We start from the raw sequence: 144179 nt of genomic DNA, 5'->3' as shown, positions 1-144179 counted from the left end.
ACGGAACTGGATCTGTTTGCCATGCCCCCTACCATGATGACCATGCAAGAATCCCAGTGGGTGGAATTTCACCCCGTCTCCTCACTGACCGATTCCGCTCCCATCGAGTTTGAAATCAAAGGACAGCCCGAAGATTACATCGATCTGAATAGCAGTTACTTGTACCTGAAAGTCAAAATTCTAGATAAGACTGGAGGTGCTATAGACGATGAAGCAGTAGCTCCCGTCAACAATTTCATGCATTCCTTGTTCAGTGGAGTGGACTTGTACTTGAATAACAAACTGGTCAGTAGCAGCTTGGATACTTACCCTTATCGTGCCTACTTAGAAAATCTCTTGACGTACGGAATACATGCCAAGAACACTCATCTCAATGCCTGTGTGGTATGGGAAGCTGACGAACCTACCAAGTTTGAAATATTGGAAACTGATTAAAAGAAAGACAACAATGATGGATTTGTAGAACGAAGAAAGAGAATCACGGGAGCCGACATAAGTTTAGAACTGATGGATCGTTTGCATTTGGACATGTGGTTGCAAGAAAAGTATTTGCTGAACGGGGTGGATGTCCGCCTGAGACTGAATCGTAGCAGTGCCGCTTTCCATTTGATGGCTGATAGTGACGGTTACAAAACCAAAATCCTAGAAGCCAGACTCTACGTACGCCGTGTGGAAGTGTTACCTAAAGTGGGAAACGACATCAGTCAGACGTTGAGCAGAACGACCGCCAAGTAACCCATACGACGCGTGGAAGTGAAAACCTTCACCATTCCCAAGGGACAGCGATCCATGATCGAAGATCATCTGTTCCAAGGACAGTTACCCAAACGTTTGATCGTTGGTATCGTCGAGAATACAGCCTTCAACGGAGCTGCCGAAAAAAATCCTTTCTACTTTCAACACTTTGGTGTGTCCAAAATCGAAGTCAGTCGCGATGGCAAGACCTTGTGTACCCGACCTTTCGAACCTGACTTTACCAAGAAGAATTACTTGAGATCGTACTTGTCCCTGTACGAAGCCACCGGACAGTTAGGAACCAATACCAGTCACGGCATTACGTACGAGGATTATGCAGGAGGCTACGCTTTGTGGGCTTTCGATTTCACTCCAGACCAAGGCAGCGACGAGGGACATTTCCACCCTATAAAATCCGGCCAGATTCGTGTGGAAATTCAGTTTAAAGACCGAGACCCTGATGAAACGGTGAACGTCATCCTGTATGCAGAATTCGATAATACCATAGAAATCAACAGTTTGAGAGAAGTCATCCTAGATTACTAGAAACCATGGAAGACTGTTATCCCTCTTTACCTAGTGGAGAAACTTTAAAGATGGAATGTGATTAGCCTGTGGAAAAAAATGTTGTGTTTTGAAAAAAATTGTTTGATGTTATGATGTTGGATTATTGTTAAAAATGTTAGAGTTGTTGTTTAGTGTTAAGTGATTTTTGAATAAAAAATGTTGTGTTTTGAAAAAAATGCCTTTGTCTTTTGTTTAGCTATAAGAATGTTGGATTGATGCTCTTTCATTTCTTACTATCCCTCTCATGACACTCACTAAACGTTGCGACTCAAAAACCGTGTGGGGGATGTTTTCCTTCACGTCCGCGCTTTGACTTTAAGAACCGGGTTGTTTCCAGTCTAACCATCCATTGTCGACTCATCCTCCTAAGAAGATGTGCTCCAAACTAGCTAAACTCAACGAAGCCTACGTGAATTTGCATAGGGTCAGACACAGTCTGATACCGAAGCCAGAAGAAATAGAGAATGTGAGAATGTTAAAAGTCACTGAAGACCTGATAGAAGAGCTCTTCAGAGAAGAAATGAACAGGGAGAAAGAAGAATGGACAGAGAAGTACAGACTTCAGAGACAGCAGCAACAGCAGCAACAACAACAACAACAACAGCAGCAGCAGCAGCAACCTGAACCTGACAGAGGCTTTGTCGATTGCCGTATCGACACCAAAGAGTTCTTCTTTTCTTTCCGAAGAAGCAGACCTATCGCCAGAAAGTCTATCCTCAGAGGACATCGCATTCTTAGAAACTAAAAAAAGAATGCCATAGCAAACAAAAAAAACAGCCCTTTTCAGGGCTACCCCAATACTCTAGAAAAGAAATAATGATCGATTTGCCAATGTGTGTAGGTAGAGTAGTGTGAAAATAAACAATAACTCTTTTTTTAAAAATGTGAGGGTATGTGTTTTTGTGTTAGTAAGTGCTTAAGTAAGTTGGTATGAATAGTAGATTAAAATCATGCTTTTTGGTGTTTGAGGTGTATATTTGGAGTTAGATTGGATTGCTTTGCGTATGTGGATAGTCTAATGAAGTGATTTATAAAAAAATTTAAAATAGTGATGGGTAGCATAAAAAAGTGAGTGAGTGTTTCTTTTAGGTCCGCGCGTTGTTTTATGGTCATGATGTAGGTAACATCAATTTTATGTTTTTTTAGGGGGATGTTTTCCTTCACGTCCGCGCTTTCACTATAATTGAAACTCGCTGGGCAGTCTAGCTACCCTTGTTGATTGATCAACACCAAAAATGAACACGAGACTGTCTAAACTGTTGGAACTTCATGTGCATCTGGAATATGCCAGGCGCCTGTTGAATGAACTGGCCGCGGAAGCCATTGTGGAGGAGGGAAGGATAAGAGAGGAGGAGGAAAGAAGAAAAAAAGAAGAGGAGGAGAGAAGATATAAAGAAGAAGAAGAAGAGGAAAGAAGATACAAAGAGGAGGAGAGAAGAAACAAAGAAGAGGGGGAGGAGAAGGAAAAGAAGAGAAGAAGAATAAATTTCAGAATCCCAGAGAGCGAAAATTGGGATTCTGAAGCGACATATCCTGCCTCTGCTCTCTCCCCCAAAAAAGTAAAAAGTAACTGGGGGATAAGATGTGTATGTGGCGCCAGGCCTGGAAGGTGCCACCATTAACCAGGTGTCCATGAAGTTCCAAAAAAACAGCCCTTTTCAGGGCTACCCAATACTCTAGAAAAGAAATAACCATCAATTTGCCAATGTGTAGGTAGAGTAGTGTGAATATAAACACTAACTCTTTTTTAAGATAGTGTGAGGGTATGTGTTTGTGTGTTTGTGTTTGTGTGTTTGTGTTTGTACCCGCTCACGTACGATTGTGTGGATAGTAGATTATGGATTTGTTTATTGTTTCTTAGCGTATGTGTTTGTGTGTTTGTGTTTGTGTGTTTGTGTTTGTACCCGCTCACGTACGATTGTGTGGATAGTAGATTATGGATTTGTTTATTGTTTCTTAGCGTATGTGGAGAGTATAGTTTGGGTTTTATTATATGAAATGAAAAAGTAGGGGGATGTTTTCCTTCACGTCCGCGCTTTTCGTATAAGAACCCACAGTATTCGTCGTTCAAACCATTCTACAAAGAATAATCTAGACAAGATGACGCAAGTGACTGATTTATTTAATCAATTGAGGCATATCTATTTCTGGATAATAGATGCAGAATATGCTATAGAAAGGATACAAAAGGAATGGGAGTATGAAGATAAAGAACACTTGGTAACCAGTCAAGTCGAACGTATAAAGGCCGCCAGACATATAATAGAAGGAATGATAGAAGATGAAGTCAACAAATCAAGAGGATTTATTGACCCACCTTATGTAAGAGTGGGGAGTTTGAAGGAAGCACTGGATTATGTCATCCAAGTCCGGTGCTTCCTAGAACATATAGTGTATTGGACGGAGTTGTCATATATGAAGAGGGGACTGAACAGGTTGAAAAAAGGAGAAGAAATAATGAAACAAGTGATGACCCAAGAAGTAGAAAACATAAAGGAAAGGTGGACTAAAGAAAGAAAGGAAGAACAGAATAAGAAGAAGAAATTTGAATTCGACCAACTGAATAACAACTGGATGAAAATACAGGCCAAGTTCCGAGCCATGGGTCACCCTGACTGGATACCAGAAACAGAAAAGAAAAAGAAGAAAGGAATGATGGACAAAATAAGAGGATGGTGGAAAAAGTTAAGAAGTTAAAAGAAGAAGAAGAAAAAACCCAAAGGCCCTTTTCAGGGCCAGCCATATTTCTCGAAAAGAGATAGCCTTTCCATTGCCTACCCCTTTTCTAAATTTAAATTTAAATTTAAATTTAAAAAAACTTCTTTAAAAAAAAAAAAATTCAATTCCCCCTTGTCCCTAGACAAACCCAAACTCTATTCCCATGTTAATTTCCCTTGTCCCTAGACAGACCCAAACTCTATGTTAAATTCCCATTGTCCCTAAAGTGGCCCAGCGTTTTTCTCCATGTTAAATTTCCATTGTCCCTAAAGTGGCCCAGGGGTGTTTTTAATGCTAAGTCCCATTGTCCCTAATGTGGCCCACTTAACTACTTCTGTCCCGTCAGGCCCTTTCCCGCTAAGCGTTCTAGGTTTTTTCCCTTGCTTTTTGGTCCCGATTGACGTCACCTCACCTGTTCCTACATTGTTGTAACATTGTTACCAATCTTCAGTACCGTGACGTCTCCTCATCTGTTCCATTCATACTGTCCTTAATCAAGAACCCCACTTTCCTTTGACGCTATACATGCCCAATATGCCCCATGTTCACTTCCCCTTGAGGCTAGGGTGTAATGTATTTTCCCATTGAGACTAGGGTATCCCACTACACTACTACTGTCTAACGGTCTAAGAAGGTTAGTAGTGAAGTGGGGCACTATAGGGTCTATGGGAATTAGCATTAAAAACACCCCTGGGTCGATATAGGGTCTATGTAAATTTAACATGGAGAAAAATCGTGGGTCGATATAGGGTCTATGGGAATTAGCATTACAGACTTAACCTGGGTCTGTATAGGGTCTATGTAAATTTAACATTAATCACCCTGGGTCTGTATAGGGTCTATGTAAATTTAACATGGACAAAAAAAACCCTGGGTCTGTATCGGGTCTATGTAAAATTGAAACAGGGAGGGTCTCTATTTTTTTTTAAAAAAAACTAAATAAAAAAAGGGTAGGCAATGGAAAGGCTATCTCTTTTCGAGAAATATGACTGGCCCTGAAAAGGGCCTTTGGCTTTCTTCTTCTATTTCCTCCATCTTCTCATCCAGCCCCTAATCTTTCCCCAAATTCCTTTTTTCTTCTTCTTTTCATTTTCCGGTATCCAGTCCGGGTGACCCATGGCTCGGAACTTCTGTTGGATTTTTATCCAGTTATTATTCAGTCTCTCATATTCTTCTTTTTTCTTTCTATTCTCTTGTTCTTTTCTATCTTTTGCCCACCTGTCCTTAATTTTCTGCACTTCTTCCTCTATTATCTTTTTCATCTTTTCTTCCGCTTTCTTTAGTTGTTCAATGCCCCTTTTCACGAACTTCCACTCTGACCATTTCTCTAGTTCTTCTAAATAGCATCTCACTGTTTTTACTTTGTCCATAGACTCTTTTATAGTCCCCACTCTTACATACTCTGGTTTAATCAATCCTCTCAATCTCTTAACTTCTTCCTCTATCATCTCCTCTATCATCTTCCTCGCTAATTGTAGTTCATTGACATAGTCAAGACTTTTTCTCAACCTCCATTCTCTTTCTATCCTTTCAATAGTGTACTCTCCATCCATCATCCAAAAGTAAACATTTCTTAAGTCATTGAACAACGCCGACACTTCCATCTTGTATCTGTTATTCCGTAGAATGGTTTGAACAACGAACACTGTGGGTTCTTATAGTGAAAGCGCGGACGTGAAGGAAAACATCCCCCTAATAACATAAATTGGATCTTACCTAGATCATGACTAACATCGCGCGTACGTGAAGGAAAACATCCCCTTACTTTCTCATTTCATATAATATAAACCTCATCTATACTCTCTACATACGCTAAGAATCAATAAATAAACCCATAATCTACTATTCACACAAACTTACTTCAACATTTACAAACACAAACACACAAACTTACTTCAACATTTACAAACACAAACACATAATCACATACACTTCCACTATTAATAAAGAGTTAGTGTTTATATTCACACTACTCTACCTACACACATTGGCAAATCGATCGTTATTTCTTTTCTAGAGTATTGGGTAGCCCTGAAAAGGGCTGTTTTGTTTGGAACTTCATGGACACCTGGTTAATGGTGGCACCTTCCAGGCCTGGCGCCACATACACATCTTATCCCCCAGTTACTTTTTACCTTTTGGGGGGAGAGAGCAGAGGCAGGATATGTCGCTTCAGAATCCCAATTTTCGATCTCTGGGATTTTGAAATTTCTTCTCTCCTTTTCCTCCTCCTCTTCTTTGTTTCTTCTTTCCTCTTTATATCTTCTTTCTTCTTCTTCTTTATATCTTCTCTCCTCCTCTTCTTTGTTTCTTCTTTCCTCCTCTCTTATCCTTCCCTCCTCGACAATGGCTTCCGCGGCCAGTTCATTTAATATGCGCCTGGCATATTCCAGATGCACATGAAGCTCCAACAGTTTCTCAAGTCTCGTGTTCATTTTTTGGTGTTGATCAATCAACAAGGGTAGCTGGACTGCCGAACGGGTTTCAATTTATACTGAAAGCGCGGACGTGATGGAAAACATCCCCTAATAACATAAAATTCATCTTACCTAGATCATGACCAAAAAAAAAAAACAACAACGCGCGGACCTAAAAGAAACACTCACTCACTTTTTATTCTACCCATTACTATTTTAAAATTTTTTATAAATCACTTCAATAGACTATCCACATACTCAAAGCAATCCAATCTAACCCAAAATATACACCTCTAACAGCCAAAAAAACAAACATCATTTTAATCTACTATCCATACCAACTTACTTAACCACTTACTAACACAAACACACAAATACATACACTTCCACTATTAATAAAGAGTTAGTGTTTATTTTCACACTACTCTACCTACACACATTGGCAAATTGATCGTTATTTCTTTTCTAAAGTATTGGGTAGCCCTGAAAAGGGCTGTTTTTTTTGTTTGCTATGGCATTCTTTTTTAGTTTCTAAGAATGCGATGTCCTCTGAGGATAGACTTTCTGGCGATAGGTCTGCTTCTTCGGAAAGAGAAGAAGAACTCTTTGGTGTCGATACGACAATCGACAAAGCCTCTGTCAGGTTCAGGTTGCTGCTGCTGCTGCTGCTGTTGCTGTTGTTGCTGCTGTTTTTGAAGTCTGTACTTCTCTGTCCATTCTTCTTTTTCCCTGTTCACTTCTCTGAAGAGCTCTTCTATTAGGTCTTCAGTGATTTTTAACATTCTCACATTCTCTATTTCTTCTGGCTTCGGTATCAGACTGTGTCTGACCCTATGCAAATTCACGTAGGCTTCGTTGAGTTTAGCTAGTTTGGAGCACATCTTCTTAAGAGGATGAGTCGACAATGGATGGTTAGACTGGGAACAAACCGGTTCTTAAAGTCAAAGCGCGGACGTGAAGGAAAACATCCCCACACGGTTTTCGAGTCGCAACGTTTAGTGAGTGTCATGAGAGGGATAGTAAGAAATGAAAGAGCATCAATCCAACATTCTTATAGCTAAACAAAAGACAAAAGCATTTTTTCAAAACACAACATTTTTTATTCAAAAATCACTTAACACTAAACAACAACTCTAACATTTTTAACAATAATCCAACACTATAACATCAAACAATTTTTTCAAATCACAAACATTTTTTCTCAATAGACAATCTACTTTAAACAGGGCTGACAACGTTGTGAATGAAATTGTGATTTCCACTGTTGGAAATCATTAGGCCATTGATGGACACTACGTTTCCTAGCTTGAGACAAAAGATAAGCATAATGGTCACAAAACTATCGATCTACTTTCACATCGTTTCTAGCAGAAGAACGAGGATCGAAATGAGTCACTAAATGTTCTAAGGAATAGCCCAGGCTGCGATGATGCAGAAAATACACACAATATTGTCCACACACCAAGGAATCTGTGCCTTGTAATTTCACATTATTGAATCGGGTGGTTTGAGCATTTCTTCTCATAAAGTCAATGATATCGTCTTCCAAAGGGGGCAATCCGTACGAATCGAAATATTCCACACATCCTTCTTGAGGAAAGTAGACGGCTACCCAGTGGGTTCCTGGGAGATGACTGTCGTCCGTGTTGATCACGTAAGCTTGATGGTCTTTAGGTTTGCGATGAGGGAGTTCATCTTTAGCACAGACGACAGGATTTCAAGAAGCTGTATACGAACTGTGGTTCAAAAGGTAATAAAGTTCCCAGGTATCCATTGTTTTCTGTGTTGTTTTTTTCTTCTTCTTCACAGGTAATAATAAGTTGTCAATTCGATCCTGACTTTTTGCTTGAAAATGTCTGACGAATAAACGGTTATTCGTTCTGTTTCCTCACTCTGATTTAGGAGAGCTTCGATACGATGGATCTCTTGAGTGGTTAATGGTGGACAAGAATGTTCACGCAAGTCTTTATACCACTGGTGCAACACGTCTTTGTTTGAGATGAGACTCCAAGCTTCGTCCAGATACTCGTCCAATTTTTCTTCTTGACTCAACATCAGGCATTTATCGTGTTGAATTTGACTGGGATGATCGTTTTGACATCCATAGCAGTTTTTCTTGATCAATTCCGTCATTTTGTCAACCAAGTGTTTGGCAAAACAGGAGACTAAATGGGCTTCTTGTTCTGGCCATCTCGACTTCATCATGATCACTTCTTCTTTTTCCGCACATTCCATCTCCAAAGTCTCTCCACTAGGTAAAGAGGGAGAACAGTCTTCCATGGCTTTCTAGTAATCTAGAATGACTTCTCTCAAACTATTGATTTCTATGGTATTATCAAATTCGGCATACAGGATGACGTTCACCGTTACATCAGGGTCTCGGTTTGCAAACTGAAGTTCCACACGAATTTGACCAGATTTTATAGGGTGGAAATGTCCCTCGTCGCTGCCTTGGTCTGGAGTGAAATCGAAAGCCCACAAAGCATAACCTCCTGCGTAATCCTCGTACGTAATGCCGTGACTGGTGTTGGTTCCTAACTGGCCGGTGGCTTCGTACAGGGACAAGTACGATCTCAAGTAATTCTTCTTCTCAAAGTCAGGTTCGAAAGGTCGGGTACACAAGGTCTTGCCATCGCGACTGACTTCGATCTTTGACACACCAAAGTGTTGAAAGTAGAAAGGATTTTTTTCGACAGCTCCGTTGAAGGCTGTATTCTCGACGATACCAACGATTAAACGTTTGGGTAGCTGTCCTTGGAACAGATGATCTTCGATCATGGATCGCTGTCCCTTGGGAATGGTGAACGTTTTCACTTCCACGCGTCGTATGGGATACTTGGCGGTCGTTCTGCTCAACGTCTGACTGATGTCGTTACCCACTTTAGGTAACACTTCCACACGGCGTACGTAGAGCCTGGCTTCCTCGATGACAGTTTTGCAAACAGTAGTACCTATCAAATGGAAAGCGGCACTGCTACGATTCAGTCTCAGGCGAACATTCACCCCGTTTAGCAAATATTTCTCTTGCAACCACATGTCCAGATGTAAACGATCCATCAGTTCTAAACTTTGTCCGTTTTTGATTTTGTCTCTTCGTTCTACAAATCCGTCATTGTTTGGTGTTTTGCTTGCATCAGTTTCGAATCTTTCAAACTGGCCTGCTTCGTCAGCTTCCCATAGCACACAGGCATTGAGATGAGTGTTCTTGGCATCTATTCCGTACGTCAAGAGATTTTCCAGGTACGCTCGATAAGGGTAAGTATCCATGCTGCTGCTGACCAGTTTGTTGTTCAAGTACAAGTCCACTCCGCTAAACAAGGAATGCATGAAATTGTTGACGGGAGCTATTACCTCATCGCCATCTAGGGTCGAATTGTCCTCATCGACAACTTTGACTTTCAAGTACAAGTAACTGCTATTCAGATCGATGTAATCTTCGGGCTGTCCTTTGATTTCAAACTCGATGGGAGCTGAGGCTGTCAATGAGGAGACGGGGTGAAATTCCACCCACTGGGATTCTTGCATGGTCATCATGGTGGGGGGCATGGCAAACAGATCCAGTTCCGTCTTGGAACAGGCGCAAGACTCTCGGTGCATCATTTTTTCTATGTTTCAATAATCGAAAAATTCTAAGTCTCGAACGGTTCTTCTTTTCTTGGCCTTTCTCGCTTGAAGTCTGGTGAAAGGGTGTTTTCTGCGTCGTCTCTTTCTGCCTTGTCCTTGCTGAATGCCTGACTCGGTAGCGTGCAGGGCATTTATAGGTGTGTCTCGTCGGCCCAAAATGTCTTTACCCGTTTGCAGCAAGACATTTTTGCCTGCCCTCATGAAGGCTTCTTTAGGGTTTTGTTTGTCGATGATGACATTTTGGAGAAATTCTTTGCCTTGCGTCAGTGCCGCATCTTTCAAAGCGTGCAATCCGCGTGTCACCATCGGTTTCAACACTGGGGCCACCGAACGAAAGGCCGATTTTAACATGTCTCCTAAACCGTGTCCTCGCTGTCGAGCAACCCCTCGGTACACTGGATACATGACTTACTTACGAGTCGTGAGAAAACCGTTTTCGAAAATGGAGTTTCACCGTGACTTTTCCTTTGGTGAATGGAATATTTTGTCCCAAATCTCCTTTTATAGTAATGTTGACTGTGTCCAAATACGACTTGCTGACAGGTAAATAGTGAGGATGGACAAATTCACGGTGGACGTGGTAAGTGTTTCCACCTTCCTCGTCAGCGTTTGCGGCAGAATCCACTTTGAAAGGAATGACACGCAGTAACGGTACGGAGGTGTGTCCCACCACGTTGTACTCCACCACATCGGAGTACACGAACATCAAATTCAGTCCTTGGTTCAGTTCTACCGGGGTACGAAAATACTTGGCAAAAGAATCGTTGTCAGAAATGACTGGTAATTCACCTTTTTCTTTTTCTACTTTCTTCCTTAGCTCCATGTCACCGCCCAACATGTCAAACAATTCATGACAAAATAAGAAAGACATCATTTTGGGCCCCTCAGGAAATTTCATCAGGAAGCGACGAGCTGTTTTGTGGTACTCCAGGGTGACACTTTTTTTGACACTTTCCAAAGCTTTCAGAAACACACCATTAAACCTGGTGGCTATGGTGTTGACCAAATGTTGACCACTAAAATAATAGCCTGGGGGAATGAACAAGTGATAGGTGGTCCACTTTAGATTTGGTGTACGGGTTTTCTTGTCATATTTGCTATGGGTATCCATCCACTGTTGCATTTGCTCGTCATGAACTTCCACATCAAATTTATTTTCATTGGGAAGGACATTGAGGACTTGGGTCGGGTGAATCATTTCTACTAAAGCCACTTCCCAATGGGCTTCGTGATCTAAGGGGATGGCCTGAGGTAATTTGGCCGTGTAACAGCACAACGTGTTGTGGGGAAACACCTCCATGGAACTGTCACTGGGTAAGGTTAAGTAAAATTGGTTTTGGTGACTCATAATTCTAGAGTTCTGTGGCTGTCCGAGGGGTTAGTGGATGTCAGAGGCGTGTCTCTGCCCAAAATGGGGTTCTGATTGTGGTTGGAGTGGTGACTGGCACTGGCACTGGACACAACGTTCCCGTTCGAGGAGAATTTCAGGGAGGGATTGGGAAGCAGGTAACCGATGCAACTGCTCAATAAAATGGTCCACAATTGTTTGTCTCCTTGTTGCAAACTCAAATTGGCAATGGCTGCCCCGATGACACAATACACCACGAAGATTTGGCAGAAAAAGACGATTTGCGTTTTAGGCACACGTTCTCCACACCACACCCACAAGGGTTGTTTTTGTAAATCTTGCACAGAAGAACTAGGGGAAGGAGGAGTGGTCGACGTAGCTGCGTCTGCTGTGTGAAAGGGCATGATGGTCACTTCTTTTTATAGTCGATGACTTGCGAAGCGTCGATCCAAGAATCGAAACTGGGTGGATATCCTTTCCAACGTACTTTGACTTCTTTGACACGTCGTTTGCCCACTTTACGGGTTCTGCGTTCGAGAATGCTTTCGATGTCGTACACGTCGTCTTCTTATTTGGTGACACGTTGTAACTCGGGCAAATAAAACGTTCCTTTGAGCACTTCTCCGTTCATGTCTTCCAATTTATAGACGGCAGGATGACGGCCATGCACTCGTCCAGTGACGCGAAACAATTCGGTCGTCCAGTTAGGTAAGTAACCTTTGTCGAAAGTGCGTTTGGTTTTGCCAATGCGCACCCAATCTCCTACGGTCAACTCTCCACTTTTCTCGGGGACAGCCCTCGTCGTGGACGTACCAAACAGGCGCTCAAACACCAGCACTTCGTTGTCGGGAGTCACGTCTTGCGGGGCACGTCCGATGCTTCGATGGTAAGATTGGTTGTACGCTTGCACCAGGTGCGGTAAGATGTCGATGTACTTCAGAGTGTGGTGATGCGTAAAATATTTCCACATGCGTTCTTTCAAAGTACGTTGAAAACGTTCCACGATGCTGGCTTTGGTTTCGGGATTCTCGGTGGTAAAAAAATGAATGTCACGTTTCTTTAATTCTTTTTGGAAAGCTTGGTTCAGAAATTCGGTGCCTTTGTCCGTTTGCCATCGAAGAGGGTGACGACCGCTTTGTTTCAACACCCGTTGCAGGGCTCGCACTAACTCGCTGCTCGATTTGGAAGTCAAGGGCACGACCCAGGCAAATTTGGAAAAGACGTCGATGACACAAAAAAAATATTTGTAGCCACGATTGTAGCTGGCCAAATGAGAGACATCGGCTAAATCGGCTTGCCATTGATGATCGATGCCTTCCACTCGGGTGCGACTTCTGGCAAACTTGCGTCGAATGGGTTTGTGTAAAGTGTAGGTAGCTTGTTCTTGTAACCATCGTTGCACTTGAGGTAAACGGAGACTTTTCAGTCGAGTTTTGGCAGCACGATACAATTTTTGAACTCCTGCGTAACCTGCAGGATGCGAGGGATCGTAGTAAATGCTGGCTAAGACTTTTTCCATTTTTTTTGTGTTGGTTGGTGTGTTAATAAGGCACCCACTCTTGGAAGAGGCTACTCTTTTTCTCTTGGGGTATTTTCTTGGATTGCAAGGCTTTGCGTGTGCGACCGGCAATAGGTGTCGAAGAGGAGGATGTCTGAGCAGGGGATATCGGTTCTTGTTTCACTTCTGTCTTCACTTTCTTTTTCTCTTGTGAGGAAGAAGGGGTGGCCATCATCTTTTTAATCCATCCAATTCTGGAGGTAGGTGGTGTTGTTAACTTGCGTACTTTTTCTGGTGGAGTTTGAAACCCTTTTTCTTCTTCTTCTTTTCCTTTTTCTTTCTTGACCACTGGTACCGGTACTGGTACTGGTACTGGTGATGGTGCTGGACTTTTCATCAAGGTCTAAAAATCTTTTAGAGTGGGTAAAGCTGTTTCGTCTAAAGCTTTCTGGTGAAAGAGTTGCAGTCGTTGCAAGAGTTGACCGTACTTTTGCGATTTTTCTGTTTCGGACAAATCTTGGCGATCCATCAAGGACTGCAATTCGTGTTGTAACTGGGACATCTCGCTCAAATGGGGATTGGGAGGTAAATGCGGGGTGCGTTGTTCTTGCCACCGATGGTATTCCATCCATCGTTTGTAAGGCACTAAAGCTAGTTTTCGTCCTTCCATGGGGTTGTCAGGGGTCAATTCTGAGATCTTGGGACTTTCGAAGGCCTTTTTATCTTGCTCCCACCAGTCCTCCCAACATGGTTCCCAAGACTCCTTTCAGTATGGGGCCTAACAAGAGAGGCAAAATGCCTCCACGTTGAACCAACATCTTCTTTTTTTGACGAATGGGAATTTTCTTTCGAACCATTTGGCGAGGAACGTGACGATGTTTGCCTAAGCATTGTTTCTGGTGTTTGGACAAAGGGATCGTGCCTTTCAAAACGTTCAAACAACATTCGCACACGGTATCGATGACCTCTTTGGAGGCTGTTTGAATGAGTTTTTTTCGTAGGGGTGGAGAAGCTTTGGACAGGACAGATAACAGGTCCCCATGTTTGGCTAAACGTGGTGGCAGTCCTTTCCTTTTCTTTCCTTGGGGTTTTCTGGAGGGTGACATCTTTGAGTCTTTAGGAGCACCAAAAGAACACTGATACCCTACTTGGTCACAGGCCTTTTTTATACTGGAACGCGTCGCCACTGATTGTCTTTACGGCGTATCAACTTCATGACAGGCATGACACGTCGTGCAGGGGTACGTAACGGACTAAATCGAGTCAGTTCTTGCTTGGACAAATCCAGTAAACTTTGTAACATGCCCGATCTTTCATGGACTTTGATTTTGGGAGAAGGTACTTTTTGAGCAGCAGCCACTGCCACTAAATTGGAGGGTCCTGCCACTGGGGAAGTTCTTTTGGGGGTCATCAACGGAGAAGTTCTTGGTGTGATTAACGTCTCCAAGTACTCTTCAGTTCCTGGTGACATCAACGGAGAAGTGGATAAACGTGAGGCTGTCGGAGACACAGTCACCGCTGTGGCAGGTCGTGGTTTGCGAGTGTAAGGTTGCGTCCTGGCCGAAGTGCCTCTCTTGCGACTAGTTTTCTTCTTCTGTGGACTTTTCTTTTTCTGGGGACTTTTTCTCTGTTTCTTTTTTTGGGGGCTTCTTTTCTTTTTCCGGGGTGGTGTCTGGTAAGAGGAGGGTCCCGCCACTGGAGAAGTTATTCTCTTTGGGGACCTGGTCTTTTTCTTTTTCTTCTTGGGGCTTCGTTGGACTTTTGTCTTAGGGATAACTTTGGGGGCATTAGGATCCCATCTTAAGAGTGAACGAATGATGACCCCTCCTAGAGTACCGCTCCCTCCAGGTTTCAAAATGATTTGTTTTTTGGTTTGAGTGTCAATGCGGGGATCGGCCAGTTGGACCAAAGCGACTTTGTTTCGATCGAAAAAGCGTTGGGTTTGATGAGGAATCTGAATGATTCCTTGGAGTAATTGACGTGCCGTCACCGTAAACCATCGTAAGACTTCTTTGAGACTAGCTTCTAAGACACGAGCTCGTGTTTGTGGATCTTTTTCTCGACTGATGCCATACAAGGCACGAATCAATTTGACGGGAAGATGCGACTGAAGGGACGTCATGTTCGCACTGAGTGTGAGACAGACGAAAAAGGGTCTGAGGTTTTTATAGATTTTTTGATGGGGAGTGAAATGAAGTCGAGGACGGAGACGTGTACAGGACAGGCCCTCCGTCTTGGCACCAGTGGTGAAACAAGTGGGTACGAAATCGCAAATCCTCGGGAGTGGTAGGTTTCAAATCGACGAGTAAATAGGCGTGTGGCGTTTGAGTGGCATCGTCGTACGCCTGAGTCAGCCAAGGCGTTCCTAACTGTTTGGCTAAGACTTGCACTTGCGATTTATCTCGAGGGCTTTTAAACAAGACCACGTAATGTGCATTGAGACTGATGGTGCGATGGGCTTTACTTTGTTGAAACAAATTTTGGGTGATGTAAACGACACTGGCATTACGGTGATGCCCTTTGCGCGTGAACCACAATTTAATTTCTTCTTCGTCTTCTCCTAACATGTCGTCGAAAATGACCAAATGGGTTTGACGGGAGTCAGAGACGATGCCGTCGTCTTCTTTAGGAATGCCTTCCACAAACACGATGGAATCGCCTTGACTTTCTCGCAAGAGGCTGTACGCCGATTGCCACTCTTTGTAACACCACACGATCCGTTGAGGGGGTCGATCGATCAAATGATGTTTATGTTCGATCAAACGTTTGACGAATTCGGTTTTGCCAGAACCGCTAGGTCCAGCAATGAGCATGTTAAAGGGATGGCGAAGATACAAAGCCTCCCAACTGGCACGATCTAAGTGTTCGTCGATGACTTTGACAGTAGAGGAAGAGGGAGCCGAGACAGTAGAGGTAGCCATGGTGTCAGAAATGTCACTTGTGACACGAAAACAAACAAGACAAGAGTTTATATACTTTTTTCAGAACACGTTTATTGAATGTTTCAAATATGAACACGAAAGACAAAAATACATACAACCCAAATAGTGATGTACAGGAATATAAAACACAGCAAAGCGATCAAAGTGAAATATAAACAAGTGTCTGTACAACATGTTTTGGGTAACCAAGATGTCCTAGGGACAGTGTGTAATGTTCTTACAGTCTCTACATGAGGTATTGTCACACAAGTGTCCTCCCGGAATGACCTTTCAGGAATGTCCATGACAGTCCTGTCCTGAAGCGAGTGGTTGTTCTCGGTGACGGGTTCTTCTGGCACCGTCACTAACACAGGTTGAAAAGTAACTTTTTTCCTTGAACAACTCTTGTGCATACTGGGCCACTTCTTGGGTCCAAGCCTCAAAACCCCCCTTTTTCCAGTCACGAACATCTGTCCAATGAGGGTGTAAGTCACAAGCTACACACACATCGTCATACACGTCTTGGGTAGCTAAAAGTTGACGAATCTTTTTTTCCTGTTGAGGTCGAGAAGTATCCAGATGAAACCGCAAGGCTTTGAGCAAAAGGAGTTTTTCGTGACCATTTAAGGCCATGGAGGTGGTAAGTACTGATCGTAAAGAGTCCACAAAGAATCGGCTGGTAAACGAAATCCCAGAAAACAAGTCACTAAGACACACACCACTTGTCGTCCCAAATTGAATGGATAAAGTTCTTGTAATAATCGATGGTAATGATCCACGGTTTGAATATGGTCATTGAGTTGCTTCCACGGAATCTGTTGGATTACATACGACATAAGTCGTGGCATAGCTGCCTGTTTTTATAGTCTCTTTGTTTCGAAAAGAATACACGTACTTTCTAGCCAGTGATGTTCGTTTTCCAGTGGGGAATGTAAATCTTGCATATTGTAACCGAAACGTCAGAGTTCGATTAGAAGTTTCCTCTTCCGCTAAGTAGATTCCACGTAAAATATGTTGGTAATCCTTTACCTCGTCTTCCTCAATGGGTTGCTCTAGGTGAATCTCGAAGTAACCAAAATGATCAACACGTGAATCATCGGGGGCCTGGAAGTATTGAACAAGGTCTGACCACTGAAACAATTTCTGACGAATCAGTTCTCTTATACCCTTCAGGTACCAGTGGTTAAAGATCTGGTGACGTAACGGATGCAATTGTTCTTTACGTTTCACTTGTATTTTGACCAGCTCTCGGTAAATGCGTTCTCTCAACTCCACAGGCAAAGCACGAATGTTCTCTTGTAAAGTATCCATGAATAGGTCATACTAAATCCTCTTTGGTCTGACACAAGAAATGTACTCTTTGCACAAACATGGTTTCACTTCAGTGTCGAATTTAAATCGTTGAGTCACTAATCTACACATTACAATTCGTTCAGAAGTTTCCTATTTCACTAAGTTGACATTGTGTTCAAGATGTTGGTAATTCGTTAACTCTTCCTCTGGAATTCGATGCAGTACGTTTACAATGATGTAACTACAATCGTCCATACCAAAGCAATCCTTTTTAAAACTAGAGGATCGTTGATCAATGTCTGTCCGATGGAACACTTTCAATTGAATCAATCCTTGTATAGCCTTCAGGTACCAGTGGTTCAAACACCGGTGACGTAACGGATGCAATTGTTCTTTACGTTTCACTTGTATTTTGACCAGCTCTCGGTAAATGCGTTCTCTCAACTCCACAGGCAAAGCACGAATGTTCTCTTGTAAAGTATCCATGAACAGATTATTATGGTAAGAAGTTACTTCAATGTCTCGGTCCCACTAAGGGTAAGTAATGACAATTCGGTGACCATCGAGCATGTTCAACGTAGGCCAAATCTTGCGGTTCCCAGTGGTGAAGTGACACACCGCAACTGAAGCACTTGACTTTATCTCCTTCGCCCAAGTAGAAAAATCCGGCTCTGGCTAATTCTTCGGGGGTCGGTCCTCCCAGATACTTAGGCCATTTTCCTTTGAACGATTGAAGACGATTTTCAAAGTCGCAGTATTCCGACAAACGCACAGGAAACGAATATTCGTTTTTCACAGGTTCGTTTCGATGAGGGTTGGGTGACAGGAACAGGAGTTTGCTCAGGGCTGGATGACATCCGTAGGGGGGTAGACGTGAAGGTGAACATTCCCCTTTAAACCCGGTAAAATGTCTAAGAGGACGAGCGGCATCGCTTTCGCATCCCTCAGGTTTGACACGCACAGCATCGCTTTCCATGATAGGGGTAGGGACACTAAAGTTCCCATGATGCTTTACGGCATCGCTCAGGTCACAAAGTACAGCATCGTACCCATCGCAAGGCTCACAATCGCATTCCACTTCCGAAGCCTCACACTTGAATTGTGCCCTTCTAAACAACTTGTTCTGTGTTTCTCTGAAAGTATTCATCTTGTTCGCTCGGTCTTGGTAGTCACAATGAACTATCGATCTTGCCTAGGGTTCCTTTTTATATACAGACCAATACCGACGTGACCGTACGGTAAGGTGAAGTGATTGGGAAGTCGAACTCGCTTCTGGTATACAATTTGATAGACTTTTTCCAAGGGTCGACTGACGATGTGGTGAGTGGGTAAACGTACACTCTTGTTAGGTTGGTGAGTGGCCACTTTAAAGTTTCCATCCTCTCCCGATTGCAAGGCTTCTTTCAATACCCCAAAGTTGACCACTCGACTGGTACGATAATTCAGAGTCAGTCCTTTCACTTTGCATGTCGTGTGCACTTCTCCTTGTTTGTCCCGGTATTCGTAGCCGTAATTTTTGGGACCGCCACTGACGAAACTTAGAATCTTGTCGTCAGGATGTTCGTCTGTCCAGGCTCCTAAACGGTCTCCTTCGATGTTAGGGTGATGTTGAATCGGGTGATGGATGTAAATGCAACTGTCCGTGTCAAAGTACAGGACGCGTTCCCCTAACAGTTCTAAAGCTTCGTACAATTTTAAGCGAGCATGGGCTGTCACGTAAGCCGCAATGATGACGTTTCCAAAAGGGTCGTCTTGCACAAAGTCCAGATCTTCTTCGTAATTGACCAAGATCAAATTCTCTCGAACGACGTCCACGTGTTTCATGTATTTGGTTTTGTCGTGAATCATCTGGAAGTAGCGGGAAGGTTCTGTCAAATATTCCGTCTTGGGTAAACACGGTCGTTGTGCCATTTTACCCCACAAGCAATTTAACATCACTTTGGCAAACGATCGCCTGCCTTCGTTTTTCTCGATGTGTTCTAAACGGATGCCTTCTTGTTCGTAGTATTTCTCTTTGAATTTTATTTGGTCTTCGGGAGTGTGACACCAGGAAGGATAGCCGCTGGCTTCTTGCTTCAGTTTCAAAAAGGCATCCACGTAGTCTGCGAAAATGCCTTTCTGAGTAGGGTCACCCTTGTGGTATTGTTGTGTCTTGGGAAAGTGGCAAATTTCGTACACTTCTAACAGTTGGTATCCCATGTCCAGAGCTTTGAACAATTCTACGCTGACCCAGGTTCCCGTCAAGGCACGTTCTTCCTGGGTGTGCTGACAAGGTTGGTCTTGGTTGCACGTTTCGGCACAAGTACGGCACAATGGAAACATCAGTTTGCCTTGACAATGGTGAGGTAAGACGGGATGGTATAGGTTCGTGGGAGGCAAAACTTTACACTTGATCAAGCCTTCGTATTGTCGAATGTTTTTCAGGTCGATGTGTTCCGTTAACAATTGCGGGTGCCCTACAGGAAAGCGACAATATTTGCACACGTAGGGATACAGCGAACACACGTTCAAGTATTTGATTTCTTCTCCTTTCTCTTCGTCGGCTTGGTACAGCAAACAGGTGGCATTGGTCCTTCCTCCGTACAAACTATCCCTCGGGTTCAACGGGTCCATGAACTGGTAACTTTCCACGAGGCGTTTAAACTCGGGATCGGTTTTCATACGGTGATCGTACTCGTGTTCCCACATTTCCACCACTTGGTATCCTTGCTGTTCTAACTTTAGGCGTCGCTGACAAGTGTCCTGGTACAAGTCTTCCATGGTTCGTTGTAAAAACTGATTCTTGGTGCCACGGTCAGGGTAACAGACGGGACATCCGTGAAATAAGCAACCGTTAAACTCGTACACGATCTTGGGGTTTTCTAAGTCCCAGCCATCGACCGAATGCGTTCCGATGGTCTTTTCGCCCCCTCCGTTGCGGGCATGTTGAATCCACTTGTCTTCCTTGTCGCACAAGTAATGTAACCAACGTAGGGCTTTGACCGAGTATTGACGTTTGACAAAGTGGGTCGTTTGAGGACTGATGACAGCCACGGTGTTTTCAGGCATGAATCGTTGGCGGTACACTAAGGAACACGCTTTGGCAATGGTGCAAGCTTCTTTCAAAGGATCGACCCCTCCGTGTTCCATGAACAGTTCTCGAAATTTTCCACAGGAACGCCGTAAAATGTCCACGTCGGAACGACAATACTTTAACATTTCTTCCTGAAAGTCGAAAGGGTCCGAGGCGTGAGCCTGGTACCAAGCGTAGAAAGCTTCTCGTTGTTCGGTACGCATGTTGTCGGGGTCGTAATAGTGAGCCTCAGGCAAATGGGGTAGAACGGCGTGTTGATTGGCTTCCGTATTGAAAAAGTGTGGAAAGTACCCTTTAGCCATTTCTGTCATTCCAAACGTTTTAGGCATTCGACTCAAAGGCATGGCCAAATAGCTCATCGAATCTTTAAACTGTACTTGTCCCACTTGCATGAAAATGATTTTGGCTACGTTCAAAGTCACTTTAGGACGCTCGGTGCCTTGTTCCGTATAGTATCTGAGAAGAAACTGTCCATCGTATCCGGAAAAATTGTGAGCCATCACTGTGGCATGACGATGACAATCTCGGTAACGTTCGATGTCCTCTTGGCTCCACGTCTTGTCGACGGGGTCTAAGACCCATTGGGCAAAATCGGCTAACGTGTTCGGTCCCCGAAAGATTTTTTCACGTCCTCCGGGAATCTTGCTGCAGTGAGGGCAATGACTGAAGATAGGTTCTTGAATGCACTTCTCGCACGCTCGATGAGCCACGCAGAAATTAGGGATGTGAATGCCAGTCTCTTGCATGCATTCGAAATCGAAAAAGATGAAATTGCCTTTCTTCTTGTGACCGTCCTCTTTCTCTGGTGGGGGTTGGTATTTTTGCACGTAACATTGGTGTTCCAAGTCCACAATGTGGTGACAAATGTGACATTTTTTCTTTCCTCGACATACGTGTGCCTTGGCATTGTTGGTAAGTATGCCTTGTCCACACGTAGAGCACAATCTCAGGAGTTGACAAGCACATTTCTTCTGTGAACCTTGCGTCTTCAAATGTTGTTGGTAACAGGTAGGGCTGACAAACGTGCGCAGACAAGTTGAACAAGGCACTGGTTCTTCGCTCAGACAGGGTGGAGAGGCCAAACATCCTGAGCATTTCCATCCACAATGTTTGTGCTGCTCTCGATTATTATAACCATAGTCACATTTCTCACAATAATAAACATATCCCAGGAATCCAGTGATACTGGTAATGGTATCGAAATGGTCATCGTGATGATAAACGTGAATGTATTTTCCGTCCTTAAAATCTTGCCCCCGAAACAACAGAGACCCACGCACTTCTTGAGGGTGCACTTTCAAAGTGTATCGTGGAGCTAGGGCATCTTGCAATTTTTGCATCTCAGGAATGCCACAGGGTGTGTCTTTGGACATGCCAGCTTGTCGTAACAGGAGTTCTGCTTCACTTCGTTGTTTGGCTCGGTCCGATTGTCGAATGTTCTCCCAGTCTCTTTTCCATTCTGCCGTGTCGTTCTTGTTGACATAGGTTCGTCCCACCACGATGGCACGGGCTAAACACATCTGGTCATGAGGATTGTGAATTTGGACAAGGCTACGCTTAATGCTGCGAAGGTCGTTCACCAATAACATCTTTTTGCGTCCGGTCCCTTGAGGAGGAGAGACGTGGGTCATGTCCAATGTGGCTTTTCCATCGGTGATGTCAAACTGGTCATTAGATTGTTGCACGTGTTGAATCTTGTCCATGACTTTGGAAGCGATCAATTCTGCAGGGGTGCTAAACTCGATCCAAACAGGGGATTTCAAACCGTCGTGTTGTATGGAAAGTCTCAAGCGATCGTCTTCTTTGGGTTGACATTGTCGCTTGAGTGCAGTGAGCAGAGAATCCCACACTCCGGTGATGAACCCTTCTGCTTTCTCTAACGGTACTTCGGACTTGAAATCTTTAAACTTCACCGTGTATTTGTAAGCCGTGGTTCTAAATTTTCTAGAGGAGCGCTTTTCCGTCTCTCGAATGGAATAGTATTTTTCAGGGTTGACTAAGGGTGGTGAACTTGGTTTAGAGGTTTCAAATTCTGGTTCACTCATGTCCTCTTCAAAATCACTGGCATGAATTTGTGCCAAGATTTCAGCCCTGGTACGAGGCGATAGATCACGTTTCTGCCTCTTACTTTCTTTTTCTTCTTCTTTCTTCTCGAATGAATTAGATCGTTTCATCTTGAAAGCAAAAAGTCAAATGACTCAAGTTCAAACACCATGAGCTACTTTATAGTCATAGCAGACCAGCGTACATAAAAGGGTGTGTCTTGTCCTTTCACTATTCATTTCACTCTCTAACCGAGCACAACGATGGAAGAGACTAACCAGATGGAACGTTTCGTCAGAGCTTTGCGAGGGGTCATTAGAAAATTCTCTTCAGACCAGCCTACGGACTACTCTCCTTCCTTTAGAGATAAAAGTCAAGATACTTGCTATATCTGTCAGAAGAAAGGGCATTGGTCTTCAGAGTGTCCAGACCGTCAAAAAAGAACAAAAACAGGGACTAAAAAAGACAAAAGTCAAGATACCTGTTATTATTGTAAAGAAAAAGGACATTGGTCTCCAGATTGCCCAAAAAAGAAACAAGAGGAGTCAGAAGAAAAGAAGGATTCTTCAGAAGAAGAGAGGGATTCTTCAGAGGAAGAAAGCAGACAGGTGAAGAAAAAGAAACAGGAGAAGAAAAGAAGAAGGGAAGAAAGTGAGGAGGAAGAAGAGGAAAAGAGTGTGACAGTGAAGAAATTCAAAAAACCGAGAGACTAAAAAAGGAGAAAGAAGAAGTAAATGAACTTTAAATTAAAGTGTTGTGTTGTGAATTGGATTGTAAAAAATGGAGAAAAGAATAAATGAATGATATAAGGTAAGAGTCTTTGAGTTTTGATTTTAAAATAAGAAGCTACACTCACGCACTCATACACAGACACGTACTATAAGGGTAAAATGGGTGGGGTTTATTTTTTTTTGAGTTATTGGCAAATTGAAATTGTATTTCTTTTCGAGAAATGTGGGTGGCCCTGAAAAGGGCCTTTTTTCTTCATGGTGAAAGGGTAAGTTTAAGCAATCAACTTTAACTGCCTTATGCCTTTGCCACGGCCAAGGCGTACTTCTGGACTGCGTAATGTTGATGATGATGATAATGATTGAGTTGAAATCACTAAGGGTGGTACGGTAGGCTTAGTCACAGGGTTGACGTGTTTAGCTCGGGAAGGTCGTATTCTCTTCGGTCGTGATAAAGAAGTCTGATACATTTGTTTCAGACTTCTTAACTCCGCTAAAATGTCCAACAGTACCGTGACCGTTTGATTTTCACCCTCTTGTTTCTTTGCTGCTACTTCTTCTTGCTGTTGCTGCTGTTGTTTTTTTCTTACCTCTTCTTCTTGTTGCTGTTGCTGTAGGAGAAAAGCCTGTTCCGCTTCCTTTTGTCGTTGTATAAATTTCTCCAATTCTTCTTTCTGTCTCTGTCTAAAATTTTCCACTTGCGGTAATGAAGAAGGTAACGAAGGTTCCGGAACAAATTCTTGCGAGGAGAGAAAATCCACAAAATCCCAATTCACCTCTTCTGAAAGTAAGTCCGGGTTCCCTTGGGCGGTCTCCCCTGTTGGTGCACCCCATTGGATCGTTTTCTGAGTTTCCGTCATGTTGAATCACTGTCGCATAGATTGACTGCACACAAGCGCTAGCGAATCTATATAGACTACGTGACGTCACAGACTGCTCTCTTCAGATTGGATGCGGGCTGACTGAATTCTGTAACGCGTGTTCGGATTGGTGAATGAACTCAATCCGTTTCAATCCTTTCTGTCCCTATAAATAAGCGCAGTTCACTGCATTGATTCACCTATTGTCGGAGCCTCAACATGTGGACAGACGTTGAATCTTCAACCCTTGTGTCAACAATGATGTTCAGGACGGACATGCTCATGTATGTCCGATCCAAGTGGACCGTTGTCCACAGGACCAGCAGCAGCCTGTGGATAAGAAGAGTCTATATAGAGAGACAAGGTTGCCTCAAGAGAACTCTGATGTATGGCCCTGCTGTAAGACGAAGTTTGAGGACAAGAAGATGTCGCAAATGCCCTTTATGTTAAGGGCATATTAACATAAACCAAAGGCCCTTTTCAGGGCCAGCCATATATCTCGAAAAGAGATAGCCTTACCATTGCCTACCCTTTTTTTATTTAGTTTTTTTTAAAAAAAATAGAGACCCTCCCTGTTTCAATTTTACATAGACCCAATACAGACCCAGGGTTTTTTTTGTCCATGTTAAATTTACATAGACCCTATACAGACCCAGGGTGATTAATGTTAAATTTACATAGACCCTATACAGACCCAGGTTAAGTCTGTAATGCTAATTCCCATAGACCCTATATCGACCCACGATTTTTCTCCATGTTAAATTTACATAGACCCTATATCGACCCAGGGGTGTTTTTAATGCTAATTCCCATAGACCCTATAGTGCCCCACTTCACTACTAAGGTTATTCACATACTTAAAACACAAGCATGCTTGAGTCCAAGTTATTGACAGTTTGTGTGGGAGGTTTAAATCATCGTATGCATGTGAATGTTGTTGTTGTTGTTGCTGTAGGGTTTAACGCCATTTTCAGCACACGATAGCTATACATGGCGGCCAGTATTAATGGCGGAGGAAGAACCCGGGAAAACCCCGGAAAGAACCACCCACCCACGAGAAGCTACTGACAAGCTTTCTCACATACCCACATTAGCCGAATCCAAGACGCGAACCCACGAAGACAGAGGTGAGATGACAATGATCCGTAACGGAGAGCGTTTAAGACCACTCGGCCATTCGGGGCCCCCACATGTGGATGTAAATTTGGAAGCTGAAATAGGTTTAATTATAGTCGAAAATGACTAGCATTATGACATTTCAATAAAAATGTTATGGCAAAGAAAATTATAAGGTGCAGAGTCTTCAAAGCACATACACGTTTGACTGACACCAACTAGTTTACATTCGAAATGTTTTAGCTTCGAGAATAAAATCTTTTATCTTTTTTTAAAAATCGTTTGACTCGACTGAATGATCCTTTTCGTTATAACCGCACGTGACGTATTGGAACAAACTGGACGATGCATGCATATTACGTCACTCTGCCAGAATGTTTCCGTCCTTTTAACAAGCCAAGTTTGAGTCAGGTATATGGAAGTTTGTAAACAAAATAGTACACTGTATCCATAAAAAGTTGTGCTAATTCTCTGCTGATACAAATGCAAACTTAAATTTCCACACGGTTTTCTGCAGTTTGTTGTTGTTAATATGTATGCTTAATGAAGTTGTCTTAGTGAACTGTAATATAATAGTCTAATTACTTGTTTTATTAACTACCATTGACCAACGTTGACAAAACAGTTGAATTCTACGTATGATAGCAAAATGTAGATCAACAGGTTTTAGTAATGAGACTTTATAGGACTCACGGTACTAATCCAGTTCCCATAGTAAACCTATGCAAACACCATGATATTAAAAATTCAATAACTTTTGAGTGCTCATGATCAAACCTATATTTATCAGTATTGATGAAACCTGGATATCAGCTTCTGTGTAGAGGAAAGGATGTAAGCCACGGCATTTTCTGGACCTGCACGTGTTGGAAATATGTGCTTTCAATGCCGCACCAAAGAGTCGGGTGCTAATTTAGTAATGAGTGTTCCAAACTCAACACTGTTAAAGGACTGAAATTCCATCAATAAAACAATATCTCTATTTTTTTTTCTCTCACTTACAACTAGGATAAGCTCTCAACAAATTATTTTCCCTTCAAACATAACTTATATTATTAACTAATGCTAGTCAGCAAAACCAATATATACTCTATTTTAGGTTCCTCCATTTCCAGGCTGCTTCCCATTTTTCCATACCTTAGTACCGTGTGTCCTTAAGAGCGACCCTAATTATTTTAAGTTACCCCCCTTGACTAATCTTCACTCTATTGTGGTGCGCGGCAAGATCAAAGTCAGGGCTATAGGTGATCCGCAAAGAAGTGAGATTTATTTCTTTAATTTGTTTTTAAACTTAACGAATAACAAGTTTCGAGTCCCAGTTTTCTTTATTCATGTTTGTTTATCAGAATGGTCATACACTAGGCCCTAGTCCTTTTTCGGGCACACTTCGTGGGTCAATTTTCTGTGTAGGTGAGCCGCCTCAGAGAGATTGACGTATCTATCTTCACTTTTGTTCTGGGTCGTGTCTTCTGTATACTAAAGTAAATACTAGCTAACGTCAAGCTCACGTGTCTCGCTAGTACTCGCTTGTTTTAAAAAGTAAATGAATGACTATTGAAACCCTCGCCCATTTGCAAGTTTGATAAACCAGAAAGATCGTGAGTGTTGTCAGTAGGTTTCCACATTGCTGTCAGAAACGGTGCCTGTGGTGCCGCCGTCACCTTATTTCACCATATTTAAACTTAGATATATGCATTTAAAGAATTATCGATTGATATAATAATGTATTGCGATGTATACCGTTATATTTCAAGCCAAAGATGCACTGGTTTCCGTACAAAGATTTTGAATGTGAAATTAATTATTTTTCTGTGAACAACCTTCAGAGTCCGATAGTTTCCGTAAACATCATAAATTTCGTCAAAATATCTATATTCATACACTGACATATTTCATATTATGTACTTTACATTTTATTTGAAATAAAGCTTATGGTATAAAGTTTTGAACTGAACTATGATTTGACAAATATTCTGAAAAACTTGAAGGGTATGTAAGGATAAGTACCAAATAGTATAAAATGTATAAATCGCTACTTCTGACTGGTTAATACATTGGTATTTTTGATAAAATTGATTAATATTATGCAGATGGGCATGTGTGCATTCTATGCCTGTGCAAAGGAAGTGTTTTGCATTTTATGCAATATTAATTTCATAAATGAATATGAGTCCTGAATTTGTCGCAGTGAACATTTGTCTTTTATAAATAAATATAAGTCCTGAATTTGTTCTCGGAAAATTAGTTTTCTCTGTCATGTTGTTCTGAATAATGCTTTTCCTACAGCAGATTTTTGACCGCTTCGGTGGCTTAGTGGTTAGAGCGTCTGCCTCAGATCTGTGAGGTCATCGGTTCGATCACAGGCCGAATCATACCAAAGACTTACAAAAACAGTACTAACAGCTGCCTCACTTGGTGCTCAGCATTAAGAGGTTAGTGTTAGGACTGATTGGCCTGGTGTTAGGATAATGTGACTGGGTGGGACATCATGCTACATGTCTGTGGCATGATGTCCCAGTGCTAGACATCACAATAAACTGTCACACTGCAGACATGATAGCGATATGACTGAAAAATTGTTAAAGCTACGTCAAAATCCAAATCACACACACACAGAGAGCAGATTTTTAATGTAGCTTTAACAGTTTTTCAGTCATGTCGCTATGATATTTGCAGTGTGGCAGTTTATAGTAATGTCTCGCACTGGGGCATCATGCCACAGACATGTAGCATGATGTCCCACCCAGTCACATTATCCTGACACCAGCTGACCAGTCCTAACCTCGTAATGCTGAATGCCTAGAAAGGCAGCTGTTAGTACCATTTTTATAAGTCTTTGGTATGACTCAACTATTTTTTAAACCCGCAACCTCCCACACCCAAGGCAGATGCTCTAATCACAAGGCATGTCTTCAGATGGAGTAAATCGTGCGAAACTTGTAGACTTGAAACTTTTCACACAGATACAATATATGGTCAGAAGGGAAGAGACACACTTTGTGAAAGGTGTTTTGTGCTACTTGAGCTATGTGCATTATGACATGCAACAGATCACAGAATATTTTGTAATTATTATGACCTGATCATGAATGATAATTTTTTGTTTAAACTCATTGGATTTCTAGATATTAGGAAATTGAATAATCTCTCAGCTATGCATTAGACTAATTTTTAGGTAGAATGGATGGTTATTTTCTGACACCAAAGGTTGTGAAATAGAAACAATGGAAGTATGAAATAAAACAATGGAAATAGAAACAATGCAAAACTATTTTTGCTGCTGTATCATTACATGTTTTTTTGGGGAGGGTGTAGGAATTTATAGATGATTATTTTATTAAATAGGAAAATCTGACAGTTCATAACAAGTTGGTATTTATCATTCAGCAATCTATGCTGCTGTATCATTACATGTTTTTTTGGGGAGGGTGTAGGAATTTGTAGATGATTATTTTATTAAATAGGAAAATCTGACAGTTCATAACAAGTTGGTATTTATCATTCAGCAATCTATTGTCATTGTTTCTCTTTTCTATATCTGTATGACCTGAGTGAAACATTATAGTCATGGTTAGGGGTGCACTTGTTCTTCGTATCAATATAATTCACAATATGCAGCCTGCATTACAGTAGATATCACATACATTTGAACTTGGTCTTTCCATCTTTTAAGGTAGGTGGTGCTCTTTCATGTATGTTGACATTCTTGGTTGTATTTCAGTATGTGGACTACACATAGACATATACATGTAGTAATCAAATATTTTTATGCAATTCTCATTGATAATAATAATAATAAAGAGGACTTTGCATAGCGCCTAATCTTTACAAGCTCTAAGCGCTTTACAACATTAGACAATACCTATATGGTAAGAAACATAATAATATTATTACATAAGCAAACAACATGAAATTAGAAAAACATTAAAAAAAAAAAAACATGCTGAGAATATTTCAGGTAGGAAACATTATTAGGTCTTTAAGTTTGTTCTTGCAGTCGAAATAAGTGAGTTTTGAGAGCTCTGTTGAATGTGATCACTGTGTCTTTGTGTCTAAGTTCAGTGGGCAATTCATTCCACGTTGCTGGGCCCTGGTATGCAAAAGAACGCTATCTATATGACTTTGTTTTCCTAGTGGGAATAATGAGTATACGATTGTCAGAAGAGGAGTGTAATTATCTTGCTGGTGTGTACACATGGGTGAGGTCAGATAGGTATGTTGGACTAGAGTTCAACAGTGAAATGTAGCACAGAGAACAGATTTTGTGTTTGATTCTGGATCGAATGGATAGCCAGTGTAGGGTACAGAGCAGCGGGGAGGTGTGCTCTGATCGTGATACTCTAAGTATGATGAGAAGATATAAACAGTACTTTCAAACAGACTACCTGTTGGTTGGAGTGAGTTTTATCCAACGTTTTATGAATTATTTGAAAACAAAGCCATAGTTGTGTCTGGTTATGCTTGGAACACATTACGATGTTATCTTCAGAATAGAAGAAATATTGAAGTTTCCTCATGCAAAGAAAATCTCATCTAGTACAAATCCTGGCATTGGGAATAAGGTTGACTACCAACAGAATCTATCACACTTTATTTTCTGCAGATGCAAAATACTGCTGCAACCACAGGTACTTGTATTTGTTAGTGAAGAAGGAAAACGACTACACCCAGTCTTATTCTACAATTTTCTTTTAACCTGCACAAGGTGATAAACTTGAACAGTTTGAAATCTGACCCATTGCACATTCTATGCTAGTTTCATTTATTCCAACAGCACTTTCTTTCACTGCTTAAATATCTCTGCATATAAAAGAGAAATTTCGATTTTATTTCCAACGCACAGTTTCAAGGCAAGATGATGACAGGATTTTATCTGAAGGTAGACCCCCACTTTTATCAAAGATAAAAGGAGGGGAGGAAGAAATGGTCTTTGGTCAATATTTATATAAATATCTGTCTTTCTTTCTTCGTGCTCCACTTTCTTATAGCTCTACTGAAATTAACATCTTTGACAGATGTCACCTCTAGTTGTATCAGCATCAATCTGTTAATTCTGCGCATACTCTGCTCCTTTTCTTTGTATCAATATTGTTCTGTGCTTTGTTCTGAAGGGGCATATACATAGCTAGCTTTGTCTCCTTGAATATGTTGGGAAACTGATCTTTGTGACCATTTTGTTTAATTTTCCAGAGTTCACAGATATTATCTTTTGGATACATGTGCTCCAAAATAGGTATTTTTTACTTCATAAACTTCCTTTGTTAGGGACTACTATGCCAAATTTTTTATCTGTACCATAACACTGTATAAGGGTATTTAGTATATGAATGCTTGAGCAGACAGGTATTAAAATAAATGTCTGTATTGCTTAATTGCTTAAATTCTGAACCCTTATTTTATTCAGTTTATCTTAACCCTGATATGGATACATGTATATGGTTTTGTAGCATATGATCTACAAGGTCAATTTGATTAATTAAAAATATGAAAATTACATTATACATTAAATTGTATTTTAATTAGGCTCACTATTCTGCCAGATGTACATATTTAATTTCAAAATATCACATGGCATCTATTTTGTGTCCGTCTAGCATGTACATTTGACTCGTATTTAACACCATTTGGGGCTAAAAATCACTCCCTGGTGTCTCCATTAACACTTTCCCAGCTCCAGTAATCTGATATACTTCATAACTTTTAAAAGTATTGTCATCATCACTATCATCAGCAAGTATTTACCAATGAAATCATAATGAACCATGCGGGGACACAGACATTTTGGGTTTTCTTGGTAGCCCATATTTTAAACACACATTTATAAAACTTTCTTCATGAAGTGTTCAAACTACACCATAATTTGTATTCCTGGGCACATTGATCTAATCAAATTTAGTTTAACAACCATTCATATCATGCTTGGAAAATCCAGCTGTGGAACAGTTGCTACCCTACACAGATGTCTCAACAAGAATTTTTAAATAAAAATTGAATACTTCGCTGAGCACATATTCATATGTAGAATTTTCAATGAATTTGCATGAGTTTTCACATTTCACTGTTCTCCAAGTGTGCGAATTCGTAACATTTTTTGCATGATTCGTGCAATAGCACACCATGACAGCATCTCAGCTTAAGTACTTGACATAACTAAGGACTTTCCTGCGAAGTCTCTCTGTTGCTCTGCCAATACTTCCTGTTTGTCACACAGAATAAGCTACATTGATTTCTGATTGGGGGTTATTCAGTTAACCTGGAGCAAAATAAGCAGTAACAAATGAGATTTCAGTGTAACATATTTCAGCGTGCAACACATTAGAGTAGTTTTCAAATTGACCAAAGGAGTCAAAATACAATTCAAAGTAGAAACATTGTGTGAATGTTGTTATAAAATAACGAGATAAGTACTTCATTAAACATGTGGAACACATTTGGAATGTATAGTATATGCGGAATATATTTCAGGGTTAAGATAATTAGAATGAAATGGGGGGAGGGGGCAGATTACAAACCATGTCGCTTTGTGTTAATTGTAGACAGCTAATGGGTATTCTAAAGTAATCTTTCATTTTTACTAACAAACATGAGTGCCTGTGACTGCAAATGCTGTTTCAGATGTATTATAATTTTACAGAATAACAAGGCAACTAATAACAATTATTCTTAACTGCTGAAGACTAAAATGGCATGCATATGGTAAGTATCGTTTTGTATCGATTCTCTGTCTCATATATTGATGTATGTATCATTTCAGCGAAAGTATCAATGCATCAATATATCAGTGAATTGGTTCACCCCTAGTCACAGTTTGCATCCATTTTAGGAGAAAAATCTTTATTATTTTGCTTTAGCTGTTGTAATGAATGCTTTTTCTATGATTTTGGGACCAGAATTTGTCTGAGTTAATGGTAAGTAGGTGGAACATGTCTTAAAATTGATGGTAAACAAAGTTGAAGTCTTTTATATTTTTTTCTCTCAAAGGAATGGGTAGGCGATCCAGCTGACAGTTCAGAAGTTACATAACATGAAATAATCAATGAGTAAAGTGACGGCATTTGTAGAGGGTTGGGACTTCGTTCAGACACTTGGAGAAGGAGCTTATGGAGAGTTAGTATTTATTAATCTTTTTATTGTTCCGTTGTTTGGTTTCATGCACTCTTATTTTTATCCTTGCACATTTTGGAGATAAAATGAAGGTATTTTGCCATCAGTAATTCCATCGGTCTCTCTGTCCATCCATTAGTAACATAGTGTATCTCTTCTGTGGTGGATGATACATACTTGAAACTTTGCGATACGACTGAGGCATGAGTTTCGTAATGAAGAGAAACTCACGAGTGCCACACTTTCAAGAGGATAGAAAATGAAAATGTAAAAGTACATATCATTATTTTATTACATATCTGGATTAAATTCTCAGTGTCATAAGATGACACGAGACAGAAAATATTTTTAAAACTTAATATCATACAGCATTCTACAATCTGAAAGCTAGTTTTTCAAGTCAGTTTTTTATTTCTTGCATTTCTTTGACTTGACAAATGTATATATGGCATTCTGTTATCAAAGTCTTCAAGTACGGCATGGTTCTATGTTATTTATTTGGATGGAACTTTGCAGTCATCGTTGTTCACAGCAGTTTTGATAGTTTTCTCAACAACAGCATATGAGATTGTCTGTCTTTTTGCATAGCACAGCAGCCCACAACAACAATTAAATGCTGATATCGAGAAGTTAATATTTCCATTTTTAGTGAAAGGATTTTGCTTTACAGCAGTCTTACACCACTCACAGGGGCCCCAAGTGGTCTAAAGTGCTCTCCGTTAGGGATCACTGCCATTTCACCTCTGTCTGCGTATGTTCCAGTCTCAGATTCGGCCAATGTGGGTATGTGAGAAAGCTTGCCAGTAGCTTCTTGAGGGTCGGTGGTTCTTTCCAGGGATTTCCTGGGTTCTTCCTCCACCATTAATACTGGCCGCCATGTATAGTCTATTGTGTGCTGAAAAATGGCGTTAAACCCGACAGCAACAACAACAACAACACTCACAAATTGCTTTTAATTTCCGTATGATTCCCTTTCTTTACAACTATTACAACTCTTTTGCCCACTCATAAGTTCTCATGTTCATAGTTCAGTAGCCATTATTATCAGCATCCTTCAGTATAGTCCATATGGAATCAGCATTAAATATACATTAAAAGTTTGGGCTGTCTTTATTGTCTTCACGTTTGTCTATTTTATTTTGCCTTTTATCAGTATTAGTTTCATTTTCAAGTATGCTTCCCCCCCCCCCCAATAAACACAATTTATGAGCCAAAAGAACTTTCTGCACTTTTAAAAAGTGTCTACTGATGCTGTAGTGCCCATGACAAAACAGATGTACTGAGGTAGCAGTTTTTGTTATATTATTTTTATTATTATCAATGATAAGACAGAATTATTTGATTACTTTCATGATTTATATATGCATTGTCACCAGTTTAATTAAAACAATAGAAGGCATGGTTTCTTTGCCCAATGATCACAGGTACTTGAAGGCTCATTCCATGGAGCACCTATTTCATGAATGCCCAGTGATCACAGGTACTTACATGCTCATTCCATGGAGCACCTATTTCATGAATGCCCAGTGATCACAGGTGCTTACATACTCATTCCATGAAGCACCTATTTCATGAATGCCCAGTGATCACAGGTGCTTACATACTCATTCCATGGAACACCTATTTCATGAATGCCCAGTGATCACAGATGCTTACATACTCATTCCATGAAGCACTTATTTCATGAATGCCCAGTGATCACAGGTGCTTACATACTCATTCCATGGAACACCTATTTCATGAATGCCCAGTGATCACAGGTACTTACATACTCATTCCATGGAACACCTATTTCATGAATGTCCAGTTATCTGCTCTTTCTTCACCACGCTTCTGTTCCCTATCTAAATCTTTTCTACTACATTGTTGTGAATGAGAATAGAAAAAGTAAAAGAAATACAAAAAACAAGAAGGAAAATAAGATTATGTCCTGTTGTTTGTATGCATGTAACATGAAATTGGTAGGCAGGTGTGGAAATACCTCCAAAATTGAGAGGTTTTTCTCCTGGCTTGAGAGTTGACAGGTATGAACTGTCTAGGCTTGTGGAATTTCAGCCAGGGCTTGTGAGTTTATTTAAGTCACCAGCCCAGGGCCTGTGCTTAAAATTTTTTTCTTTCAGCACTGATGTGCATGTGCTTTGGCTCCCTTGCAGTTGTTAGGATAGTGTTAATGTTCCCTTGTATTTTTGTTTTGTAATGTTCTTTGTATTGTTGGTCTACCTTTGATGGGGCTCAGGTGTGACCATACTACCATTGCATTAACCTTGTAGCGTAGGTGTCACATGTTCATTGGATCCTATGTTAGGCTCAACCCTTGTCCCCATGTGTATTTGCTTCAGTATACCTATTTGGTTACATATTATGTTGGTTGCTGCCAGTTTGTGGATTAGTTGGTTACTTTTGCATAATTATGTTAAATTGTATAATGTTCCCTTCACTCTCATAATTTGTTGATATAACCCATATTCAAAGTTTAGTTGAAGGCAGATCAAAAATATGGACTAGAGAGATAACAAGCAATTGCTGACACATGGATGCTACCTGACAAGTGACAGGTTCACATGGCCTTACAACCAGATAAACTTTACTTAGACACTTCTAAAAGGGCTATGATATCAACTACCTTCAGATTGAATTGTCAAGTGGAATGTAATAATGTTTGGACTTTGAAAATTAATTTGGCTTTCTCACTCGTAAAGTTACTCAATGGTCCCTTTGTCCCCCTCCCCCCCCCCCCCCCCCCCCCCGGACATGCTATGTCGTTAAGAAAAATCGAAAAATACATTTAAAACATTTCTTTAGTGGATGTCCGTCCACATCTCTGTTGGCGCTGGAATTGACAATATATAAAGTTTGTGGTAGTTGGTTGAGTTGCATTGAAAGTCTATGATGGTTGCTAGTGTAATGTATTTTTCGAGGTTAAAATTACATCTGTGGTGAGAAAGATTTAATTTTTTTAAAGTTGAATTAATGAAAAAAGGGATTAAATTTATGCATTTTATAAAATCAATTTAAAAAGAAAAGTAATAAAGAAAGCATGCATATTTACTATAATAAGTGATGGTGGTGATGAGTGAACATCAAAGTTAAATAAATGAGAGCAAGACTTTGAATGGAAGATTCCATGGTGTGGCTCATGTCAAGTTAAACCGATATTCAAACTTGTTAATATCAAAGCCAGCCCTAGACCAAATGGTGCCTCAGGCAAGGAGCATCATTGGTGCCCTACTCCCATTTGCCCATCTTTTGAATACCCAAGCATGACACCCTGGGTGGTTGCCATGGTCAACTGCCCCTTAATACATCCCTGCTTCATGTTTTCATGAGCTTCTTGAGTACATGATAAAACATTTATTATGATAGTGTACGTGTCCAAATAAAATATGATAGTATAGAGCAGACAACAAAGTTAAGGTAGCAAAACTCTCAAAGATAAGAATTTTATAAATTTTCAATTAGTACTAGTGCACTGTGTATTTAAATTTCCTATCTCCTTTAAAAATGTTGTCTCTTGTAGTTTGGGACATGTTACTCAAGTGTTCTTGCCATGGGATCCTAGGCACACACTGAATGCCTGCTGTATAATGCCTGGGTCTATCATTCAGTGACAGTTTTTTGTCTTCATTTTGGACAGATTGTTGTGAGTACCCAGCAAATATATCTATTTAGAAAGTGATATACAAACATTATTTTGTCTTCATTTTGGACAAATTGTTGTGAGTACCCAGCAAATATATCTATTTAGAAAGTGATATATGAACATTATTTCACATTGTGTGTAGCAATGGGAGTATGAAGGCTCCAGCAATGTCTAAAGCCCAAAACTGTAGACATGGCTTGTATTGTAATGTACTGTGTCATAACCAAATTTACAAATAGAGATATGGCTAAGCATTCTAGTATACTGACCTAGTGACCCACTATAGTCAGTGTCTCAGCTTACAGAGTAAATAGAATATTTACACTCTAATTTTGTTCCAGTAGATATGATTGTGAATAATCATCATTTGACTTCCAGTTCAAATATTGAGTATAAGGAATGGAAAAAACCATAATATCCTTCAGTGTTGTAGAGAATTTAATTTCTACTTGTGTTCCAAATTTTGGCTTAGAATCTCAGTGGGTTCTGAAGCTGTGCCAGTTTCCAGTCACCCTCTTGCTGTTTTGAACCTCAGTGGGCGCTGAAGCTATGCAAGTTTCCAGTCACCCTCTTGCCACTTTAAAACTGAATGGGTATTTAAGCTATGCTGGTGTCTGGTCACTCTTGATGCTTTGAATCTAGTGGGTTCTGAAGCTATGCAAGTTTCCAGTCAACTTCTTACTGTTTTGAATCTCAGTGGGCTCTGAAGCTATGCAAGTTTCCAGTAACCCTCTTGCTGCTTTAACACATTAACCCCTGGAGCTTTTTGTCATTTTTGCCTGAAAATCGAGTAGGAAACACATTTTGAAAGCTATTTCTGAATAGACTCAAAAACAACAAATCCCCGGTCATCTTTCAATAACATACCGCCTAGTTGTGTTATAAACATCATTTTTCTTTGGCTCTTTGACTCGCGCATGAGCAGAAGGGTAAAAGTTTGTTTCTTTGCTAAATGGAGCCATTATTTTTGTATGGAGACCACACTTTATTCCAAATGCCCATCTTATCCTACTTTTTGCAAAGGCTTATCTGTCTGTTTGCAGTTCATACCGGTTTGCCTTAGATCTGAGACCAAAAAGTCCAAAATCTGGACACAAAATCAGATTCCAACCACTGGCGAATTTTGTGTAAAAAAAAGTTGGGTCCAAAAAATGAGGTTTTCCTAACTGTATTTCGCAGTGCAACTAGATATTCCAGATTATTTGGTATCATTGTAGAGCTACATATGTCTACCTTTCTATAATACCACCCACTTTAGTGTATCATGCATGACCATGATGCTACAGAGCTCGGCAGTAGGTTACTACTTTCTGCCCTGTAAAGTCGTCGCTAGGGGTTAATGTGTTAAAACTGAGCTGGTATTGAAGCTGTGCCAGTTTCCAGTCACCCTCTTGCCACTTTAAAACTGAGTGGGTATTGAAGCTATTCTGGTGTCTGGTCACTCTCTTGCTGCTTTGAATCTCAGTGGGCTCTGAAGTTATGGAAGTTCCCTGTCACCCTTTTGCTGTTTTGAATCTCAGTGGGCTCTGAATCTATGTAAGTTTCCAGTCACCCTGTTGCTGTTTTGAATATTAGTGGGTTATGAAGTTATGGCAGTTTCCAGTCACCCTGTTGCTGCTTTAAAACTGAGTGGGTATTGAAGTTATGCCAATTTCTTGTCACCCTCTTCCTGATTTGAGTTATGACATTCAAACAAGAAAGGACTGAAAAATAATCTTTCAAATCCACTAGCAATATCAGCATCATAATTGGATAAGTAAAAGCAGGCAATCTACATGTTCACACACGCACATGCACACACACACACACACACACACACTCACTGAGTTGAGAGTGCACTTTGAATATCAGACTGGTTGATGTTTCATTGTAACTTTGAATTTGTGGTCTCTTGCCTGACGAAATCCATGAAAATTTAAAATGGTTTACAATGTTCAAATAATATTAATCACAAATGATTGAAAATTACGTTATTTTATTGCAAGGAGTAGATGCCCTTAACAAACAAGAATCACTTTTGAATTATAATTTCAGTTTATGCAAAGTGCAATCTGACTCTGCTTAAAGCTTTGTCAGGAAACTTAACATTTTATTGCTCTTGGATGATGTAAATTATGAGCAAAAGACTGTACATATTAATTATGTCTATATCATTGAAATCGGATATTATCAGACAATAGTAAAATAAATAAGGTTGACATGAAATAAATTCTGACAGGTACATCTGTGTTATGAAAGACAGGTAAGCAATATTATTCACATTTCAGCCTAATGTTTGAATTAAACGATATATCTGAACTTCACATTTTTCAGCTTCATGTTAAAGAAATTTTGTGAATACAAGGTCTGGTTTTACTTGGTATTTGAGCTAGAGGTTTTCATTATTAGGGTGAAACTTGCTGTCAATAATGAAACCCAAGAAGCAGTGGCTGTAAAGATCATCAACCTAGAACGGATCCCACAGGCCGAAGAGAATGTTAGGAAGGAGGTTAGTTTTAAAATTACTTTTTTTCTTTTCACAGAAAAATAAGATACTATAATATTATTCAATTTTATTTTAAGAAAATCATGAAGAATAACTCACAAGAAAATTATATGGCATTATACATACATAATCAGTTTGCTTTTTTTAGGGATGTCTTCAGATGTTGACTGGGTTTAATCACACTTGTTATCTTTATTATAGAAAAACTTTGGCATTTTGTCATGATAATGCATCATTTGTGACATTAGATTCCATTTTGTTTTTGTTTTGTTTTTCTACTGTAAAAAGGATTACAGGATATTTTTTCAGCATGCAAAAACTTAAAAATTAAAGTCTTTGAAGAAATAAATATGTTGTACATTGTTTCTTTGATGGTTTTTTTATACATGGTTTAAAATGCAATTTTGGGACAAGTGAAGATGTAGGTGGGACATGTGATTTCAAAAAATTCACTTGGCCAACTTACATTTTGACTTCCTTTTTTGTCTCCAAAACAGACCATACTATTGTTACCTTCCTTTGACCTTTATTGTCCATTACTTTCAAACAGTGAGATTAAAAAATAAATGTGCTTATTATGTGGTATTTAACATGCATCCCAACTCCGCATCAAACACCACATGACAAAACTGATTCGGCAGCTGAGGTGTCTTGACATCTGATATGAACTGTAAAACTATGAAGTGGAAGGGGCACTAAGCAAAAGTGTGCATGGGATGGAGATGGGTGGGGGGAAAATGGCTTATTTCTTTTGTTTACATATGAAATTGAAGGCTCCTTAACAAGTATGTTATTAAAGTAGCCTTCATTAATTCCACTGCATTGGCTCTGTGAATCAAAATTGATCTGCTAATAAGTATCTCTGCTTAGTAAAGAAATATAACAAGGTCTTTTAAAGCAGTGCTAATTAATCATACTGGATTTGTTTTGTTTGAAGTGTTTTGATTGACTGATAATTTTTTCACTTAACCCACTGTGCAGTCAACCAGTAATATAAATCATGCACATGTGATAGTTATTATTGGCCACTTAATGTAGCACAGGATGAGAATGAAAGAATGGAGTTTGATTCAAGCATTCATTATGTCCAGAGGGCCTGAAGTACCAGAAATAGGTAGATAAAGTGAAGAAAAGAAATAGGAAGATGAGTGCAGCCTGATTTGATTTAAAATAGGAACAAAGTGTGCACTAGTAATCCTGGACTAGCACCTTGGAAAATTGTACTTGTTCAATTTTGCAAATGTATAATCAATGATTTGGGGCTGTGGGATTTGAAATACTCTACATATTGTTGGTAAGAATATTCCATTGTTTGGCATGGAGTTTATCTTCAGAACTGTTCCATTTCTGAAGAAACAGCAAAGCGTAGAAAATAATTTAGGATCTGTATATATATCAGTGTTGCACATGGAATGCACAATATCTGGTTATGTGCAATTTTGTTCCTCAGATCCAGAACCCTATGTGACCCATGGGTGGTCAGTTTTGACCGTTACTTATAATGCAAACAATTATTGTCCATTTTAAATACTGTGATAGCCCATTTTCCTCTTGACTAAATCTTACAAAATTTGTCTCTCATAACAAGACTTGGCAATAAGACCTAGGCTCCAGACACAAGGTTACTGGAGGATGTGTCTCACCTCTGCCTCTCTCACCTGGGGATTTATAATGCAGAAGTAGATTTAGTATCCCTAGAAAGTTTTCTTAGCCTCTACAGTTCATGTTTCTAATGAACTGGAGAGGTTGACATGTCATGATCACTGTCAACAAAACATCACATTCCAGGCAAGAGAAATATTTTGGCCTAAAAGCATGTCCAGACAGGGGTGAGCAGTCTACATGGAATGGTCTCGGTTAATAGTAGACACTTTTGAATCTTTTGGGGAGGCCAATTAATGGTGGACTTATTTGCAATGAGGTGAACAATATACGCCCTATGTATGCAGACACCTTCAAAATGAGGTGGGATCAACTGTATGCGATCATCTTTTCACCTTTCAGAATAATTCCTCAGCGTCATCTTTGATTCATTGCCTCATTGTCACTGCTCATTCTGATAGCTACCCTGTGGACCCCCACAGTTGTTTTGAATGACCGCTTCAGTCTGTTGGTAGATGACCCCAGGGAATGACTGATGAGGAGGAATACTCAATTGCATTTCAAGGCTTTTCCTACATGACAACCACTGGATTCTATCACTTCATGCCTGGCTCATAACAACAATCAGTACAGCTAGAATATTATTTGAACAAGTTTGACAACTTCATTGTACAGGCCAGAAGCCAACTAATTTTTAAGGTTTATGATACAAAATGGAGAACGTTCCATAATTGATGCAGTAGAGAAACATTGATCGTATCTGTCACCCTGTAATGGCAGTTGCAGATTTTCTTTTTGTCTCGGAAAAAAGTCTTCAGAATCCATTACTAAAGGCTATAGGGCAGTTCTATCCAATATGCTTAAGTTCTCTGTGGACTCACTCGCTGGCTTGGACACTTGTATTTCAGAGCATCAGAAATCAGTTTCTTGGTTTTTGGTGCCAAAGTGGAACCTTCCTTGTGTTTGTTGGTGCTATCTAAATCTCCCATGAATCCTTCAGTGAAAATTCCTTTGAGAACATTGCTTTCTAAACAGTCTTCCTTCTGTCCTTAGCGATGGTGAGGAGAAGGATGAAATTCATGCCATATCAGCCAAAAAGAGTTGTTTGCACTCCAGTAGTCTTGTTTTTTCCCCAAAAGAGGATCTTGCTTGTTATAGTCTAATTCCCTTAGCAAAGACATCCCAGTTAGGTCAACATCATCTGACTGGTGACTGGTTACTGCATCAAGTGACAGTTGGACAGTGTCTGTCATCAGGCTCCAGACACAAGGTCACTGGAGAATGTGTCTTTCACCAGTCTCCAGGCACTGGGGTCCGATTACAGGGTATAGTGATTGCTTCCAGTCTCCTGGTTTTTGTCACTGGTTACTGGGTTTAGACACCAGGCACTGGGTTCTGACTACCAGTCTAGGAAAATGGATTGGGTAAGTACTGCCCTTTCTCTGTTACCGATAGCTTTCAATCCCAATGGGGAGTGTGTTCCAAGTTTTATGATCTATCTTTTGGAAGGAATTGATTTGACACTCCTCATTTCATGATCTTTCTGTAAAAATCCTAAATGACTTAGCAACTCCCATCATCCTGTGGTGAAATGGCCACATCTTCCATTCCTCCCATGCCACAATGGATTACTTTGCTGTGGTTCCATGGATTGGTGGACCAGATAAGACATCTCCACCTCCTTCTGCCTTGGTTTTGATGGAAGCGGAGGTGGACTGAGCAGAGATGGGATAATGAATTCTAAGTCAGCAAAGACAAGATGACAATACTCTCAGTTTTGGTTGACATTGATGAATTCCCAGAAAAACCAGTTTTGTCTGGCCATTCTTGTTTCATCTTGATCTTAGTCTCACTCAACCAGTCAAGGGATAGGAACCATAGATAAGTTTGTAAATGAGGCTCTTTTCATGGGTCCTTCCTCCATATCAGTATCCAGAATCATAGGGATCTTAAGCAATTTGGAACCTTTCCAGACTGGGTACAGGTTGAATTGAAGCTTCTTTTGTTCTGTCACTTAGCAGTTGCAATTTGACTTGAGGTCGAGAGGCAGCCAGATAGAACAAGCAAAGGTCTGTCTCCTCTTCCGTGCTTTGGCGCATGTTTCTGCCTCCAGTTACAGGGTTCATTTGCATACTTAGTCCCTTAAGTTTCCCACCTCCACTCTCCATCTTGGACTCTGGTGCTTCTGAGGTAGGTATTTCTGCAAGAACCTGGGCCTGTTTCCTTGTTAGGCTTTATAACTGAAAGCCTGTACACTAGTTACTATAGCCTCCCATGCCAGTCTTTTCTCAGTTGCCTCCTCTAATCTTTTGAGGAATTGATTTTTCTGGCAGCTTTGCAGAGGATTAAAGATCAGATGGATGAACATAAATTGTAAGATATTGATAATGGTCCTCTTATTTTATCTTGGATATTAATATAAGTTTGAAGTAAACAAAATTGTTATTCCTATGTTAACATAAGTCTTTAGAGAAATCTATTTTAATTGTGTTTCAGTAAATATTTGAAAGGATTTGTTTATTTTATTCTTTGGAAGTACAAAGTGCTTATCACTATGTTAGAATTATTGGGAATTCATTCAAGGACATTTTGGAGATGCATCAAGACTTAGCACATCAACACTGTTCCAGGCTATTGATACATCAGCACATTCAAGATCAGAATTCAGAATTCCACTATGATTCATTAGGAATACCCAATACTTTTGGATCTGTCATAACACTTTTATTAATATTTGTGATTTAATTCACAATATAGTAAGTTGTTTTTAAATTTTCATTTTGTGTTCTAGGGAAATAACTTATTTTTTGAATTTTACTAAATTTGTCAATTTTCTGTCTTTTCTGTTACTTAGTTTAAGATAATAGAGTTGTAATAATGTCTTCACATAAAGGTCTTCCCAGCCCACCAGAAATTCCTGTGGTTTTGTGTGGGACTGCAAATGTTTCAATTCAGACTTCATTTTTGGTGTAGCTTCTGTTTCAGTAGCCATCACCAGGGTGATGGATATAATAGCATGCATTTAAGGTCCTTAGGGGTCGACATCCTCCAGTACTTTGAGCTCTCACCAAAATTGATAACACCTCTTTGGTCCTGGTGATCATGGTTCTGCATTCTCAACCAGTTGGTCCATGATCCTAGGTAATTAACACATAAGGAGGGCTCTGGTCAAAGCACAAAGGGACCCTGTTCCACAACACTCCACAAATTCTTCACTTTACACCTTGCTCCTGTCAAATGATCTATTTAACAGGATCAATTTTCAAGCTTGGTTGACAAATGCATAGCTTAGACTGGGCAATAATCGACTTTAAAGATTAACAATGTCAAGTGTGAATTTTCTGTAATTGGTGCAGTAGGAAATGCATTGATCATATGTCCTCCTTTAATTGCAGTAACTTGCAGATATTCTTATCAAGGAAAAAGACTGCTCATTGTCCACTATAAAGGGCTGTAGAGCAGCTCTCTCCAATACTCCTCAGTTCTCTGGGGCTCCAGTATAGGGCTAATCTTTTGAAACTGATCATATACAGTGCAGAGACCAGTCTGTTGCTCTTTAAAGCCAACGTGGAACTTTTGTGTTTTGGTTGTTATCCAAACCTTATAAGTAAAGCTTTCTTCAAGGACCTTACCTTTCAAGTATCAGTGTGGGTAAGTACTCAGTTTCATGCCATGTTAGTAAAAAGGGATTGTTTACATTCCAGTGGTCATTTCCACCCAGGATTTCTGCCCAAGAAGCAGCTACTACCTTTGGTAGTTCCTGTTCATATTGAAATCCCCTTTGGATGACCAAGAGTGGCCACTTTACTGAGTTGGAACCTTATTTCTTTTAATGAACCAAATTAGAAAAGAATGGCTTTTAACCACCTTTTCACCCTCTTAAACTTAACTGTGATATTTTGGCAGCCACCTCTCAAGGTGAAGTGTTTGCTGCTTAAAGGAGCTTATATCAGTATCTCATTGTGAGATCATTCTTTCATGATATCAAAGCCTGTGAGGCAGGGCTATTGCTGTATATTGGGGGTTTCTTATTCATTCTCCTTCTATATGATATCATGAAATTCACATTCTGGCAGACTAACTCTACCTTGTTGGGTCCTTGGATGGCCAATTTGTCTAAGGCACAGATTACTTACATCTCACAAACATTTGTGATGTTCAGGTCTCAGGTTTGACCATCTAGGGTATGTGAGAAACTTGTCACTAATGGGTTGGTGGTTTTCCCGGGGTCTTCCTCCACCAGATATGCTGGCCACCATTTATTACCTATCATATATTGAAAAATGATGTTAAACAACAACAACAACAAGCTCCTCATCCTTTTACTTTGATCAGTATTACACCATTTACACATTAGACCCAAGTGAACATTAGACAACAAGTCAGGTCATCCTTTGGTTTTTGCATTACTGATGGTACTGTTGAGTTTTCTTTGATAGTTTATCTTTAGGAAATCAGCCACCCATTGGGCTGGCATTTTTGGCAGTGCAATAATAGTGGGTGATGTAGTTGAATGCTGCAACTAATTTTAATTATGTAATTATTACCTAAAATTAATGTCAAATTGGTTACTTCCTCCCTCACTGAAGTCCAATCAGTCTTAGTCCAAGTCCGAGAAGGATAATATTCTGACAGGTATCAGATTGGGACGATGCTTTTTAAATGTATTTTAGTCTTCTAATTAATAATTAGATGTAATAATCACCACAAGCTGGGGATTAGTATCAGGAAAAGCGATAGCAGTGCAATAATAGCAGGTAAGTCTTACATAATTAAATTAGTTTTATCCCCAGTCAATTTCATTTTGAGTTTATTTCTCAAGCACTGTTATGCTAGAATCATCAGACTAGACGATTGTACACATCTTTATTACCACTGCACCCTTAAAACAAAATGCCACTGTGGCCTTCATTTCACAGTTTACTAGTATATGTTGTGTTGTTGCACTTAGCACATGACCACGTTGATTTTTGCATACTATCCTGTCATGAACTGTGAAAATTGGTGTCATGATGCTTGATAAGCACCATTTCCTCATTGAAGAACTACGTAAATATGGCTAGTATTTTATGCATCACTGAATTCTGTTAAATTTTGTGTCATGCTCATAACTCACGTACTGTTCAGCTGGAATCATGAAATTGGTTGTACACATTTCTGTTAGTACTACATCATTACAACAAGAAACAATTGTTGTGGTGTACATTTTTTATCATGTATAGGCTTCAGTTAAGTTTTTACATTTAACCCATGACCACGTTGGTTGTTGCCATGCTATATGCATACTATCCTACCTAGAGTAACGAATCAGTGAGGGTGTGCATCTTGATAAGTACTACATGTATAATCGTATTGTAAATTCTGGTAGGTGTGAAATATATTTCATGGTTGAGCGATTTTGTTGAAATTATGAGTTCATGTCACTTCCTGGATGCTGTTTACATTAGATTCATGAAGCTTGAGAATTGAATGCATCTGTTAGTTATATACCCTTACAGTTTTTGAAGGTCACTGTGAAATACATTTTATGCTTTACTAACATACATTAAGTATATGTATTTAGCTCATTACCATACAGCTCTTGCGATTTATTGGAACCGCACATGGTGGGATTTTAATCTCAATTGCCATCTTTTTATTCTAGGTTTGCGTCCACAGAATGTTAGAACATGAGAATGTCATCAAATTCTATGGACACAGGAAAGATGGCAAGATTCAATATATCTTCCTAGAATATGCCAGTGGAGGAGAACTTTTTGATAGAATAGGTTTGTACAAACAATTCCCATTTCATATATATATATATATATATATATATATATATATATATATATATATATATATATATATATTCTTGTGCTCTAGATCTTTTGCTGTTAATTTTACAGAATATGAATACTTGCAGTTTTGGGATTTGACACTAATGGCAGCTTGATTGCCTGAGACAAGTTAAACTAAGGTCAGGGCAAGTGAAAACTAAAAGAAATTGTCCAACTGATCAAGCAATAATCAGATGTTGCCATTGAAAATAGTAAGAATTCATAAAAATTGTAATCAAATGACTTGTTACGGTAAAGTGTTTTCTGCATTGTAATTGCTAGACTATAATAAATTGTGTGTATGAGTGCATGCATATGTGTTTTCAGTCATATTGCTATGCTGTCTGCAGTGTGGCAGTTTATAGTGTTGTCTAGCACTGGGGCATAATGCCACAGACATGTAGCATCATGTCCCACCCAGTCACATTATCCTGACACCAGACCGACCAGCCCTGCCACTAACCTCTTAATGCTGTTTGCTTAGCGAGGCAGCTGCTAGTACCATTTATGTCTTTTATATGACTCAACTGGGATTTGAACCCACCACCTTATGCATCTGAGGCAGATGCTTGAACTACTTAGGCCACCAGAATAATTGTAAGACTTTGGCTGAAATGTACAGTGATTGCTTCAAAAGTGTACAGTGATTATTTCAGAATGGAGACCTGCTTTAAATGTGATCTACGCTTCCCATAATCTTGATCTATCCAAACCCAGTAGATGCATGATATAATAATATACTTTTATTGTTTCACTGTTTTAAGTAGATATGATACAAACTTGCAGATGTTGCTGTAAATGTGTGGAAATAGCTCAGTTATATTTATGTAATTCTGTCCTCATGTAACCCTATTTTACGGTATTCATTTAGACTAACGTATGACTATTTACATGTGTTGAGCACATAGTGAAATGTTAAATGTTTTTGTATACAATTTTTGTCATTGAAAGAGATGGAAAATTGAGGATAGGAAAAAAAGAAAAAAAATTCTCCAAACATCATATATATGATAATGATTAGTATAATGTATTAAGTGCTTTAAGTACTGGGAAGACTGGATCAATTAGATGCACAAATCAATTTTTAAATTTAAAAAGAAAAGTTTTAAAATTGTTAACAGTTGTTTGGGTTTGGGTTTTTTTCACCATGTGGAAAAGTGCTTGGGTGGGTACCAAAAAACAGAGACAGTTGTCTGACCAAAAACAAACATATTTCTTTCTTGTTGCCAAATAAAGGAAATTCGATTTTAGGAAATCAATTAAGACAAATAGATTGATCACAGTCTTTTAATAATTAATCAAGTTGAACATGCAGTATTCACTAATTGATGCATACAAAAACTTGAGTTGCATTCCATTCAAGATCAGAGCACACTTGTCCATTGGAAGCAAACAAACTTAAGATTTCTAGCAAGAATTACCTTTATGAACCCAGACCCATCAGTACATTTGCATTGATTAATTCCCAAAGATTATGATGTTAGATGATGCAGAAACTTATTTTAATAAGTCTATGGCTGTGATATGGTCATGGAACTGTTCCTTTGAACTGAGGAAAGAAAATTTGACAGGAAAGAAAGATAAAAATGAGTAGTTTTTGGGAACTACATTGTTTAAAATACGTCACTGCAAAGTTTAATAATAATAGCTGTTGTATAAGCCTGTATTAGTTGTCAAAGTAAAGTCAGCTTGAAGTTATTACAACTGCTTTTTTCCTTTTTTTTTTCTTCAGTGTTCTCAACATTCTAGTCTTTAGACACAAAAGTAAGTAGTCTTGTGTCAGTATAAATGTCCAAATGCTGATTTGTTCATATGTTTCTCTTGTATTCCCCATTAAAATCAAAAGATAATCAGACATTTTCACATGTATAACATGGTGGTGTTTGATGTTGAATGTGATTGGAATTTTGCAAAACTGTCTTACGCTATCATTGTCTGTTTCTTCATTCTTGTTAATGTCTTATGAAAGAAGACCCCAAAATGAATCCATAGATCTCATTTTGTTGTAAGCGGCTTCTGCAGTTTAATTGGCAGGTTGATGATCACTTGATTGTCGCCTACATTTAATATGTTCAGATCTTTTTGTTAAGCAGCAGATAGCAGCATAGCTTGGACTGCCCCAGTGGGTTGTGGGTAATCTAATGTGTAACTTGGAGCTTCATGTATTTGTAACAGTAACTAGGCAGTTCATGTATTGTTTAAGTTAAAGGAGTCAGGGAACATTGTTTTTGAGTTTGATGGTATCTTCAACTCCCATATTTTTAATATTAGCAAATGAAGTAACATTTTAATTAATAAGAACTCCTACCCATCACACAAACACATACACACATTAAGTGTATGACAAATGGCTAATATATCAATGATGGTGGTGGTTTTTATTTTCTATTGATTCTAAGATTTTCTTGTAAATAGTTTATTTTTCTATCAGAACCTGATGTTGGGATGCCAGAAATAGAAGCTCACAGATATTTTAAAGATCTGCTTACTGGAGTGGTGAGTATTAACTACATTTTCTAGTCAGACAGTTTATATACATCAGTGCTCCAGCTTGGAATTAGTTTTTGTTGGGAGGGCAATAAGTGAACCTTGTGCAAAAGGGGCACTAATTGTGTTGGGAGGTATGACTACATTTTTATTGTTATTTTTTTATAGTCATTAAAGACTTACTGCCAAAGTTGAAATAATTTAGAATTTCATCTTTTCAGAACTGGAAATAGAAACATTAATATATTTGCTGTATTTTAAAGAAAGAGGAATAAATAGAAAAATAATTAACTTCGAAGGAGGGGGTTTAGTGAGCTTGAAAGAGGTGGATAGAGGACTCTAAAATGGCAAGGGGACTTGGAACAGTTGAGAGGACCGTTAAGCCAGATCACTGATATATATATATATATATATATATATATATATATATATATATATATATATATATATATATATATATATATATATATACACACTCTTTGTTGTTCAAACCTTGGAACTGTAATAAGCTCATTTGGAATGAGAAAATGTTAAATGTTATTGGTAATTCCTTTGTGATAGTACAGTTCTAGATTGTAACTTTTACATATTATGCAGTTCATAAACGTAAAGTATAAATGTGTTATATATCAAAACCAGATGTGTAATGATCCATACCAAAATATTTGTTAAGAAAGATCCAAAGAACAAAACTATTGGAGGAATATACTTCTGTCATTTTGAAAGAGATAATTATTAAAGGTAACAATATCCTGTTCAAAGAGTTATTATTATATTATTTAAGAAACATCCGTGATGTACATGTGAAAAATCAGGCAGTTAATAAACAAAATATAAATATTTAAGACTCAGAGCTGTTTGAGCTAAAAATGTGAAGTCTTATTAAAAAAAGTTAAATTGATAAAATTGATACTGTGTATTCTTGTTTATAGGTTGGATCCAACTGCAGACAGCATTGACCCTGATTTGCTGCTGCATGATGCACCAGCAGATCATGGTCTGTATTTGTTATCGATTACTCCTTACAAACTGCATAGACCCAGATCTGCTAGTCCATTATGCACCAGCAGATCATGGTCTGTATTTGTTATCGATTACTCCTTACAAACTGCATAGACCCAGATCTGCTAGTCCATGATGCACCAGCAGATCATGGTCTGTATTTGTTATCGATTACTCCTTACAAACTGCATAGACCCAGATCTGCTAGTCCATTATGCAATACAGATCATGGTCTGTATTTGTTATCGATTACTCCTTACAAACTGCATAGACCCAGATCTGCTAGTCCATTATGCAATAAAGATCATGGTCTGTATTTGTTATCGATTACTCCTAACAAACTGCATAGACCCAGATCTGCTAGTCCATTATGCAATACAGATCATGGTCTGTATTTGTTATCGATTACTCCTAACAAACTGCATAGACCCAGATCTGCTAGTCCATTATGCAATACAGATCATGGTCTGTATTTGTTATCGATTACTCCTAACAAACTGCATAGACCCAGATCTCCTAGTCCATTATGCAATACAGATCAGGATCTGTGCAGTTTGCAGTTGGATCCAACTTATAAACAAGAAATTTTTAATTATACATTTATTGTTGTAAAATTATAAAAAACATATTTAATTTTGAATCTTGGTTCAAATTTTCTGCTCAGGATGTTCCATATTATAGACTCCTAAAATAATAGAATAGAATACTTGTACATTTTGATAAAAGATTACTTGTCAGGGCTCAGGAACTTTTTCAGAGTACTTGTCCAAGTGAGTTGCAATAGATACTTGAGTCCGTCAGCCTTTTACTCAACACTATACACTTACCAACTACACTACTTGGACTCTTACAAAAAAATCGACTGTCACCCAGTGAATGCTTGACACTACAGTGGGTCCAAACCATGAAAATGTTATATTTGGAGTGAAGAAAGCAAGCTTAAAACCCCTCTAACATATTAACCTCTGGTGCCATATTTATGCATCAAGTAGTTATACCCTACTTCCAAGCACTGGAATCAAGGTCATTTAAGATTTCTTTGGTTGTTGTTGTTGTGGGGTTTAACGCCATTTCTCAGCACACGATAGGCTATGCATGGCGACCAGTATTAATGGTGGAGGAAGAACCCGGGAAAACCCCAGAAAGAACCACCGACCCACGAGAAGCTACTGGCAAGCTTTCTCACATACCCACATTGGCTGAATGCCAGACTTGAACCCATGCAGACAGGGGTGAGATGGCAGTGATCCGTAACGGAGAGCGCTTTAGACCACTCGGCCACTCTGGGCCCCGTCATTTAAGATACACCAAAGTGGCTGGTATTATAGAAAAGTAGACAGATGTATCTCTACAATGATACAAAATAATCTGGACTTTCTACTTGCATTACAAAATAGAGAGGAAAAAATGTACTTCTCTTTTACACAAAAAATTCACCTGTTGGAATCAGATTTTGCAAAAAGTAGAATAAGTTGTGGATTTGGAGTATAAAGTGGCCAGGACATGAAAATGATGATTCCAATTAGCAGAAAGAAAAAGAAAAAAATCCAACAAATTTTACCCTTATGTACATGGCGCAAGTGAAATAGCCAATGAAAATCTCTTAGAATAAGATGCATTTGGAGATATTCATGCAGAAACACCGAAATTTGTTTCCTTCTCCATTTCAGGCAAAAATTACAGAAATCTACATGGGGTTAATGAGTTAATATGTAGTCCTTTAAATGAATCTAAATAAATAGAAGATTTGCAGTTTCAAAAGATAGCCCTCAATTTCTCTCGTTCACATGTACACTTGCTTGTCTTTTCTGTATCATTTTAATGTGGAGAATATTTAAAAATAACCTATGACACATCTTTGTGAGGTAGACATGTGGAAAGTTCAGAAATTATCCAGATTGTGTTAATTTTCTTCTGGTTGAACAGTGTTATGCTCGGCTCAGATCATCTATATTTTGCAGAACTGTGCATTCTTTGTAAGTATGTAATTACTTTCAAAACAGAAATGCCACTAACTTAATTTTGAAGAATTCTTCTAAATGTCTCCAGATTTTAACAAACTTTCATACTAAATAAATCCATTTCAGCCCAACTGCTATTTCTACAGCACTGCTCAAGGGTGCCCATCAAAGGGAATATTGACAACTGACCAAAGAGCTGGAGATTTAAGTTGTCATGACCCTAATTTAATGATGATCAGTGACATGTCTTGACATTATGCACTTTACAGATTGATTACTTTGCATTGTGTGGAAATTGACAAAGGTACTTAATATGTAAATTTGCAACATTTTTCTTGTGAAAAGTAATTGTTGGTACATACTTATTGTAATATCAGCTGATGTCTTCAATTTGGTATGACAAAGTGTCCATAAAATTGCACAGTTTTGAACATACATGTGACCTTGGGTGAGAGTAACATTATCTTTCCAGATAAAAACACACAAGATGCTGACATTCATTGGCTATTAACTTGTCAAAGGACTAAATTAAAGGACTGTCAAAGGACTAAATTAAAGATGTGTGATAACTTTGTGAAAAGGAAAATTACTCCACATTTGAAAGCTGCCTAGGTTACTATAACTGTAAACATGAGTTGTAAACATGAGTACCATTAAGAAATTAATGGCTATGCGTGAAACTGTAACTGATCAATTTAGTACACAATCCTTGTCTCTTTTGCATTTATAAAAGGTTTTTAAACAGCTGTCCTCTTGCTGAACATGATGTCTTCACGATATGGACCTATGTTAGTACGTGTACCATGTTTGTATCCGATGCCTGTGCACAAATCAAAGTCAGCTTCCTTTGCAACAGCAAGTAGGCAGTATATGCAGTATATATATGTATGAGGTACCGGTATTAGCGCAACCGTAGTGGATATACTGAGTAGTTGATAACTGACACACTCTGGATGTTAAGCAATGTTGAACTTAGTGGATTGTTGATGATAGAAAATACACTGATTTATTCTCAAGGTGCAGATCTGCATCTCCTCAAACCAGGGACGAGTAAGTTGAAATGTTTTCCTCTGCTCAATCAACGAGTACCTGGTCAGGATGAGAGGGTGAGTGGTTTTCCTGAGCCTGAAAAAATTCATGATTTACTGGTGATATACTTTATACTTATAGAAATATTTACATACCAAGGGAGTGACACACAGAGATCTGAAACCAGAAAATATTCTCCTCAGTGTTAATGGTAAGTGATATTGTTAGAAGCTCATTATGTCAGTAAATTATATTCTTTAAAACACACATGCAACCTGGGAATGGTGGTTTTCAAGGATCATTTGCCAGGGTAGTTTGGGTCCAAAATTATTTATGTGCCAGGTTGTTTATGATATTGATTCTCATCTTTTGGTGGTGAAATAGCTGGTTGGGGAGGTCTGCCTGAATATACAAGCCATATGTGTTCTAGAAGTCTTTTAGATATCTCTAATCTCCTATTATTAGTGCTGTATTGAAGTGGAGTGAACAGTCTGTGCCCAGGCAAGGGTTTCTCTGTCTTTTGCTTTAATTGGATAAATACAAAAAAAATCATTCTCATTGGTTTGCTATAGATAGGTTGGGAAAAACCTAGTACATCATGTTACTATTGATGTACACTGAATCATAAACAAAGTAAAATGTTATGCTGAACATTTCTTTTGATAACCAAAAAGGAAAATTATATGATTTTGTCAGAAACTAACTGTTGATTTCAGTCTTGAGTTGAGTTGCATCATTGGAATTTGTCTGCTAGAGTCAATCATGTGGAAGTCCGCATTGGATTTATAACTCATATCTTAAAACTCCTATTTACCAAAAAATAAATAAGTGCGAGTTGAAACATTTTACACACACACACACACACACACACACACACACACACGTAAAACAAAGCTGACCTTTTGATACACAGGTGACCTCTATGCAGTCACCTTAAAAAAAACATGCATTTAATACCTGTGTCATTGTTTCTGTTTTACTACCAGATTTAAATTAGTACACAAGTCAACAAAACACCAGACCATAAGTATTGCACATATGGTGAAAAGAGAATGCAAATCACTTTTTAATAGACTCGCCAAAATACTCTGATCTTTGAGCTCACATCTGATAGACTTTCTTACTCTCTGGTATTTGAAACTTTATTATTTAGCATCCCTTTAGAATAAAAACCATACAAATTTTTTTGACTGCAAAATTTCATTAGGATGACTAAATGATTTAAGTAATTTATTTAACTTAGAACCTTTGAATATCTTTATTTAGTTTTTTTTGTTTGTTTTGTGTATTAGATGGGTATTTTTACTTTTCTTTTATAACCATTCATACCAGCATTCAGATTAATGATGTTATATTTTTTTGCTACCTTCGTGGAGAAAGTGCTCTAATTAGCTCATTTATTCTACTGAATCTCGTGAATCAGTTTGTTTTTAATTGCATTTGAATAAGTTTCTGAAAATAAATGTGGTTTAAACTAACTCAGCAAAATAATAAAATACATGTATATGTTGTTATCTCCTCAAGTAATCCATCCTATAAATTCAATAATCACTGGTACTTAAAAAATATTTTTTTTACAAAAGTGTGTTGAAAGTTGGAAACTGTATAAAACATTTTTGTTCAAAAGGTCCATTGGCAGGTGCCTATTACCAGAAATTTATTCTATAAATGGATCCTGAAAGGCTATAATTGCATCTTAGGGCAGCTACTCCAATTAAAAACTTCGTTAGCCTGGTCCTATGTCTGTTTTAATGGAAAAGCCCTTATGCTTCATAATGCAATTTGAAAATTTTGCCCAACAATTTGAGAGAAAGCAGTCTGATTTTGTCTTACAACCTATTAGTGCATCATGGGATTGTGTGGCAGCCCAGGACATGCTCAAAAGCCTGCTGGGCAAGTAGAATGTTCAGTCACCAGAATTTAATAATGAATTTGAAGAGAAAATCTAGATAAGTATGTTATCACTGTGTCAGGGATTGCCATGAAACTTTACACACTCAGATATCCAATATGGCCACCACAGAGTCATCTTGACATATTATTGCTGCTACTTCATTTGAGTGGAAAGCCACATGAACGTGGGGTTTTCATCGGAAGACTTTTTATGATATTTTGTTGATCCTGCATGAAACTGGTTTTGCTTGGACATTTAAATATAGCCACGATGTTGGCCATCTTGATCTGAATTAACACTCATATCAGCATGGGGGTTTCATAAAAAAGACTTCTTCTAATGTCTGGTTGGTGCTAAATGAATATGGTGCTAGTCTGATGTCCATTGTTACCACCATGGCAGCCATCTTGAAAATCTTGTGATAGCTTTTCGTCCTAAATGGAAAATCGTCAATATGGAGTTCTCATCAGAAGATTTGTTATGATGTTTAGTTGGTACTCAATGAAAATGGTACTGTCTGGGCATCCAGTATGGCAATCACAGTGGCCATCTTGAAAATCTTTTTATGACTACTTGTCCTAAGGGGGTGCTCACCAGTAATTATGTACTTTTGAGAGAGTGACATATGTATGATGAAGTTGTTCGCATTTAAAACATGCACATTGGAGAGAATGTTGGCATACCTCTATGCTATATTAATATAATGTGGATAATACTTCTTTGGATATTGTACTTTTGAAAATTGTACATGATTTAAGCACACCGCTAACTAAAATGACTGCTCCCTTGTGCTAAAAAATCAGCCTGAATTAGTCTTAAGTATACTATCCATAGCATCTATTAAAATAGGGAAAATGAATTTTGCCAGACTAGACAATACCAGCTTCTAAATGTGCAATGAATGAATTACCAAATATATAAAATGTAAAAAAAAGTTTTCGGTTCGTTTTTATACCATTTACCTTTGAGCACTTTTTTAAATGTGCACATCTGGAGTAACGCCAAGCTGTATACTCACTCTATAACCCATATTACACCCATCAGTCGTACATCAGAATAAAGGGAATTAAAGGTTCTTTGAATTATACCTAAGATATACAAAGTTGTTTTTAAATAGCCAGTATAACTAGTGAGGAAAGCCGGGGGACTTCTTTTTCTTTAAAATTCTAACCCTGTGCAAAATATGAAACTGTAGAGCACCACCTTAAATTAATGATTATATCAACATGTGCTTTTCACCAGAAGATTTTGTGTAATATCTGTTTGGATGAAAATAGTGTTAATTTAACATTAAATAAGGCCACCACAGAAGCAATTTTGTTATTGCTACTCTTCCTAGATGGAAGCCATGTCAACTTTAGATACCTAATTGGTTCCAAATGAAAATGATGCTGATCTGACCTCAGATACGGCTGCAACAATGAAGATGTTGAAGATCTTGTCATTTGTTCTCCAGAATTGGTGGTCATATCAGATCAAGACGAAAAGTCATTTAATGGTAGTTCATGGCAGATAGTGGAGCATCAGATTCTTCAAGTGATTTAAAATTGTGGCTCTGGACACATATATAGCTGTACGATTTTTTCCAGCCCTGTGTATGTATGTATGTATGTCTGTATGTATGAATGTATGTATGTATGTATGTATGTATGTATTTAAATGTATACATATATACATACATACATACATACATACATACATACATACATACATACATACATACATACATACATACATATCTATGAAACGAGGCTTGCAGTAACTACTGTAGAAAGTATCATGCCATTATGGCTGATTAAAAGTCATTTAAATACATACATACATACATACATACATTCATACATACAGACATACATACATACATACATACATACATACATACACATGTGCATATTTATGCACATTATATACATGTACCATATATATATGGTACAACTTATAGAACTGTCAAGTTTCAAAGATTTTGGTTTTTGACTCACCTGGCCAGTGAATGGCTGTCAGCATTTGCTTGTTACCACTTTGGAAGCTATGTTTGTTTGATTTTAAATTGGATATTGATCACAAATGTGGCATATTGGTTGTATATCATTGTCATCACTATCTTGTGCAAGTTCAGATATAAGGGAGGTATGTATAGATAATGAGGTGATTCAACATCTGATAGCCTGAGCTTTACATCTGATCTTGGGTGACTTCATTTAAAATTAAGACACTATGCATATTAATTAATGTGTCTTCTTTGGAAAGAATGTTTATTAGATTTCAATAAAAGGGGTCAAGATGACATTGTGTAAAGTTTATGAGGTAGCTGACATAGGTTTTATTTCTAAATTGCTTGATAAACCTGCTTTGTGAAATGGTAAAGATATCAGTTATGTATAGTGGATGAGTGATATGAGACCCACATGGGCCTCTGTTTTAGGCAAATGTGTACAGTGAGTTTAGAATTTTGATCCAGGATTTTGAGTTAGGTCTTTGGGGGCTAACAGTAATTCATTTAGGGGTAGGTGATCAGGTGGAGGGAGGATACAATAGATGAGCACAAAAAACTTTTTGTGGCTTTCTAAAAAATCAAATATCAAGTTCATCTGCAAGCTCTTGTTTTCATGTCATTTTGATTCTTTTCCTATCCAGATCTGTGTTTTCATTTTCATGAGCCGATCATACCTTATTTGATGTTTGCAGAATTGTCCCTCTTAATGTTTTTTATGTTCAGTAAGTGCATTATTATCAATTTTTTGTCAGTCCAACAATAGCCTTAATTAAATGCCATAAATGAAAAACAATTTATTGATACAAATAAACCAATTTATCCAAGATTGGTAAATTTCTTAATGGCAGTGGGCATGGTTGTCGTTGGATTAATTAGAGTATGCTTTGATTACAAGTCTTGTGTATTTCAGATATTTTGAAGATCTCAGACTTTGGGCTTGCCACAGTATTTCGATACCAGGGCCGTGAGCGATTGCTGGAGAAGTGCTGTGGGACAGTGCCATATGTAGCACCAGAAGTCATGTTACGTAAACCATACCACGCAGAGCCTTCTGATATTTGGTCTTGTGCCATAATTCTTGTTGCTCTTCTAGCTGGAGGTGAGAAATGTGGAAAAGAGCTGAATAGAATTTGTTAAATCAATTCAGAAAACAGGATTTTGTAATTTTATAGTTCACATACAGAATGCATAGATTTCATATTGATGGTTTGGCTTCTGACATTTTTCACATTATGGAAATGTTTGATTTTGTAAATTCTATTTTATTTCATGGCTACTGATTTTTAAGCCTTTCTGCTGTGTGTGTGTGTGTGTGTGTGTGTGTTTGCATGTGAGATTTGGATTTTTAATGTTGCTTTAACAATTTTCCAGTCATATTGCTATTCTACAGTATGGCAGTTTATTGTGATGTCTGCTGCAGACATATAGTATCATGTCCCACCCAGTCACATTATCCTGTAACCAGGCTGACAAGTTCTAACACTAATCTCTTAATGTTGTGCACCAAGTGAGGCAGCTGCTAGTACCATATTTTTAATATGTCTTTGGTATGACTTGGTGGGGGGTTTGAACCCACAGCCTCCTGCATCAGAGGCGGACGCTCTAACCACTTAGGCCAAGGGGGTGCAAACTACGGCCCGCCAAGGGCTTTCATGTGGCCCTCCAAGGGCTTTCATGCAGCCTAGGAACAAGTCGTCATTCGCACCGACTCTGTTTATGTTACTCTGTTTATCAAATAAATGTGCTTCTTTTGAAGTTTAAGTTTAAGTTTTCAAATGTTAACATATTAACAACTGAAAATTAATTAGATGTTATTTAGAAAAACCTTTTGTTTTTTATTTCAAATATTCATTATTTTACTTAATGATTTATGCGGCTTGTGACAAGGTGTAAATTTGCGTATGCGGCACTTGCACTGGAAACTTTGCGCACCTCTGACTTAGGCCATATGTATGTAAGTGGGATAATAAAAGTTTTCAGGTTTTTGTGTACCTGTATGGGTATTAAGAACAAAAAACTGATACAAGATATTTCATATTTTTGTTCAGGTAGTTCCACTACTGTTTATGTCAAAGTTGTAAAGGGGCCCCAAGTGGCCAAGTGGTCTAAAGTTCTCACCGTTATGGGTCATTGCCATCTGAGGGGCCCTGAGTGGCCGAGTGGTCTAAAGCGCTGTCTGTCACGAATCACTGCCATCTCACCTCTGTCTGCATGGGTTCGAGTCTCGGGCTCGGCAAATGTGGATATGTGAGAAAGCTTGCCGGTAGCTTCTCGTGGGTCGGTGGTTCTTTCCGGGGTTTTCCTGGTTCTTCCTCCACCATTAATACTGGCCGCCATGTATAGCCTATCTTGTGCTGAAAAATGGCGTTAAACTCTATAACAACAACATCATTGCCATCTGACCTCTGTCTGCATGGGTTTCAGTCTCAGGTTTGGACAATGGGGGTATGTGAGAAAGCATGCCAATAGCTTCTTGTGGGTTGGTGGTTCTTTCTGGGGTTTTCCTGGGTTCTTCCTCCACCATTTATGCTGGCCGCTTGAAAAATGAAATGAAACCTAACAACAACAACAACAACAACAGAGTTGTAAAACTTAGGAGAATTTTATTTTGGTAACTTTAAGACCATTATCCCAGAACAAGTCCATAGCTGCCAACCCTCACGAATTTGGTGTGAATTTCACGACTTTTTCAGCGATTCACGGATTCACGCCGCAAGCCAAAAATTCACAAATTCTCGAATCCTCAATTATTTTAAATCTTTAATAAAATAACTGATTTCCCGTTAAGCGCTAGTCGTGATATTCGCAGTTGCCAAAACGGTCCGGTACTGCTGGTCACGATATTAGTAGATTAACAGCCGATTAGTACAGTTAGCCCGGTAGCAAGCATTTTAGCCTATTTTAATCATTATGTATAAGAGTAGTTTTACAAATGCTTTTGAGAGAAACTGGGGCCTAACCGAAATTTGCTCTGCGCATGCGTCACCAACACTGATTTGAGTAACTGTTCAGCATCGCTTGTAATATCTTGAAAATGTCTTCACCACCAAGGAAAAAGAAATGTGTTACTCAAAAAGTGAAGTTTAATTTGGAATATATCAAAAATTGGCCATGCATTCTGCCATTAAACATTGATATTTATCATGCTTTTTATACTCAGTGTGCCATCGCAGAGACAATGTGAGGAAGCACGTCGGTTGCAAAAAACATATAGAAGTTGGGAAAATTAAGAATTCGCAGATTTCAGCTCTGGTATATTTTAAGCCATGGGCGGAAGACCTGCAGGCTACCAATGCTGAAGCATTATTTGTGAGTTTTCTTGTGTCGAACACAATCTACCTTTATCAACTGGAGACCATGCTCAACATTTGTTCTGACAAATGTTCCTCCTGGACTCGAAAATCGCTTCCAAATTTTTCTGCGGAAGAACCAAAAGTGCTGCAGTTCCTGTGCATTCCTCACAGCATCAGTACAGCGAAAGAGTTTTCTCTAGTGGGGAAAATAAGACAGACTTTAGGGCCTCCTTAGTTGCTGAAAATTTGTCAGCAATTTTAGTCACCAAGATCAACCAAAAGGCAAGAAGTCTGAACTGTTTAGAAAACAAATTTACGATCAAGCAGTTGAGGAAGTTCAAGTCTGCCACAGTATCATGTCTTGATAAATAAATATTTCTGCATATATGTAGTGTTTTAGTTTTATATTGCGAACTTGATATAGTGTAGTATTGACGGTCCGAGTGGATGGAGTTATTGTCATGGTATTTTTCACTAATTCATGTCCAAATTCAATGACTTTTTATCCCTATTTTCACTAATTGTGAGCCTGGAAGGTTGGCAGCTATGCAAGTCCCTGGTGATGATTCCATGACTGATGCGACTACTTCACTTTTCTTTCACAAGAAAGAAATTTAGGGTTGCTTCAGTGTACATTATCCTTAGTTCATAACTAGGTCATGTTGCCTAATATTTATGCTTCATTGGCTCAGGATGACTTTTTAACCATTTACCTCAGGTGGTGCTCACCAGATAATATGTACTTTTGAGAGAGTTACGTATGTAAGGTGAAGTAGTTCGCATTTAAAACATGCACAGTGGAGAGAATGTTGGCATATCTCTATGCTACATTAATGTAATGTGGATGATATTTCTTTTGGATATTGTACTTTTGGAAATTTTACATTATTTAAGTACACTGCTAACTAAAATGACTGCTCCCTTGTGTTAAAAAATCAGTCTGAATTAGTCTAAAGTGCACTATACATAGCAGCTATTAAAATAGGGAAAATGAATTTTGCCAGACTAGACAATACCAGCTTCTGAAAGTGCAATGAATGAATTACCAAATATATAAAATGTAAAAAAAAGTTATCGGCTCTTTTTTTATACAATTGACCTCTGAAGTTCAGGAAGTGAAAATGACCAAGTAGAGCTAGCACTTTTTTGAAAGGTGCACATTTGAAGTAAGGCCAAGCTGTATACTCTATAACCCATAGTACACCCATCAGTCATACACCAAAATAAAGGGAATTAAAGGTTCTTTGCATTATACCTAAGATATACAAGGTCTTTTTTAAATAGCCAGTAAAATCAGTGAGGAGAGCCGGGGAAATTCTTTTTCTTTAAAATCCTAACCCTATGCAAAATGCAAAACTGTATAGCACCACCTTAAAGAAAATATAAAAATGTTTGCAATTATTTTGTTTATTTTCATATAATTATGTATGATGTTCTGAATAAAATGGTACATTCATATTGATGTTAAGCATGAAAATAAGCTAATTATGATCATTTTTCTCTTGCTTACATAATTTACCATGAGGTATGTTTGTGTGAGTAGTGACCTTAATTATGGGGAAATTAGAAGTCTTAGAATATAGGAACAGAGTCAACTTAAATTTAAAACTGTTGCAATAAGTGACAGAAATATATGGTGAAAATGTTTCTTTTCATTTATTTGCAATGAAATAAAAAAATAAATGAAGAGAAAGTGAATTCGCTTCTTCCATATTAAACAATAGGCAAATATTTTACACTTTGACCTTTGACCTTTATGAACCTGATGAGTTACCTCCCTTTTCTAATTGTAAAATTCTTTGTTGATCTCTCTGAAATAATTCTGGCTAGTTTCATGTTCCTGTCATTCAGCATAACATTGGTTGCTATATTTACAAAATGTAATGTGCATTCTTAAAATAGCTCACTTTTATCATTGGGGGGGGGAGGCTGGACTTGTTAGAGACTCTGACACTCATAAATACTGTTTTGTTGGGGGAAAGGCAGGAGAATTATTCAAAAGGATTGTTTTGATGCTTGCGACTTAAATGTTTCAGCCATATAAACATAATTAACTCATACAAAAATAATACTTATATCTTCTTTATGGTGGCGCTCACCAGATAATATGTACTTTTGAGAGAGTGACATATGTAAGGTGAAGTAGTTCGCATTTAAAACATGCACAGTGGAGAGAATGTTGGCATATCTCTATGCTACATTAATGTAATATGGATGATATTTCTTTTGGATATTGTACTTTTGGAAATTTTACATTATTTAAGTACACTGCTAACTAAAATGACTGCTCCCTTGTGTTAAAAAATCAGTCTGAATTAGTCTAAAGTACACTATACATAGCAGCTATTAAAATAGGGAAAATGAATTTTGCCAGACTAGACAATACCAGCTTCTGAAAGTGCAATGAATGAATTACCAAATATATAAAATGTAAAAAAAGTTATCGGCTCTTTTTTATACAATTGACCTCTGAAGTTCAGGAAGTGAAAATGACCAAATAGAGCTAGCACTTTTTTGAAAAGTGCACATTTGAAGTAAGGCCAAGCTGTATACTCTATAACCCATAGTACACCCATCAATCATACACCAAAATAAAGGGAATTAAAGGTTCTTTGCATTATACCTAAGATATACAAGGTCTTTTTTAAATAGCCAGTAAAACCAGTGAGGAGAGCTGGGGAAATTCTTTTTCTTTAAAATCCTAACCCTACGCAAAATGCGAAACTGTATAGTGCCACCTCATGCAAGCGTCTTTGGACACGTCTACTCCATTTGCATGGAAGCGCCTTTTGACGCCTCTACAAGATTCGCATGGAAGCGCCTTTTGACGCCAGCTGTATACATCAGCCATTTTGAGCTAGTTTTCGTAGCACCACCTTTGGGGAAAACCCCCATTAGATACTACATTCATTTCTGCGAATGACAATTATGTCAGATCACGTGGTCGCTATTCATGCACTGGTCAATATCTGCTATTTAATGTAACTGGGTCGTAATCTCCACTCTCCAAAATGGCAGCCGTGGATTTCATTCAGTACATACGAAGTTTTCACAATTAGAATAACAACCACGAAAGATTCAATAAATTAGGTAAAATCTCTGATATTGATGTAGGCAGCAATTAGTTTTTTTAAATTATAAAATTCAGATGACTTAGTGATGTAGACGCACACGAAAACCTTGTAAATTTCGAGTATGGGAAATGGCAGCTACGGTTGGTCACGCGGCCTCACTGACATGACGGTGAATGAGTTCGCTCTCAATTTTGAAGCACATAAAAAATTCTTCTGTGAAAAATAATTACACAGCTATATCAATCGGACTTTACTCTTAAATTTTTCCAGATATAATATATGTGTACCAAAAATGTAAAATGGTTCAAATTGCTGTTAAACGTAACATGCACTACATTGCTTAACAGTTCACAGGCAGGATTTCATTCAGTACTTGCAAAGTTTTCACGATTAGAATCACAACCACGAAAGATTCAAAAACTTAGGTAAAGTCTCTGATATTTATATAGGCAGCAATTAGTTTTTATTGATTATCAAATTCAGATGACTTTGTGATGTAGATGCAGACGAAAAACATGTAAATTTCGAGTATGGGAAATGGCAGCTACGGTTGGTCATGCGGCCTCACTGACATGACGGTGAATGAGTTCTCTCTCGATTTTAAAGCACATAAAATATTCTTCCGTGAAAAATAATTACACAGCTATAACAATCGGACTTTACTCTTAAATTTTTCCACATATAATAGATGTGTACCAAAAATGTAAAATGGTTAAAACTGCTAATAATTGCTTAACAATTCACAGGCAGGCCTATGCGTATGTGGTCGGCTAGGTAACAGGTGTTCTATTTATAGCATGTTGCACTTTGTCACTATGCTTTATGAGGTAAAGGGTTAATGCTTCAGTTTGAATTTCTGTGTTTCCATTTGGTTACGTTTTGTGTTTTGGTCAGTTTTCAAGCACTGTGATAAAGGGGAATCATAAATACATTTTTAGCTTCAAGTTCAGACCCTCAGTTTGGATGAGCTGAACAAGCTTTCTACACTTCTATTTCAAAATATGGTTGCAGTGATCGGCTCTAGCTGTGCATAATTACATCTGGAATTTACACTTGGGAACATACGTGCCCTTTGGTTACATTTCTGGCTTGCATTGTAACCAAATTAGGTTGTACATAACTGTTAGGTTAATAAATTTAATTTTGTTAGTATGTATAACAGGTATTTTCACACACTACTAATTGTTAAACACCTGCCCTAAGGTGGAATGGATTATTCATCCATCCATCTATTTGCATAGTAACTTATTTTGTCCACCATCTACAATTACAAACCTTGTGGATGAACTGCAGTTAATTTCAGAGTCAAAAGTTCAGAGATTAAGGTCATGAGACTGAAAGAGGAAAAAATGTTTTAGCACAATATCTTGAGTTCTCCAACATAACAGGTACCTGATTTTGTTGAAGTCTTGCACTTTGGGTACAGAACCCTATTGATTCCAGGGTCAAAAGGTTACGTTTCATGGTCACTGACTGAATGAAGAAAAATGGTCTGCACAATAACTTTGGTTTTGCATCAAGATCTGGACCTAAAGTTGTGGGGTAAGGAAAAAGCTTGTTGATTTTCAGTGAAAAGGTCAGAGGTTAAGGTCTCTGAGTGAAGAGAAACATATGTTGATAAGGAGCTACAAAACCTGAAGTACTTGACATTTATTGCACTTTTCTTATTTTTGGTTGTATTTTTAAAAAAAAATATAAACGTAAACATCTACGATTTTTAGCATGAAGTATGAAACTTTACAAATTCAGTGATCAATTTAACTGCAGTTTAACATAAATCTGCAGCATGTTTTATAGTATTACGATCTGTTTATGTTGTGTTTTGCATGTCATATCTGACCTAATTTATTGTGTTGATGCTTGCCTTGAACAACCGTGTCGAAAACAAATAGAATTTGAGAAATTCAAGTCGACACTTAAATGTTTTACCTAGCATCATTCCACAAACATATTTTTCTTTTGAGTTTTTAATACCATGATGCCTTATTTGTAGAACTTCCATGGGATGAACCAACATACACATGTCAAGAATACTGTGACTGGAAGGACTGCAAAATTACTCAGAGTCCCTGGAATAAAATTGACAATCTAGCTCTTTGTAAGTTTCTTCACTGCATACCTTTCATTTTTGTATGTCATCAATTAGGGGTGTTGAGCAGGGTAAAAGTTTGCTTGTACATCTCTTCAGTAACCTTTTTTTAGTAAATTTTAGATCATAATATATCCTCTATGTTTTATTGAATCAAACTGAAGATGCGGTACATGTAGAGTGTAAAAGGCCTTATACACGTCTTTAAGAAACATCAATATATTATAGAGAAAATTGTAAAATATTTATTATCTCCGTAACATGTTTTCAGATTTATAATAATAGGAGGAATATATGTTTAGGGCTATTCCGTTTAAACATACCCTGGGGGGGGGGAAGGCACATTCAAAAATAGGTGACCACCCATAGAAGTGATTTTTTTCTACCACTACCAGTCATAGCAGTGAATTTTAGACACCCATGCCCATGCATAGAAGCAAATTTTGGAAATTCATTACCATGCATACAAATTACTTTAATAGAAGTGAATTATATGGTGATTAATTTTTATTATTTGTAACTTGAATAGAAGTATTAAACTTAATAGTCAGAAATAAAATATAATGGATCTAATCAATATTTATAATTAAAGATAATATGATAAATAAAAAACATTTTGTGAATAGTAATAATAAAATGAGCTGTTCATTTTTGATCAACCGGGTATTTATGGTTTTCAAGTTTAAGGATGAAACATTGCCTTGACAGTTTATTTTGGATTAAAAGCACAATATTTACATAGTTTAAGATCAATATGATTAACAGCTCCTAAATAATAGTACCCAGAAATTATTTATGAAATTTGATAGCAGGGCCATACAAGTAAGTTTTAAAAATTATTTTCAAGTTAGACAAGGTAATATGTATTTTATATGAAGGGATTAAAGAAATTTTAAAAACCACAAGATGCCTGAATTACTTTTATTTTCTGTAAACATGGAAAATGTTCCCCAACAGACTGCGAACATGCAGCTTTAATTGTCTTATATAAAGATGACACATATCTCATATCACACCTTTTACACAGTATCATTGGATATTCTGCCAACCCATTTAAAGTTTTTACCTGTTTATATGTTCAAACAAACATTACAAAACAAAAACATTACCATACTATATATGTATGTATGTATATGTGTGTGTGTGTGTGTGTATATATATATATATATATATATATATATATATATATATACATACACACACGGTTGTTGTCTTTCCCAGGCTTTATTGTTGTATCTTGCCTTAATTAGTCAAATATTACACCTGTAAAATTTCTGCAATTTTCAACCACACAAAACTCATTGGATTAGCAGATGCATGTAGTTCAGAAACCAAAAACAATTCCACAAAACAGTTTTCCCATGATAAAGAGTAATATTTTGAAATATGGTAGTTTTTTACAAGGTCAGCATATTTGTAGAACCATAAAAACCATTATTTCACAGTGATTTGTGAATAATTTGTCCAATTTTCAATAATTTATCATTTCATATCTAAACTTTGCTGTCTTCAAATCAGTGAGAATGCAGAGATATCATTGTTTTAGAGGAAATATTTCAAAACTCGTGACTTATCTATGAATGTTTACATTAACTGGCCGAAATTGCTCTTTTATCTTACAACTCACAGCAGATTTAAGTAACAGTGCATTATTTATGGAGAGTACCAAACTGTATTTGGCCAGCCAATGGCAAACCCACAGTGAGTAATAAGATAAGAACAACATGCTGGGAACCAGTCCATTTCCAGCTTACATAGAAAAGTGTGAGCTTTTCAAATAAATTCACAGGAAGCATTCAAACACATGTACCATCCACCATTTTTAATATTGCTCTTTGGTCACTTTTTGAAAATTCTTGACCTCATGTTATTTCATGCTGAATTTTGCATATTTTTTACATATGGTTATATATAAATGTGTCGTGAACATTCAGCTTCAAGAATGAATTCACTTTTTCTATGTTCCAGGTACTTCTGAAGACTTTCTGTGCCTTTTTATCACATGCCTCCTAACATTTTTGCATGAAATAGCATAATCATGAGTCATACCAAGTTGAAATTGTATGTTAAAACCAATAGTGCATATTCATTATAGTGTTCTTGGATGGTGCAACATTAAATTTTGGATGTCCTAAATTTGCACATTTTCATAATAATTCTGACCCTTGTTTTGAGCAATATTACATAGTTCATGAAGTAAAGACAACTGTGGTGTCAGAGATAGAGAAGAAACTGGCACTAAGTTGGTTCTCAAGAAACATTTATGTATTTGTTTAAATGGAGAAATACTACAGATTGATTCTCTATTCCTTGGCTTATGATGACAATATTCATATTGATATTCACAAAATAATGGCATGAAAATTTTAAATGAATTTATTTTCATTCTTCAAAATTCTGAAAAATATTTGAACTTGTACCTCTTTTCCGTCCTTACTAAACATGAAAATTTTAATTGTAACACCAGTGTCTCTAGATAAAAATCCTACCTAGAACAGATGACCTGACATTGATAATATCTCAGTGATCACAATCACATACATATTATCAATACGTCTAGTATCACTGAGTCAGTGAGTGATACTCCCGTCGAGTCTCTAACCTTGAAAATATATTACACAACAAAAGTTGTACAAATATTTTATAATAAGTTTGGTATAATGAATGACAGTACGTCTGTATAATCCGATTCCTAAGTATAAACGTCTGCCTTTTCATACAATCGTTTTCATGTGTTTTTGAACCCAAATTATGTCGTATTGTTGTCATTGTTTACATTTTGTACGTACCCATGTGCCGGGAAGAGTTACGATTCTTGCTGGCATGGGTGACCTTTGAAAAAGTTGTAATTCGTGGGTTTTCCACAAATATTTGCACACATTTTACCATTATTCTCGTAAAAAGAACTACAAAGTATTTAAAAAGTAGGCGTAGGTGAATGTATATGGTCGTTTATTTAGTTTTCCAGTGTTATGAAAAATTCGTTTTTCGTTTTTTTTTTTCCCTGCTGAATACATTGTAGAAATGGCCAATGTCATATACGCTAAATATAGACATTTGACCTTTCTACCATGAATACATTCAGATGTAATAATGTTGGCTTTTTACATATTAAAGCAGAGAAAGTATCGGGTGTAATGAGGTTGACATTTTGAGAAAACGTTAATCTTGATCGCCATTGCCCTCTAGCGGCATCCCCTGTTGCTACTAACTATTGAAGAATCAACGCTGATATTTTAAGCTAAACTGCGCGTAGCGTAATAAATTTGGTAGCAGTGTTTCGCTCAGGCATTCGACTTCATACTCCTACTAAAACTTTTATATAGTATTTATAAATTTACGGAATGCCAGACCATTTTCCCACACTATCGCTCGACATGACCATGATGGCACCCATTTAGGGGGCGCTCACCAATTAATATGTACTTTAGAGAGAGTGACGTATGTAAGGTGAAGTAGTTTGCATTTAAAACATGCACAATGGAGAGAATGTTGGCATACCTATATGCTACAGTAATGTAATGTGGATGATATTTCTTTGGATATTGTACTTTTGGAAATGTTACATGATTTAAGCACACTGCTAACTAATATGACTGTTCCCTTGTGTTAAAAAATCAGCCTGAATTAGTCTAAAGTACACTATACATAGCAGCTATTAAAGTAGGGAAAATGAATTTTGCCAGACTAGACAATACCAGCTTCTGAAAGTGCAATGAATGAATTACCAAATATGTAACATGTAAAAAAAGTTATCGGCTCTTTTTTATACAATTGACCTCTGAAGTTCAGGAAGTGAAAATGACCAAGTAGAGCTAGCACTTTTTTGAAAGGTTCACATTTGAAGTGAGGCCAAGCTGTATACTCTATAACCCATAGTACACCCATCAATCATACATCAAAATAAAGGGAATTAAAGGTTCTTTTAATTATACCTAAGATATACAAGGTCTTTTTTAAATAGCTAGTATAACCAGTGAGGAAAGCCGGGGAAATTCTTCTTCTTTAAAATCTTAACCCTATGGAAAATGCGAAACTGTATAGCGCCACCTTAATATGCTAGTGTAACGCAAAAAATGGAATACTGTCCCCGTTATAGTCAACTGAAAATCAGTTTATACCTAGGTTCAGTACCTCATTTTCAGTCAACCAGTGAGAAGACAGCATTCCATTCTGTGTGGTGCACTTGCATATTAAGTAGGTGCAATCATGGCCATGTCGAGCTATAGCGTGGGGAAAATGGCCTGGCATTCCTTAAATGTATAACAGTATGTCAAAGTTTTAGTATGCATACAGAGTCGAATGCCTGTCAGAGCAAAACATAGGTACCAAAATTATTATGTTACGTGCAATTTAGCTTAAAAGGTCACGTGAAGTCGCGTGAGAAAGTGTGCAATCCGGTTTATTTCAAGGTCGTGTTTTTTTTGGAAGCACGTACTTGTCATGCAAATAGTTCTAAGCAATCAAATGGAAGCTAAGAGAAGGGGACTTTTTCCAAATTTGTGGAGTTTAAAATGTATGATTTTCAAATTTAATTCTGAGGCTGAAGAATGTCTCAACCTTGTATCTGTCTATCGTCAAGTTCTCACCTCTAAAAGTCAACCATATCCCCACATCTTCGACGGACCACATGTTGCATTGTATTTCTGTCGGCATTTTATGTCATGTTCTAAATATTCGGCTGCAGCATCCTTACCATATATGGCTACATCCAAAGACTTCCGGATATCCACGTTTCCGTATTTCCGTTACAATTCATCGGGAAATTGCTGATTTAGTTTTTATTTTCCCCGAAATCCCACGAATTACGATGAGTAATCCGCAATGACATTATTTTTGTTAACGGGGGGGGGGGACAGAAGAGAAAACAAACACAACGGTGACATTATAGAAACATATTATTAAAATAAAATAGGCACCACCGATAGAAGCATTTTTTCTTTTGATATGACATGGCACAGAAGTGATTATTGTTTATTGGTGACCATGCATGGAAGTTTTTCATTTTGCCGTCCATGGGGTAGTGGTATGTTTAAATGGAATAGCCCTTATAAAGAAAGAATCATTAAATTGGTTTTTAAAATAAACTCACTGCTTATTTAGATTAGTCCCATTCTACACGGAAATTTTGATCACAAAAGATTGTCCAGTTAAAGGAATACAAACATTTTTCAGCCTTGTTAAGGAAGTTGCTGGTTGAGAACCCATCAAAACGATATACTCTTGAACTGATACAAAAGCACCAGTGGTTCAATAAGAACTTTAGTAAACAAAAAGGTAAGTACCAATAATGTTGCCTTTTTTCAAGTGAATTAAAACAAACATAAGCATTGTGTGTGTGTGTATGTGTGATTAGAATTTTTAACGTAGCTTTAACAATTTTTCAGACATATCGCTACAATGTCTGCAGTGTGGCAGTTTATAATGATGTCTAGCACTGGGGCATCATGCTGCAGACATGTAGCATGATGTCCCACCCAGTCATGTTATCCTGACACCAGGCTGACCAGTCCTAACACTAACCTCTTAATGCTGAGCTCCTAGTGAGGCAGCTGTTAGTACCATTTTTGTAAAACTTTTTACTTGAAAATTAATTAAACAACTATAAACATCAGATTTTACTCTTAAACCTGTCTTTAGATAATAGCAGACCTGCCAACTCTTACAAAAATTACCCATAAAATACGAACTTATGGCATACTAGCAAAAACTATGGAAAAATGATGGTTGCTGAAAATTCCAGATAATTTGTTCATCCGTGTTTTATTTAGATCTGGATTTCATCTTAGAATTAGTGAAATTACTCAGGGAAACAGACTAACTTTACAGCAGCACCCCAGATGCCTTACTGTGCACCTGTTTGTTCATGAGAAGCGTCTGCATGATCAAACTGTTGATTATAGAATTTTTAATAAAGGTGTCCAGAAAGATATGCATGTTTAAAATGAAAGGGAAAATAATCTTCTAGAAAAGTGTTAATAATCAACACAGAAGAATAAAAAGAAGTATTCAAATTCTTGTGTATAAAAGCTGGAAAGGACACAATTACATATATTGGACATCGCATGCCAATTTGAGTATGTCTTATGGTGGGAGATATGATTGCCGTCATCATTTGAAATGGAAAAGAATTTCCAAGAATTATGTCAAGTTGAGAGATAGCAACAAGCTATTGAGCCGCATAGGGTTTGGAACTCAAGTTTGTGCAACTGTACAAGTGGTAAATAAAGTCTATGCATACTTTACAAATGTTTCGGTTGAACATAATGTATATCATCGATGTGTCAAATTTTTAATTACGTTTTCCAGCTTTACAATAGCAGTTATTGATATTTTGTTACACCTTACTGAAAACTGGTCAATCTTATGGAAAAAGATCAACTGCCTTACTGAGATAGACTCATTATGGTTGGCAGGTCTGTAATAGATGTGAATCAAAAGGTAAAATGGTTAAAATTGACTTTGATCTTAACATGTATTAAAAATTTAACATGCAGACCTATGCATATTGATCCATATAGGCAATAGATTTTATTTATAGCCCACTGTGATACATGTATATCAACTGCTTACAGAACAGCAGACTCTGAGGTAAAGGACTAAGGCCTTAATACCCTAAATATCTAACTGCCTACTCTGGGTCTTTCAAGACCGTTAGCAACAGTCACAATAAAAGGCTACCATTCCAAAATCTCGGACAATCTGCATCATGACATAAGAGTGGATATAGGACAGAACAAATTTGATTTCTGACACCAAAAGGAGTTGCCTCCTTGCCCAAAGTGGAATCCATCATGAGTTCTAATCTGGATGAATTAAGCACCATTGGAACTGTTCTCAAGAGCTTCATTGGTTCACCTCTCATATAAGACATGCTTTGTTGCTTGACCCTAACAGGATGGGTCCATGTCACTCATGATCGACTCTGCATTCATTTCCAAGAACCAATATCTGCTCAAGGGCAATACATTTTTTTGGGTGGGGGGTGTTGATATCACATTCTAGCAGAGACTCTTAAAACTCATAGTTGTCTGCAGGACCTGGTGGGAGCTTTGTAGTGGTACCTGAAAAGAAAAGAGCTGGTGTGAAGAGGGAGATCCCATCTATTCTTACCTTTTACCTTTGAAAGAGGGAAAAACCATATTCATTGGAGACTCTTTCATCCAGGATAAGATGAGTTATCCATTCCGAATACGGATAATTAACTACAGATCAAATGAGCTTGTTACACGTTTCAGCTCATGAAGTTAGGGCAGTTGTAACAAATGTTGCATTGGAGCTTAACTTTTCCCTAACTGATGTGAGTTTTCAGTCTTTAAGCTGCTTCGTACCATATGGGACTGAAAATTGCCTCTCCTGGGTTAGGGGATGTAACTCCCTACACCTCTTATCTGTTGTATCTTTATTGCGGAATGTAGTTGAAGAAGAAACCAGTTTTTGGAGTAAATTATGATTCTTTGATAATAGTTACCCATTCATGATACAGAACTACCCTCCCAGCCTCCCTGTTGCTAGGAGAGAGTGCATTCTGTTTCAGTAGTAAATGAAATACACACAAGATTTGGCTACAATTCCTATGTCAAGGGGAGATCACTCTGACTGCCACTTATATGGGCAGACAAGTTTCAGCTTCTATAGCTAAACATTTCAGCCTGAGAATGCTGAATTTGTGAGGTAGTTATAGTACTTGTACAGCATTATGATCAAATAAGTATTATCAAAGAAACATTTTACTCCAAAAAAAATAATTTTTTTGTTACATTGTTGCAGTAATTTGACCATGCACTTGTAATTTTGAGCCAGTTAATTCAATAAATAATGAAAATTCTGAGAATTTTCTGCCAATTGATGAATTGTTTTTTTTTAATCATCATCAAGGACATGCTATACATCAGTCTGAATCTGTGGAGAAAAGTGGTGGTAAGATTGGTACTGCAGCACAATTACACCACTGTTAGCTTGATCAGTTACTGTTTCTTTACCGTGCATGTTTGTGATACAGTTTGCAGAACACAAAACCAGCTTTCATTGAAAGCTAATCAGAGTAAACCTAGCACATGTCAGGCTCAGTGAAGTGGTGAAGTGAAGTGGTGCACATAATGTTACTATCATTGTGTGTATGATCAGAATTTTCCAGGAATTTGCAATTTGAACCAATCCTCATTGATTAGTTAAGAAATTTCAAAAAGCAGGTGGAATATTTAATTTATACCATTGATGATATGTATTTAATTTGGAATGATTCATTTTTTTATTTTGTCTTTGAATATTTTATATCCTGTCATGTATCCATTATGATATATTATGATCATGTAATCATGATATATTATTATCATGTAATGTGTACAGTATTATTCATTATGTGTGTGATGCATTATGATAATGCTGGGATGACCTCCAGATTTCCAAAACATATAGTTCACTAATTTAAAACTAATAATTTGTGACCTGAACAAAACTGCTGCAATTGAACTTTTAGCCTGCAAGAATAAAACACAGAAGAGCTAATACTATCACCCCTAATATCACTGGCACTGTCCAGCGTCAGATTGAATATATATCATGGAATTTAGTATGGTTGTTCAATGTGTCATTCTGAACCATGCTTGTAAACTTATTCTTGAATTGACTGTTTTTCTCACACAAATAAACCATTTCTGAAAATATAGGCTTTTAGTAAAATTATAGTTTTCTGGCATAATTTCAGTTGTAGAAATCTATCTGCACATTAATTAGTCAGGTTATTACTTTACGTCATTGTTAATCACATGGAAGAGAATAAGTTAGTGATGTTAACTAAAACCTATATTAGCAAGTCACCTTTTTAAACTGGTTGTAATATAGAGATGACATGGAGGTACATTTTATAGGAATTATATTTCAGCTGGGCTGTCCCGGACCCTTTCTAGTTCCCCTAGTGATTCACCCTGTGGTACAGGACCTTTCAAGCGAATCTGCTCAAGTCTTTACCCATCTTCGCCAGCACATGACTCAGACAGGTAGGGCAGGACTACACAACAGTCTTTGTTGTCTTTATTCATCAAGAGTGTTCTTTTAGTACACATATATTCTGTAAATGTTATTTTCCAATACATATGTGGTAGGGCCATTTAGTGTTACCCTTGTTTGTCCATCTGGTTAAGTTTTAAATTTAGGTAAGTTTTCAAGCATTGTACTGTTTCTGTTTTGTTTTTGTTGACTTTAATGGCACTTTTACACATTAATAGCTATATCATGCAGAGGAAATTTGAGCAAAGTGCTTTCCAAGGAGACACTAAGGCAGCCAATGACAACTTCCTTGGGCAGATATTGAACCAGTGACCCATGGATTACAGTTCACACTCTCTACAAAATTAGCTACCATGGCTGCACACTGTAGTGGGGAGATCATTTCCAGGAACACATTTTTGGTTTCTCCTTTTGGATTTCTTTAATCTATAATCAGTATTCTCCCCAAGTAGCAGTGCCACCATACTTCAAATTTAGCACAAATTTCTTTGTAGCCAGAAGGACTAGTATACTAAAAGATTTCCAAGTTCTGCCAAATCTTTACTAGTCCTGTCCACAAAATAGTGTCACACACTTGTATTTAGATTAACCAGTGTTTTATCTACCCTTGCATCAAATACACAGACTTTTCTGATTTGACGCCCAAAAAATTTCACTGGTATGTAAATTTACACACCCCAGTGTTATATTTTGATGATAGCAAAAAACAAAGGTTCAGTCTAAATATCGTCGATGGAACTTAAATTGACACCCCACCCCCACCCCGATATTATGTATTGCTGATTAACACATAATTAAGATTTGCTCTAACTAATTTAATGGCTAGATTGCAACTATCCCAAACAGGAAACACACGCACATCAGTTTCTTACACTAATGTTATCATAAACAATTGAGTGTGGAGCCTGGAGATGGCCTTATGTGACCTGTAACTGTCACATCATTTGTAGCAACAGGATGTTAGAACCGTATAATCACCCCATCCAAGAAAGAGGTGGAAAATAAATACATGATTATAAAGTGATTCTCATGAGAAACTGTTATTTAATGTGCACCTTTGTCACGCAATGGAGCAATAATTTCCATTCGCTCAATTGTATGCCTTGCGTTGTTCCAAGATACTGTCATGGGATCCATGTGTCCTTTCTGATCCTCCATCTGCACTCTGGGTCCGTATGGGGTTTGTTCTGGTCTCCTTACCCGTCTTACTGAAACATTCCACAATTGTATTGCTGGTGATCGATCATATGTTGGAATATCATTTGTATGAAACATTATAAAGAGTAGGTTATACAGAACCCAAGGTGGCAAACAAGATCTCCAGTCACTTTTCACCATTTTCATCTCTGAGAAACCCCGCTCAGCATCAGAAGAGTGGGCTGGGATTGTCAGGATAAGGTCAATCAATGCCAGGATATTCTTGCAGTCATCAGAGTGGGCTGGGATTGTCAGGATAAGGTCAGTCAGTGCCAGAATATTCTTACAACCATGGGCCAAGTCAAAGCATAGATGTCTTTTGTAACTGCAAGATAACAGAATACACTGAGAAAATATTAATTTAAATAAATTTACATAAAGAAAAATGTAATGTCAGTACTTAAATAATGTTTATATTGAATTGTTTTTAAAAGCTTTCTTTATTTCTTTAAATGGTTACCTTTTGTAATCAAGATACTATGCTAAATAAAGAATTTTTAATAAATCTGGCATCAGTGATGTTTCTTGTATTCATTTTTAAATATTTGAATATACACCTACTTGCTGTAGACTAAACTCTTTAATGTGTCCCATTCCAATTCCACTGCATCAGCATCCACACCTGCACTGACAAGCACTGGCCAGAAATGCTCCACCAAAATTGCCACTCCATCATCACAAAAGTCTGTATTAAACCAGAAAGTTGCATTTTAAGAAAAATAATTTAGTGCTGAAGAAATATGATGTCTATAACATTTGAACAACATCTATACATTTTTGTTATGAAACCCCAAATAAATAACTACATAAATCGATATATAAAAATGGGCAAAACATAAACTGTCTGATGAAAACAGTAATTGGAGATTACCTGAACTGTCTAGTGAAGCTGGCTATATCTTGAAGTCTGCTATCTTGCATGCACCTATAACACCATCATGAGCATCACTAAATATGTTCTCAAAACATAAGGATGTTGTCACTTCCTCTCTGTTCCTTTGGATCAAATCATCTTTACCAAAGTCTACACCGTCAGGCAAGCTGTCCTAAGTCGAGGACCATCCCTGTAAAATATGCAAGGGTTAGAACAATGTACTTGACTGTTGTAATGCAAATGTAAAAGTGTGCTTTGACAATTTATATTCTTAGAACAGCTGGAATTACATGAACATTAAAACCATAAATGATTGTATTTACCAAATGATGTTTACATTTTATATTGATTACAAAATTGCAATTAAAATGTATAAAGATCAATATAATAAACATTCTGTGAGACAAACCGTAAAATTAATTTTGCATAGAATCTAATCTTTTATGTCATTTTCATTCAACTTTTTGCTTTTTTCTGGTGGCTGAACACCTTTTATAAAACACCACAATTTGCCTGTCTTATAAGGAGGGAATTGTGCCTCATTTTGAAATACGAGATGTTACAGTATAGCTGACTTGAATTATTTAAAGTAAGAAAAGGGATGACACAGTGTCCTTTATACAAGAAAGTAATAGCAAGAAACAAGTTTCAAAACGTGCTTTGCCCCCCCCCCTTTTTTTTAAAATGTCCTATCCCTAATAAACACTTGACTTCAGCAGATGTTCTACATGATCAAAGCAGTGGCTTTCGTAAACACAGTTATGAAATATTAGCATCAGAAGATAATGTTAGTTTCAGTTTGGAAAAGGTGTGTTCCCATCAAACGAAGCCATCTGACTCGGTGCTTTGTATTTAACAGATCCAATTATGGTCTCATCATTAATAGCATAAGTTTGGTTATTGTTCCTAATTAATTGGACCTCAATGTATTGTTGAAATTTGAAAATCGTCGATGCCTATGCTCAGAGATTTTAATTCCCAATAAATGTACGGCATTCTGCTTAGATATCTCCATGTGCATTCAATTATTTGTTCATTCTTGTAGGGGAAAAATATATAAAATCTATTCTTATCATCATAGAAACAGTTGTATGGAAAGGATGTCTCAAATAATGTAATCATAATAAATTGATTTAATTCCTATATTTATTTTGCTGCAAATGCAAATTATGCAGTTTCCTGTTTGTGACTGTCGGTGTGTTTGGCTAGCGAGCAAAAAAAACGTAAACAAAAAAACATGCAAACTAATTTCTTTGAATAGTTTTTGCCGTAATTATTTTCTTTTTTATATCACTTTGTAGTTTATTACTGTGGTTAAGTGAATAAAGTGTGATACAAACATGTCATTTTTTCATTTAATTTATTATCAGATTAATTAGGATCAATTAGCAAACTTCCGTTGTTAATGATGGGACCATAAATTTGCGCTGTTAAGCGAAATGCACAAAATTAGATGGCTTCTTGTCATAGAAATGCACCTTTCTGAAGTAGATATTGACTTCATCTTCTCATGCTAATATTTTATGACTGTGTTTACAATGGCCACTGCTTTTGATTCTATATAACATCTGCTGAAGTCAAGTCTTTATTAGGGAATGGGGTAAACAAACGCTGACTATTGATAACCGAAACTTACTAGCCCATCGAACTACACCTCTCCCTCGATAACTCGCACACAACAGGGTCCACAAACATAGACTGCACTATAAGCGAGGCACGAGTTACCGAGGGACCTCCAAATTTTAAAAAAAAATTGCTTTGACATCGAGAAAAATGTTGGGGTAGGAGTTAGGGAACTGGGCTGTTTAATGACAGAGTTCTCTTTTTACCATCACGTCGATAATAATTTTTAATAATGAGCTTTTTCTAATGAAGTTGTTTGTTATTCTCTTTAAATAACATTTTTTTTGCCTCAAAATATCCAACACATGAAAGATTGTTCCAACTGGTTTGAACAACCATACGTGAAAAAATCTGTGTATTATGTCACTGCTTTTTGTTTTCTTGATGAGTCTGGTACCCATAGTGGTATTTAATAGTATCTTGTCAAATCGGTAGTCCACAATTTGGGAACTAGACTAACTGTCGATACACCACCAAACAAGATTCAGTTTTTTTTCTCAAAAACACGCGACATTTATTTTGCGACACATCTATGTCGAAACTCAATTTTTTATTGTTCAGTTAGTACAGTGTTAATGTCGTGATTTCATTGGAAGTAATAATGAAAGTTATTATCATCCCTGAGGATATCTCTAAATGCCAGTTCAAGAATTCTCTGAAACTCGCTTGCCCACAATGGTCTGTATCTGTGAAATCAAGCTCTTTATTTTACGAAGTATTCTTTTCGCTTTGCTGCCTTGCTATCTTTGATCACAGTTATGAAAGATTCGGTTAATTTAAGGTAGTTTCTGTTACATACATAATAATATTTATTACAATTGTTCGATTGATCAAATGGAGTTCATACAACTGAGGCCGCTAGATTTTAAGTTAGTCCAATTTTTGTGCCTTTTAACTCTTTTTTTTTTATTCCACCTCCTTTTCTTTTTATTCAAAAGACATAATTAACGTGATAATATAAAGAAGGCCAGCTTTTAATTCAGTGCAACAATACAACAAATACTTCCACAAGTCAGTTATCAAAACAGGGTCGGCACTTAATTAGGTCCTCAGAGAAATGCTCGTGGACATAGCTGTTACGATAGATTGACACATTTTATGTTTAATTACAAGAGGACTCATTGCACTTATGACAATTACACTTAAAAGGAACTAACAGATGGAACTAGAACATAAATTTCAACTGATAAAAAAATTATTTAATTTGTATTTATTAAAGTAATGAACTGCTTTGCGTAAGTGACATTTTCATTGATCGAAATTTCCTTACATATCGTTAATTGCCGTGTTTAGGAATGTCGTTTGGAAAGAAAATGTAAAAAATTGTAGGAGTTATTTTTAAATTTGATATTTCATAGTGTTGATTAAAATTTCCAGGTCCTATCTACCATTTTCAGTGATGAAACGAGCGATACATCAAAGCTTCCGTTACCAATTTTGATCACAATTTTCTTCAAGTTCAACAAATAGGGATAAATTTTTGGTGTATTTTGAGGTTTAAAAAATGGGATCCACGCCTGATACCGCATTATTAGCGGCTTCGCGAGTTATCGAGGGAGTGGTGTATTAACATTATGAAAGTTACTAGTCTGACTGGAAATCTGCTAGCTCTGGCTAGCAGACTACCGCTAATTTTGAGCCATGTACTACAATTATTAATATCAGTAATACAATACATGTCTATACTGCATTGTTTGTTTTCATGATGGAATTCATTATAATAAGAATTAATCCTCCACTGATGAACCTCCATAGAAAGTTCTGGAGATTCCAGAATATGATACTGACCCAGTCTACCACCCAAGTTCCTGATGCATGTGCCAAAGACCGAATCTCAATTTTGCAAAGTTGCCCTGAGAATTGTGTCTTTGGCTTGCATTAAATTGCAAATTTGGTAAACTAATACGGGTTTCTGTATTGCTCAGCGATTATTCCCTCAGTCCTTATTTCTTGTTTGCAAAATACTAACCTCTCTTGTGAGTTTTCCAGGAATACATTGTCAACGATCTCGGCTGTGCCTAGTTAATGCCCCCCACCATGTTGTGGCATATGGGTCATCTGTAATTTCATTAATATTTAAGTATGTTTTATTTAGGCATTGAAGTAGATATCTTTTTCTTTCTTTGCTGAATCTGAATCTTGAAATTCCATTTTGTTATGCTCACCATTTAGGTACACTGCTGAGTTAATCTCATGTAACATGGTTGCCTACCAGCTTTCTAATTAATTATGTATTTCTTGCAGGTTATATATTGAGTATTTCTGTGTCGTCAGTACTTCCCAGCAGGGATTGGCACTACTGTAACTTTTACATTAGTCTACTTGCACTCCCACTGGTTTGTTTTATACTTTAAAGTAATAACTTTTGCTTGGATTTTTCGATTCAGTAAAGAGCTAAATTCATTTTAAAATTGAATAGATTTTTGTGCTTCTATAGGTTGTTTACCAATCCTTCATCTCTTTATTGGGTCTTAGTCTGTGGCCTTAAAGCGGTGTTGTTACAGGTTGCACACCACTTATCATTGATTGTGTACATGGATTACCTTATGTGACATTTTAGGTGCTCACATGTTTCATTAGCATTGTAATCTGAAAGTGGTGTTACATTATTATTTGTCTCAATATCTTTTATTTTAGCCCATGATGCTTTGAAACCTACCAATACACATTGCCATAGATGAACTTAAAACCACATAATGTCTTTGACATTTGGAATAAATGTAACTTGGATAGTTTCTTCTTTTATTGAAGTTCAAAGAATTATGAGTTTTGCCATACACACGCCCACTCACAGATATATATATATATAATATTGTTTATATCATGTCAGAAGGAAATGGGAATCAGAATGTTATAATAATAATAATAATGAGGACTTTGTATAGCGCCTAGTCTTTAGAAGCTCTAAGCGCTTTACAACATTAGACAACACCTATATGATAAAAAACATATAATGATATGATTACAAAAACAAACACCATGAAATTAGAAAACATTAAAAAACGTGCTGAGAATATTTAACGTAGGAAATATTATTAGGTCTTCAAGTTTGTTCTTGCAGTCGAAATAAGTGAGTTTTGAGAGCCCTCTTGAATGTGATCACTGTGTCTTTGTGTCTAAGTTCAGTGGGCAATTATTCCACGTTGCTGGGCCCTGGTATGCAAAAGAACGCTGTCCATATGACTTTGTTTTCATAGTGGGAATAAAAAGTATATGATTGTCAGAAGAGGAGCGTAAGTATCTTGCTGGTGTGTACACATGGGTGAGGTCGGATAGGTATGTTGGACTAGAGTCCGACATTGAAATGTAGCACAGAGAACAAATTTTGTGTTTGATTCTGGATCAAATGGATAGCCAGTGTAGGGTACAGAGCAGCGGGGAGGTGTGCTCTGATCGTGGTACTCTAAGTAAATTGAGATGAACCAGACAGAATTGAGTTACAGTAGTCCAGTCTTGAAAGTACTAATGAACACACAAGTGTTTTAGTGGCATCAGCTGAAAGATATTTGTGAATTGAGCTGATGCATCTCAGCGCAAGATATGCAGCCTTTCATATGTTCATGACATGTTGGTGCAGTGTGAGAGTACTGTCCAGAGTAACACCTAGGTTTCATACTGATTGTATAAATTTAATGTTGGTGTTGCTGATATTTATTGTTTGAGGTAAAGGATGTGAAAGACAAAGTCTTTTGTGTTGTGATCAGAATGGCCTCAGTTTTATCATCATTCATCTGCAGCTTTTTACATGTCATCCATGATTTCACATCAGAAATGCACCTCTCTACACCTTGGATGGTAGCATCAACTTAAGTTGGGTGGCTAGATTTGTATATTTGGGTGTCCTCAGCATACAGTTGGTGAGACACTGGATGATGATCTATGTCACTTGAGAGCGACTGAGTGTACAGAATGAAGAGAACAGGTCCAAGAACAGACCCCTGTGGAACACCACAACATACATCAACTGGGCTGGAGTGTATTCCATTTGCAGATACAATTTGTGTCATGTTGACCAAGTAAGACTTGAACCACAGAAAGGCTGTATCATGAATGCCAAATACATGCTGGAGACGGTGAAGTAATATATCATGGTCTATTGTGTCAAATGCTGCAGACAAATCAAGGAGGGTGAGGATTGTAATCTTTCTGCATTCCAACACAGAGAGAATCTCATTAACTACTTTTAGAAGAGCAGTTTCAGTACTGTGGCAAGGGCGATATGCAGATTGTACATTGCTAAAAAGAATGTTTGAATTTAGATGACAAGCTGGGATAGAACAACCTTTTCTAAGATTTTTTATATGAATGGGAGATTAAAAACTGGGCGGTAGTTCTTTAAATCATTATGGTCTAGTGTTGGTTTCTTCAGCGAGGCTTTACAATGGCAGTTTTGAAAAATGATGGGAATTCCCTGGAAGAGAGAGAGGTATTAATAACATCAATTAGTGAAGGCAATACTGGATCTAAGCACTCAAGCAGCAGTGATGTTGGAATTGGATCAAGTTCACATGACTTTGGTGCACTCTTCATCAGGACTGTATGTACAAATTCCATAGAGTCAGGTTCAAATGCTGCTAATGGTTGCCATTCAAATTCTGTATCCCAACTGTATGGTGACAACGAGTCAATTGAAATTGTGGTGTCAAGCTTATCTCTAATGGTTTGTACATTGTCATGGAAGAAATTTGCAAACATGTCCGGAAGGTCGACTGGAGAGAAGGTAGATGGAAGTGGTTTAAATTTGTTCCTTGACATTAGCTTGTTAGTAATCTCGAAGAGCTCTTTGCAGCTGGAACTTTATAACTGAGAATTACTCTGTGCAGATTAATTTATTTTTCAAAATGTTTATAGATTTCTTGATGTTGATGATGTTAGAAATATATGCAGTAAACAATTTGTATGTGTATGATTACTGTCAGAACCCATATGTAATGGTAATGCAATTTTTAACCTCCCCCATATATTTGTATAAATACATGTTATCATGAAGAAGAATGAAGAGAAATCAGTACGTTTTACGATGAAAGTATCAACATGTACAGAAATGATGCATGCACAAGAGACAATTCAGTAACTATTTATGATACATGAAACATCTTGAACAGTTCAGTAGCAATTAATAAATACAAAATAAATGAAACTACTTGCAGAAGTGTTTCTCTTGAAGTTGTATTTTGATTGGTTATTCTTTTATATCTCACCTTCACCAAGAGATCACAGATTTTTAATCAAGAACTCAAGCAATTACGTACTACGTTTTATTTCATTATTACTTGCAAGACCTCTAGAAACATCCTGCATTTTGACGAACACTCCAGATTGCAACACAAAGTTAATCAATTAACATGTTAGCCTTAGTCCCATTACTCACCCACTCTGGTGGTCTAGTGGTTAGAGCATCTATCTCAGATGCGGGAGGTCACAGGTTCGAACTCCAGCCAAGTCATACCAAATGACTAGCATATGGTGCTAGCAGCTGCCTCACTTGGCGCTCAGCATTAAGAGGTTAGTGTTAGGACTGGTCAGCCTGGTGTCAAAATAATGTCACTGGGTGGGACATGATGCCACATGTTTGTGGCATGATGCTTCAGTGCTAGATATCACTACAAACTGTCTCAATGCAGACATCGTATTGATATTACTTAAATTTTTTAAAGGTATGTTAAACAACACACACACACACACAGACAGACAGACAGACACACACACACACACACACACAGACAGACACAGACAGACAGACATACACACACACAGAGCAAAGACAGCTGGAACTTTTATGGTGCCCACTACACTGTTCACGCTGGTTTCTTTCATAATGGATGAATAGGATGCATAATGATACCTTTTTTATTTTTCTTTAATTTTTATTAATACTTTTATAATTTTCAAAAGCAGTAGATTTCATCTATAAAACAGTATGTGCATTTGAGAGCTTATTAAAAACAGTATTTTTCCTACTGCTGGTAGAATCACATGTATGTTAAAGCCAAGTGGGCACCAGTTATAGGTAATCCCGGTATTCTATTCTCCATTTATTGGTCATTTGCTGTGCCTTGTACACAATGTTTACAGCTTTCAGTAAAAATTATGGTAAGTACTGGTAGCACTTGGCATAAAATACAGGAGGGGCTTGAATTAGAGGGGCAGGGGGTGTTGGGCTGTCAGAATTTTTAAGCTCTGTCATCTTCTGTCCACTGGATTATCTGCTTAACTTTCATTGAACTAACCAAGACCACATGAATTCCTTACAAATATTGGCTGATAAGGTTAATGCATTCAGGTGCAACTGTTCCTGACATCATTCATGCTTTGTGATGGCTGTCATGGACAACTTTCTCTGGCTGTAAGCTCAGAGATGTTTTCTGCCAAGAAGCTTACTTTGACCTAGTGTGACCTATATGAGCAGTGCAACTGGCTACCATCCCAGGTTGTTGCTGCTGCTGGGATTTGCAAGGGCAAAACATTTTCCACTCCATTCATCTGATTTAAATTTTTAGCTCTACTGGTTGTGGACCCAAAAAGTATATGGATGACCTTTTGTCCATCTGTCCATTAGCATCGGTTACTTCACCTAAACTACTTGAGGGATTACTGTAAAACTTTACTTACATAATTTATCTCAAAGTCTGGCTGCTCATCCTCATAACTTTGTTTTCCTCAACTTTACTAAGAAAATTACCATTTCAACAATGGGTACATATACATAGATACATATGCTATACCCAAGGTGTCGTTACGAAAATTGTAATCTGATTGGTAAAAAAAAACCTCATTAAATTCCTTGCATTTGTTAATTAATTACCCCATAAGTTATACCTGAGTAAAGGGCTCAACTTCATGGCAAGTCTCAAAAGCAGTATCAGCATCTTTAATTAAGAATTTTTATTTTGTTTAAAATAAACATCTTTCTTATTATTTAGGACAAATTTAATTTATTACGGGTATTTATAAAATAAAACATTAATGTTTGTTCATGAATTTACCAATATATTGATGTTTGATGTTCTCAAATTACAGGATTGCATGTTCTCAGCCAGAGTTGAACCAGCAGCAGAGGGGTTGCCAGGGGGATTCTATTACGACAACAGGCATTGACCTGGGTCCAGTATTCAGCTTCTCGCAGCCTGTCCGCTCTGATCACATGCTGCTTTCTAGTCAATTCCAGGGGACACCAGGAGCATCTCAGGTACACAGATTCTTTTACCCCATGATTTTTGAAAGGTCATATAGCATTGATGTTGTCTATCTATCCATCCATCACACCTTGATTAAGTTTTGGGTCAAGGATTGACAACCTGCAGTCAAGTGTATGTAGAATAGGCCTAATGTACACTCTTGCAAGTGTTACAGATATACTGAAAGAGGTAGGAGCTGCAGTGGACTCAGGATCAAAAGGGTTTGGGCTCGGATCCTACTAGTGGATCAGCCAGTGTTGGCTGCTGCGGTTTGTCGGTCTGCAAGATGCTTTGCTGCTATTGCCTCAGCACTAAATAAACCTACATGCGTTGCTTGCCTTAAAATATGAAACCCAACAAAATCAAACTGTTTTCTCATATACATTTGTTTGCAGGGTTATGCAGAATTATGTGCAGATGCCTCTTGGTGAGTGGAACACTTATGCATTAAAATTAGGTCTGTATGACCTATATTTCATCTTTCACTAACTTTGGTAAGTCTTATGTTCTGTCTTTTGTATTGGCTGCAGAATGATGCAGCTTTGTGCTTGAATATATTTTGGTGAGTACAGCACTCTTCCACGTCACGGTAACCTATAGTTATGCTTCATTGACATTGGATTAGTTTGGGTACATTGGTTTAGTTTGTGTACATTGGATTAGTTTGGGTACATTGGTTTAGTTTGGGTACATTGGATTAGTTTGGGTACATTGGTTTAGTTTGGGTACATTGGTTTAGTTTAATACATTGCATAGTAAAAACTTAATGTGTGGCTGTATTTCAGTATGCACAGCTCTCATCTTTTGAAAGAGAAAGGAGGATGTCAGGACAGTCTTTTTCAGTGAGCACATTCCCATTGTTGTAAAACTGTCTTGTTTTAACCAGTTGGTCCAGATAAGATAGCAGTAATATGCTTGTTTGCTTTATACTTCTGCAGGTTTTGTTTTTGGTCCCTAATTTCATCCTATGCCAGGGTAAATGGCCACCTAACCATCTCATTACGTGCTAGCAGAAAGCTGAAAAACTGCCATCTTTTACAGATTTTAACATTGTAGTCATCTACTTTCATTACAATGTAAAATATATTGTTACAATGTTGGCCTTGAACTTTTAATTTTGAGCCAGGTGTTTCAAAATATAATGGTACGGCTTGTTGCCCATCCCATTTGTTTTTTCTCTCTCTAGGTTATCATGTTTCTCATAGTGCGTCTTATAGTGAACATATAGACTACTCATCAAAAAAATTGTCAAAAAATATTGTATAAGTGTTTGAATTTGTTTTTATTGATGAGAAATAAATTAAATAAAAAACACACCATTTACTTTTTGACAACATAATTGGCATAGAACATGAAAATAATAAATACAAATTGTAGGTTTTCCTATTAATTCATTGACACCATGATTAGGTACTAAGAATCATAGATACCAATTTTAATACATAAATTGATGGCTAATATGAACACAGATACTAAGAATTTATATTCAGGACAAAATAAATTCACTCTTGATGAAGCATAATGCATTTATTGCATTAGGGGTATAGCATGTTATGGATACAGTGAAGTAGTTTGTTATAAGTGTTTTCCTGTATTTGCTTTTTTTATGCCCCACAGAAAGATTGGTAGGGACAAGTAGTCATACCCCATAGCCATCCATTATCCATAATCGGTCCTCCAAAGCTTGGTTAGTATTTCATTTTGGTAAATTCACAGTGGTGAGGCATCTTTGTTGCATGAACGCATTTCTAATTTCCACTGTAATTGTATTTGGATGCACAGATACATAATCTGGTTTCCTTGGACAAATGACATACTGTTAACTGCGAAACAGTATTGTTTAATTTAGACAGCTTCTTCCAGTATAGTGATGAAAGTCTTGTAGGACCTCTGCTTAAAGCAAAATGGAATTTTAATTGGTCCTAACAAATATCTGTATGTAAATTTGAGTTAAATTGCATGACTGTCTACCAGAAACATATCATCATTATTAAAGGAAATGGTTGGTCATTCCGAAGACAGTGAATGTTGTTGTTGTGGGGTTTAACGCCATTTTTCAGCACGATAGGCTATACATGGCGGCCAGTATTAATGGTGGAGGAAGAACCCGGAAAACCCCGGAAAGAACCACCGACCCACGAGAAGCTACTGGCAGGCTTTCTCACATGCCCACATTGGCTGAATCTTAGACTCGAACCGCCGCAGACAGAGGTGAGATGGCAGTGATCCGTAACGAAGAGCGCTTTAGACCACTCGGCCACTCGGGGCCCCCGAAGACAGTGAAACATACCTAGGTATGTTTCCGAAGACAGTGAAACATACCTATATGATCTATATGATGAAGACTGTTCCAAACACTTTCCCTTTGTGGCTGACTTTTTCATAACATCATGAATTCAGTCTGACTGCCTAATAATAGCTTGAAAATTGGATTAGGATGATATTTTACCAAGACCTTTAGACTCAATTTTAACTTAGTCTAGGAATGAGCAATCTAGCCTGTTGGGAGACAACAAAACTCAGAGCTCTAGTCTGAAATTGAGTTAACACTATCACCAATCTGAAATGACTTACAGATGTAGTATTGTTTGTGATTGGTCAAAACACGATCTCAAGCTCAGACTATGGCTTACAGGACTGATTTGGTAGAATTTAAGACCAACTTATGTTTGGCCAATCAAATGTCTCGAGGCTGGACTAAAACTTAAAGACAGGTGGGTGAAATTTGTGCCAAATTATTCCAATGTGTGAAAAAAATTCTGCAGCTTTTTGGGCTGCTAAAGGTTTTTAAAATATGAGTTGATAATAAGTTATGTTAAGCATCTCACCATGATTTGATTTTATGTTAAACATCTCACCATGATTTGATTTTAGACACCCATGCAGCAGCTTGTTCATAGAATGACCAGATTCTTTGTAAAGACAGACAAGAGTGAGACCCTGAAATTATTGGATGAAGCACTTTGTGGATATGGATATTCTTGTAAATACAATTCTCCTGGTGTGGTAAGTCTTGCATACATTTACTACTGCATTCTCATAAAAATAAGTATATATTTCCTTGTAGCTTTTTCATAAAAATGTATAATTTAACTGAAAATACGGTGCTGTTTTAAAATTTGACTTGTGTCTTGTATATTCACTGGAATAAAGTATGCAACATGTCAGTTTCTGTCCCAACTACAAAAGTAGATCAGGCATAGTTATCACTTTTATTAGAACAGCATCGTTGGAGATACCTCTCTCAGACCAGACCCTTTATTCTCTGACCTTTTTTAAACTAATGCTAAGACTGAAAGGATTAATTTAGTATGGTTAGTTTGTATTAACCTGTTGTTTCAAATTCACCTAATTTTTTTAGTCATATAATAAATATCCATGAAAAATTTGGGCTTCAAAATCTTTGTGGCATAAAAGCCTCTATCACCTCAAGGCCTCAATCACCTCAGCAGTAATGTAGTAATTAGGGTTCACAACAGTCAGTCATATTTAATACTGAATCACAGTATAGTGAGAGTAGCATTTTAACCAAATGACAGTAGAGTGGGAAATGTGTATATAATAGACCAGGGGTCGGCAGCCTATTCTGTATAGTGTGCCACTTTTTTCTGGATTAATTACAAAATGATCAATTGCATACCACCAGTAAGAGAGTAACACTGTTAAATTTGAGATTTTTGGCTGCCCTTCACATGCCATACAAAACCTCTTGATGTGCCACCTTGTGACATGCGTGCCGTAGGTTGCTGTCCCCTGCAATATATCCAGAATGATCAGATTTTGTCAAATAATGCATTAAAAAGAAAACAAAGATGTACTAAGCTTCATGTTGTTTTCTTTTAGCCCATATTATCATACATTTCATCAACCAATTTAAGTACAATGGTTTCATTTTGGTCATGGGGTTCATAGCATTGCTGTGTTATATCCAAAACGATGTTGTAATAAAGTGCATTATAACATAGTAGAGCTATAAAGTGATGTTTGTAAGAAATATATTTGTGGTAATATGATAGCATTTCTTTTAGTGTGGGATGAAAATGTTGAGTAATAATAATAAGAAGTTATTGCATAGTTCAAACACATTTGATTGTCCAAAATGCTTGGGCCACAAGTTCTTTCTTCTGGGTATTATCCTTTCCCTTGCATACACTAAATGTAAAACATACTGTAATTTTCATTGTATTAGAAAGATGTATATGTGGAAATGTTCATTATAATAGAGATATATTGACTGGTTGTGGGTGTTGTTGTTTGCTTTTGTTTGTAAGTTGTATTGTTTGAAATCCTTGATAAAGTTTTCTAACTATCTTAAACTTTTTAAAATTTTTATTGAGTGATATATTTACAATGCTGGATGATAGAGAATTTCAGTGATAACAGCATTTGAAACTTTGTAACAAAATATTGATCAATTTTTGTCACCTTCTGGAATGGACTTTTATCCATTATTTAAAAGTTATGAATTCTCATCTTTGTTGGCATAGTGCATCAGACTTATGATTTCATTATCTCTTCTGTCCATTTCAGATTACAGTGACTACACAGGATAAGAGAAAGATGCCTCTAGTTTTCAAGGCCTTCATTTTAGAGATGGGAGAAAATCTTCTACTCGACTTCAGGCGGTCTAAGGTATACCTTGTGTTGCATGTCATCATGAGTCAAATTAGCTTTTACTGTTAAAGTTTAGATTATTCTGTGTGCACTTTTGACTTGTAGTAGCAATTTCGTTAATTTTATTTGGGCATAATGCAACAGATAGTATATGACTTTTACAGGGCTGCAATCGAGTGGTGCTGATGGATAAACACTAACAATAGAGTGTGGTAGCTTGCTGTGAGCAATGCATGTAAATTTGGTTTCACTCAAAAAAGAGCTTGCCGTCTGTGACTTGTAAGCCAAGAATAAGAGTACTTGGTTATATAACCCTGAATATTGTTCACTTAACATGTATTTACATCTGTTTACTCGAAGATGTTGACTGAATAAAATTAGTTTAAATGCAAGTATTGTTAATTATTTTGTTTATGAACACTTTGTTTAAAAATCAAAAGAATTTAATGCTATGCCAACTTGGTGTAAGCATTTGTTCACTTTGTTGAAATTTCTCACAGGAGGAGGTAATGACACACTATTTGCATGTCAGTTTGAAGCAAATAAATCAGAGTAGTAGGTATATTAAAAATTCACACGTTTACAATTTAAATGGTACTTAGAAAGTGAAGCATTGGAAATCAAAACAGGGAAGAATGGAAACGTTTTGGCATTGGAATGGCCTTTTGTCTTGTCTTGGATGTTTGTGTTAAGTTGTATTCAGCATAGTTTGGCAAGAATTTGAAATCCTTTGATATTTTGTGAATATAAGTGTCCATATTTCTCTGGCAAATATATTACATGATACATTACATTAGAATATCTTTCTCCAAATCCCTCCCTCCTGGAAAACCAGAAAAATGGCTGATAGAGAGTATATAGACAAAGGGAAGCAAATCTTGCAGTTTTTGCTCTCCTACCCATGATGTGGCTGCCATTATTACCATCTTAAACCAGATTTTACTTTTGCTTCCATATGCTAAGATGTCCTTCAGATAATCCAGTTAAATTCAGTAACTTTGTTAACAAATTTAATCATCCACATTTCTTTTTCATTTATACAGTATGTCAAATTGTTGGTTTATCTGGTACAGTGGTGATTTCGAAAAAATGGTATTGTTTGTTCTTGTCACATTGCTCTTCAAATGGCAATTTACTGGACACAATTTTTATGCACTTAACTCGTAATTATAACTTGAAATTCCCAGTATCATCTGAGTAAAATATTATAAGCAAGAAAATGTGAAATGTCAATATAAATTTTGTGAAACCCATGTCTGTTTTTTTGTGTCTATATAATGGGTTTAAAGGCCTGTCAGAATAATACTGGCTATACAGTACCAATTAAAGGTAACTTCTAAATATGTAGAGATAAAGAATCAACAGAAAAACTTAATGAAGATAAACCCTACTAAATAAATTTAAAAATATAAGATACCAATAAACATTAAAACTACTTCATGCAAGATTACCTGAGTCATTTCAGTTTTTTTTTTATTGACGTATATACCTAATGTAAATAGACCCTACTAAATAAATGTAAAAATACAAGATACTCCAATACCAATAAAATTAAAAACTACTTTATGCAAGACTACCCGAGTCATTTCAGTTTTTTTTAATTAACATAAATGTTTAATTGAAGAGAAAAGGCATTGTTGTCTCTAATGCTTTTCATTTCATTGAGTCATTTTTTACCCTGAGCTAGGTCACGAAAATAAAGTTCTTCCATCAAGTTCGTTTGTTCTACAGATTTATGTACAAGAATCGTAATGCTATAGCATTCCTGTCTTTTACTCTAGTAAATCTTGTTTCAAGATGTCAGCCAGATGAAGAGGATATTAATCATTTATGATTACTGTGGTTTATTTAATTTTCTTCAAAAATTAGCATTGCAGAACAGATTTAAATTCATAAAAATATTTAAATTACTGTAAACTTGTTGTTACCACTCGGGGCCCCGAGTGGCCAAGTGGTCTAAAGCCCTCTCCGTTACGGATCACTGCCATCTCACCTCTGTCTGCTTAGGTTCGAGTCTCGGATTCGGCCAATGTGGGTATGTGAGAAAGCTTGCTAGTAGTTTCTCGAGGGTCGGTGGTTCTTTCCGGGGATTTACCGGGTTCTTCCTCCACCATTAATACTGGCCGCCATATATAGCCTATCGTGTGCTGAAAAATGGCGTTAAACCCTACAACAACAACAACATTGTTACCACTCATTCTGGTTTATCCTGCAGTTTTAGACTTTATGTAATTTAGCCATATTTTAGTGTGAACAAACATGTTAATACCTGGTGTAATATATTAAGACTGTCATAATGTACAAATTCATGATTCGTTTAATACTATATCAGATGAAATTTCAATAAGGAAGAATGTTAACATCGTATATTGGTTTATAGTCCATTTCTTGACCCCACACACCTTCGTAGGTGTCAGACTTCTCAGCGTCTGTTTTTATGATTCATGATTGCATGATTCTGCTAATCGGTAACATTAAAAACAATAAACTGAATGCATGAACATGATATCCATATTTGCAAGCCCTGCTTGTGTTCTTTTGCCTAATCTTTGTTTAATTTAGAAAATCAGTGATATTTTTAACATGTGGAGCGAGGGATTCAATTTTCAGTTTTATATTAGATGCTGATTTTACACATCTTATAAGTGAGCATTACTGGGTACCAAAGTACATTTACTTGTGTCTTTAACAGGGAGACGGTTTGGAGTTTAAGCGGCACTTCATAAAAATCAAGGGTAAGATGAAACCTTTGATCAGCAAGGGCCCACCAGCATTGCCACTCATCCCTTCACAAGCTGTCAAAGTGTAGGCTTTGATCAACAAGGGCCTACTAGCATGGCCACTCATCCTGTCACAAGTTGTCAGAGTATGTTCTTTGATCAGCAAGGTTCCAACAGCATTGCCACTCATCCTTTCACAAGCTGTCAGAGTATATAGCATTTGATTAGCAAGATCCCACCAGCATTACCACTCATCCTGTCACAAGTTGTCAGAGTATGTCCTTTGATCAGCAAGGTTCCATCAGCATTGCCACTCATCCCTTCACAAGCTGTCAGAGTATATAGCATTTGATTAGCAAGATCCCACCAGCATTACCATTCATCCTGTCTCAAGTTGTCAGAGCATGTCATTTGATCAACAAGTTTCCACCAGCATTACCACTCATCCCTTCACAAGCTGTCAGAGTATAGCATTTGATCATCAAGATCCATCCAGCATTGCCAATCGTTCCTTCACAAGCCGTCCAAGTACAGAATAATCCAGTATTTTGCCATCAATTCAGCAGTTGTATTTCTTGTGATAGCAATTTTGAATGTATTAGTACTTGATCGTTCAAAGATTTTGTAAGTTAATACATGGTCTTTAACAGACATTTAAGTTAATACTTGAGCTTTCACAGATGTGCATATAAATACTGGATCTTTATATGTATATGTATATTAATACTTGATCTTTCACAGACATGAGTAATTTAATACATGTTTCACAGACATGTATGTTAACTTTTGATCTTTCACAGACATATATGTTCATATTAGATCTTTCAGACTTGTTTGTTTTAATACTTGATCTTACACAATGCATACATTTTACACTGAAACCTGTCTCTAAAGGACATGCAAGGCACCACTACAATATGTCCTTATGGGCAGATCTCCTTTTTATGGAGGAACAAATGGTGAAAATCTATAAAATATATTAACAAACAGTATACTTTCATAGCAGGTGTCCTTTGTTTGGATGTGTCTGCTAAGTCAAGTTTCACTGTATTACATAAAGCATGCATCCTACTGTACACATAACATACCAAGATCTGCAGTCATATAGTCATCAGTCAAGCAAATTTTATTGGCCTTTACCTTTTAATGTTACTGTTGGAACTAAACAATTGCCATATTTGATTTGGTCACATAGGGAGACCATTAAAACAATAAATTTAGTAGAATTAGTTCTGTAATGGTTTATTATGAATGAACACTAGCCTGTCTGTTTTGAATGTGCAAGCAGAACCAGGTCAATATCTTTTACATGAAACCATACATGCCATTCATATACAATCACCAACAAGTCAAGTCATACAGTCGGCAAACTGCAGAGTCCCAGATATGACATCGCATAATGTGCTGGCAAATCTGAGTCTGTGCAGTTAGGAGTAATCAGTTCTACTGATAACATAGACCCTGATCTGCTGGTGCATTATGCTGTGGCAAATGATAGTCTTTGTTGTCTTCTGTCTGACTGAACTTATAAGTTAGTGCATATGGTATGATGAGTAGAGTAATGGGGAATGGGTAGAGTGAATGAAGACAAAGTTTACTATTGTTTATCTTTATTATCAGAACAGCAGGAGCAATCATGTGTGATGTGACTCGCTCTAAAGTTTTGTCACTTTGTAAACACTTGATTTGGTACTTGATCAATGAATCAAGCCCTTACATGAGATTGAGCTGTTTAATATTAATGAAGAATACAGGTTTCATTAGCCTCAAGGCAGATTGTCTGTTCGTGATTTTCAAGCACTCATTTACTTAACAGGGTGGGATAGGGCGAGTAATTACATTTGCTGGGGATTTGCATAGTCACATGTTTGGGAGAAAATAATTATATGATGGCAGATCCTGATCCACACTCATAGCTGCCAACCTTCCAGGCTCACAATTAGTGAAAATAGGGATAAAAAGTCGTGAATTTGGACATGAATTCGTGAAAAATACCATGACAGTAACGCCATCCACTCTTACCACTCCATCCACTCTGACTGTCAATACTACACTATATCAAGTTCACAAAATAAAACTAAAACACTATTATACAGAAATATTTATTTATGAAGACATACCGTGGCAGATTTGAACTTTCTCAACTGCTTGATCGTAAATTTGTTTTCTAAACAGTTCCGACTTCTTGCCTGCTAGTTGATCTTGGTGACTAAAATTGCTGACAAATTTTCTGCAGCTAAGGAGGCCCTAAAGTCTGTCTTATTTTTCCTCACAAAAGAAAATACTCTTTCGCTGTCACTGTTGCTGTGAGGAATGCACAGGAGCTGCAGCATTTTTGGTTCTTCCACGGGAAAATTTGGAAGCAATTTTTTAGTCCAGGAACATTTGTCAGAACAAATGTTTAGCATGGTCTCCAGCTGATAAAGGTAGATTGTGTTCGACAAGAAAACTCACAAATAATGCTTCAGCGTTGGTAGCCTGCAGGTCTTCAGCCAATGGTTTAAAATATTCCAGAGCTGAAATCTGCAAATTGTTTTTTTTGCAACCAACGTGCTTCCTCACATCATCTCTGCAATGGCACACTGAGTGCAAAAAGCATGATGAATATCCATGTTTAATGGCAGAATGCACGGCCAATTTTTGATATATTCCAAATTAAACTTCACTTTTTGAGTAATACATTTCTTTTTCCTTGGTGGTGAAGACATTTTCAAGATCTTACATGCGATGCTGAGTGGTAACTCAAATCAGTGTTGGCGACGCATGCGCGGAGCAAAATTCTGGTTAGGCCCCAGTTTCTCTCAAAAGCATTCGTAAAACTACTCTTATACATATAGATTAAAATAGGCTAAAATGCTTGCTACCGAGCCAACTATACTAATCGGCTGTACATCTACTAATATCGTGACCAGCAGTACCAAACCGTTTCGGCAACTGCAAATATCACGACTAGCACTTAATGGGAAATGGTTATTTTATTAAAGATTTAAAATAATTGAGGATTGGAGAATTCGTGAATTTTTGGCTTGCGGCGTGAAACCGTGAATCGCTGAAAAAGTCGTGAAATTCACACCAAATTTGTGAGGGTTGGCAGCTATGCACACTGCATGATAAAATAGGGTTATGACATACTCATAAATTTGTACTGACACATTTATGTGCGCAAAGCGATTAAAAGGAAAATGGTTTTAAATTTGAAATGAATTGTGGAATTTTCAAATTTTTAAAAAAGTAAAATCTTACAGGAAATTTCTAAAACATGCAGTTTCATACTTGTGTGCAACAATGTGGAAGCCACAAGGTCAAGCAATAGCATCTAAATTAAATGCAGTCCCTGAATGTAGAATCAACTGTGCACCTGATGGATTTCAAACATCTGATCACCTGATATGGCATTGATTAAGGGAGTAATTATTACTTTTTGAAAAGACTTGTCAGCATTATAGTAAAGATATAAGAAGTTGCACATTAAAATTTCCAACTTTTGAATGTATTCAGCCTGGTTTCTTATATTATTTTTATTTCCTGTTGATTTTCTTTCATGTTTTTAGTGCAAAGATTGAGAATGGTTGCAATAATAGTGGCAGAATTTGGGATTCTTTTGGGAAAATTATTAACAATTTAAATCAAAGCATCTTTGAACTTTTATTTGAACATTTGATAGGTGCCATATCTGATTTCAGTAGTTAGAAATGATGTTTATGAGTAATAAAATATACCCTTATCTGATGCGACAGAATTAACTCTGTGTCCTGCTTGTTTAGTAAATTAAGTTAATATTCAGTAGGTAAAGATGATCTTAATGAATATTGAAATATTCACTTATCTGATGTGAGAGGATTATCTCTGAATATCATACTTGCTAGAAAATTGTATATATTGTAATATTCAGCTCGTACAAGTGTTATTTATGAATATAAAAATATACCCATATCTGATGTGGGAGGATTATCTCTGTGTACCATACTTGTTTGAGAATAGTATGTTACATTAATATTCAATAGGTACAGATGATCTTAATGAATGTTCACTATACCCTTATCTGATGTGGGAAGGTTATCTCAGAGTATCATATTTATTTGAGAATAGTACATAAGTTGATATTCACACAAAGCATACAGCTATGACTTTTTCACACAAAGCATACAGCTATGACTTTAGGTTTAGCATACTTTCTTTTTTTGTTGACAAAAAAGAGCTGGCAGTATTTTATGCTCCTTTGATTTTTTTTGTCTCTCAGTTTTTACAATGCTTCTGCCTAGTGCCAATAATTTTTTTTTGTCCCAGTTGATTTATAAGCATTAATGTCAACATTAATTTTCTTCTACCTTTGATTTTCAAGCAGTTTCTACATTTGCAAAAGTGGGGGATACTCAAAAAAGCACTGCACAGTTTGTAATGAAACCTTTGGTTAATGCAGTATACATCAACAAAAATTTCTTTAACTATAATGAAACCAGTGGAATATTTAAGTTAATTTTAAACAATGCAAATATTCTACCGCCAAATGTGTTTTTTGCAAAGTAATTTCAGAAAATCCATGATAGAGTCTGCCAAGTCTGTTACATTCTTCCAAGAAGCATCATGGAATTGTTTTTCATTGCTTTTTTTTAATATCTACTGGCTGACTTTTGCTTGCCTTGAAAGCTTAAGTGCAATTCAAATTCACCTGTCATGTCATAGTTGGGAACTAATTTAGGCCCAGATGAATATTAGAAATTACTGTTCGAGAAGAATTCGATCTTTCATTACTGCATTTATTTTTGTAACTGAAAATTATATAGCATTTCCAGACATGACAAGTTAAGACTGGAAATATTTTTCAATATTGTATTTTTGAATTATGTATTTTGATGTTGTGTTTGTAATTGCATATGTGTTGTCCTTGTGTCAAGAAGTGGTATATTGAATTGCAGATCATGTGTTGGCAATTTTGTGCACTTGTTATTATCATTGCACATAGTAGACATCAAATTCAACTTAAATGTTTGAATTTGATTGGAGTAAATGATTATCCAATTATGTTAAATTGACTTACAGGTAAGGTAAGATGTGTTAGAGAATAATTTTGTATTAAAGGACATATATATAAAAAAATCAGAAATAAATGTTGTGTAATGAACATGTCTTAATTTTGATTCCTCTTTTCATCCGTGAGCTTTCACCAACTTTGCAGATAAGAGAGAACTAAATTCTTTTTCTAAGTTGTATCCATTACATAAGTCAGACAGCTTTAAAATATGACAGATGTCATTTATCAAAGATTACACAAGAATTTTCAGTTGTTGTAAGTTAAATGTTTTAGAAACAATGTTTTATGGTGAAAGTATCAAAAAATAATAATTGTTTCTTTAACCCATTAGAGGCATCAAAAAGCAAAGCAACTTTATTAATGAGAGTTTTCAAGACAAATGCAAAGAAAATTTTGAATTCTTAATATAGTATGATCCCGCTATAACACAGTAGTTGGGAGCCATAGAACCGTGTTATAAGCAACCAGGTCATTTAGCTAAAGAAAATATATCCAACAAAAAAATTGTAGGGGGTGTAGGTAATAAATGCAGGTGGTACAATACGTGCTCCATCGGCACAGTTACTATCTTAAATTGATGCATATTAAATGAGAAATACACCTGTAGTGAAAACAGAGAAGACATATAATAGTTTACATTATTTAGAGAACCATGAATTGGTACATATATGTGAATCCTGTTTATATATAAATGTCTAATGTATAGCATGAATAGAGTATCAACACTGTGTACTCACCGCTAACCTCATCATATAGACAGAATCCTCAATATAAATGATTCCATCGAAATTATGCACACACACAGCTTTAAAGTATTCAATAATTTTGTAACAGGTCATATTGGTCTGAATTCAGTGGAAAAACATAGCACAATCATGTAACAAATGACAAAGCACATTTACTTTTCAGTACGTTCCAAGTTGGTAAAAGTTAGTTTGCGTTTTAAGCCGCCATTGGTAGTGTTTGTAAGCATAAACTTTTTCCCTACAAAAAGGAAACTTTCACAGCACAGTTAACGTGATCCAGTCCAGTCCAATGCAAAAATCTATCAGATTCCATCACTTTTATTAAAGTTTGGTACTGACTTCCTCTGAAGAAAAGTTCATTGCTGTCATTGAAAGATTGTAGTCGACTTTCTTGGATGAATGGTGCATGCGCTATTGAAGTCATCTCTAAAGGACAGCTTTGGAGAAACAAACAAATGCCCATTTCTCATTGTGGCAGCAACATCAAATAATTGTATTGCTTGACTGAGACGTATTTTTTTCCACTTGCTGAGTATGTTTTCATAACAGTCAGTGCTTCAAAGGTAATCTGTTTCCTTTGAAATTTCAGCAAACTATTTTATTTGGGTACATTTTGAAAAATGAATTGGCCGTTGTTTGGACTATTCTAGTTACTATCCTTCCATGCCTATTAAAAAAACCAATAAGAGGTATTTTTTTGTTACATTTGTGGTAGCAGTGTGATGCTGCCTTCCACGCATGTGTCTGAAAATTAATAAAGGGTCAACGGACAATAGAGACGCAGGTGTTCTGATGACAGGGATTATTACAGAAAATGTGTGTTCTGAAGGATTTAATTCTGAGTGAATGTCAGTCTTTGTAAATATATTACTAGCAAGCAGCCGAAAATCTGATGAAAGATAGATTACAAGGCAATGCCTCGTCCAGTTGATCTTCGTTACCAGAAATGTCAACAGCAAAATAGTGGATATTTCACAACATACAGGACTCGTGCTAGATGTCAAGATAAGCGGATTATAATATAACAATGCACTGTTTAGATGGTTTGTCATTATGGACAAAGAATTTATGTAACAATAGACAAATTTCAGTACATTTTATATCCAGTTTGCTGCTTCCTTTCATGGGGCCTCTGAATTTCTGCACTTCAAACCAATGGTTGTATATAAAAGTTTAAACAGCCAACAATGTCAGCAATAAAAAAGCCACATGGTATGTTTTGCAGCCAATAAAGAGAAAACAATCCAAATTTGCGACATTGGCAAAGACCTACATGATCCCAGAATAAACTTTTTATGCGTTTTTTATGAAGAAAAAATACTTTTTTGTGTACGAGAATATTACACATAAAATTTCAGGAGCCAAGCCACGACCGTCTTGTATTATTCATGTGATTTCTTCCCCAAAATGGTAACAAACCATTTATGGGTTTTTTTGTACTTTTTAAGAAAGAATTTTTTTGTGCACAAGAAAAATACATGGATATGAAATTTCGGGAGCCACGCCATGACTGTGTGACGAAGCATGCTATAGCGGGGTCACACTGTATATTCATGTTCTGAATATGGGAAATTACTAATAAACAAGGTTTACACTTTTTTTAAGGTTCAAGACGCAAGGCAGTTAAAAAATTTTCTCCAGGGTGAGCATTTAGAACAAATTTTAGAAGTATTCTTTTGACTTAGTTTCTAAATAAAATTAAAAAAGGGATATAGTGAAAATGAATAAATAATTAGAATAATTACTTAAAGTGCTAAGAAATTCTCAGCCACAAGGTTAGCCTAACAAAAACCATTTTTTGTGTAGAGCCGTTAGGTTTTTCCAAGGGTTTTGATGTCCACTTCTAACCTTGTGGATGTACAATTGGCACAATTTTCATTTAGAACCTAGTTATCACATGAACTCCAACGGTAAAACCCCATGTTAACAGTCATCCATTTGTAGACACAGAAATAAAATTTTCAACATGGCAACTATTTTGAGGGTCAATTTGCATCATTTTCATTTATGATCAACTAGACACCATTCTGATGAAAGCTCCCATTTCAAAATGACTTTCCATTTATGAATCGTAGCAATGACAAGATTTTAATACTGGATGTCAGATCAGTACCATTTTAATTTAGGACCAACAAGACATATGAAATATTCTGGTTGAAAATCTATCTTGATATGAAATGCCCAGTTGAGAGTAACAATAACAAGATTTTCAAACTGGCTGCTATGGTGCCCATCTTTGCTAGCCAAGGTTCATACATGTTAATCCCATCTACACCTTGGCAAATCGAGCAAATATTTGTGCTTCGGGTCTGAATTTCATTGGATGCTGTGCCCATACTGCAGTTTTCATTTAGGACCAACCACACATAAAACTTCTGCTTGAAGCACAATAACAATATTGCTAGCAATAACAAGATTTTATAGGTGGCCATTGTGTTGCTTGGCACCATTTTCATTTACAACTAAACCTCACAAGTCTTTCACTGAAAACTCCATGCTTGTATGATCATTCGTTCAAGAGTAGTGACAAGATTTTCTAGATGGTCATAATGGATATATATATATATATATATATATATATATATATATATATATATATATATATTGATCCCATTGTCATTTAGGATCAATTAGATACCAATGTTTTGTTTTTTTAAAGTACAAATCCATGTTGATCTGTGCAAGCAGCACCATTTTCATTTGAACCAATTAGACATCATACTGTCTTCTAGTAGAAATCCCGTGTCAAAATGACGTTTTGTTCAGAATGAGCAGCAATGAGATTTTCAAGATGGCTTCTGTGGCAGCCATACTAGACATCAGATTTATTTAAGACCAATTAGACAAGATATAAAGTCTTTCAGTAAAAATCCCATTTCGATTTGACCATCCATTCATCAGGAGTAGCAATAACAAGATTTTCAAGATGGCTGCCATACTTGACTTGGATCTGCACAGTTATCATTTAGCACCAACAAGACATTACAAGAAGTATTTTAGTGAAAACCCCATGCTGATATTATCATTGTTATATATATAGCTATTTTTTAACTCCTGGTACACAATTTTATCTAATTTTTATAATTCTTATTCATGGCTGTAATGTGTATAGAATATCTTGTTATAAATTGTGACGTGACCTGGCAGTTTTAAGAACGCAAATTGCATAGGATATATAAATAGATGTTTATGTAAGTGTTGACAATTAGTAATAATAATCTTAATAATAAGACCAAAACTGGTGCCTATGGCATAGTTTCTCAATGACTAACAACATATTTCCAGAACAATTCTGTGGCTTCTCAATTAGTTATGCAAGGTCACACAAATATTCTTCACTGATGCAAAATCAATAGTGTATGATGTAACATTGGGTCTCTTGCAAAGTACAGTTGCAATATATGGTGTATTTAATGAGAAAGTTATGCAATCAGATTATTTCAGATTTTTGGACTCTGTCCCACAATTTGCACTTCTGTTGTAAGTCTGCAGACTTATTTTATGTTGTCCTTCGATATTATTCGAGAGGAAAAACGTTTGGACTGTTTGGTGGAAGTAGAAAATGCTCCTTGTTTGGACTATATTATTTTGAAACTTATAAATTTGAAAGAATTCTGGACAAGGCCATCTAGAAAATCTCGCAGGTTTTGGAGGACCAGTACATTGCTGGTATTGAAAACTGAGACTTCATTCAAGACTTTCATAGACCTTAATAACGACTAATTTAGATTCACATTATTAAAGGCCATCCATTTAATACGTACGCAAAAAACCTTAACCCCTCCCTGTATACATGTATGCTTTTTTAAAAAAACATACGTACTTACGCTTTATGCACCCCATACCCTCCCGAATTGTGTAGAACAGCCTATATTTAATCCATGCAGAAACCATAAAGGATTAATAATATTAACATGTTTAATAAAACAGTCTACAGATGTGAAATGCCTGGCTGCAAATGCCAACTGAAACTCAGTTGAACAGGTTACATATTAGACAAATTATTATCGAGGTTTCACACCTCCCACTTTCCTATACGTACATACATTATCAGTAGATCCCCATACGCAAGCATATGTATTTGGGTTACCCCCCCCAATGCGTACATACTAAATGGGCAGCCCCCTGTACTTAAGTTCCTCTCACATTTAGCTGCAAGATTTTCAAGATGGACCATATGAGATAACAAACCAGCACAATTTTCATTTGGTTCTGCTCTATAGTTATTATGTACTTCCGAGAGAGTGCTCCTCTAAGGTTTGCACTGGCAACATGCACAATGAAGAGAATATTGACACTACTCGGCTTTCATGTATTGCAACTGAAATTGCAAAGCATTGTCTCAAGGAGACACCTATCCATGTGCTCGAAAAATGAGCCTGAACTAGTCTAAACTAAGTTATTGGCTTGTTTGTGTGCAATTTACCTTCAAGTCCAGGAAGTGAAAAAAATGACCAAGTGGAGCTAGCTGTCTTGTCACAGCCATTTTTCAATAAAGCATATAAAGAATTTCTATACTTAATTTATCAAAGATATCAGTAACTAAATAACTGTCAAGCAAAATTTGTAAACATTTATTACCAAAGCTATTATCATTTTTCTAAAAACATCACAAAAAAAATTAAAAGAATAACACCGTTAACTAGCATTGAATTCACTGTCTAGTTCAACAGTAAACTTTTGTACTGTATATCGTAAACCTGAACATCGTTACCAGAACATTATATACATGTATACAATTACAAGTAGAACTTTCTTATAAATACTGAAGATTATCTGATCCTTCATTACAAAAATATCCGCAAGTTGTTTACAAGAATGAAAGTATGCTATCAAAAAATAATGGAGAACTGTTGTAAAATGATTGAAAAATAGGAAATGATGAACAATTACAGACCAGTCATCTTTTAAACAACCATACATTTGACACTTTGTACATCATGCCAGATTTAAACATTTAAAAACTGCATATTTCCATCAACTTTATTTTGTCAGCAATTTCCCATAGTAAAATGATTCAGTGTTCCACATTTCTCGATGCAGGCCATATATAATTGCAGTATTGATAATTCTGACGTACATGCTACAACAGACTTTTCCAAGGAAAACATTTACTCAGGTCTCATCTTACAAGCATCTAATTTCATCATCAATATTTCTTAAATGAATCTACATACATTTCAACTTGTTAATGAATCACTTAGTTTTAAAACAAAAATAGCAGGCTAGAAGGATTTTCTTCACTATCAAAAACAAAGGTCTAAAAGGATAAATACAGAGTCAATCACCTACTCAATTAAGTTAGCAAAGTTTGATTAGCTTTAAGTCAGGGATGATTGGTCAAAATTGACACTATCAGGGTACATGTTGCCATGTCCAAAAATACTGCAGTATACAGCTGTACAAAATTCATCAAAGGAATTTCGGTGACCTTACACCTCGTGCATGGCTACCAAGATCAGATAAATATTTATTTCTTCCTTTTGTTGTGCCAAAATGTTTAAAACCAATTTGATAGAGTGGCATTTATCTTGCTAGTTAAAATGCGCCTCACACAGCAGCTGTTTACAAAGTTGTTTAATAGCCTTTTAATTCATACTCAAAAATAATTGCTTACCGAATGTCTATATAAATGTTTGGATAGCAAGGCATCTCTTAATTTCACATCCTAGGTTAAATGAAAGCAACTCCCATCATTAACATCAATGAAGTACTTTAATGAAATGTAGTATAGGAGACCTTGTGCAGTTACACGAGTGGTCTGGTTTAACAGGATTCACACAGAATTTTGAATGACAATTCAAAGACTTCCCAAACTATCAAAGACTACAAAAAGATTTTGAATACCTATTTTTGCTAACATTTTGTATACAAGTTATATTAGAAAACAATGAATACAAAATACAATATTGTTTAATTTTTAAATGAAACTAAACAGGTCATCAACAGAAACAAACCAGGAAAACTCTACATCCGAATCTAACAACCTTGTGATTATGCAAAGAAATTAAAATGTTTGGGTTTATTTCAATTTTCAATGACTTTTAAAGACCATAGGGTAATCTGGTTGATTTTCCCAAACTTTCAAGGCCTTGAAAATACTACCTCATTTCCCCCCAAATTGTCGTCAAAGACCATATGAACCCTAATTAATGACATCAACATGGACAAGTTTGTACAATTTAGTTTATGTAAGCAAAATTATCAGACTACATACTGCATTAAAACAAAAAAAATTGTCATACATATCACAGAACAATGCAAGTGAATGCCTGCTTTACAAAACGGACTTGAAGCACAGTTCCAAGTCTAAACAAATGTTCTAGTTGGCTCCCCATGGTATACATTTTTATAATACATGATAAAATTGCTTCATGGGCCTGTCTTCTGAATACCATTTCGATATGCAAAGCAAAAAGTAATAAAATGAAATGAAGTGTACTGATATAATGTGAAGTTCATGCAATCTTAAGTTTACAAAAAACTACATTGAAAAATTTGAACAAAATTTAAAATGGAAATTAACCTGGTAATGAAGTGTATATAATCAGCAACACTTCACCCAACCCCTACATAAAGCCCCCAAAATTTTTGTTCCCTTCAATCCAACTAGCCATGTGGTCCAGCCGTTGTCATTGTCAACTGTTCAAACTTAAGTCAGTCAATTCCCTCCCCATATTTAGAACACTACCTTGTCTTCCATTTGAAGCAAATTCCACTTAAGGTTTCACGAGTCATTTCCAACGATTAGGCAGAATTTTTTATCAGTATTTGCCAAAATAATTGTTAACAAAAGTGTTCAACAGTGAAATTGTACCATTAGTGTTCAAGTTTCACAACTGACATCTGCTGCAAATTATTTTTCAATAGTCCATTGGTTCAATAAAATGGTTCACCATTTTAAAGGGTCATCAGTCCAACCCATTTTCAAGTACTTTCCAACTTGTGACTGTCAAAAAGCTTTGGACTAAATCCTTCCCAATTGTGGACCCTTTCCTTCAAAGTTACTGACAACCCCCCCCCCCCCCCCCCGTTTTACCAGCTATCTAAACCTTTAGGAACACAAAGCAGTCAACACCCATAATAAATTTAGCATGCAATTAAAATGTTTTGTTAACAATGAAAATTGACATTTCACTATTCATACCATGCAGGCTTGGTTAACATGAAGCAAAGACCTGCAGATTGCATCTAATCAAATTAATGAAATTATTCATTCAATAACCTTAACTATGATGAAGTTCATCTCACTTCCCACTAGGAAAGGCAAAACAAAACTAGAGGCATTCATTCGACATAAAATAAGGTAATGGAAACAGCTTTACTAGTCTCCAATAATCTATTTTTAAATTATAGTTTACCAGATACCGTCGTCCACAGCTCAAGTAGGCATTTTACACCAGTCTGCTTCAGCTAGGCCTATATACAAACAAATCATGCAGAATTGTTAAGCAAACAGTTTTTCAAACACACTTTCCCCATTCAACACTTCGGTAATCTATTCAACGCTTATTTAAGTAAAGCGCGGCATTGGAATTGAAATTAGCATAATAAAATTGTTTAAAATCGTATTAATGTATTACGGAATGGCAATATGAATATCACATCTTTTCTAGCGATTTGGTGGCCCTGAAAAGGGCCGTTGGGGGTGCTAAATCAGCACGTCAGGTCCGGTCGGCAACTTAGTATTCTTGAGATTGGGAAGATTTCTTTGTGGTGGCCTGGCCGGCTTTCTTGGGTAGCAGGACGGCTTGGATGTTGGGCAGCACACCACCCTGAGCGATTGTTACACCAGACAGAAGTTTGTTCAGCTCTTCATCATTTCTGACAGCCAGCTGCAGGTGCCTGGGTACAATTCTGGTTTTCTTGTTGTCTCGAGCAGCGTTTCCAGCCAATTCCAAAACTTCAGCGGCCAAATATTCAAGGACGGCAGCGAGATAAACGGGTGCGCCAGCTCCAACTCTCTCTGCATAGTTTCCCTTTCTTAGAAGACGGTGAATTCGGCCAACTGGAAACTGCAAACCAGCCCTGGATGATCGACTCTTAGCCTTGGCTTTAGCTTTCCCTCCTTTTCCACGTCCAGACATTTTGTATTTATCGTAAGCACAGGATACTCACAACCTATACGTTCACTGTACGACTTGTGGTAAGTTCCAGCGTGCGACAGATTTTATACCCCTCTCGCTTCCTAGGAGGGATTGAACCGATAACCAATCAGTAAATTGCGCCAAAATGTTAGCAGCCAGTAGGATTTCGCCAATGTGATAAACTAGTTCTCGTAGAATCTCTGCTACGTCACTTCCGTCGAGATCCATTATGGTTGCTAAAGTTGCGTAAGATTTTAGTTTACACGTATTATTCTGAAAGTATTGTCAATATGGAGTTCAGCGATACAAAATTTCATATTTTGATCAATTTCGTGATGTCTTTCATAGGTTTCTACCTGTGTTTTAACATCATTCCTAAATTCAAGGATGTATTTATGCGTGCCGACCTGTTTGGTGCAGACATGAGCAAGCGGGTACAAAACAAAATGTGAGTTCGTTGAAGACTTGAATGGTGTGGTGATATAACAATATCAGAATTTTAATGACAAACGGTCAGTTCCATCTGCTTGAGGTTAATATTGTCTTGAGAATATATAGTTTTGTTTGGCTATTATCTAGTCCTACAAAGTAAGACGCATCACGCGAAGAATTTTTTTTTTTTTTGGGGGGGGGGCATTGACACTAAAATAGGAGGCCCCGAGTGGTTTAAAGCGCCCACCGTTCCGGATCACTGCCATCCCATCTCTGTCTGCATGGGTTCGAGTCCAAGGCTCGGCTGGTGTGGATACGTGGGAAAGCCTGCCAGTAGCTTCTCGTGGGTCGGTGGTTCTTCCCTGGGTTTTCCAGGGTTCTTCCTCCACCAGTTATACTGGCCGCCATGTATAGCCTATCTAGTGCTGAAAAATAGCGTTAAACCCATGAACAACAACACTAAAATATAAATAACGTGATACGTTTTACATTATCAAGCCCCCACCTTGCGTTTTTGCATCCAACGGTTGAAAGTCACAACAAATCTATTTGCCCAAACAAAAGTCTTTCTTGCCCAGAATAAACTCTTAACCAGCTGTTCTAGAATAATAAAATTAGATATTGTTAACAACATAATTTGGTTGTGAGAAATGTTTTTTCAGAGATTAACCTTTTAACGCCATGTTTCAGAAAATATAAATTGAAAAGTCTTCTCGAGGTATTGTACTGAAAAGCAAGAGTGAGGCACTAGTATCAGCTTGATTATATATTTAAAAAAACAAATTTGAAAAATAGGCAATTTTGACAATAAACATTTTGTTAAAGAAAAACACTGGTCATCCCTTAGTCGGTACTCACCTGTTTGTAGGGATAACAGGCCAAATGTAAAATTTCATCTCGGGTTAATACATATGGTATTTTTTAGAAAGTTAAAGCTTCAGAAATAACAAATTAGCAAATAAAGTATGGTTTTTGCTAATAGCAAGTGCAAACAACTTATTTTATTGCCAGCAACCAAAAAAAAGAATTTTCCAAAAAAGTGAGCATTTTTTGTACAGTATATATTAAAATAAATCCAGTAATGGAAAGGTTTTTGCAGTTAATTAATGAAGCATTCACTAGAGAATATAGCCAGACTGTTCTTGAGGCATAATTTACAAATGTATGTGGTATATAAAAGGAAATGTTTGGGAAATATGCCTCAACCAATCCAGAATTTGCAGCTTTAATTACTGTGAATTTACAAATATGAGTATGTCCAATCCAAAAGCCATAGTATGTGTAAAGCTTGTTTTAATTCATGTGAAAGTGAAAAACAAAAGGGATTGGTAACATCTGCATCATTACTTTTCAAAAAAAATCTATAAGGACAATGTAACAAGACAATCCAGGTATTTATTCCTTTTAAATGCCTACCAGTATTAGGATTTTTATGGACTAATTCATCTAAAAATATTGTTTTTATGACTGACATTTTGCATAAAATATTTATTTTTCTCTAATATTTCCTTTGAAAAGTTAAATACGGTACTGTAATAATTTTTATTATTATTTATTTATTTGTTAACCGCTTTGGTGGTTAGAGCGTCTCCCTCGGAAGCGTGAGGTCGTGGGTTCGAACCCCGGTCGAGTCATACCAAAGACTTACAAAAATGGTACTAACAGCTTCCTCGCTTGGCACTCAGCATTAAGAGGTTAGTGTTAGGACTGGTCGGACTGGTGTCAGGATAATGTGACTGGGTGGGACATCATGCTACGTGTCTGCGGCATGATGCCCCAGTGCTAGACATCACTATAAACTGCCACACTGCAGACATGATAGCGATATGACTGAAAAATTGTTAAAGGTACATTAAATGTTTATTTTGCATTTGCTTTATTGCATAGTTGGAATGTGCTGGCATTTTTTTTTCATAACAATATTAACTTATTTTTTAAACAGTGTAAAATAGCAATAAAATCACAGACAAATGAAGATGTTTATGCAGGGGGTATGGATGCTACAATAACCTGAGCTGTGAGTAACCTTAAAAACTTCAAAAGATTCTTTTAAATTATTACAGGGTGGGAGGTCTTATCCTTCAAACAGAAAACAATCACGTCTCATCTATGAAGATACACATATAAATTTGTATTAATCTTTTTTACTACTTCATTAATTTCATATCCAAAGGTATCAAGCAGGTTTTATACTATTTTGTAGCAGTAATAATAAAAGCAAACTGCTGGTTACAGGTAGTGGTAGCAACAGTATTTATATTCACTGAGTATATAGTTGCTACTGAAGGAGTCTGACGTTTTTTCAGTAAAGTACCTTACAATAAATCACCTTAATGTACTATAAATATATGAATATGTATTATGCTGATATGGTGATTTCATGTTGTCACAGATTTAGTTGTACTTTATTGATAAAACATCAGATGCTGTGGTTGCTACCTCTACCAGGTGCTCAAGGGAGATAACTGACACATTTCCGGTTAAAGATGAGACGGAGGGTATGTTACAGTACAACCCTATTCCCATGAAACGAAGATAAGTACCACAATATTCTTGGCACATTCTATATTTAGATACATAAATAAAACCTCTCCTGTGTGAAACCCTCCATGATCGACAAGTTTTTTGGATTTTTCATGAAAATATTCTCTGAGCTGTATAAAATTCTTACCAATAACTTAAAAGAAAAGCCAAATGGTTTCCTTTGCACAGGTTATCATGTAAAATATTCCCGCTATTCATGAAATTATCCAAACAAAGTTAAAACAATGGGAGCCCTGTAAAGAGGGTATCCTCTGTACAAAATTAGTAAGATGGTGGCACTAGGTCTGACTTAAGCGCCCTCTAGTTACATTGTTATGGCAGTGGATTGGAAAAATTCACTCAACTACAAGAAATACTGTTGAAAAGTATATTGGTATTGTCATTGACTTATAATTTATTTGATGATGTAGTCATTAATATTATAAGTATTTTCTTTATTCATGTTTGATAATTGTTTATATTTACAAAAGAAAATTAAAGAAATCTGAGGCATAAGAAATAAAAGAAAAAGCCACAGTGTGAAAAGTCTATAGATATAAAATGAAATTGATGTTGATTTTTTTAATATCTTAAATTAATGTCTAAAGTGACAACATTTTAGCTTGCTATATTCTGGAGTCTGCTTTACCAGACTGTTTAAGGAGGCCAAAACGGTGTAGATTCGAATCTTACAGTTTAATCAGTTCATACCACTAGCAGTGGCATGTTCTTCAGCAAGGCTTTTGAATCAAGATGCCCAGGTACTAAATAACCCACTTATGGCGCTGTGTTATGTGTGTGATTTGTAATGTAGCTTTAAAAGAAAATCAGTCCCATCTCTATGTCTGCAGTGTGGCAGTTTATAGTGATGTCTAGCACAGAGGCATCATGCCAGACATGTAGCATAATGTCCCACCTAGCCACATTATCCTTACACCAGGCTGACCAGTCCTAACACTAACTTCTTCATGCTGAGTATCTAGCAAGGCAGCTGTTTATACCATTTTTATTAGTCTTTGGGATGACTCGGCCAGGGATCAAATCCGCAACCTCCTGCATCTGAGGTGGATCCTCTAACCACTAAGCCACTGGAGCGGTCCACTGCTGTGTCATGTAACACCAGAGCAGAAGACAAACTATAGTTTGGGATGGAAATCCATGTACTTTTCACATCTGGGCATTTTCGGTGCATAGTTACGACCACCAAGGTGATGAGAGCTGCCATTATTATATGTGACCTGCATAGCACGTCCTGTGTAAAGTTTATTATTATTTATTTTTAAAAAGATTACATATGCCGAAGATTTGCAGTATAAATTTTGCATACCTTTAAACATAATTGTAACATCTGATTAAAACAGTATTAATAAACTACCACTACAGTATTGTTGTTATTGCTATTATTATTTAAACAAATTTAATGACTTATATTTTCAGGATCATAAATAATAACAGCTTCAATTTTTTTAATATGATCGAGTTAAATTATTTAGAGAAGAATAATTTATTCAAAAATGTGTGCTATTACTACAACAAAATAGTTTTTAAAAATTACCAGGTGTATCAGTGAGATAATTTTATACATCAGGTCACATTACCTTAGACTATTTTATTAAATTATTTATCCAATTATACACTGGAAATTTCTAAGGACATTCTTTAATTTCCATGAAATAAGTTTATGTAAATTGCTTGCATAAGTGTCTTTTTGTAACCATCAATCGCTGTATTTATAATCATCATTTCATTCATGAAAATTATAGCAACTGATATTCTAATAAACACTAATTGATGGATATTGTCATGTACACATGTTTGACATAATTAATAAAATAACGGTAAAATCAAATGGTTTGCAATATTCAATATATCTAATCCTACAGTATGCTACAAAGAGATTGTTTTCACCTTGCAGTATGGTGGAAAGTTGCATGCAAAGCATGCTACATCATCCTGACCAAATCTGTTTTCAAACAGTTATTGTTTTAATATTTGTGCTTATTTGGGAGTGTGTTGTAAAATGTTTCTTGTGAAAATTGCAGATTCTGCAGTGAATCATCAGAATGTTCAGCAAATATTTTGAATGTTCTATGTTAGAGTGTATTAAAATCAAATGTTTTAAATTCTTACAGGATGGTTTCATTTGGATTGGTAACATTGCTCATTTTTCAAGCTTAATTTATCTGGCTTTCCTAATATAGTTAATCAGACATTGGAATTTCAACAATCCTGACTACCTTCAATCCTTGCATACACCAGCCCTGGGGAAGCAAGTTAGCACAATAGTAATTGTGATTCATGCCAATATATCATACAATAAGACTGAAGTAACCAGGTTGGGTATATTCAATTGGTTAGGTAATTAAACCACTGCCAGTAAATGTGACTATGCACCAGTGTTAATTTGTAACATTTTCTAAGATGTCATCTTATGCAATCTTATGCAATATCCTGTGCTTGAACTGCATAATAGCAAAGTATAAGTGATATTAATTCAGTTAAGTATTAGACAGATAGACACTTCTCACTGTTTATTGATATTAATTACTTTTAAGATGTCATATAAAAGAGAACCCCTTTTCTAAAAATTGGACTGCAAAATAGGAAGAAATATCTTTATAATATAGTTTTCCTTCTTTACACACCTGAATACTGCAGATTACGTAAAGCTGTTCTATATATAGTTTTGGAAGATACCAATTTTGTACTAACTGAATTTGTAAAGGATGAGTTTATGTAATAAATATATCTTCTTTCAAATGTGCTAATCATGATTTTTTTTAAAGGTTAAATACAGGCTGCAAAATATTGTGATTGGTGAAGACATTAGCAATTAAAGGCAACATTGCATTCAGACAAATGTAGTGTCTCCACAAAAAAATGTATTCATGACAGTCATTTATGCAGACTGTGAACATTGGTAATTGATAATGCAGGGATTACAAATCTATTTGCCTGACTTCTGGGATGAGCTTAGATTTTGTGTGTATGCCATTTCCATATTGTAGTCAATGTCAAAGTTAGTCTTGCATTTTCTCAAGCAGAAGACATGATAATAAGAATATTGAATATTTTAACTTGTAAGTTACATAAAATCATATTATTTGCTCATGTCGGGAATTCGTTGACTTTCAGTTTGTTAGCCTTGTGTAGTTTGTCCTAGATTTTCAAAGATTGTTTTGATGCATGTTGCCAATTTTGTAACTAGGTGTTAATTGCTAAAAGTACAATGTGAAATATTTCTTTCACAAGTGTGTGTTCTGAAATTAAAGGCATTTGTTTCTTATGACTAATTATGAGGATTTCATTCAAAGCATGATTATGTTTGGAAAATGTGGTTCCTAATGGTGTCATTTATAATATGCTGTGTGCATAATAATTACAGAAGACTTAGTACATATTGCTTTGCAAACAACAAAATGAACAAAAAATCTTGAGTCTTCACAAATCATTCTCAAAAGTCAGATCCTCAAATAATTTTTGATTTGAAGGTAACTATGATAATAGTTCAATAAATGGATACAATAAGTGTTCACAGATCCTTGACTTATGAGTATAAGTAAATTATTACAACTAAGTCTTCCTTTAATTTTCTGTTATAAATGTAGCATGATTGCCTTAAAATATACCACATTTTGTCTCAAATTTTCCAAAGGCAAGTTCAATTTTCCATTATCATTTTGTATTCACAGCAGATACATTTTTAAAAAAATGACATCTGCAATTAGCCAATTAGCACAAAAATAATTTTCATGAAAAAAAAATGTTTTATTGAGGCAGAGAGGGAGGGATGTCTACTGAAATGGTTTTGAGAATCTAAACAAAAATCAACTAATAGATCCATAAAATGCATGCTATATTGTGTTGTTCTTTATATTTACCATAGTTATTTTCTGTTTCAGCCCAGAAGCACAGGGTGTAATATGTGGGGCTGTGTTCCTGATTATCATGTTTCTGTTTATTCCTGTTCCATTCTACAAACATCTGTCTGACACAGTATCAGACAAATTCCCTTATAATGAGGTTTGGTTGTTATAATAATTCTTTGTCTTTGTTGTGTACATTGGGGTGAGGGGAGGATGTGTAGGTCATAAAATTGATTGTTTGTAGCAACTTAGAAAATCCACAAATATTGCTTCTTCACAGCTTTATCTGATTTATATAGGAACTGGTATCTAAGCCCTTTCTGAACCAATGTCTGCTATGTAAATGTGGCCATATGGTACTGCTTTTGCTTATGAGATTAAAGGAACAGTAGGCTACCTGTTTCTTGGGATAATTTACCTGGCTCTTTATTACATGTAAAAGAGGTTTCCTAAAGGTGGACTTTAGTGCTGTGATGTATTTTTTGTCATTTTCATTTTGAAAAACAATTTTAAAAGTCACTTTAAATTGCATAGTATAAAGTCAGATACCTTATATATATCTTGGTTTATTGTTTAACAATTTGTGCTTGAAAATAAATCTACAACATGAAATCAAATTGTATCCATCTATCCGAAATTAGAGTTGTTACTGCTTTTTAAAAATGGGGACAAAATAAATAAAGTGAAAAAGTATTAAATGAAAGTAACATAACATTTATAATACCTGATGAATATAGCAGTAGAAACTGTATTTGAATTGTTTACTAGAATATAATTGTGTTAGTTTTTGTGTGTGACAGTACATGTTTATCTATTTGTAGTATATTGAGTACATAGCTGCACTGCTTTCCATCTGCTGCATGATTTTCCTGGGATTTGCAGATGATGTTTTGGATTTAAAATGGCGTCATAAACTGCTGCTTCCTACAATGGCTTCTTTACCACTGCTGATGGTGTACTTTGCAAACTTCAACTCCACAACCATCATAGTACCAAAGCCATTTAGAAGTCTTTTTGGCTTTGATTTAGATTTAGGTTTGTATTTTTAGCATTAAGTGTAGTATTGTCCCCAGACCACTAGTCAATTCAGAGTGCTGGGTGCCAATCAGGTAATTTTATACATAAAATCATTTTTGAGGGCACCCTTTTAAAAGATGGCATTTTAATGCACTGCCAGACCTGCCAACCCTTATGATTTTGCTATCTTATGAAAATGACCCTTAAAATACAGACTTATGGAATAAAAGCAAAAAGTATGGAAAAATGGTTGTTGCTAAAAAAATCATGATAATTTTTTTGTCTGTGTTTGATTTGGTTCCAGGTTTCACATTAGATATATTGAAATTAGCCCGGGAACCAGACTAACTTTATGGCAGTACCTCAGATGCTTTAAACTGCATATATTTTGTCATGAAAAGTGTCTGCATGATCAAAATGTCTATAGAATTTTTTTTAATGGCATCCAGCGAGCAGTGCATGTTGAAGATGAAAGGGAAAAGTGTTAATAATTAATGCAGAAGAATAAAAGAAATATTCATAGTCTAAAAGCAGTAAATTAAGTTTATTGGACATCACATGCCAATTTGAATATGTCTCATGGCAATAGATACGATTGTCAGCTTCATGTGAATTGGAAAACAAAACTTCGAAGAATTACATCAAGTTGAGATATAGTAACAAGCCACTGAGCTGCATAGGGTTTGGAACTGAAATTTGTGCAACTGTTCTAGTGGTAAATAACATTTACATGTACTTTTCTTTGAACATAGTGTTTATTGTTGCTGCATGTTTCAAATACCAAACTTTTAAATACATTTCCCAGCTGTACATAAGCAGTTTATGATGTTTTGTTGTACCTTACTGAAAACTGGTCAAACTTACAGAATAAATCAACTGCCTTACTGATACAGCCTTGTTAGGGTTGACAGGTCTGCACTACAATACAAAACTGGTTGATCCCCAAAGTTTACATGTTGAAAGTTACCATAAGTAATATATATTTAACCTCTAGAGATTTAAGATGGGGTATCCCTCAGGGCTGCAGGGTGCAGCTTAGAGCAGACAGGCAGAGCATGGCACTTCATCCTCAGGAATTTCAGACCTACCAACTCTTACGATTTTGCCAAGTCTTACGAAAATTACCCTTAAAATATGGACTTAAGAAAAAATGATCGTTGCTGAAAAATCCGGATAATTGGTTCATATGTGTTTTATTTAGATCTGGGTTTCATCTTAGACTTAGTAAACTTGGTCAGGAAACCAGGCTAACTTTAAAGCAGCACCCCAGATGCTATTAAACTGCACCTGATTGTTCATGCAAAGCATCTGCATGATCAAGCTGTTAATCATAGAATTTTTAACAATGGCATCCAGACAGCGATGTTTAAAACGGAAGGAAAAATAAGCTTCTAGAAAAGTGTTAATAACACAGAAGAATGAAAAGGAGTATTCAGATTGGATAGGACACAATTATGTTTATTGGACGTCACATGTCAATTTGAGTACGTCTCATGGTGGGAGATTTGATTGCCATCATCATGTGAAATGGAAAAGAATTAGCAAGTAGCAAGAATTATGTGAAGTTGAGAGATAGCAACAAGCCATTGAGCTGCATAGAGTTTGGAACTAGAGTTTATATTAGTGGTAAATAAAGTATAAGCATACTTTACAAACTTTTCAGTTGAACATAATGTTTATCGTCAATGCGTCCAACTTTTAATTACCTTTTCCAGCTTTACAATAGCAGTTATTGATAATTTGTTGCACCTTACTGAAACCTGGTAAATCTTATGGAAAAAACAACTGCCTTTCTGAGACGGACTCTTCAGGGTTGGCAGGTCTGGAATTTAAAATTTTTTGAAAAAGTAAAATTGTCCTTGGTAAGTAGACTGGATAATATATGGAATATTTTAAGGAAATTTCATGTTTATTCAAATTTTGTTTTCCTTTTATTTTTGTTGGCACCTCAGAACCATGTGCAAATAATTAAAGTTATCCAAAGAGATGTATATGTAAATTCATGTATATAGACATGTAGATTAGAAAGAGCCAGAATGCATATATTGTTACAAGAACAAAAGCAGACAGATACATGAATAGGTAGGAAAGAGTTTGGAAATACTAAGATTTTTTAATTGGGAGAGATTGAAAGGTTGACTGTTTATAATGATTTATTCATACTCGCAGGTGAAGGATAGGTAAACGCTTACTTTATCCATTTACTTAACAATTATCATTTAGTCGCCTTGAAGTTGGTGACATGTGTCAACATATTTGAGAATCTGACTTTTGAGAATGATTTGAGAACACTTATATTTGTCCATTTAATTGTTTGCCAAGCAGTATGTATATATCAGTCTCCTGTAATTATCACATAAATAACAAATCATAAATACCATTTGTGAACAAGTGATTTTCATAAAATCAGTCACACTTTGACTGAAATCCTTCTGATGGTTAATTGGTAGTGACGAATGCCTTTTATTTCTTAACTCAAGAGTTTTATTATTTACAGTTAACACGTACTTGGCACAAAATCGACAAGAAACATGGATCAGAAAAATTGTGAAGCCAGTTGTTTAGAGTCTGCAATCTGAAAAAATGTCCAAATCCCTGATATGTGCACGTTACGATTAAAATGTAACTGATAAGATTTAAATATTTATTACTTAATTTTCAAAACTTATTTTAACTAGTAAACTTGTTAACATTCTCTTTATCAGGTCTCTGCAGAAAAACGTGAGACTGACCTTGAAATTAACTGCAAGATAGAAATAACACATAAAGTAGATGATAGAAACTCACGGGTTGTGTTGAAGAAGAATATACCAGGTGTTGATATATGTACTCTGGCAAGATCGTAGGCTGTAAACTTGCAAAACATAAAGCATCAGGAATTGAATACAACCCCTTGTTTGTAAAGTACTTGCACAGAGTTACTAATGATTTTTATATATTACCAAGCAGACTTGGGTTTAGTTGCAATGTAATTGGTGTAATTGTAATTGAAGGTCTATAGGTGTATAATTTTCTCAGTTATAAGTCATTTACAAAAGAAAAGATAGAAGTGTTTTTTAGTTCCAAACAAATTATAAAAATTGAGAAAATGTACATTTTTATCTTAACTGCCAGATGCAAGGTTAATAATATAGGAATTATTACAGAAGAAGCAGTGAAAGTTAATGTGAACGATTTTACTCAGTCTAAGATGGGATTCAGACTTGAGTTCAATTACAACATAATTGGTGTAATTGAGTAATTACTTTCAATGACAAAAATATCATTGATGCAGTGTAATTGTAATGGAACAGTTATAACTTTGAGTAGTTGAAATTGTAATTGACATCTGCAGGTACCTCATAATTGTAATTGTAATCGACAAAAGCAATTGAATGCAAGTCTGTTAGCCAGACTATTAGTGTTAAAATTTCTTGTATCTTGTATCCCTCTCTTAATTGTTTTTCGACTTGCTCGCAGGCAGGTGCCTTGCAAACTTGAGCTGGCCCAAAGCAAATTTGAGCTTGCCCCAGGAGTCAGTAAAGGCAAGGACTCCTATGATCTATTTCTAAATGTATTAAATTTATTTTGCATGTGCAGACATGCATTTGATGATGCAGATTTTGAAATGAGATGGTCTTTTAGACCAGGTGAACAAAAACAAAACAAGAATCCTAATTGCATGGTGTCCTTTGGGGGCCTCAGACATTTATGTTAAAACAGCAGGATGAAATGCCATTGAAGTAATTTTCTAACATTTTTAAACTTTAACTTTGAATAATTTGTGCTAATTTTAGCCTTTTGTTGATTCATGTTCTTGCATTTTTATCTTACGTAGGAATGTCCTATTTTTGCAGTTCTTAGCTTTAGATATGAAGGGCTTATGATATGGTTTGTTATCTGTTTTCCGTCTGTCTGCTAGCAAGTTTGTTATCCATACACTCCAAAACTACTTTGAGGATTGCCATGGAACTTTACACACACATTCATCCCTTGGTTTAGAATGAAAATTGTGTTACTCAGACATCTAATAATGCCACTGTGGTGGTCATCTTGAAAATCTTATTGCTACTCCTTCTAAACAGATAGATTGACCGTGTCACCTCAATTAGCTGTCCAAGTCATAGACCAGATGACCCTTAATTACTTGTAGGAATGCCATGAAATGTTATACACACACACACACGTGTTCATTCTATGGTCTGGTTAATCCTAAATGAAAAAGGTTTCTCTTCGACATTCAGTTGGGCTGTCACAATGCAAAGGATGGACATTTCAGCATGAGGTTTCCACTGAAAGACTTCTGTAAATGTTGTGTTGGTCCTAAATGAAAATGGTGCCTTTTTAGTGTCCAGTATGACCATTTTGGCAGTCATCTTCAAAATCTTGTTATTGCTACTCCATCAAAATGGAAAGACATATTGTGATGTACCATCCATCTGAAAACCTTCTATATTGTCTTGTTGATCCTAAATGAAAATGATGCCAATCTGACATCCAATATGGCCACTGTGATGGCCATCTAGAAAATCATACTGCCACTCTTAATGAATCGATCTCAGTATGCGGTTTTCAGCAAAAGACTTTTTTTGATCTCTAGTTGGTTGTAAATGTTGCCAATCTTACATCAGGTATGGCTGCAACAACAGCCATCTGGAAATTCTTCTTACCTCTACTCCTGCGAATGTATGTTCATACTGACAGGTGGTTTTCACTAAAAGAATTTTAAAAAATGCCTAGATCATCCTAAAAATGAAACTGGTTTTATTCAATATGGCTACCACTGCAGCCAGTTTGAAAGTTTTGTTTAATAGAAGTAATACATTACTGCTACTGTTGCATTAGTTTCCTTTTTCTGGACTATTAGTCCCCATTCCAAGCTAATTATCCCCCCCCCCCCCCAAATTAGTATTGGAGGGCCAGACTTTAAAAGAGCATGATCCCAGTCCGAGACCAGTTTTGTAGCCAACATATGGAATATTTTTTTCTTTCCTTGGATGACCTGCACAGTAAATGTGTATTGTAACATTTCTTGAAATTCATTTTCATCCTTAAATGTCTTTTTGGCATATCACAATGTATTGATTGAATGTTTATCTCTTGAGTCATTGCTTTATTAAATTTTATGTCCTTTTGGGGGGGTTAATTTTGAGGGATTTTTGTGGCTTGCTTAAAAAGTGGTGTTTCAGTATATTGTATCCATCTTCATTGTTCCAGTGATAGGGTAAATATTGTCTACCTTTTTGTGGTTCTTGATTTGTGTGTGTGTGTGTGTGTGTTAATTTTGTGTTGCAGCAATGTTGTTGTTGGGTTTAACACCATTTTTCAGCACATGATAGGCTATGCATGGCGGTCAGTATTATTGGTGGAGGAAAACCCCAGGTAGAACCACCAACCCACAAGAAGCTACTGGCATGCTTTCTCACATACCCACATTGGCAGTTATCCATAACGGAGAGCGCTTTAGACCACTAAGCCACTCGGGGCCAGCACAGCAATTTAAGTTGGCGCTAAGTTTGTGGGAGTGCCTAAAGCAAGGACAAAGACCTGAGAGCTAGTCATGCCTCCTACTGATGAACAGCACACCCTCAAGGTAGGTGTCACGCTTACCAAGATAAACAAATCACTTCTTCCTGAGAGGGAAGAACAACAGTCTTGATTGGATAAATCTGATGTGGGCTTATCCATTTGATCTTTGACTAGTCACTGGTCATGAAATAGTTATCATGATTCGTACACTGATCATCAGTTTTGATTAATAGTCAGGGGATAGGGATCTGGTCAAAACCCCATCCCCTAATCATATGTTAATCCCACTGGTCACTTGCCTGACTGTGGGAGGGTCCAGTTGACACTCTCCAGCTCATTGTTCTCCTGTATTTCACTTCCTGGGAAGTGCATTATCCTTACTCTTCCCACCCACCCCTGCCACCTGCTGCCTTCAGCCTGGTTGAGTGGGAGGAGTGCCACTTACCTCCTACACAGTCTAGAAGTTATCATTGACGAGTGGCCGCAGGATAACCGCATCCCCATTTCAACTTCAAGAGAGAGAGAGAAGTACTGGTGATGTCTTGATTCAGGAGCTGGCTCCTGGCAACAGTATGTTTTTGGTTATGGGCTTAAAATGAGTTTTCAAAGGAATCCATGGCAACAGTTTCTCCCCTGCCATCGAGGTCCCCCACTCCTTCCCATCTGTCTGGTCAGGTGTTGAGGAGGAAGTGCAGGCATTCTGTATGGTGGTGAGTATTGCCTCCTTACATAAGTCTCTGTATCCTAAGTCCTGCTGCTATCTCACCTCTGTCTGCATGGGTTTACATCCCTGGCTTGGCCAGTGTCTGCATGTGAGACAGCTTGCCAGTAGCTTCCCATGAGTGTGTAGTTCGTACTGGGGTTTTCCTGAGTTCTTCACTATGTGCTGAAAAATGGCATTAAACCTGCAAGAACAGCAGCCACCTTCTGTTGGTCTCAAACTATCATCTGCTTTAACCTTCAGAGTGAAGTCATTTGTTATTTTTGTTAAGCCACATATTGATTGGGACAACACCATTGGGAGAACATGAGGGCCAACTTTCTTCAAGCCTACAGTAGTGAACACTCTTTTTTATCATGAGTGTTAGTGCAGTTTTTTTTTTATACCAGATTTGTTAAGGCCATCCGCTTCTCTCCTAATTGGTAAATTCAGCAATGCATTTGTAGTATGTATTGTATGACTGCTATTAAAATGTAGGTGGGTGGGAGTAAAACTATCTTTTTAATGTAATACTTACCTGCTACTATTGCAGAGATTCCCTCTTCCCATCCTACTTTTATGTCCTATACTCTTGGTCCAAGTCAAGAGAGAAAGGTATTACATACTTTTGTTGCAACTTATTAGACAGACTGGGATTATATTCCTTTAAATTCTTTCCCTCCAGTACTAATAGATGAGTGAATGATTAGCATGGACTTGGGGATAAGAGTCGCAGAAAAGGAAAGCAATGTAAAAGTAACATATAGATAAGCATTATATCATTAAAAGTAGCTGTACCCCCCCTAAAAAAAAGAGTGTCAGAGATGGTTTCTACAATCAGCATGGTAAAAAAAAGAAATGGTCTTATCATGGGTTCGTGGGAATTCTTTTAAGCTAGACGAGAGTTGGTCAGTTGGACTGGTGCTTCATTTATATTCAGATTAGATTATCTTAACATAGATATGAAAAGAGTGCATTGAGTACTTATAGAAATAATTTTGTTTTATTGAGTCTGAAATTGATATAAAATATATACCTGATAACACTTGTGAATAGCTTTTGAAATTTGACTGCATTATCAGAAGAGCAAACACCTGTATCACTTTCCTGTAGTGAGTTTTTTGGCATCTGCAATATAGCATTGCCAGTGTCAAGATCTTGTGTTTGAAAATGGTGGTAGTCAAGCACCGTAATAGTAAATTATAAATTGGTTTCATGGGTATAAAACCGCTCTGGTGCCCTTGTGGTTAGAGTGTCTGCCTCAGATGCGGGAGGTCTTGGGTTTAATCTCCGGCCGAGTCATACCAGAGACTTACAAAAATGGTGTTAACAGCTGCCTCGCTTGGTACTCAGCATTAAGAGGTTAGTGCTAGGACTGGTCAGCCTGGTATCAGGATAATGTGACTGGGTGGGACATCATGCGGCATGATGACCCAGTGCTAGACATCACTATAAATTGCCACATTGCAGACATCGTAGTGAAATGACTGAAAAATTGTTAAAGCTACGTTAAAAGTCCAAATCACATCACACTTCACATGGGTATAAATTGAGTGCATCTCACATGCCACATTTTTCATTTATTCCAGGAATTTTGTATTATATCTACATGGGAATGCTTGCAGTGTTCTGTACCAATGCAATCAACATTTATTCTGGCATCAATGGGCTGGAGTCTGGACAGAGTCTGATCATAGCAATATCTGTGCTGGTTTTTAATCTTTTAGAACTCACAGGTAAGACTGTTTGCTCAGCTGAGAACATATTCTGAATATACCATTTACTTTCACTGCATAGTTGCCACTTATCAATACCCATGTCATAGTTTTAAAAATTGTCAGTACTATACTGTAGCTTTTTAGACTTTGATGGGGTCCCAGAGGGTGTGAAGGGTTCAGTGAAATTGGAAACTTAAACGATAAGTGCCAAGTTGAAGTTTGATAATTTCATTATACCTTTAGTACCCTTAGGGATCGTGCCCATCTACCCTCCTTGGATCTTTATATCACAGTGTTAAAAAAGTGTTAGCACTTTGCTGTTGGGTTTTACAATGTGATTTAGAAAATACAGGCTGAGGTATCAAACAGGCTAAGCCACAAACTTCAAAACCCCAGATTGTTCCTCTGTTGCTTAATACAGTTGAGTTATGTGCCCTTACCTAGTGACTTTATAACATCTATTGCTTGACAAACTGCCTTACCTAGTGACACTATAACATCTATTGCTTGACAAACTGCCTTACCTAGCGACTATAACATCTATTGCTTGACAAACTGCCTTACCTAGTGACTTTATAACATCTATTGCTTGATAAACTGCCTTACCTAGTGACTTTATAACATCTATTGCTTGACAAACTGCCTTACCTAGTGACTTTATAACATCTATTGCTTGACAAACTGCCTTACCTAATGACTTTATAACATCTGTTGCTTGATGAACTGCCAGAATTTCTTGACCATACTTATTGTTAGCATGGGATTTTATATAAAAATAGTTTATTGAGTGTTGAGGCAATTGGAGTAAAGTGCCTTGTAAGAGGACATCATTGTAGCAGAATTCGTGCTGATCAAACCCAGGCCTCTTTGGTGTGAGTTCCTCATGCTAACCACTGCATCACTTAAGCTCCTGTCCCATTAATTACCTCATGTGACTAATGGGAGGACACATTAGGACTATTCTACATCCAAGATGTGGATGGAGTATGGGAATTTGTCAATTACACTCAAATATTTCGCTATGGTACATTCAGCAGCAGCAGCAATTGAGAGAGGTCTGGTCATGGTAAGAATGCTTTATCTTATATTAAGGAACCATGGAAGTCTGCCATCACTTAGTTGAAGATCATATATGGGACACCTAACCAAGAATACCTCCTGAAGGGAAAACCTAAACTAAAATGTGTGTCATGCCTTCGTCCACTAACATTGGAACATATTCTTATAGAAAATTTATGATGTCAACTTGATCATAGCAGTTGTGTGATGATATTATCCCAAAATAAATTGATTTTCTAAAAGAATGTTTATTATATGATAAAGTTTGATCCCATATTTTATGGGCTTTATGCTTTCAATCCTTTTGTTTTATTGTTTTTACTTTCAAAGAATTTTCACGTCTTTCACGTTTTACTTACTTTGATTTGGGCAGGTTTTTCTTCATGAAGATTTTGCGTTTTTCAACTTTTATATTTTGACAAACTTTTTAAGATTTTTATTTTATTGATGGACTACATGTTTACATTTATTTGGAAGGATTTATACTCCTGGTTTTTTAAAATGTTTCCCATTTTATTTCTGCTGTCTGTTGGCAGGATTTCGTTGACATGCCATTAAAGTGTATATACGTAAACTTACAGTTACTTGCTGTTCATTTAAAAACTTGCCTAATTCAGGCCTTTTCCAAAGGAAATTTTGTTGTGCAGTTTGTATCTTCACAGAAAAACTTTTCACCCACACCTCACATTTGATAACCAACTTAAAAGTAACTAACCAATCATTGTAACTTGAAATACTGGTGCGTGGGGATGTGCTGTGTTTGAGACTGTTCTTATAAACTTTTTGCTTTAGATCTATATAGACCTGAATTAGATTAAGACAAGAATGCATTCCAGACAACACCACACCCCTTTCATTGGAGGGGTTTAGTAAAAAAAAAGAGAATTAAACTTTTTTTTAAACTTTAAAATTGGATATTTTGATCTCAGACGTGGCTGATGTCAGTGAGGGTTCCAGTAGGTTAATGTGAATTTTCCTTCACACCACCTTTGCTTTAGATAGGAGGGAAAAAAATCTTCCCGTTTTTTTATAAATCTGCTCAGAGATGCATGCTGTTTAAAATGTCAGTTTTCTTTGTAATGGAAGACTTCAGTAACAACTATTTAGTGATAGTAGTAAAATTACACTTTCCCTTTAGTACAAACGTTACTTTTAGAAAGCCGGCATTTGCAAGAAATGAGACTGGATAATATAAATTTGTCTTCATGTCAAAATTCATTTTTTAATCATTGGTTGCAGTTGTCTTTGCGATTTTAAATACCAAACTTTAGTCAGGGTGTTTACCTGGTAACTTATATAGTGTCTGAGCTGAAGATAGGTTACAATGGTACAGTTTACCTGCTATCTTCTATATAGCTCCTGAGCTGAAGATAGGTTAAAATGGTCCAGTTTACCAGCTACCTGAAGTATAATGCCGTAACTTAAGATAAGTTACCATGGTCCATTTTACCAGCTACCTGAAGTAAAATGCCTTAAGATAAGTTACAATGGTCCAGTTTACGTGCTACCTGAAGTATAATGGCTTAACTTAAGATAAGTTATAATGGTACAGTTTACCTGCTATCTTCTATATAGCTCCTGAGCTTAAGATAGGTTACTAAAGCTCAGTTTACCTGGTATATAATGCCCGTGCTGAGGTTACAATAGCTTACTTTCCATTAGTCCGACTTTTCATTAGTCTTGTGACTGGAAATAATAGAATTTTTGGCAGTAATAAAGCTGGAAAAATGTATTAACACTATTTTTCATAGTAAAGATTAAAGAGCAAAATTATAAGATAAGTGGATAATTTATTTGCAAAGAATTGTATTTTAAAAATAATGCTGCATTTATTAAATTACGAAAATTTTCTATGGGAATTTAATGTTGTAACGTACAAATGAAAATCTTTTCTTTTCCATTTTTTTCTTCAGGGGATCAAAGAGAAGCCCACGTGTTCAGTATTTACTTCATGTTGCCGTACATCGCAGTGTGTTCAGCTTTACTCTACTATAACTGGTATGAATGACACATTTGAATATTTGTAAAATCAAGTGACATCATGTCTGCAAATGCAGTAATTTATTGTAATTTCATGGTTCCTGTAGTTCACAGTATGGTTCATAACCATTGAAATGTGTTAATTCATCATAACAACTTTAGAAAAGTGTTGAGTACATATTATGTTGTCTCTAAATTGAGTTTTGAAACAATGTAGATCTTTGCCAGTAATGAGGAAAAGTGTAAGTAGGGCTCGCAGTTGATTAATTAGAGAATATAATTTACAAATACCTGATACAATTCCTTATTTTATCAAGGTAATTTCCTCTGACAAGACATATCACAGAGATGTTGCCAGAGTGCACAAATCGTGCAAAATTTGTTTGAATTCACGCATTTATTGAGCAGTGATGCTTGAGAACTCCCGCAAATTAGTTTAATGTCATGCATATAAAAATATTCTTTGCGCGGTGTACTTAATTTTTGATTTAAATAAATTATTTTTGTCTCAACATAAGTCATTTTACCAGTAATGGTCTTGTAGCCCTTGTAGAAACGAATGTCTCTGTTCAAGTTAACAACTGTTGACACAACTTGCTGTTTGGCTTGACATATATGGTTGTTAAGCTAAATTTTCATTTGTATATTGGGCCCTGGAACATGTATTCTGTTGTAGTTTTAGTCATTAAGGAGGTTTACAAATGCCTGTTTTAAATACAGGTTACCTAGAAAACCCCAAATTGCTGACTCCCCACATGGTTCATTTTCATAATGTAACTTCATTTGGCAAATACTGGCTGATGATAGTTAGGATGACATTATTATTAAAGTTTTGAAGTATATCAGATTATTGGAGTTGGAAAGTATTACTGAAATACAGTTGAGTGAACCTGAAAATGGCTTTTAATACGAGTCCAATTTACATTTGGGATGGACAAAAACAAATGACATACTGATCAGCCCACTTTTAGGTGGTGTTTTGAAATTAAATGTAGGAAAATGGCAGAATACCTTGTGTAATTAAAATACTGGCAGTTTTAAAAGTTTAGCACTGAGGAATCTTGTGCTACAAAACTAAGATTGAATAAGCAAGAAGATAAAAAAATTTTAGTAAGGATATTCGTATGATTAAAATGCCTCAATCCAACAAGCAGATTATAGCATAGATGGACTTTAAAACTCTAATATGGCATCATGAAGCATAAGAAATCAGCATGGTCAGGTCATCAGAGCTCTTATTGAAGAAAGGGAATGTTTGGCAGAGATCATGGTATTATTAAGATGTTGGATGAGTTTGATTATAAGCAAAATCTATGCATACTTTTGATGTAATCTTGTGTCTGATTTGTTGAATATGTTACCACACTGGAGACTGAATTTCAGTCATATTGTGTTCCAAGATATTAAATAAACCTGTATCATCATCATAGGTTCTATAATAAGTGAGAAATGTACATATTAATGAGATGATCTGGTTGACTGTCTAAATCATGAGACTGTTGCTCATCCAGTTTTGATAAAACTAGGTAATAGGTTTATAACATCAATATCTTTGAATTATGTTTTGATCAAGGGACGCTGCTTATTAATTATGCATTTTCTTGGGCAAAGAATTAATGACTATCCATAAAATTTTGAAAATTTACAGCAAATTCGTGAGATAGTTTACATTGGATTTTGTTTTGACCATACTTCATAGGCCTGCTTAGTGATATGGTTATGTAAGCTAGGCAAGCCATGTCGGTCTTACTTAGACCTCTTGTTATTAGAGATATATGAAACAAAACCATTTGATAACAGTCTGTAGCAGAGACTCATTTGATCAATTTGTTATGCATTTTATACATAGTTGTCTCCTAATTCAAAAGTACAAAATATTTAATGATGGGAGTAAATTATGTTGTAAATGTTTCCAGTAAAAGCTATTTATCTATCAGAATGAAGCATTTGTTAGAACAGAATTTAGTTTTACTTTCTTACAGCCAGTTGAGCAATTGAGAGAGCCTGTTATTTCATTGTTGTTAAGACCTGTTAGTACACTTGATATTATCAACAAGTCCCAATGAATTTCTATCAAACTTGGCATTTAAATATGTATTTTAGCAGTAACCATCCTCCATTATCTTTGAGTCATATTAAAAGGGCATTTATTAAGTAGGAGAATTAAATAGCTCAATAACTTCAACAAATACACATGGACCCTAAACAGAATTGATGTCCAGTTAAACCTCTGCCACATCTCAGCTGAGTTTGACAGTAACTGTTGAACCAAAACAAAAAGATCTTTTTCTTTTTATTTGACCTCATATTTCTTTGAGATATTAAGGGTAGTTATGCTTTTCTGAAGTGTTTCTACGTGAGATATCCCCCAAATGAATTAATACATATCTTGATAGCATTTTGTTCTTTGGTGATAAAAATAACTTCATTAAACAAATATTAATGGCCTTCTTTCTTTTGACAGGTATCCATCTCAAGTATTTGTTGGTGATACTTTCTGTTATTTTTCTGGGATGACCTTTGCAGTGGTAGCCATACTGGGACACTTCAGCAAAACAATGCTTCTTTTCTTCATACCTCAGGTCATCAACTTTGTATATTCAACACCTCAACTTTTCCACTTAATTCCCTGTCCAAGGCATCGATTACCAAGGTAGAAAATCTTGAAAACATCACACATTTCAAGAACATCGTATAGATAATTCTCTTTAAAGAGTTTTCTCCATCCATTTCCACACTGCTGGCAATATTTTGGGTCTGTATTACAGATATATGAAGGCTGTTTTTAAACATTTTCCTTGCAAATGTGACAAATAAATATCTTAATTTGACACATTCAGAAATTTGAACAGGACATTCTGCAAAAACTAAGGAAGTACAATTTTATTGAATGTCAATTATTAAGCTGAAAATTATATTTTCTTCATAATGATCATCAGAGTTGACTGAAGCTATGGTAGATGAAAGGGAAGTCACCAATACCAAAAGTTTAGTTCAGGAGCTGTCCTTATTTTTAACTATGTTCTATATGATGTAATCAAAACTCATTAATAAATGCAGCTCACCAATGGCATTTACAGAAAGTAGTATTGTTTAAAGAGATAGCCATAGGTTAGTAAGTTACCCATTAATCAGTCACTTTTTATCAGGAAATTCTGTGTAAAATGCAAATTTAAACCTTTTTTTATACATTCAGCTATTTGTCCAAATGACCATGGGTTTATAGTGAGATAAGGTTGCTCAAGACTTTAAAAAAAGTCCCACTAGAAAATAGTTATACTTCATAGACTATATGTCTTCAGCATGATGCCCCAGTGCTAGACATCACTATGAACTGTTACACTGCAGACGTTGTAGCGATATGACTGAAAAATTGTTAAAGCTACATTAAAAATCTGAATCACACACATACTTATGCATATGAAGGAGAATAACTCAGCAATTACTAAATTTAGATCACTGTGACTCAATTTTCATGCTTAACAGACTTTTGAATTTTCCGCAGTTCATTATGCACACTCTATCTTTGACCATATTTTACCAATACTCATGAGAAATTGTTATGTACAGACCTCTCAGAAAGAGTCCATGTAAAATCTTGGCTAATGTGGCCAGATTTTCATGATTTAGTTACTTTTATTTTCACTTTCACTTATAAAAACTAAGCCATACAGAAACTAAGTAGTCATGACTTAATTTTAATGCATGAGTAAAATTTTATTTTCAGCCATTTGTTTACCACATTCTGTATGTATTTGTAATCCTAATGCATCTGGTATGTTGTTGGGTGGTTTTTAACTGCATTTTCTGCATTTTTGTTCTGGCTATATCATGCCAAGGAAATGGAATCTAAGTGCCTTTCCTAAGGACACCAAGTTAGCCAACCTTGGCTGGCCTGTGTGGATATCAAACCTGCAACCCTAGGATTATGAGTCTGATGCTATTCTAATTGAGTGACAGTGGCACCCTTTATTCTAGACTAATTGGACATTGTTTTAGCTCGGATGACATTGCATACGATGATGCGTCTAATTCATAAGGATATTGCAGTAATATTTCCTTTTCTACGTGTTAGTTTGGTCATTGGCTTTGACTTGCAGGAAATAGGTAGGTTCAGATCTGTCCCAGTAAGCACAGGCTACTCATATGGCATATCAATTTGCCTTTGCATCCAGTTTATATATACTCCACTCTGGTGGTTCATGTTTTCATCATTAGATAAACATTTTATTTTCTTGTGTGCAATTTTCATTTTTTTCAAATGACTAATTTCTCACCTTTTTCTTATTTCAGATACGATCCAGGTATAGACAAAATTGGAATGAGTTTCACCAGATTCAAATACAAAGACCTCCATATTTTGGCAAAGTTTTTTATTCAAGTATGTAGAAAACTTGGTTTACTTGAGGTTAAAGAAAATGTTGGAGAAGATAAAGAGTACATGGAGTGTAATAACCTGACTTTTATCAACCTCCTGCTAAAATTCCTGGGACCACTCCATGAAAAGACAACAGTCATTATTCTTCTAGCAATACAGGTAAGCCGTTGAAAATGTGCATTATATGTAAGCCGCTTAGAATGCTAGCACTTTTTGTTGTGCTTTTGGGGCACATAAATCAATTTTTTGATGACATTCGAGTCTTGGTCCTCACTATTATCACAGGTTTAGTTGTTTTAGCTTATCTGTATCACTTGGGTATATTTATGAAATTGTAGCAGAATTATTGACTTCCATCATTGTGACCTGCTTTTGATGGTATGGTAAATAAGATCAGGCATATTATGTTTCTCATCCATTCATGTGTCTGGTAAAATCGGGTTCCGGAACATAAATTTTAATTCTCCATCATTTATGGTTACCAAACCTTGTGGATGACTTGCACTTATGGTAAGGAAGAGTACTCAGTTTAGTACTCAAATGTCAAGGTCATGGTGACTGAAATAAGGACATTGTTTTCTCCTAATAACTTGAGTTCTTCACCATCTACAGTTTCCACCTCATGGATATTTTGCACATGGGTTATAAAAAAAAACAGGTCAATGGTCAAGGCCACTAAAAGAAGGAAAAAGGTTTCCACACAATCACAGGAGTTCATCTCTTTTTGTTGTCAGACATTGTAGGTGGCTTTGGTATAAGGAAGAACCCCTGTTGATTTTTAAAGATGAAAAGGTCACTGTGACTGAAAAGTAAACGATTGGTTTCCTCGCAGCAGCGTTGGTTTTATGGCTTGTACTTGACGTAACAAAGAAGGCTGTTAATTCTGAGGCTCAAAGGTCAAGATCACTCTTTGACAGAAGAAAAATGGTTTCAGTACAACAAAGGTAGTACTGCATAATGGACTCAGCCCAGATTTTGGGCATGGCCTGAACTTAGGATAAGGAAGAAGCCTACCAGTTTTTGACATGAAGGACAGATATCAAAGTCAGTATGACGTGTGTGTGTGCTGTTCACAGTACTGTTGTTAGATTTAGCTCCATTTCACTGATACAATTTATTGTCCAGTTTTAAAATTTTGTGGGTGTATTAATCCTTAGAAATGCTAGTGGCTATTGGTACATCATAGTTGCCTACTTACTGTTCACTTTTTAACATACCTGTCAGTCAGGCCAAGCAAACTTACGGTATTACCATGCCTAGCTGTCATGTGCCTATCAACAATTGCCATTTTAAACTTTCAAAAACTGAAACTTTTAACAAAATTTATTAGAAATAATCTTGGCATGAAGGCATTTTACAACTCTGGGTGGGGTGGTGGTCTAAAGCGCTCTCCGTTAACAGATCACTGCCATGTCACCTCTGTCTGCGTGGGTTCGAGTCTCGGATTCGGCCAATGTGGGTATGTGATAAAGCTTGCCAGTAGCTTCTCGTGTGTTGGTGGTTCTTTCCGGGGTTTTCTCGGGTTCTTCCTCCACCACTAATACTGGTTCGTGTGCTGAAAAGTGGCATTAAACCCCACAACAACAACAACAACAACAAAATCAGACAACTCAGAAAACAGAGATCAGAATTTGACTAAATGTGACATTTTGGTAAAGGGCTTTTAAGATTTATACAAATGATGCCAGTCTTTGATGAAATATGGCCATCAATACCAAATAGTTTTTTTTTTTAAAAAAAGAGACAACTTTAAATGATTTCTCAAAAATCACAAAGCAAAATTCTAATTTCTGGCATAAAGACCTGTCCAATGAGGCTGATCCAAGATCAGATATGGTTTTTGATTCTAAAAATAAATTTTAAAAAATGTCATCAAGCATGCACTTGGCCAGATTTTGTTACTATTATTTGTTGCCTTCATCCTTTGCTTTCAATCAGAAATTGTCATCAAATGTCAGAAAAAGGAAAAGCTTAATGTAAGCAGTTTTACCTGTTGGTGAATCCATGATAGACATATCTGCAATTTGATTGATATATTTCATGTGTTATATATCAGTAACCAAAAATATTTACTCAACAAATACAGTAATGGTCATTAGTTTATGTAGTTTGCTAAGCTTCAAAATAAATTTTTTGCTTAGAGATACACATTCTGTGAAAACTTAAAATCACATTTAATTCTGTACAACTTGTCCAGAGTTTTTATTTTGATAGATTCAATATGGTCAAGTTATGGTGTGTAATGCATCTTTGCACCCAACTGACAGGATGAATATGAGATTTTATATAGTATTTCTGTGAAAAGTTTCCACCTAATCATTAAAAAATAATCATGTAATTATTTCCTCTCTTTCAGGGATATTTCAGTTTAGTGGCATTTTTAATCAGATATCAAGTGGCAAGATTATTCTACAATTGAAGATTAGTAAAGGAAGAGGGACAGTTCTTGACTTAAACCAGACATGTTGTGTAATTCACTTTGTGAAAAGTATTACTTTAGATTTCCCATGCACGCTCTTAAACAAAATTTTAAATAATTAATAACAACAAAAATATTTCTTGTAATAAGTAAACAAGAATGTAAGATGGTGAGTAAATACTGATAAATACATGAAATTGAAAGTAATGCCGAGATGCCGATCATCCCTAATTTGGTGTGAATGGCCAGAGTTGCCGAGCCTGTTCACAAATCACACTGCCATATTTAAGAATCAAATTTTTTTGTTTAAAAAAAATAGATTTTTTTTGTTGCCAGAAGTTGAAGCCATATGCAAGTACTTTCAGTCCTTTCAAGTCTTCTCCAGTAATTTTGAACATATCGTCAATTTCCGGCATACAACTTGAGATCTGTCAGCCCTTTCCTGATTTTATGGTAGTTTACGACATAAGACCAGTTTTTGGCACATAACCTGCCATTATAATCAGAACAGTTTGTGTTTCATTCCTTCCCTGTCTTTTCAGGTAATTCGTATCATATGATCAGTTTCCTGCCACTATTTGGCTTCATTTAGCTTAATTATGTTTTCTTCATGATGTAAAAAAAAATTTGAGAATGGAGCCATGTGGTGTGATAAATGGCGATCTACCTTTGCCATGTGGAGACAATTTTGGAAAAGGACCTTTTGGCAAAGCTTAAAAGAGCCAGTAGCATTTTGGAAGACTGTTAAACGAATACATCAGAGCTGTGTGCTGTAAATAGCGTTATTTAACTGCAAATAGAATGTTTATTAATGTTTTTAAATGAATTTTTACCCTATTGTTGAATAATTTATTTACCCTTTTCTCCCATATTTCCCTGAGTGGCAATGGGCATCTCTGGTAATGGTAAGAAAAAGAGAATTCAGTAACTGCAAGTAAAATACAACTAAATATTTTACTTAGTAATTATTGTTGTGCTATGTTGTGAGTTCTTAGGAGAGTTCTTATCAAGGAAGGACAAATGGTACCAGAAATTACATGTGTGCATTGTATGTTGGAAGAAAGAATGATCATATGAATATAACAAAACCAAAAGCATACATGAAATCAAACAGAGAAGTTCAATGTTCTAGGTTTGAACTACTCTAAAGAATGTATCATTTGAAAATGTATAGCTTTGCACAGCTTTGAAATCCAGTCATTTTAAATTTGTGTAATTATGAAATGGTGCAGTAGACTTGATAATTATTTAGATGTTTAGATATGATTTTTTTTTCCAGCTTTGTTGGTCTGCCATTTACAGTAATGAATTTTATCTCATTCTGCAGAAATAAATTGTACATCTGCTGTGATGTATGAACAGTTACCATCTATACATGCTTATAAGTCGTTATTTTTAATAAAAATTTATTCATGCACTGTATTGATCAGTTTCATGATGGTTTTCATTACACAATACTTGTATCAAGTGAAGTGTCTGTTAATGTCATTTACTGTAGGTGTTTACTATCAAGTATATTGCTTCCATTTCATGCATATTTGTATTATACATTTCTTGTGCTATATAAACACTGCTTGTGTTTGATACAATAAAAGTTATTATTAGATTTATATTTTCATTTTCCATAAGTCAGCTCTAATTCCCAAGTAATATTTCACAAGTTATCTGCCAGTGCATATAGGCCGATAATCCCTTGGCTTGTAAAGGCAGCACTGACTTTGTTTTCCTTTGATTGAGCCACACATTTGATACTTGTTGAGTGCCAAGTAGAGTCCTACAACTCACTGTGCTTTTTTTGACCTTAATCCTTTAGCACCCTGTTTTGCAGTGTGACAACTCTTTGAATGAGCCATGCATTTGATACCTGTTCAGTGCCAAGTAACAGAGGTTGGATTTTTTAATTTTTAACTGTGATCTTGCTGCACTTTTGACAACTATTTAGTAACGTCCATTAATAGTTTTCACAGTCTGTGTGATCAAAGTGTCAACCTACAGAGCCCAAGTTCAGTCTCAACCCACCTACATATGACAGTAAAGATAAGGAATTGTACTCAGATGATATTTACGATGACTAGATGACAATGTAGGATTTCATAACTTTATTTGGTCACTCAGACAGTGAAAATAAATTCTTAGGGTCAATATCAAATGGGATTCAGCAGTGACATTTATAGGATACTGTGAATCAATGAAGTGTGGACTTTTCATTGTTTATTTGTAAGAAGTAAGAAATTCACATATTATGAGATATTGCAACATGCCAACCATTACACTTTTTGCATCATCATTATGTTTTATGTGAATTAGAATTCATAGATTTATCTTATAAACGGATTAAAATGGCAGGTGTTATGGTTTTCTGTTGATTTTATGACATGAACATGGACAAAATGTAAGTTGTCAATTTAATTGTGACATACTTAATGCAATAATATAATTGTATTTTACACAGCTTTTGTCTTTATTTTTCATATCTATCTGTTGATCCATCCATCCAGTATGGCTTGTTTATTCATCCAAAGTTCAGCTCTGACTTACTGGCAATATGTCACCCATCATGATGGATCTCACTTGCACAATATATCCCAGCTTAGAGGAGGGTCTGACAGAAATTTGCTTTTTGCAGCTCTAAAAGGGGGTGGTGGGCAACTTATAGTCGACTCAACTTAATTACTGAGTATATCTGGTAGTTACTTTTATAAGGAACTTGTACATCATTCTGTTATTGGATATTTTGCTGGAATCTGTTTGCAAAAGAATTCTCTGTATATACATGTACAGTTCAGTTCCTCAGGACAGGGATTAGGAAGGAGTTGATCATTTGTTGCGGTGAATTAGATCATTATTTATTTTCATGTGTAATAACATTGATTCGAAGAGCATCAGATCAATCAACTAATGCTAGGTTGTCTTTTCTGAGTGAAGTTATATATAGACAAAATTATTTATATATTGGCAGGAGTGCAGTCTTGATTTTTTGGCCACTTTCATTACTAATGGGCCAGGCAAATTGTTCACAATATCAAGCATATTGTATTGCACACATGCTTAACCAATTTCTAGTCTTACACACCTGTCGATTTTCAATGTCATTTTCCTAGCTGAATAAAAACAGATCAAGGCTTGGTCACACGAGTTGAGTATTTAGAATTTTCCTTCAACTAAAAATGTAAATAAAAGTTCACATGAAATTGCCAAAGTCCAAGCAAGAATTATTTTTCCCCATCATTTTACTAGCTGTGTTTACTGCCATAAATGTTTGTTATGGCTTTGGCTGAGATAATGGAGGTCTGTATTCTGTTCCCAGAAACTTGGATTTATTGACCATAATAGTTTCTTTGCAAATAGATTTCCCATTTTGCTAGGACTCCAGATATGATCATCTTCTCTTGAATACACATTTTCTATGATCGGTAGTGGTAAATCTTCGTCATTTTTTTCCACCACTTCCTTTGGTCACGTTTCATTCAACATCACATACAAAGGAAGGGAGATAACTTGTGGATATAAAAGGAAGGGATTTTTGTGTGAGAGAGAGAAAGAGATTTTCTATGCAATTTTTACAGCAATGATACCATAACTGAAAGGATCACATGGTTTGAGGACTCACTGTCGATTGCAGGATTATTTCAAGACATGATTTATTTATGTAACACTGCATTACTATTATTTTTATTTTTACCTTTTTGAAACAAATTGTTTTCCTATGAAGTGCATTTGTTCTATCAGTTTCAATGTCAGTGGTTTTTTTCAGTTGCTATATTTGGACTTTTTGTTCTAGTTTACATCATACTATTTTTTGCAGATCAAAATTCCAAGGAAGTTGTTTTATTTTTTCTAGGGAACCGTGCATCTCTAGTTCAACACTTGAAGCCTCTGCTCAAAGGCCATTCCTTTAACTACTGGATTGAAAACTGAGATATCTTATAAAAATCTTCAATATCAGACATCATTTCAACATATATTTATCAATTTATATTTTATATTTGTCACTGTCTAACCAAAACATAACATTGCTATATCTCTCGCTTTGATTAAAGGTCCATTTTATTTCAAACAATTAAACCATTCAGCATAGAATTTTAAAGTTAATCCAGTATCTTAAATTGGAGATAGATTAATATTTCATGTAGTGATTTAAGCGACAATATATTTGTATTTCTGAGTGCAAATATGTATGTTAGGGTTAGGTTTTATTAGTTTATATGGATCGATATTCTTGAAAGTGATGCATTTTATGCATCAGGTTATAAAGTTATCAAGATATTTTATTTAATACCTACTTTTAAAAACAATTATCTTTATTCTTAAGAATCGTGGTTCCTCGAATATCACAAAATCTGTATAAAGGATGGTTTTCTCTTTCTTGCTGTTATCTCACCTCCTCTTTGTCTCTGACAACTTTACTTTTCATTCAAAAAAATTCCAGTTAGAAGTATTGAATGGTTCAATGCTATGTTGAATATTCATAGTGTTGTATAATTTATATGTTTTAAAAAACTCATTTTACTAAATGGTTTCTCACAGCAGCCATTTAAAAAAATGGTTAGGAATTGATGGAGGTAGCTAATTCTTATACAACATTCCCTTTATGTTATCAAGCAACTAGGAGTTTCAAATCCTATTTTAAGACTGTTTCCAGACCATAAAATAAAAGTACAAGTATATTTGGTACCATCTTTCTTCATGGTAAACTCTCCAGATATTGCATAAGTAGTATTATTATGTCACATACTTCAACTGACTGCATTTTGCATATATATAAGAAGCACACAATTGCATCCCACATTATTTTCTTTCACAGAATCTTGTAGATGGAAATCGTCAGGCAGGAAACTAATTTATTAATCATCTGATTCATGATAGTTTTAAAACAGTTTATAATCTGAAAACGGTCATCATCGTTAGGAGATGAGTCTTAAAATCCCCTGCTGGATGGTAGTCAGAAAATATTACATTGTTACAAGACATTCAAAGATAGCTAATGATGTTACATTGTTACAAAACATTCATAGATAGCCAATGATGTTACATTGTTACAAAACATCCGAAGATAGCCAATGATGTTACATTGTAACAAAACATCCAAAGGTAGCCAATGATGTTACATTGTTACAGGACATTCAAAGATAGCCAGTGATGTTACATTGTTACAAAACATTCAGATAGTCAATGATGTTACATTGTAACAAGTCATTCAAAAATAGCCAATGATGTTACATTGTTACAAAACATTCAAAGATAACAAATGATGTTACATTATAACAAAACATCCAAAGATATGTAACAAAACATTCAAAAATAGTTACTTTACATTATAACAAAACATTCAAAGATACTCATAACACTACATTATAACAAATCAAAGATATTAGCATTACATTGTAAGAATACATTCCAAGATAGTCAGTAACATTACATTATAGCAAGACATTCCAAGATAGCCAGAAACATTATTTTGTAACGAGATGTTCAAAAAGTCAATAACATTATGTTGTAACAAAAAAATTAAATGATTTGTTTCAGTACCAAAGTATGCGATTCAGTACGTATTCAGAATTTTCAGATTGTACCTAAATATGTTTTTATTACATATTTTATGATGCAAAATCAGAGAAGAAGAATCATGACAAGTAGTGGTGCAACGATACACCAAAAACCATATTGCAATATAACAAACCCATATTGCAATACATACTGTAACAGAGTAGCACTTAATGAAAGCAATAAAACAATCACTATAACATTTACTACTTGAAAAATTAAGGGATTCATTCCTGAGCAAGTCAGCCTCATGCTTCACTGAAGTCTGGATTGAGTGCTGTTCATTTAGTGTCATTATTGAGGCAAAGAGGGGGCCCCGAGTGGTCTAAAGCACTCTTCGTTACGGATCACTGCCATCTCACCTCTGTCTGCGTGGGTTCGAGTCTCGGATTCGGCTAATGTGGATATGTGAGAAAGCTTGCCAGTAGCTTCTCGTGGGTCGGTGGTTCTTTCCGGGGTTTTCCCGGGTTCTTCCTCCACCATTAATACTGGCCGCCATGTATAGCCTATTGTGTGCTGAAAAATGGCGTTAAACCCTACAACAACAACAACAACAACGAGGCAATTATTATCCCCCCCCCCCCCCGTTAAACTTTGCCAGATTTAATAATGGTACTGTGCATCACGTTTTACATTCTCTTGAAATCTCATGGTAAGCATGTATCTAGGAGAAAAAGAAAATATGGCTCTCAAATTAAATTGGAAAAATTTTGAGGAACACACCAATTTGTAAGATAAAAGTAAGACAGTGAAAAAATTGCAATACAGAAAATTGCATAGTGGTATGTATTGCCAGAACAGCAATCCGCAATATTTTTATACCATTATATTGTTGCACCACTAGAAAATACCCGCTGTGAAACAAATGATAGATAAAAGTGTATTTACAGTGGGTAAAACACATTTGGAATTGGGCATAGCAGTAGACAGTGAAAACCAAATCCAGTGGCTGTAAGAAAAGTGCAAGAAGTAAAATATTTCATGCTGAAAAATCAATCAAAATTGTCTGCATGCATAATCTTTTTGTAACGGGAAGGAAATCCAGGCGATGTTCATGGTTAATAGAACCTAGATGGGGTTTGGATCGAGATAAGGAAATCCCAGTAAAGGGGTAATATTATTTGACTCCTTGTGGAGAGACAAATAATGTAACCTGGCAAATGGAATTTGATTATTTTTCCAACCCAATTTTTTCCAACAAAATTAAAATAACCCTGCACCCTTGCAATTTAGTTAGCAGATTCATAACACAGTAATCATCAGGTACTATTATTGCTTCTCACTCTATATAAAGGGTCATCAAGTTTTTAACTCTTGTATGAAAATCTGAATAGTTATCTAAGTAGAATCTAGCTATAAATGCTGCTCTTAGGAAAGAATTTTTTAAAATAATTGTTATCTGTTCAAGTATTGTGCAATGAGCATCTCTAGCCACGTGCCTTTGTTTTCCAAATGATGTGCATTTAGACATGATGGCAATGGAGTGGCTGTTGACCATAGTATGCAAGTTCTACGCATGAGAAAATAGAAACAAAATCATTAGATATTATTACTGTATTACATTTAATCGATGGATATCATATGAAATTGACAATAAATTATATCTTTTGTACAGTTATGTTTTAACTTTCATCAGTTCTAATTTGGAAAATATTCTATAGTAGGCAACGGTATGACACTGTACAGTACAATATGCCTACTGGGTAAAGTTCTAACGAAGTGTGTAGTGACGTCAGGAAATTTCTAATTCATGACTTTCTTTGAAAATTATATTTTCTGCCCTGGAAATATGGCAAGTGTTGCTATCACTGGTGCAATGATACGATACATGGAAATCTTTCTGTGGAATAGCATATGGACTGATGCTTGAACCACTCATATTGGCAAGTGCAGGAGTTTCTATTTGCAATTGCATTATTATATTTGATTCAACTGGGGCGGATTGTGGGTGTTCAACAAAGTTAGAAGAAACCAGTTTGACATAACACATTTCTGGTTTTTGCCAGCTTTGCATTAGCACTTGAGAGAGTTTAGTTTTGTGTGGTTAGTGATGTGTACTGCCTGTGTGTCTGGAGCTCTATAAAATAGTTCAACTTTGTGTGTGTGTGTGTGTGTGTGTGACTCGAAATGTTCTCTATCGTGTTATCAAAGATGGAGAGACCTTATGCTGCTCTATGAGTCAATTTATTTTTGTTATATTCCTGTTGTTGTTGGATTTTATAACAGCTTGGGCAGGCACAAGAGAAGACATCAAGGGTATTTTTTTAAAGGTAGTTCCTTGCTGAGACGACAGGTCTGAGATAACTGGACTGGGACATGAAAGTAAGGTTAGCAAAACTGGTAGATTTCTCTGTCGTTGGGGGGGAGCCGAGTGGTCTAAAGCGCTCTCCGTTACGGATCACTGCCATCTCACCTCTGTCTGTGGGTTCGAGTCTCGGATTTGGCCATTGTGGGTATGTGAGAAAGCTTGCCAGTAGCTTCTCGAGGGTCGGTGGTTCTTTCCGTGGTTTTCCCAGGTTCTTCCTCCACCATTAATACTGGCCGCCATGTATAGCCTATCGTGTGCTGAAAATGGCGTTAAACCCTACAACAACAACTGTCGCATGGGTGAGAATAAAATTTAACTCATCAGCTATATCCCAACATAAGTTTAATAATCTGATTAAAAAGCTACAAAAATGGAGAAAAAAGTAAAAATAATTTGCTAACCATTTTTTTCTTTTGGCGTTGTTTAAACTACTAATCAACATAGCATCTTTTAGTGGCATCCGTCTTTGTTAATGTTTTCTATAACATTACCAGAATTCTTTCGCAAAATAAGAGATGCAATATTTAATCAGAAATTTTATAATGTTATGAAATTCAATCAGTTACGGGCATCTTTTTCTATTGTAATATCGCATTTTGTCTAGAAATAAATTAGAATGGGATAATACAAGTCAGCAAACTGTTGGGGAGCAACCAAATTCTTTAAAATTCACGTTGGGATACAACTGACTAGTTATATGTTTAATTTAATTGTGATTACATCATTATAACTTTAGTTGAATGTTTTACTTTATCTTTCCTTATCTTTTCTTACCTTCACTGCATTTGATCCAATAATTTGTATCTTTCGTTTTGATTATTGCTATCTGGTTCCCAGTGCATTTTACCCATTGTGAAATGCATAATTGTATCTAATATCATTATAGAGTTTTATAATGGGGGTTTTCCGCTTATATTGCTCATTATTTCCATCTCCATTATGAACCTTTTGTCTTACAAAATGCGGGATGAAAATGTTTTAAGAAACAAGCCTGAAAATTCTGAATAAGTTCCAATTCATGTGCTTTGATGAGAAATTATTTTTGAATGTTTGGTTACAATATAATGCTTTTGACTACAATCGAATGGAAGATTTTCAGAACGTGCTTCATTATAAAGATTGTCTATTTTCAAATTCTATTCATTTGTCTTGCTATAATGAATCTGAGATTAGTATTAAAATCCTTTCCTCTTAAATGTCCATCTACAAGATGACAGAAAATATATTTTTGTTACATTTTCTCTGAATGATTAGGAACTAATTGATAACGATATCTTTATTTCATTGTCTGGTTTGTGTTTTATATTGCTGACCCAACTGCGGACGAATAGTGAAGACCCAAATCAGTCACCAAGTAATTCACTGGCAAACTCAGAGGCCAAAGTGTTTACTAAAAACAAACACTAAACGATTAGCGAAGACCTGGGTATGTGGCCTTGTTAGATGAAGTCAGATCTAAGTATACACAGCTTGGGCAAGCATGATTTGTTTTTGTACCGATGACTTGTCCTGTTCTTTTATATTTTATACAGTGCCAGGTTTGAAAGGAGCTTGAATCTATCATTCCAAATTATGTTCTTTGCACAAATAGATTGTGTAGTTCTCAGTGGCAGATAATTGCTTCTGACGTTTCTTTTGAATACTAAATTTTGTTATTGGAATATTCGTTGATTGTATTCGAATACAATTTGAACATTCTTTGTTAATGAGGGTACACACTCGATCGTATTCTTTGTGCATACTTTAATGTTTATTGACACCCCTACTCTTGGCAAAGGCGCATTGTGAAGTAAGTAATCTAAATCTAACTAAATGAATTTATAACGGTTTTGGGTAAATGTTTGAGGATTCAAACGAAAAAATTATATGGATGTAGGTGTTCTTCCCTCGGGTTATTTTCAAACTCAAAAAACCATAATCATTTGCTCAAGAGCTGAAGGCCAGAAGCCCAATAACCTGCTCAGTTGACAATATTTATCTGATTAGGGACATGTTTACAATCAAAATCACACAGAATTTGGGACAATTGAAATTACTCAAATTTGGATACGTTGATTGCAGGTGTCAGGAATTTCTCGTTCTAGTACATGTCTGACTGAATTGACGTTTTGACTGACAATAAAATGTCCATATTGGACATTGGGATTTCCTGCGATGACACAACATAATCATATCCAAACTTGGCAGCTAATTGTTTTAAATGAAACCCATACACTGGTACTGACAGCATCTTCATCATAACATGTACACTAATATAGGTGTGAAATGGCCTTGTGGCTTATGTAAACAGACAGTAGCGTATTAACCGGGTCGTTGGGTACTGTGGACGGTGCGCCAGAAGTCTTGGGGGACCAAAATCCATTTGGGCCAAGCAGGACCTACAAGAGTGGGAGGGGGGAGCAACCGAAGATATATCCCCGGAGCCCGGGCCGAACAAGACTTTTTAATTTTATAAAAGACAAAATTTGTTTGAACAAAAACTAGGAGAGGCTTGTGTGTTTCTTACCCCAGGGCCCGTGATAGCTTTATACGGTCCTGAGGCCAAGATCGTCGCCCCAGGCGCCATTTACCATTAGTAAGCAACTGTTAACGCGATATTGTAGTCTCTGCAAGGGAACCAGTTCCTTGTCCTAAACAAGTGTGGGAGTAGATTATTTGTTTTATGGGTAAAGAGATATTTCCACGAAATAGTTCAAGGCATACAAATAAATCGTGAAATAATCCCTGCAGAAACTGAAATGCATGCTGATAACTATCCTTGTACTAATGCACTAATCCATGCTGATAAGTGTATCTTTGTACTAAGTTGTTCCATTGCAAGCGAATTAATTCAACGTTGCATTTTTTACATTATGCCTTCCTTTTTTCTCTTCAACATTGCTGCAAAAACTTACTGCGTAAAGAAACGAACATTCGAATACCAATTTTCTTTCTATTATTCGCAAAAGGTATTGTATTTCTTATCTTCGGATATTAGCTTCAGCTCTTGTTTCTTTACTCGATTTGACGAAAAAGTTCATTGATGTTCCTGTTGGATGGCAATGATACTCAAGTTGATCTCTTTTTCAGAACAGAACTTTTCGCTTCTTATCCAGAGAAAAATACCAGGTGAGCAGTTAAAAATATAGATGCCGGAAACTTACAGTGCATAGAAATTTGGCCTTTCACCAATATTGTTGTTATTCAACTTGATAATTGGTTCAAATGTTGCATCCAAGTCTGAACTTTTGTAGGTAAATCAGACATACGTATGAAAGTAATGGTATAAGTTAGATGGTATGCAAATAATAGTATGAGTTAGAAGGTATGAAAGGAATAGGATGAGTTAGAGATGGTGTGAAAGTAACAGTATGAATTAGAGATGGTATGAAAGTAATAGAATGAATTAGATGGTATGAAAGTAATAGGATGAGTTAGAGATGGTGTGAAAGTGATATGAGTTAAGACGGTATGAAAGTAATAGTATGAATTCGAGATTGTATGAAATTAATAGTATGAGTTAGATGGTATGAGAGTAATAGGATGAGTTAGAGATGGTGTGAAAGTAACAGTATGAATTAGAGATGGTATGAAAGTAATAGAATGAATTAGATGGTATGAAAGTAATAGGATGAGTTAGAGATGGTGTGAAAGTGGTAGTATGAATTAGAAATAAAAGTAATAGTATGAATTAGATGGTATGAAAGTAATAGCGATGAATACATTGTATTCCTAACAAAAAAAATTAAAAGATAAGCACAAACTATTTAGATTAACAGGATTTTACGATTCAGGAAGTTTGTAGCTCTGACATATGACTTTTTTCTCTTTAAGTAAGTTTTAATTAATCCACATTTAAACTATCCTTCCCTCTTTGTGTAGAGCGACGCAAGTATGTTAAATAATGAAGCAATTGGACACATGTACCTTTTCCAATGACACACCACGTTTGATCTTATCCGATGGTAATATTCGAACCGGCTCGCTTTTGGTAGAGAGTCCGGAATACTAATCCCTTATCCACCTCTCTAATAATGTGAAAGCTGTCAATTGCTGTTATTATTAAACTTTAATGAAATTAACACTTCTATATTTTCATGTTGATTGATGTCAAGATCTGTAAATAATCTTACATGGAGAACAAAGATAATTAACAGGTACAACATAATGCAGCTTGTATACGTCAACGCTAGATGATAGCATTGCATCTCGCACTTTGATATCATAATTGTTCCCATATGCAGTAGCCGAAATTGCTCTTTTGCTTCTCGAGGGCGTAGAATTTGAAAAATCTCCCATACATTAAGAAAATTCACGCCAAATTATTATTGCTTCTATATCGGGAAAGTAATTCTTCAATTACTATTAAATCTGCTTGTTATGTTAACGTTTTCAGCTTCCTTGCAATCATTTCAAGATAACTCGTTGAGTTTTCAACTGCACTGCAACACGGACATAAAAGCACCCTTAGACTAAATATTTCGTGCGTTAATAATATTTGTGTAGTAATAAATGTATGTACATTCAAAACACATTCTCTGAAGAATCTTTTGTCTGTCTGTCTGTCTCTGTCTGTCTGTCTGTCTCTGTCTCTGTCTCTCTCTCTCTATATATATATGTGTGTGTGTGTGTGTGTGTGTGTGTGTGTGTGTATTCTACACGTTCATCTGTTGCTCTCAGAAGTTTTTTTTTTAAATGCTTGCATGACAATTATATTAATTAATTAGTTTCATTAAAATCGATTCATATGATGTTGAAATCTAAAAGTCATTAGTATTTTTGTGCTTTGATATTTTGTAAACACATGGTTCTGTTATTTATTTCTTGAGATTCGCTATAATTTGTATCACTACTTGAAAACGTAAGAAATGAACTTCATATTTTACAAGATTATAGAAATTATGAACCTTGAAAATCAGTTAGATATTATGCATGAGTGTGCATCACTACTATCGTTAATGTGAGTTGTGATAAATTTTCACGCTTTAGGAATCCTGAAAAGTATAACGTCCATATGTTAAGTAAATAAATTAAACCAAAAAAAAAAAAAAAAAAAAAAAAAGAAGCAAAGAAACGCGAGGCAACATGGGTGATATATCAAACGACCTTCGCGGGTTCTGATCTTACCTTTATATGTTCAGGTATCTTAGTGTAGGAAATTGGTGGCTGAAATGTCATCTAAGGCGTCCCAAATATACTTCTATCACCTTAAATCAGCAAAAAGAAGCAACTTTATTTCTTATTAAACATATCGT

The 144179-nt window shown here is 36.4% G+C and overlaps 3 protein-coding genes across 3 annotated transcripts; 2 read left to right on the top strand and 1 right to left on the bottom strand.

Moving 5' to 3' along the window:
• Positions 1–26152: 26152 nt before the first annotated feature.
• LOC149800122 (serine/threonine-protein kinase Chk1-like) lies at positions 26153–96750 on the top strand. Its single transcript, XM_089959719.1, has 14 exons — positions 26153–26200; positions 31923–32048; positions 38074–38173; positions 45417–45540; positions 48023–48087; positions 52212–52281; positions 56868–57056; positions 64318–64422; positions 69589–69690; positions 73298–73412; positions 84137–84305; positions 87169–87300; positions 88825–88926; positions 91601–96750. The coding sequence occupies exons 2-14, from the start codon at positions 31978–31980 to the stop codon at positions 91715–91717; spliced, it is 1461 nt and encodes a 486-aa protein (XP_089815845.1). The 5' UTR covers positions 26153–26200; positions 31923–31977; the 3' UTR covers positions 91718–96750.
• A 5215-nt stretch (positions 96751–101965) lies between these two features.
• Positions 101966–105616, bottom strand: LOC149800121 (histone H2A). The gene has a single exon (XM_089959718.1). The coding sequence runs from the start codon at positions 105491–105493 to the stop codon at positions 105089–105091; it is 405 nt and encodes a 134-aa protein (XP_089815844.1). The 5' UTR covers positions 105494–105616; the 3' UTR covers positions 101966–105088.
• A 94-nt stretch (positions 105617–105710) lies between these two features.
• On the top strand, positions 105711–133540 carry LOC149800120 (UDP-N-acetylglucosamine--dolichyl-phosphate N-acetylglucosaminephosphotransferase-like). Its single transcript, XM_089959716.1, has 8 exons — positions 105711–105941; positions 112351–112471; positions 113136–113349; positions 121129–121275; positions 124230–124314; positions 126761–126949; positions 128590–128833; positions 131031–133540. The coding sequence occupies exons 1-8, from the start codon at positions 105784–105786 to the stop codon at positions 131091–131093; spliced, it is 1221 nt and encodes a 406-aa protein (XP_089815842.1). The 5' UTR covers positions 105711–105783; the 3' UTR covers positions 131094–133540.
• Positions 133541–144179: the final 10639 nt, after the last annotated feature.

This window comes from Sinohyriopsis cumingii, chromosome 5 (genome assembly GCF_028554795.1).
Source record: "Sinohyriopsis cumingii isolate HCF-2022 chromosome 5, ASM2855479v2, whole genome shotgun sequence".
Classification (NCBI taxonomy): Eukaryota; Metazoa; Mollusca; class Bivalvia; order Unionida; family Unionidae; genus Sinohyriopsis; species Sinohyriopsis cumingii.
Note: the sequence above shows the minus strand (reverse complement) of the source record. Positions and strands in the feature narration are given on the sequence as shown.

Coding starts and splice junctions, on each gene's coding strand:
- LOC149800122 (XM_089959719.1), top strand. CDS start 31,978: ATGAGTAAAGTGACGGCATTTGTAGAGGGTTGGGACTTCGTTCAGACA. Junction 32,049..38,073: donor GGAGAAGGAGCTTATGGAGA/GTTAGTATTTAT, acceptor TTTCATTATTAG/GGTGAAACTTGCTGTCAATA. Junction 52,282..56,867: donor TATTCTCCTCAGTGTTAATG/GTAAGTGATATT, acceptor TGTGTATTTCAG/ATATTTTGAAGATCTCAGAC.
- LOC149800121 (XM_089959718.1), bottom strand. CDS start 105,493: ATGTCTGGACGTGGAAAAGGAGGGAAAGCTAAAGCCAAGGCTAAGAGT.
- LOC149800120 (XM_089959716.1), top strand. CDS start 105,784: ATGGAGTTCAGCGATACAAAATTTCATATTTTGATCAATTTCGTGATG. Junction 121,276..124,229: donor TAATCTTTTAGAACTCACAG/GTAAGACTGTTT, acceptor TTTTTTCTTCAG/GGGATCAAAGAGAAGCCCAC. Junction 126,950..128,589: donor CCAAGGCATCGATTACCAAG/GTAGAAAATCTT, acceptor TTCTTATTTCAG/ATACGATCCAGGTATAGACA.